The sequence below is a fragment of the Sinohyriopsis cumingii genome, chromosome 7 (assembly GCF_028554795.1).
Source record: "Sinohyriopsis cumingii isolate HCF-2022 chromosome 7, ASM2855479v2, whole genome shotgun sequence".
NCBI classification, from domain to species: Eukaryota; Metazoa; Mollusca; class Bivalvia; order Unionida; family Unionidae; genus Sinohyriopsis; species Sinohyriopsis cumingii.
In genome coordinates, this window is record NC_142967.1 from 2,657,769 (window position 1) to 2,801,947 (window position 144,179).

Below are 144,179 nucleotides of genomic sequence, written 5' to 3' on the forward strand. Positions count from 1 at the left end.
GCATTTACTATGATCCAGCCCATCCTGCAGGTTATGGAGGAGTTCTGAAATTGTATGGTGCTGCCAAAACTCAAATGAACAGTCTCCATTTACCTCAGGTGCAACGATGGTTGCAAGAACAAGCCACGTACACTTTACACAAACCCATTCGACGAACATTTGACGGAACTCGTACCCGAGTGGAGGGCATCGATCATCAGTGGCAAACCGATTTAGCCGATGTCTCTCATTTGGCCACCTACAATAATGACTACAAAATATTATATTTTGTGCAATCGATGTCTTTTCCAAATTTGCCTGGGTCGTGATAGGGAGTTCCAAATCGAGCAGTGTATATGGACGAGCCCTCCAACTAGTGTTGAAGCAAAGCGTCGTCACCCTCTTTTGATGGGAAACCGACAAAGTCACCGAATTTCAGAACCATGCTTTCCAAAACGAATTAAAGAAAAGTGAAATTCATTTTTTCACGACCGAGAATCCCGAAACCAAAGCCAGTATCGTGGAACGTTTTCAACGCACTTTGAAAGAACGCATGTGGAAATATTTTACGCATCAACACACTCTCAAGGACATCGACGTTTTACCGCACCTGGTTCAAACGTACAACCAATCTTACCATCGGAGCATCAGATGTGCTCCTCAAGACGTGATTCCCGACAACAAGGTGACCGTTTTTGAGCGCCTGTTTGATACGTCCCCGACGGTGGCTCTACCCAAGTAAGGTGAAGTGTTGGCAGCTGAAGATTGGGTGCGCATTGGCAAAACTAAACGCATTTTCAGTAAAGGTTACTTAACCAAATGGACCCCCGCATTGTTATGTGTCACTGGACGAGTGCGTGGTCGTCATCCTGTCGTCTATAAATTGGAAAGAACGAGGGAGAAGAGTTTAAAGGAACCTTTTACTTGCCCGAGTTACAAGAGTAACCAAAAGAGAAGACGAAGTGTACGACATCGAAAGGATTCTCGAACGAAGAACCAGTAAAGCGGGGAAACAACGTGTCAAGGAAGTCAAAGTGCGTTGGAAATTATATACTACCAGTTTTGATTCATCGACTCTAAAAATAAGTGACCATCATGTCCTTCAACACAGCTTCCACCGTTACCACCGCAGTAACCACTTCTTCTCAACAAGATCTACAAAAGTAACCCTTGTAGGTTTGGTATGGAGAACTATTCCTAAAATGCAAAATGTCTTTTTTCTGTCAAATCTTTACGGTGTATTGTGTCATCGGTGCTGCCATTGCCAGTTGAGTTTGCAACAAGGAGACAAACGGTTGGAACTTTGAAATTATTAGAAACAACAACAGCCAATTTTACTTAACGTTATCGATTGACAGCTCCATGGAGGTGTTTCCCAACATTTACCTCATGCCATCGAATTGGATCACGAATCCCACTGGGAAGTGGTTTTGGTGGAAATCCTTTACCCTGCAGAAATTACAAACATTGTCGAATATCAAAACACTATTGAGGTCGACATTCATGGCAACGATTTACAAAAATTCTTGAATCAAAACCCAATTGCAAATACATCTTTACTAAAAGAGAACTCCAATACTAAACTGGCCACCTATGGTTTGGTAATTCCCCCAGATTATTATTTTAGAGGTACACATTTGTTGAACACGATTGCTACCAATTTCAATGCCGTGTTTAGAAAAATCTTGGAGAAAAAGGGCAAAGTGTAACCATCGAGTACCATAAATTGGCTCGTAGCCTACTGATCAAGTTTTCTGAGAGAAAAATTGCTCTCCTTGTTAGTTTGGTCTTAATTGTTTGATAATTTGGGTTCGGACACAAAGTTAAGGATGAAAATGGAGAGAAAAGGCGACTTACTAGTCGTTTACGACAACTTGAGTTTTGCGACTTTGTTTGGATACCCGGCAGAAATGAACCAAGGATTACATTTTAATTTTATGTAATCCGATGTGGTGGAGTAGAACCTGGTGGGACACACCTTCGTACCGTTACTGCGTGTCATTCCTTTCAAAGTAGATTCTATCTTGAACGCTGACAGGGCAGGTGGAAGACCTATCACGTTCACCATAAATTTGTACATCCTCACTATTTATTCGTCAGTAAGTCGTATTTCGAGTGTGTCAACATTGCTATAAAAGGAGATCTGGGACAAAATATTTCATTCACCAAAGGAAAAGTTACGGTGGAACTCGATTTCCGAAAACGATTCTCTAACGACTTGTATTTCATGTATCTAGTGTACCAAGGAGTCGATCGACAGCGAGGACATGGTTTAGGAGATATGTTGATATCGGCCTTTCGTTCGGTGGCGCCCATATTGAAACCGATGATGACGCAAGGATTGCATGCCTTGAAAGATGCTGCGTTGACACACGGCAAAGAAGTTCTCCAATATGTCATCATCGACAAACAAAACCCCAAAGAAGCTTTTTGTGAGAGCAGACAAAAATGTCTTGCTTCAAACGGACAAAGATGTTCTGGGCCGACGAGAAACTCCTATAAATGCTCTGGACACGGCCGAGTCAGGCAATCCTACTTCCCTGATGCAACAGCAAGTACAAGGCAGAAAAAGACGACGAAAACACCCGTCAGAGACCTTCACACTCATTCAGCTAGAAAGACTAAGGAAAGAACAACCGTCCGAGACTAGACGTTTTTGGTTATTAAACAACAGAGAGAAAAAGAAAGAACGAAAATGATGCATCTAGAGTCTTGGGCCTGATCAAAGTAGGAACCGGATCGGTTTGCCATGCCACCCACCATGATGCCGATGAAAGAATCACATTGGGTAGAATTTCATCCCGTCTCCTCTATGACGGATTCCGCTCCCGTCGAGTTTTTTAATCAAAGGACAGCCCGAAGGTTACATCAATATGAATAGCAGTTACTTGTAACTGAAAGTGAAAGTGATCGAACCGGACAACACTAACCTAGGCGACGATGATGTAGCTATTCCAGCGAACAATTTCATGCATTCCTTGTTCAGAGGAGTGGATTTGTACTCGAATAACAAACTGGTCAGCAGCTGCATGGATACTTACCCTTATTGAGCATACCTGGAAACTCTCTTGACATACGGAAAAGAGGCCAAGAACACCCATCTAGATGCCTGCGTGGTATGGAAACCTGACATAGCGACCAAGTTCATCAACATTACGGTTGCTGGGGACGATCAAAATTTATCAGGATTTATAGAGCGTCGAAAGAAATCAAAGAAAGCCTTAGTTTAGAACTGATGGATCGCCTGCATTTGGACATGATGTTGCAAGACAAGTATTTGCTGAACGGAGTGGATGTCCGCCTCAGGCTGAATCACAGCATTGCCGCTTTCCATTTGATAGTTGCAGGTGATACCCCTTACAAAACTGTCATCGAAGAAGCCAGGCTCTACGTACGAAGTTTGTAAGTGTTACCTAAAGTGGGAAACGACATCAGTCACACTTTGAGCTGAACGACCGCGAAGTATCCGATACGATGCTTTGAAGCTAAAACTTTCACCATTCCTGCCTAATAGCGATCCATGATCGAAGACCATCTGCTCCAAGGTCAGTTACCCAAGCGTTTAATCTTTGGCCAAATCTCTAGAAAAGATACTATTCAAGTTGCCAATTTTCATGAGTGTGGAGTAGTGTGATTATAAACACTCACTCCTTTCCTGATATGTGAATGTGTGTGTGTGTGTCTGTGTGTGTTTGCTTGTTTGAGTTAGCGTACTAGTAGAGTGTGATCCCCCCACCCTTCTTTCTGTGTGGATAGTAGATATTATAGTTGTATGTTTTCGCGTACGTTTGTGTGAATAGTATATTTGGGGTTTGTTTTTGCTTTTTCCTCTTTCCGTGTGTGACCAGTATATTTGGGGGTTTGTTTTCCCTCCCTTCTGTGTAAATAGTTGAGTGTATTTTTGTATGAGTTAGCATAAGTTTGTGTGCATAGTACACTTTAATAATTTTTCTCCTTCCCGTGTGTGGATATTATACTTTAGGGTTTGTATGAGTGCGCGTACGTTGTGTGGATGGTATAGTGTTTGTATGAGTGATCGTATGTTGTGTGGATAGTATAGTGCGTGTATGAGTTGTGTGGATAGTATATTTTAGGGTTTTTCCTCTTCCCGTGTGTGGATAGTATATTTTGGGGTTTGTTTTTCCTCCTTCCCGTGTGTGGATAGTATATTTTGGTGTTTGTAGGAGTGCGCATACGTTTGTGTGGATAGTAGATATTGTGTTTGTATGCGTTCACGTACGTTTGTGTGGATAATAGATATGTGAAGTAAGTGTAAGGGATGCTTTCGTTCACGTCCGTGCTTGACATAAAGTCTAGCGCTTGTCATTCGTGCCATTCAACATTAAATAGACCAGGATGGCAACTAACCAACTTGACAAAATGAAGAAGCTGAAAGATGGTCTGGACAATATGGGGATGTTTGAAGAAATGTTAGTCAAAAGTGGATGACAATTTGTATTCTTGCAGTCCCCATCAAGATCGAAATAAACAAATTGAGAAAGTTAAAAGACATGTTAAAAGAGATGATAAAAGAAACAAGGAGGAGGAGGATGAAGAGGATAGAATATGAATGAAGGCATGGAATGAAAAGATAGAAAAGGAAGAGGATAACGAGAAGAGGAATAAAGAGGACGAGGAGAAGGAAAAACAGGAGGAAAAAGTGAAAGAGGAAGACAACAACAATAACAAAACTACGAAGATAGTGGGGATGAAAGAAAAAACAACTAAAAGAACAAGAAGAAGAAACCCAAAGACCCTTTTCAGAGGCACTCATATGCCTCGAAAAGATATTTATTCTCTTTGCCATATATGTGTTTGATGTTCATCAATCTATGTCAGTGTGTTGTATGTGTTATATATGTCGATGCCCCGCCAGTACCGATCCGCCAAGCTTTCTAGGTTTTTCACCGTTGTTTGGTCAAATTGAGGTCAGCCTCTTGCTACATTGTTACCAATGTTCAGTACCGTGACGTCACCCACCTGTTCCATTCCAATTGTCCCTATACAGTCTCAATACTTTTTGTCCCTCCATAGTCCCACCCATGTTAAAATTCCCCATGTTAAATTTCACTTGTCAATATATGTTTCCGGGGGGTGGGGGTCTGAAAAGTCTTGTTCATATACGTTCCCATGACCTTTTTGACTGGGATTTCCATTGTCCCTCTGGGCCCCGAGTGGCTGAGTGGTCTAAAGCGCTCTCCGTTACGGATCACTGTCATCTCACCTCTGTCTGCGTAGGTTCGAGTCTCGGATTCAGCCAATGTGGGTATGTGAGAAAGCTTGCCAGTTGCTTTTTGAGGGTCGGTGGTTCTTTCCGGGGATTTCCCGGGTACTTCCTCCACCATTAATACTGTCCGCCATGTATAGCCTATCGTGTGCTGAAAAATGGCGTTAAACCCTACAACAACAACAACATTGTACCTCTACACTACTCACGATCTTCCAATGACCTCCAAGCCTGACTGTGTCAAAGACTTTGTCAAGTTGATGAAATGTTTGGAGTTCTGTTCTTGGCTTTTCTCCTGGAGTGGACGAGCTGCAAACAAAATGCCTTTGGTCCCTCGTCCTTTCCTAAAGCCACATTTACTTTCTGGTAGGAGCCATTGTTCGACGTAATGTACAAGATGATTCAGCAGAATTCAAGCAAGTATTTGCGGGCTATTGACGGTAAAGAAATGTCCCGATGGTTGTGGCAGAATTCTTTGTTGCCTTTCTGCTATCCACTACCTTGCAGTTCACTATCTTCTGACTTTTGTGAACCGTAATATACTATATACTGAGTTACGATTCAGCCGCAAAATCTCACAAGAAATAGTGATTCCAATAATAATAATTAGTTGATTCCATGAATAAATAAATGTATCTTGAAAAAAAAGAGCTTTATTGCCGACAGTGTGCAACAAAAATATTCGTTAATACCATATATCTTTTTAATTAAATAAGACAACTTACAATCCTCAATACAAACGCTTTGGATGGTCAATACAGAATATAGTGGACACATTATTTCCAGTTTTTGTTGCGAGATCAATGCTACTGGAACTCAAAACTATTAGCATTCAAAATCATTTTGCAGGGGAAAAACTGCTTGATGTCTACAATTATTACTCCTTGTGCAATTGACTCTTGATAGTGAAACATTTTTGTAAATCACCACAGATAGTAATTGTCCATAGTGTACAATAATTATAACTGAATTATGATATCTGGAGACTTTCTTTGTCTTAATCCATGTCTTTGGAAGCGATCATGTTTTATGGATTATATATGCGTTACCTTTATCTATTATTTCATATACATTTTACAGAATTTTTGCATCTTTACATTTAATATTTTAACTTGTGGTACTTAATTATACATTTATTTGGAAGGCTTTATTTCCTAACTTATTTGCAAATTGATTTTACATTTTTGGAACATGAGCTTTCATTGGCAATACATCATAACTTGTGTACTACATTGCCTTAAAGCACTACATACATACATATATACACACATACATACCTTCATATATACATAAATACATATATACATACATACATACACACATACATACATACATATATATATACATACATACATACATACATACACACATACATACCTTCATATATACATAAATACATACATACATACACACATACATACATATATACATACATACATATAAACATGCATGCATACATGCATACATACATACATACACACACACTTACATATATACTCATACATATATACACACATACATACATACATCGATACATACATACATACATACATACATACACATGCATGCATGCAGACATACATGTATGAATATACATACATACATAGCATTAGGTACATACATACATACTTTGGAAGCAGTTTTCAATGACATTGACAAAAGTAAATTACTAACCCTAGGTATTGTTTTTATCCTTACTTCATTTTTAAAACATAAATATTACCCTAGGTACTCACTTTCTCAAAGTGTAAGCAAAGCCGTTGAAGCATGAACTGAGTCAAAATGACCTACTTTTGTGATTAGGGTGTATTACTTGTCAAGATGTATCTTCTCACCAAGTGTCTTGATTCCAGGTATAAAAGTATGCACATTTTGATACAATCTTCAGTTAAATGCAAAGACTGAACAAAAATTGTATAAATGACATACATGTATAAAACTAGCCTTCTAGTATATCAAGAAAAGAACAAAACAAAAAAGTCCAACTAGAATTGTTCGTATAATTTTTATGCCCACAAAAAAAAAATCAAAGTTAAGCAAGAGTCTCTCAAAGGGTCAGACACTCAGGTAAAAAGTCTATCCATGAATTCATAAGACCATTTCTTTATTTAACTGCAAAGTTTTTGATCTATCTCTCATATTATCCATTGAAAACAAGGATTTTCAAATTAGCTTCAATAGTAGACATAACTGATTTAGGTCTGGCACCATTTTCATTTAGCACAATGTAGACATCATTAGAACTCTTTTTGGTGATCATCCAAGCAAGGAGAGTAGTACTAAAAAGATTTTCAAGACAGCCATCATGGCAACCACAATAGATATATGACTAGCACCATTTTCATTTAGCACAAAGTAGACATCATTAGAACTCTTTTTGGTGATCATCCAAGCAAGGAGAGTAGTACTAAAAAGATTTTCAAGACAGCCATCATGGCAACCACAATAGATATATGACTGGCACCATTTTCATTTAGAGCAAAGTAGACATCATTTTAAATTGAAGTACAATTGAAGAATACTCCAGTTTGATATAGCATCTATTTAGGTGGAGTAGGTATAACAATATTTTTAAGATATTTACCATGTTGGTATTATTTAAGTTTTGTCATTTTCATTTTGGGCCAGTAAGATACCAAGAACTTTTATTTACTAAAACTTTCCATTTAAGGGAAAAGTGAAAATAAAATTTTCAAGATGGCCACATACTGGAGGTCAGATCAGTACACTACTTTAATTTTGCATGAACTAAACATTATAAGAAGTATTTTAATGAAATCCCCATGCTGATAAGAACCTTCATTTTGAAGAAGTCATACTCTGGCAGCTATGTTAGGAATACAATGTCAATCGACTTCACCTTCATGAGGAGTGGTAACAAATTTTCAAGATGGCTTATGTGGCAGCCATATTGAACATAGATCTACACCATTTTCATTTGGGACCATTTATCATAATAAGCAGTTTACAGAAAACATCATTTTGATACAACGAACCCTTCAAGAGGAGTAGAAATAACAATAAGGACTTCAAGATGGCAACTATGTCCATCATATTGTACCTCAAACTGGGTCCATTTTCATTTAGGATCAACAAGACATCATTAGAAGTAGTTTTAGTGACAATCTCATGCTGATATGAAAACCATTCTGGAGGAGTTCAAACAACAATAGCAAGTTTTTAGATGTCTGATGGGGTATCCATATTGGAAGTTAGATCAGCACCATTTTCAGAAAGGACAAACTAGACATTATTAGAAGCCTTTTATTAACAGCCTATGTTGATCTGGCCATCCATTCACGAGCAGTAGTTACAACAAAATTTACAACATGCCACTGTGTGGTGGTTACATTGGTTGTTTGATCAGCACCAGTTTCATTTAAGACCAACTGGACATCATAAGAAGTCATTTGGTGAAAGCCCTATGTCAATATGACCTTCTGTTCGAAGGAGTTGCATTCAAATTTTCAAGATGGCAGCTCTGGTGGCCATATTGGACATCAGATTTACAGCATTTTTATTGAGGAGCAACTAAACATCAAAACAAGTCTTTTGGTGAAACCGACCATGTTGATATGATCATCCATTCAGGAGCAGTGATATGATTTGGATGTCCACCATTTTCCAACTGGACCATGGGATGAATGTATAAACTTTCAAGGCCATCCTCCAATTAGTTTAGGAGGAGTATCAATAAAAACTTCTGCTAATGGACAGATGCACAACGAATGTTGAACTACTAACAACATACCATCCCATAAGCTCTTCTGGTGTATTACCAGTACAGCTAATGCAAAATGCAACGGAATGAAAATCCAATCAACTCATTTGTATATGTGTATGCATTACAACAGGCATATGCAACTTCCTCCAGGATACAGGATACAGGCCAGCTAAGTGATATTTAAAGTCAAACATTTTATGTAAGTAAAAGGATTAAACCAGGCCCGGCCTGTGAGCTGTAGTCTGTACACACTTGCATTAAAACAGCAAAACAAAATTGTTTGTCTATCTGTAGTTTATTTTCATTAGCCAAGGTTCCAATATGGTAACCCTATCTACACCTTGGCAGATTGAAGATCTGTGTTTTGTCCTAGCGACATCTATTGGAGTTGCCTCCCTTAGTATGCAATGCCAACTAGCCAATAATGTGGTACATTGTACATCAGCCGAAAATCGTGACAGCAACTGACCTTAAAAGGATACTCTGTAAGTTTAACATCGAAGGTATGGCTATGTAACAGAGAGAAGCCGTAACGGGTCTATCTGGGTGATATGTATTTGTACAAACACGGACCAGCAGTGGAAAATTGCTTATTTATCAGACCATTTGAGTTGTGTGCTCCTCTTGTCTTGATCATGTAGGAAGAGTGTTCAAATTTGTACAACTTAATTTTGATTGGATGCGGTGCCTTGTCGCTGCATCCAATGAAATTCACAGATCGGAAGTATCTGCTCGATACGCCAAGGTGTAGATAGGGCTATCACACTAGAAGGTAGGTTAGCGAAGATGTCTCTAGTTGTTTTCAATTGTGCTAACAAGGTTTTGATTGGAGTCTTAAGTTCAAATTGTTTCTGAATGTGTAAAAATTAAAACACCACTGCAATGGCCTTAAAATCTAATTAGGTCAACTATTTCATGTATTTATAAAAGAGTCTGCAGTATTCCATTTGATTTTATGAGTGGCTTTGCAATTATGTGCTAACCTGCTTCACAGGATGGATACAAAACCACAAAGACAAGACAAGATCAAATCAAGATGCCGCAGCAGTATGAAATGGAGCATAATGACATTTAAAAAAAATGGAAGACAGGTGATGAAATGACCCAGCATTAAACGTCTAAATGGAACAGTCAAGTAAAATGACCACTGTCCTGTAAATAATTTCAAAATGACAACATAATAAAAGAGTATTTTAAGAGCATTTTTATTTAAAAGGTGTTGACATTAAATTTATTTAACATTTTCTCTTGAATAAGATAACAGCGCAAGCCTTTACAATGCAAAGACCATCAATAAATACAAGTAACACAAAATATACCCATCTAGCAGTATCAAGACAGCCAAACAGAAAAATGTAAACTATATCACATTACCTACAGTATGGCATGAATTATGACAGTGCTGAATCTATCTGTATACAGCATTTGCCAAACTGTGATTAATACAGACTGAGCACTTGTTACACACTGTTTAAATTCTGCAGGATTGATTTTGCATTTGATATGGATATTCAATATGCATTCAGAACTGGAAACCCAGGATGGAACTACTTAGGCATTTTCATTACTTAGGCATTTTCATGGACATCCGCATATCATTTAAGGATGCAGTGAATGAAACTTGTTAAAATCCCTATTGTTTTGGGTCTCACTGATAATGCATAGCTGGAAATTTCTGGCAAGTGTGAAAAAGGGAATATGTAATAACCAAAAATTGCAGGTATTTGTTCCAAATCACGGAGAAAAAAAACCATCTGATGTGCCATATGAATAAGTCTGATTTGAATGGCCCCACAATATCCCAATACTATATCAGACTCTTTCCTTCCAATATCGGAACAACACAGTTTTATTTACCTCCAGCACATTATGCTAATGCAGTTCAAGGAATGAACAGCATAGTTCTTGATCCTGCAAAGGCAGATCTAGTACCCTGCCACACTCATTTGGGCAAGTGTTACACACAAAGATAATTAGTTAAAATTGTAAGAACATCGTTTTCAACAAAGACATATTTTATGAATTCATTCCAACATGATACATAAATGATGTTTTTATGTTAATCACAGAAGCAGACTGGATGAAATTTAATTTCTAGAAACTTTAAAAATAGTGAAATTTGTTATACTAATTAGGAATCACCGTATAAACAAATTGTGAAAATGAAGTGCAGATGCAGTGTTAACACTGATACTGGAAAGGCAAACTTGCTGTCTCTACTAATTATACACTCATATTTACAATTATGAATATACTTGTGCATATTTTAACACAAAAGCTGCTCATATTTTACAAAACACAAAACTTCATCTTTCACACTCTCTCCACTACAAGCACATGATTGAAGAACATACTGTACAGCCATTCTTCCACTTTATCTAGCGCGATGTAACAGTTATCATCATGGTACGTGAATCTATATACAATTATGTTTATAACTTATGTACATATCTACAATTTATCAAGTTAACTGATGAATACAGAATAAAAAACAGGAACAAATTCTCTCAACTCTAAAGACCAAGACCCATATAGACACGACTCATCAAACTGAGCTTATACCCAAACTAAAACTGTGAAATTCAACAATGAACAAACTGTGTTACAATAATAAACAACATACAATTAAATAAGCTTATGAATGTTATTAAAGATAGATATATAATTTATGAAAATGTGACAAATACATACAAGACATACAAAGAAAACAAAATATTTGAGTGTGCAGAAAAGTTGAGGAGTTTCATCAATATGGGACTTGGATGTGTGATTATCAACTCTAATCCATTCTCAAACATCCATCCAAATTATCAAATGCTTTCCATTTTCAAAAAGTAAAGCTATTAAATTCAAAAATTGCAAACTTAGTTACCCCCACCCCATAAAAAACCCCTTAGCATCTATATGATTAACTTTTGGGCACCGATTTGTGAATATTCAAGAATGTATCAAGTAACTGATGAATTGTTTCATCTCTATTTTCTTTTCATTTTCATAAGATCTACTGCAATGGCTAAGAAATTACCTTACTGACCTGTAATGACTATATTTCTAATTATTCAGAATCTCAAATCCTGCACAGAATATTCACAGCAGAAATCAGCTAAAGTCATTGGCAGTCTCAAAACAATGGCAGCATTTCATTATTCACTAAGTCTGACTTGTTTCTAAACTTATATCACAAGTATTCATGAAGCCCGAACAGATGAAAATGGGACTGGCATGAGAAGTTTTTATACCAGTTCAGGTGGGGCACAGATGGGGTGAGAGAATTAATTTATCATATAACTGCCACAACATTGTACTAGCACAAGAATCCTTTCACTTACATACAAGTACACAGAACATAACAAATGCCTCCCTATAGGATCATTCTGGAACAAACTATGCAAAACCAACCCTTTTCTTCAGCAATAATAAACATGAAATCTGTCATAACAAAACAGTAGAAGATGATAAATAGAGCAGATAGGTGAGAATACACATACAACTGAAATCTGAATGGTTGTGCTCAATTGAAATGTGTTTAAAGATGCAATTGGTACAATGTCACCTTCAAATAGTTTTAACAGAAATTGAGTTCAGTACAAATGGCAAAGTATACAACATTAAGCATTCAAACAATTATGGGCTCCAAGAAACAAAAGAAACAACATTTTTTATAAGCAGCACTAGTTGTGAAAGACAATGAAAGCTAATAAATAACACCACCTGCACATGTTCAAAATAATTCATATTTGCACACAAAATCAGCAAATTCACGCTAAAATTTAAAGACGACGAAACAGTTCTTTACTGTCACTATTTATTTATTTTCTTATATTGCTAAATGTAGTGATGAAGAACCATACAGCTGCAAATTCACGCATGCATTAAAAGTTTGGATGGTTCAACAGCCACATGACTTGATAGGTAGTCAATTCAAGAGGGGATAGCTCATGAATGTAAACTATATGAAAGATTGATGAAATGAATCAATAAAAGATTTGTCTTGCTGTCTAGGGCACAAATGTCTGTTCACAAAACTGAATTCATTAGTTGAGAGTCACACAAAATGTATCATTTCTATGGGACAGAAATTCCACCACAGAGTCAGCCATGATACTGTTGTTCTCTTCCACTGTCGACAATTTCATGAAATATTAAAAAGTGGTTGAGAACTTGTTGTTTAACAATATAAACACACAGGTTCCACAGAATATAGTTGTATACTGAGATGAGCTAATCTAGATAAGAACAAGCTTTATTAATTTGTTTTTACAAAATGAAGTCAAATTCTTGATCTAGCTCTTGGATCCTAACTTGGAAGAATTGATACATTATTTATGCTCACCAAAACTGCTAGAGATTATTTGAAAGTTTAAATTTTTTTTATATCCTTGTTTATTTTCATCGCAAGTAAAATGAGCAAAATTAACATGAAAACTGTCCATGGAATTAAATTTTGCAGATTTTTCTATTCTGGATTGCACCAAAAAAATGCTCTTGTAATGTAAATTAAACTAAAACATGAAATAGTTGGGATCAAAGGAAAAATTATGCTGTCCAATTATGATTGTGGAGAATAATTACCATATGATAGATCTGCAAAGAAAGTTGCACTCTGAAGCACCATACTACTAAGAAATGGCTTGTATTTACATGATACAAATAAGCAAAAACTGGACACAAGAAATCCATCAGTAAGATTCTCAAAATATTGTACAAGGCCCAGTACACAACATACAAGTAAAATATTTAGATTAATCTATACAAATATGCCCAACACAAATGTTCCACTGACCTGCTTTCAAATGTGCCATGTACTTGCTAAATAAACAGACTTGAAATTATACTAAATGTTTCGTCAGTCTATGAAAATATTCAAAACTCGTTGAAATTAAATCCTACCTCAAGATGAAGACTGAAAAGTCTGACTCCATCAATAGTTACAATGCAATTTTCATGTTAGAAAAAATTTTTTTAACAGAGGGAATAGATATGTACTGAAGTAAATACAAGGGTCATCCAAATAAACAAACTGAGAGGGAGAAAGAGATTGGGTGATTGGGGGAGATAAGGGCAGTCATCCAAATAAACAAACTGAGAGGGAGAAAGAAATTGGAGGATTGGGGGAGATAGGGGCAGGGGGAGGGGGAGAGACAGAGATAGGAAGAAAAGGAGAGAGGGTGACTGTAGTGTTCACTGTACTTGAGGCAATGTAATATTTCATGCACAAAAAAAACCTACAAACTACTAACAGCAACAACCATGACATAAATACTGCCAAAGTATACCATAAATAAGAACCGAATTGATCATGGTGATATTTTATTTAGACAGAACTGAAACTTAAGCCCAAGGTTACAATTCATTCTCTCACTCATACTCGATTAAAATTTCTGATGTCTGATTGGTCTGTCATTATATACATAGAGTTCGAGTATGAGAATTTGTAGTGATCTTGAGGCTTTGATGATAAAGTATGTAAGCATGTTGGACTGGACCACTCTGAGAAAACACAAGTGTAACCTAGTCTTAACAGCATGTAACATTCAACTACACACAGTTACTCTTGAAATCAAATCAATACATGTCGAGGCATCAATGAACTATCTGACACTCTACATAAGCACAGACGTATACTGGACATTTACACTCAGTTACGTTTCATAGTGGCAATACAGTATGCATACATCATCCCTCTTTGGATATACACCTTAACACTTACTTACAGGTGTCACAAATATTTAAAAGAAACATCTTGTAAACTGAGTCATGTTGAAGTTATTTAATGTAAGGGTTGTTTCATTTAAACATAAAAGGTATCAAGAGAAGGCAATTTTTTATTCTAATTTTCTCACACAGTTCATAAAAAAATGATACAAAGTTCTAAACAGATCTATAGATGATTATTCTAAAATGAATATGCATTCCCTTGATACCAAATGTTTTAATGGAATCACCCTGATATTCTTAAGATACAACACTAAACTATATACTTACAAAACAGATGTTAAATCTTAAGCTGACAAGAAGTTATTGTACTTGTACCCTCTACAATTATCACAAATCAATCGCAAATCCTTGCATTCATCTGAGTGTCACATTCTTTTCAAGAGTCAATGCCACTTATATGAATGCAAAGCAAATGTTTCACAATTTTGCAATAATCAAATATTTATTACCTTTCACAGAAAATACAGAGAAAGTAGGTAAAATAATGAAAACATTAATATATCTTATTTGAAGACCACAGTCTGACAGAACAAGACTAAATAATCCCACAGTGTAGCCCTTTTCTGGTAGACAATAATACTCAAATATACTATCAGGTCAGAAGTTACCATAGTTTAAAGTTCTTGCACCAACTTATGCTCAAAATCTCATTAGTAGCCTGTCTTAAGTTACAATAACCTTTATGCAGTTATTCTTTCAAAAACACAGCATCTAGGGCTGCCCCATGTACATGTTACCCAGGGAAGGCAGTTTTAAAAATAAATTAATGCTAGAGTACTCTTATTATTCAAAGAAATCGTGCAAAAATGATCAAAATAATTAAATTGCATCAAAAAGTGCCTTCCTTTGTACCCTGGAACAGACCTAATAATTGTACAATTAGGGGTTCTTAACAGAAATGCAAGATACCATAAGCAAACAATAATCTGATGATATAGTACACTGCAAAAGCTGATAGAACCTATTGCAATCTAATAAAACACAAATAATGCTTCACAATATTTGAGGAAAGAAATATGCATCCATCCACACAATACAGGACAAAGGTCATCTAAATAGGTACACACTGTAAAGATGCTAAGTTCAGCTAAGTTCTATTGATCTCAATTTTCAACCACGTTGCTAGAAGCATGTGAATAAACAAATATTATTCCCCCAATTTGTATACACTGAGATGAGAAATGTTTACCACTTTCAAAGGAAAAAATGCTTTAAAAAATGGCCACAATAAGGAGTTATAGGTCCAACTACCTGTTCCATCTGTATCTATTCAGATATGGAGGTTTCCTTGACACAATGAAAGTAATGCATCCATTGTTTTCACACGAAAGTCTTTACAATTTCTGTTGGACGTATATAGCTCTCAGATGTCAAAAAATCCTGTGCTGTCAAGGAAGACGTCCACATCTTCAACTTGGCAACTGTGGTGAAAACTAAATTGAAAGAAAAAAATTTCTCACAGAATTTGTTTAGATTTAAAAACTGCTTTTGGTAATAGTATCTTAGTAACTACGAAATGAGATACAGTCTAATGTGGAATCCAAATATCATAGAGGTTACTGGTAAAACTACTGGTACAAGTTGAGCAATTACTTTCTCACACATCTACCTGAAGTAGTATTCAACTGTGTAGTTTCTAAGGGGGCACTCACCAGTTATTATGTACTTTTGAGAGTCACGTATGTAAGGTGAAGATGTTTGCATTTAAAACATGCACAATGGAGAGAATGGTGGCATATCTCTATGCTACATTAATGTAATGTGGATGATATTTCTTTGGATATTGTACTTTTGGAAATTGTACATGATATAAGCACACTGCTAACTAAAATGACTGCTCCCTTGTGCTAAAAAATCAGCCTGATTTAGTCTAAAGTACACTATCCATAGCAGCTATTAAAATAAGGAAAATGAATTTTGCCAGAGGAGACAATACTAGCTTCTGAAAGTGCAATGAATGAATTATCAAATATATAAAAGGTAAAAAATAAGTTATCAGCTTTTTTTTAAATACAAATTACCTCTGAAATTCAGGAAGTGAAAATGACCAAGTGGAGCTAGCACTTTTTGAAAGGTGCACATCTGGAGTAAGGTAAAGCTGTATACTCTATAACCCATATTACACTCATCAATCATACACCAAAATAAAGGGAATTAAAGGTTCTTTGAATTATACCCAAGATATACAAAGTCTTTTTTAAAAAGCCAGTATAACCAGTGAGGAAAGCCAGGGAAATTCTTTTTCTTTAAAATTCTAACGCTATGCAAGATATGAAACTGTAGAGTGCCACCTAAAAGCAAGCAACTTGTGTGATAACAAAAGCATTTTTTTCCTGCAAATGTGAAATATGATACACATGTAAAATCTGACTCTATTAAGTCTGTCTGTTTGCTAAAATTATTAATGCAGCCATTCTGTAAGCATATGGAATACATTTTTGAAATTCTAACATGAAAGATGTCCCTTGTTAATATCTCTCTTCAGTAAGAAAATAAACTTTGTGGTCATTTCAATTAAAATCAGTACATAATCCATTCATTTAAATGAACATCTTTTTTAACTGTTACTGTTCATGCACACAACAAAATTATCCTGCTGATCTTGTATTCTGTCTCATCTTAACTACTGACACATATCCAGTAACTGAAAGTATTTGGAAGGTTGAGATCCAACACTAACAGGATGTCCAATTTCTTGCCAAACTCACTCGCGTTGCACATTATAACAGAGATCAACTTTTTGTAAATAACATAGCTCAAGCCCCAAAACAGTCCATCTATCTCAATCATGAAAAATACTCTAACATGAAGACAAAGCTTCTCTCATTTTGTTACATAGGTGTAAGTGCGTGAAGGGGATCGGCTGGGGTTTTCCTGAATTGGTACATTGAGAAAGTCCCATATGAGGATGGTGTCATCATGAGAGCTGCTGACTATCTGGAACTCGTCGAACTGGAGTCGGAAAACACGACCTGAATGTTCCTGTAATAACAATAATAATAATAATAATAATGATGACGATGATAATGTAATAAATAAACACATACCTGTCTCAAAAAGCTACCTGTTCAAAAAGCTCCCCTGTATTAAATTTATACAGAAACTGAAACTACTGGTGATGGATGTATCAGAAAGCATCTCACTAACTACAATTTGTTCAAGTGGGCAGTAGACAAAGGGAAATGTTTTGGGAAATCAATTTGGAAGAATGGGCATTCTGGGTCCATGAATGCTCCAAAAGAAAATGTGAACTGCCATAAAACCAACCCATTCAAGGTCTCATCATTATATAGCTGTTAGTCAAATATGGTTGTATTCTTCAATCATTGGTAAAATAATGCTGCGGAAACCAAGGTCAGGGATGAGCAACAAGGGCTATTAACTTTTGTAAATAATTATATGGAATGCTGGGAATTAAATTTCTTTCAAGATCTCATTAATATAAAGCTACAAGCCCAAGTTGGATGAAATCCAGCAATCCTTTGTAAACAAAATTCAGGTTGACAGGCAGGCTAGAAATAAAAAGAATCAAGGCCTTCTCAATACAAGGATGCATGCTAGATCTGTTTAAATGTATTTTCACACACACAAAAAAAATTAATTTACCCTGCAAAAGCCAAAGTTAGAAGGAAAGTAAATCAGGGGCCATAACTTCTCTTAACAACTTTGCAGAAAGCTGAAAATCTAATTTATTCATGGTCTTGTCAAATTAAATCTAAACAATCCTTGGTAAAGTAATGCAGCAGAAACCAAAGTCAAGATGGACCATGAAAGAGGGATATAGCAGAAATGGGTTATCAGGGGGAATAACTCTTGTTAATTACGTCATGTAGTGCTGCAGATCAAACTCGTTCAAGTCAAGGACTCATCAACATACTCATCAACATACATACCAAATCTGGCTGAAATCCAACAACATTTGGTAATATTTTGCTGTAGAAACCAAGTCAGAAGGATGGGCAACTTGGGGGAATAACTCCTGTAAATGATGTCACAGCATGCCATTAACAGATCACATTCAAAGCCTGATTAACATAAAGCCATAAACTAAGCAGAGATAAAATTTAACAATGATAAATATTTCAGATCTGACTGGCTCATGTTTCCTAACCTTTAAATCACGTGCATCACAAAGATAAGACAAGTATACCAAATAGATATTTTGGAGTAACTATACTATTCTTTAGTTCATTCTGTATCTATGCATCTAGATGACAATGTTAAATATGCACTATCAAAATATAACCTAAGAAAATTAATTTAACATACATTTGCCCAATTCTGGAATACGTGTCTGAAATATGGTCTTTCTATATTAACTCTGAAAACTTGCATAATTGCAGCTTGAAGCAGCCAAAACAATTTCTGGACCATCAAAATTTGCTAGCAGTGAAGCACTTTATTTTGAAACTGGATGTCCTACTCTTGCAAGGCAAAGCATAATAAATGATCTCTCCATATTTTATAAAATTATCAATAACCAGTCTCCCAACTAAATAGTCAATTTACTCCCACCTTGTTTACGAGACATAGTGTCTTATAATCTTAGAAAATCGAACAATATCATTCAATATCGATGCAGAACCTGTTAAAATTTGAATATACCAATGCTTAAACTCACGGATTGATCTGCCACAAAGCAAGAAATTGTTCATCTATATTAACCTACAATAAAAGAGATATTACCAAGTGCAAACTTTCAGCTCCAAGTTATTTAGCATTTTGTAATAGGATACTTGGCATTAAGTAAGCAGACCTGCTAACATTGAAAAAAATCAAAATCAGGAAAATCACCATTAAAAATCAGGAGGCAGGGTAAAAAAATCAGGAGGTACAAGAGTAAGGTGTATATATATCATGATAAAGATGTCTACTTTTGTTATTTCAGTCCATTGTATGTTGCAGATTTGCATTTCTGCAAAAGTACATCATTTATTTGTCCTTGGATGCCATATTTGTTAACAAGAATAGCTTCCAGGGTTGATGCTGACAGGATAGCTCTTCGGCTAGTTCTGTTTTTCTTTCTGACCATTGAGAATGCTCTCTCAGCATTGCTGTTGCTGTGCGGTATTGAAAGTATTGATAGCATTACTCTTCCAAGGGATGGAAATAACAGGTCAGATCCATCCCTTTTTTTTGTCCTGAGAGTAACCCACTGATGATCTGCTCTTTACACATTCAATTCTGCATCTAAATTGTACTTGTAGATTTTGGTAAAGCTGAAACTATATGCAGATCATCAGTGTAGATTCCTTCCAATCTGCTGGAGAAAAAGGCCAGGTCCATAATGATACAACAGATTGTTTCAACACATCAGCAACGCTTGCAGTGTTTATTAATGTCATCTAGACCACCACATCGTATTGACAGATGCTGTGAGCAACACTGGTGGAATGCATGACAAGCCCCACGAGTCCATAGATGAATGAAAGCAAATGGCTTCATCCAATCACTCCTATATTTTTTATCACATTTCTTTTTCTTGGCTGGTGAGATTTATCAGTTACTTCCTTGTGTTCTTTATTTCGCTTCCTGTCAAGAAACTTATCTATTATGATGCTGTGATTTGCTAATGGGGTCGGATAAAGAGAACCACACTGGGAGACAATCTCTATGTATTAATGGAATAAGTGATGTGATGTGATTTGAATTTTTAATGTAGCTTTAACAATTTTTCAGTCATATCTCTACGATCTCTGCAATGTGGCAGTTTATAGTGATGTCTAGCACTGGGGCATCATGCCGTAGACACGTAACATGATGTCCCACCCAGTCACATTATCATGATGCCAGACCGACCAGTCCTAACACTAACCTCTTAATGCTGAGCGCCAAGCGAAGCAGCTGTTAGTACCATTTTTGTAAGTCTTTGGTATGACTCAGTCGGGGATTGAACCAATGACCTCCTGCATCCGCTCTAACCGCTAGGCCACCGGAGCGGTCGATTAGCAGATGAAAACTGGAAATCAAGCCAAATACATTAATGTACAAACAAACATACCAGACACAGAAAAACCAGATACAGAAACAGGGAAACAGGAAATGATACTTTTGTAATAAAAAAAACATGGATTTTTTTCTCTTGAGGATCCTCTCTTTTCCCCCATATTGCTCATCCTTCTGACTTGGTTTCTACAGCAAAATATTATCAAATGTTGTTGGATTTCAGCCAGATTTGTATATGTTGATGAGTATGTTGCTGAGTCCTTGAAAAATGGGGGAATTGGGAGATAGGTCCAAAAATCTATATTCTCCAGATTTTTTTCAGTAGGGTTGGCAGGTCTGAGCAAGCTGACAAATGCAATTCAATGAATTCTGATTTAAGAAGATGTGATCTTACAAATTCAAGAAATGAACTTTATTGCAGATTTTCAGTAATGAATATTAATACGGATCCTGGGAAAAAATTCACACATCCGAGAAATATATTTTGCTAAAGATGTAACGTTTTGTTCTATTTTGACCAAATTTGAAATCTGCATGTACTGGACCACATCAAATGCTATCCCTCTCAAATCCTGCATGCTCATTAATTATGTATGTTTACAATGGAGAAGAACTCTGTAAAATAAAAAACTTGTGTGTGGGTATTAAAATCAGAATCCATACTTACAACTAATGTCCTCAAACAGAGGGTCCCTGCAGGTGCCCTTGGGTCCAAAGAAGCAGTGAGGTCCCACACCTTGATTTTGCTGCAAGACAGAAAAATTAAAGTTTCTAAGTGTTTCCTTTCTTCAGAATCATTTAGCATCAAAAAAATTTCACAAAAAATATTCCAAACAGATAAAGCATAAAATACTGATTAAGAGTTTGTAAGCCTTTAGTGGGTGGAAGGAACAAAGTAGAAACTCTCTCTAGAACTTTCTACTGGCAACTGAAAAGACAAAAATTAAATGACCAAAACACAACTGAAATGAGCTGCACACAATGAATATTAAAATTTCACTTCATTTTACATTCAGAATTTATCTTCAAATATTTTTCAAATCTCTCAAACAGGTTTCATCCGCAGAGCTAAATTTACTTAAAATTTTCCAAAATGCAACACTCATTTTATGCAGCTACATTAAACATCTGCACCTCCAGGAGCAATACCCCAAAAATAATCTTCCTGTTATATGAAACTTCTTCCTTTGAATAGAACAATCATGGCAGCAATAGCAGTATTATGCATCCACAACTGGAACATACTTAAACCTTTCTGCATATCATTAAGTGGCCTTGTATATCAACCTTATGCAATGTTGGGAATGAGAAACTAAACTAAAATTTTTGTCTGAACTGTCAACTTCTTTTGATTCTATATATTTTATCTTTATTTAAAGTATGATACAATATATATATATATATATATATATATATATATATACATACACACATGATACTGTGTTTGCTTCTGACAAGATGACATCCTGAATTTAATCGTTTTTCAGTCAACTTAATACCCTTTTGATAAAAAAGTACCCATCTATCACACATAAAATGTGCTCTCTCTTAACCACCCCTTTTTAAGAAATAGCTAACTAAAAGCGCTACTGTACAAACCTGAATGTATTGCATGAAGTATTCAATAATGTTAAGTAATGTAACCAGTTTATTTCATTTAAAAAAGTGCACAGCACACATGCAAATTTTCAAATTTTATTTAGATGCCGACACATTTAGATATATTTTCTTAATTTGTTTCTGACTTTTGTTTTGATTCATACAAATGCATTTTCACTTACCCATCATATGCACCACTGACGATTCTTTTGTTGTCAAATCGTATGCACCTTACTAGCTCTTCATGGCCTTCCAGCACTCGTAAACATGCTCCACACTCAATGTCCCACAACCTGTGAGTAGAAGGATCAGGAAATTACAACAAAAAGTACATCAAGATCAAACAACAACCAATAAGGGTTCCATGGAACCTTATTTACTGTCATGTCTTTTATCTGTGACTCTGATGCATAAAACTGGACATCAAACAAGAGACCCCCCCTTTTTATCCAGCCTGACCATTTTTGAACATAAAGTAAAAAAGCATTGAGCTTAATATAAATATTTCTAAGATCAATTTAAATCAAGGGAGTGGACAGAAGTGCACAGCTGGAGATGCACATGTACATGCTCCTGCCAAGACAGGCTCAATAAAAAATTGCCAAATTGTTGATATTCTTGCAGCTGCTAAGTGGAAGTTACGTATTTCTCTCTAATGTAATGAAGAAATCACACAAATCTGTGACCATTATTTTCTTGACTCTCTGGTTGTATTGGGTTTGTTCTAAGGTAAGTTGTCCCAGGATGTCACTTGACTAATTCATGATGTCATAGAGTGAATCAATTGAATTGTGTCATATTGCTAAACATGACTTCATTGTTTGTAAGCAAATCATTGCAAAAATTTAATAATTATTCTTCTGTCCTCTTTAAAAAGCAAATGCATAAAAAAATAGTCATTGTAGCAGCTGAACTATGCAGAAGACAAATAATGTATTTCCAAAACTAGGATTTCGAGGCCTATTTCAACCTCAACATAGCGTCTATTTGAGAACTTAAAAGACTGGAGAACTCAATGCCTGGGGTCAGTCTAAATCTAGACAGGGACTTTTCTATATTCTAAGTAAGTTGCCTATTGTATTTGTTAAAACCGTTTTTTAATCTGCCTTAAAGAAGCTACAAGTGTGCCAACAAAATAAAGCATTTTCATTTTCATCTTCTTAAAAGACAATCATAAAATTTTTAATGTTCACCTTCCTTCTGGGGCTCCATTTGTAGCTCTCTAATGATGCTCGCATTGCAGGGGAAGGGTGGGTGGAAATTTTAGCAATGTAATTGGCAAGTATTACTGGAGAAACAGTAATCTGCAAAAATGTGCTTTCTCCATCAAATACATTACCAACTCATATTAATATCTGAGGAACAGGTAAGGGGTGGGAATGCTGAGCCAATCATTCTCTACCTTTGTCATTCAGTAGGAGCATGACTGCCTACTGAAAGGATGAAATCCCAACATTAGATTAGCACAACCGAAAACAATGTATTTATACACATTAAGATATATCCCTGTGGGTTCTTGCAGCTGAGAAACAATACATATTTTAAGTAGCTGCATAATAACATCTCAATCTCACATAGCAAGATCAAAATGGAAACTTGCATTCAAAGTTTTCCAGGTGAATCAAGCAAAGGTGGCCATGCCTGTGTGAGGTTATGTCTTGCCTTCATGCCATATAGTAGGAATAGTCTTTTAGGTTCTACCTTTCTGTTCAGAAGTTGAATTGAGGAACTAAGAAAGAAGCACCACATGAGTTGGCCTTCAGTTATCAGTGCAAGCCCCCATCTCGACATGACCCAACCAGGGACATACAAGAGAAGGGACAACTGAGACAATAGAAATTGCAGACGCATAAGGTGGTCTTGCATGGTTTGGCTATGTAATGATGGTTCAATGCAGCCAGTCTGACTGGGTCCTATGGATCCAATTGAAATGCCAGTTTGCTGTAAAACAAAGATGACCAGTCTTGCTGTGTGGACCACCAGTCAGCTGTGACACATGCTGATAATTAGATATCACTGTCTAGAGATGTAGTTGGCCAACTGGTTTGCCAGTTTGAGATGACAGAAGCATGACCGTTAAGCTGACCATGAATCACTCAGATGGCTAACTGGCTGGCTGGCACCTTCAGACATGCTAAAGTTAATAAGAACATCTCAGTAAGGCAGTTAGAACAGTTTCTAGTAAGGTGTAAAAAAATATCATGTACTGCTACTGTAAAGATGGAAAACATGCGTTTAAAAACTGTGGTATTGGAAATCGATGCAGAGATAGTAAACATTATTTTCAACTAAAATGTTTGCAAAATATATATAGACCTTATTTACCTCTAGTACAATTGTACAAACTTCAGTTCCAAATCTGATGCACCTCAATGGCTTGTTGCTATCTCTCAACCTGACATAATTCTTGAAATTTGTTTTGATTTCACATAACATTAGTGATCGTAACTCCTGCCATGAGATATACTCAACTTGAAATGTGATATCCCCAAAAAAGTAATTGTGTTCCTTCCTGCTTTATATTCACAAGAATCTGAATACTCCTATTAACTCTTCTGTACTAATCATGAACACTTTTTAAGAAGCTTATTTTCCATTTCATCTCCAAATTGTATCGATTGCTGGAAGCCATTATTTAAAAGTTCTATAATGAACAGTAAAACCATGCAGACACTTTGCAATGAAGAAGTCTGCAGTTTAAAGCATCTGAGGTACTACTGTAAAGTTAGTCTGTTTCCCTGACTAAGTCCACTTAATCTAATTGAAACCGAATCCAAATCAAACATGGACGAGCCAATTATCTTGATTAAAATCCACAACAATCACATTTCTGTAGCTTTTGCTTTTATTCCATAAGTCTTTGAAGGGTAATTTTCATAAGACTTACAGCAAAATCATAAGGGTTGGCAGATCTGCAGCTGAGACAGTATGATAAATAAAAACTGAATGGTAATTGAAAACCATCCAATGGTTTGGGAAGGAAACTTGTACCAATTTGGATGCCAATTTTTATTTTTTCTTGCCTGCAAACATCTCTGATGAAAATGCTTGATGTAAAATATAAATTGTTTCACAATTTCAACACTTGACTTGGATTGTGTGTTGTGGCGTTGATCATGTCTGCAGTCAAAAGTGGCCACCAATGCCGTGTTTTTGGTATCTTAGTTTGAGGTGAAAGTCTCATCTCAACATCCTCACAGACCTCCTTCAAGATTCCTAAGTGTGTTGGTATCTTCATGCTCCAATGATTTTGAGTGTGCTTGTTTTCCTCAGCCCTTAAGCTGCCTTTGTAAGACATTGGGTCAGATAACCTGAGAGGTGCAACAAATTGAAATAAAACAGCATACAGCAATTTCACCAATGTAATTTGTGTCATACCTGTTGAAATCATGTGGCCAATAACCATAAAAGTGCAAATAAATGCAGAGAAATCATGAAATTCTGTATGTGCAATATATGACAAAGTTTTGACTTGCTACACCAATAAGAAGAACTGAGGATGGTCATAATCAAGTAATTACTTAAAGTGGCAAGGGATAGTTTTGAAAAATTGGCCCGTTAAGTTTTTAACTTTTGGCTATGATGTGAATTTTTCTGCTATTTTTTGTTTACTAATTAAAGATATGGATATATTTGTGAACTAGGTGTTTCAGGCTTGTGTTGTTCCTGCAACTGACGTGAAGCATGCACATCTCCCATAGTTACTATGCAGTGTGTAGATGGTGAAATACCAGTAGTTGGTTAGGAAGAAGAGCTAGACCCCCCATAGCAGGAAATGTGGGCTCAGAGCAAGTAGAATATCTCAAAAATGGTTTGGATTATATCAACCTGTTTAGTACACAACGATTTGCAGAATTATCACCCTGGAAAAGGATTGTTTGCACTGTGAGCATCACATGGTGTCAAAATGACCTCTGAATGTGAAAAAATACAGGTATAAATTTTAGGTTGGGGTGCATAAACTTCTCTTGCTATGAAATGCCATCGACTTCTCCGGGCAAGCGAATAATATTCTTATACTTTGTTTTAATATAGCTATCCAAAAATATGGACCTTTTTGATCTCGCTTGTGTATTTTATTTTTTGATTTTTTTAAAATACTAGGCTTGTGAATGTGGCACTAAATTTGTACATAAACACTGTCCTTTGCACCCAAAGCAAATTCGGGAATAAAGGAGAGTTAATCTGTAAGAGTTCCCTCCCTTTATTTTTAATAGCTTGAAGCTTTTACTTGCTTTTGGATTCTAATCCTAATATTAATTTGTCCAGGTAATGTATTTGATGGAGAAAAAAGCAAATAATGCCTCTGACAATTTATGTTTTCATCTTTGATTAACAGGTATAGAGATTTTTGCAGCATTCAGAAAACAAAACCACTGAATACTGGTTTACACCATAACTTGGAGAAATCATGGTTATTCATGAAATAAAATAAGAAATTATAGTAAACAAGGTCCCACAATGTTTTTCTTTTTGGAAATACATGTACGCTATTTCAAGAAGCAAATACACACAGAAATTTAGTCACTTTAATATATTTTTACAATTCTTTCAAAGTATAGAGTATCAGCACTGCTAAAATAATATTTAAAAAATATTTTGAGTCATGGCAAGTCCTTTGTTTTAAGCCACTTGCCCTGGGCCTGGGCTTCAACAAACATTTTTTTTTGAGAACTGCACTGCTTTCCTAAGAGATTTTTAAATAAATAAGATTTTATGGTTCATTTGGTCTCAAAAATACAAGACAAAATAATAGGATAATAGTTTATTATTACTAAATGAATTCCAAATCTAAAGTATTTAACATTCAAATAAACCAATATTACTGAATAATGCACTGAAATAATAACCTATATCACTGATTACTGCAAGAAAACTGTCAAGTGTTTATTACAGTGATGTTGAAAGTTTAAAACAGTTGCACACACACACACAAAAGCACAACGGGTATACACCTTGTGTAATAATTTGTATGAAATGGACGGACAGCATGGAGGCTTGTATTGTTGTTGTTATAGGGTTTAACACCATATTTCAGCCCATGATAGGCTATACATGGTGGCCAGTATTAATGGTGGAGGAAGAAACCGTGAAAACCCTGAAAGAACCACCAACCCACAAGAAGCTACAGGCAAGCTTTCTCACATACCCACAATGGCTTAGCCTTAGACTCAAACCCAAACAGACAGTAGTGAGATGGCAGTGATCCATAACGGAGAGCACTTTAGACCACTTGGCCACTCAGGGCCCCCGCCTGTATTAGTAATGCAGCCAACTAATGCACATGTTATCAAACATCATACCAATCCTAGAGTAAATTTCTACCATGGAATTTATCTGAAATTTAGTAAATAAGCCTCAAAACATTTACTACGATAAAAACTGCCTTTCTGACAAGTCAAGTTCACTTCAGTTTTTGCCTTCTGGTTCACTAAGGACTTGTTAATGCTGATGATACATCCCATTTTATCCATTCCTATACATATATGCTATACAGTATGCCATGTGATAAAGCCATGTTGGATATGCATACATCAGATGAGTGCACTTATTGACACCACAGATAACAACATTATAAAGTCATGAAAGTCAGCAATGTATCTTGCCGGTTTAGTATTAAAAGGTCATGTTTCACCAGCCTATAAACAGCAATCCTTATTTACAACAAAAGTTTTTTTGTTGCCATTTACAAAATACTCACTATTCTTTGTGGAAAGCTAAATTAATACTGATTGTACACAAGTGTTGTCACCAGCACTATTTCCTACAGAAACAAGTGAAAAATAATCTATCTAATGAATATGTGTGGGATAAGGAAAATCCATCCCTGACAAAAACTTGTTGGCAGGAATATGGCAAAGCCTTGTTCTCCCAAAACATTTTAATCTGTAGGCAGGATTTCCCGATCCCACACTGATGCACAAGATGGATTCTATATATTCTGATAGCATTTTTGTTAGCAAAAGCAAGTACAAAAAACTGCACTTTACTCCATAACACTTTTTATTATAAACTTAAGTTTACACAAAATCACTTTCTATGCAGAGAAGAAACTTCTTATAATTAAATAACTTATAAAATCAAATGCATGCAAAACTTAATATTCTTCACCATACAGTACAGTGAATTCTTTTATTTTTTTGGATGTCAATATTTGTGGCTATATGTTTCATTGGTACTTAATCTGTGGCTAGGGTTCAAGGGTACCATTGTCTTCACAGGTAAATATCTGACCACTACATCCTTTAACATGCCAATATACTCATGTGTTACTTGTATTCTCCATGTAACAGCTATACAGACATACCTGATGGTGTTGTCTGAACTCCCACTGACAACAAGGCGATCTCTGTATTGCAGGCAGGCAATGCCTCTTTTGTGACCATTAAGTGTACGTACAAACTCACAGGTGGAGGTGCTCCACACCTAAAAGAAAGAGCAAACCAATGCACTAATACAAACTTTCACAAAAGGCAGATTTTGCACAACAGGATAATTTTAAACCAATAACACTGGTCAACAGTGAAATCATTACTGACTTGAAAAGGCCCTAATCTGTAGTATTTTGGTGTGCCGAACACGAATATAACCGTGAAAAATTTGTATTGGCTCTCGTTTTGAAGATATTCATATACCTCATTTTCTATGTTTCACTGTGTAAATTTCTCCAGTAGGACTGCAGCAACATCCGGAATAATGATGTAACATTGCATAATACCATCATGCTCACATCATCCACAGTTGATTGCATCATTTTCTGATGCAATGCAATACTAATGCCATGCGGCTGCTGAAGTAAGTTGACGTCAGCAGTGTACTATACATGTGTAGGCCTATTATACTAATGCCAGGCGGCTGCTGAAGCTGACGTAAGCAGTGTACTATATAAAGCCCAATCAGATAGGTTCAGCATTTAAAATATTTTAGACGTTGTGCGAGACAGTTCAAGCTACTGTTACATAAAACTTATTATTTTATCCATTTACGTACAATAAAGAACAGTAATGCCTCGAAAGTGTGTTAATACCGCGGACAATTTTTGCTATATTTGTGGGGAAGTGACATTTGCCAACCAGAAGAAAAGTATCAATTCTCAAGTGAAGAAGGCATATCATCTTTACTTCGGATGCAAGGTTGGTGACCAAGACAAGCCTTGGGCTCCGCATGTATGCTGTGCTACATGTACAACACAGCTTTCACAGTGGTTGAATTGCAAAAGGTCATCAATGCCGTTTGCAGTCCCAATGGTGTGGAGAGAGCCAAGCAACCACCTAAATGACTGTTACTGCTGCTTGGTTCCTCCTCTTTCCGGCGGAATAACGAAGCGAAAGAAGTCGAGAATAGTCTACCCAAACATTCCGTCTGCATTGAGACCAGTTCCACATGGTGAGGGACTTCCTATTCCAGAACCTCCAGCAGAATATTCTCTTGATTCATCTGACGAAGACAAAGGTGAGTCGACCTGTTCTTCTCCTGGTCCATCAGCATGCAGTGATCCAGATTTTCACTGTGGTGCATCATCAACCCCACACAGAATAACACAGGAAGAACTAAATGACCTGATTCGTGATTTGGACTTATCAAAGAACAAGGCAGAATTGCTAGGATCAAGACTCCAACAATGGAATCTTCTAGAAGAAGATGTCACAATTACTGCATATCGAAAGCGCCACCAGCAATTGGAGCCTTTCTTCAGAAAGGAAAGTAATCTGATATTCTGTTCCGATATTGAGGGCCTCATGAATGCTTTAAAAATCACTCATGACCCACAAGAATGGAGACTATTTGTGGACTCTTCGAAACTGAGTCTCAAGGCTGTGCTTTTGCACAATGGAAACATTCTTCCATCTATTCCAGTAGCGTATGCTGTCCACATGAAAGAGACATACGATAACTTAAGGCAGGTACTGAATTCCATTGAGTATAACAAGTACAGCTGGCACCTCTGTGGTGATTTGAAGGTAGTTGCCCTTTTAATGGGACTGCAGCAAGGATATACAAAATACATGTGTTTCTTATGCGAGTGGGATAGCCGAGCAAGGGAAATGCACTACATGAGGAAGGAATGGACTCACAGGCAGAATGTAGCCATTGGAGAGAAGAATATCCAACACCCAGCTCTGGTTGAGGCTCAGAAAATCTTGCTACCACCCCTTCACATCAAACTAGGTTTGATGAAGAACTTCGTGAAAGCCATTGACCGGACTTTGCCAGCATTCCGATACCTGCATGAAAAATTCCCTCGACTCAGCGAAGCAAAGATTAAAGAGGGAGTTTTTGTGGGTCCTCAGATTCGAGAGCTTTTCAAAGATGACCGGTTCAACAACTTGCTGGAAGGTGACGCGAAACAAGCATGGAATGCTTTTCGCCTAGTTTCTACAAACTTCCTCGGAAATGTTAGGGCAGAAAACTATAAGGAACTAGTAGAAGACATGTTGATGAAGTATAAAAAACTTGGCTGCAATATGTCTCTAAAGATTCACTTCCTTCATTCCCATTTGGATTTCTTTCCTAGCAACTGTGGTATTGTTAGTGATGAACACGGCGAACGTTTTCATCAAGATATCGCAACAATGGAACAAAGATACCAGGGAAAATGGTCCACTACAATGCTGGCTGACTACTGCTGGACACTCCTCAGAGATGCTCCCGAACAGCTGTACAAGAGACAGGCGAAGAAATCTAAGATGTAGTCAATGACTTGATTTTTTATAGGTAGGCTATTACAGTTGACCTTTTACTATTGGAATGCATTTCGTTATGTAAACATTAATTTCTTGCAGATTACAAAAAAACTAGAGCCAATTTTGCAATTTGACTGTCATATTCGTGTTCAGCACATAAAAATTGATAAGAATTGACTAATTTTATTTCAGTAACATGACTTTTGTAAAAATTTGTTGTCCAGTGTAAGTTACAACATTCCTGATAAACAAGCTGTGACTATCCATAAATATTAACAAGATTCCCTTGCAGGGACTGATGCTCTACTATCCAAAAAATGTGCAGGAATACCATTTCTTATTTTAACTGCTGAAGAATGAAACCAGCTCTGATCTTCTTGAGTGAAACAATTTGTAAATTTGAATTTGCCACTGTCACATCCATACTGGATGTAGGATTGGCAGTGTTTTTATTTGGGACAAACCAGACATTATTAAAAGAATTTTGGTGAAAACCCCATGTTAATATGACTGTATCTAATTTTGGAGAATTAGTGACAAGATTTTCAACATGTTTATTGTAGAAGCCATATTTAAGGTCAGTACAGCACCAGTTCAATTCAGGACCAACTGGATACAATAGCCATAGAAGATTTCACGTTGATACCGTTTGCATTTAGTATCAAGTATAAAATATATGAGATCTTCTGATTAAAACCCAATGTTGATATGATTTTCCATCATGGATTAGTAATAATAAGAGTCAAGATTGCTACTGTGGTGGGAATACTAGTTAATAGATTTGCAAATTTTGTATTTATGACCAACTAGATACTACAAGAGATCTTCTGGAGAAATACTCATAGTGATATGGTTTTCTGTTCAGGAGGAGCAGCAATAACAAGATTTTCAAGGCAGCTGCTTAGGTGGCAAAACTGGATTTTAGATCAACACTACTGTCATTTAATATCAACTAGACACCATACAAAGTCTTTAAGGCAAAACCCCAAAATGATATGACCATTCATGCTGTGGAAGTTGTGATAAGATATTCAAGATGGTCATCGTGGTGGCCCTATTTGGGTTTTGGGAATCACTATTTTCATTCAGCACCAACAAGACATCATAAGAAGTCTGCTGGATGAAAACCATGTGTCAACATGACTTTCCATTCAGGAGGAGTAGCAGTAACAATTTTTTCAAGCTTCTTGCCATTGAAGTTATATTGGAAGTCAGACCGGCATGATTTTTATAAAGGAACAACCGAACATCAGAAGTTTTTTGGTGAAAACTCCTTGTTGATATGGCCATCCACTAAGAAGGAGTTGCAATAAGATTTTCTTGATGACCAGTGTAGCAGACATACTGGATGTCCAAGTGGAACCATTTTCATTTAGGACCAACTAGACATCTTATGTGTTCTGGTGAAAACCCCATGTTGCTATGACTTTCCATTCAGAAGGAGCATCAACAAGATATGCAATACAACTACCATACTGGATGTCAGATCAGCACCAATTTAGGACCAATTAGACATCATAAAACATTTTTTTTCATACAAACCACATATTGGTATGACCATCTATTCAGGAGTAGTGAAAACATTTTCAAGATGGCAGCTGTGGTGGCCATACTGGATATCTGAGCAATACAATTTTCATTTAGAAACATTTAAATCCTGGTATGAATGGGTGTGTAAAGCTTTATGGCATTCCTTCACAAGGTCAGGAGGAGTGTGGTGATTAACTTGTCCTAACAGATGGACTGACATGAATTGATGAACGAAGAGGCCATCAATAATCTCTTCTTGGCTTTGACCAGTGAATTTAAAAATTGCACTCCATGAAGCCCTCTCCACCCATATTTGCATTGAAAAATGTTTAACTGCATAAAATTTTTAAAAATTTACATACATTATACTGTAAATCCAAATATGCTAAATTCCAATTTTGAACCAAAACCAAAAAATACTTGTAGTTATAAATGGTTCAAAGTTAGATATAATATCTAACTTATTTTGGTATGTATAGTGTGCCCTATTTGTCCTATCTTCAGGAGGGGGTGCATGTTTTATGCTAGAACAAAAATATTTTATTCCTGACCAATCTGATGAGATCATGGCATACAAGATAATCACATGTCTTGTCCTTGTCAAATCATGAATTTGTTGTATTGTAACTATGCTGTTAATACCTTATTTAAGAAATAACAAATGCCATCAAGTTTTGATAGTCCTGTTCTTTGATTGATTATATGAAATAAACTCATTTAATTTCACACTGGGAGCTCAGGTAACTGAACATCAGACATGTAATCCAAGGGTGGCATGGTGGATGCACACCCAGGTCAGCCCAGGTAGGCTGCTTTGGTGTGTCCTTCGGAACTGGGCATGATATAGCTAATGCTGTGTTAGAAATGCCATTAAAACCAACAAATACAAAAAGCAAATTCATTTGAAATTGTTGTGCAGCAGAGGCTGGTAACTTGTTCATCTACTCAGTCATGAATACTTTCAAACTGCACAATACCACATTAAAGAAACATTTTTATACACTGTGAAACTAAAGAATAAGTTTCTGTAATAATTTGCATCAGATTTACTTTTGCTTGGAAAATAAACTTGGTTTCTTGTTTTATTTCTCATCTTATGTAACAGAATTTGATACTTCTTTGCGACCTTACAGAGATCAATGCTTCACCGACTCTGCACTGTGTTTCAAGGTAATTAGTGCTGGTAAAAGCTTTGATGTACAAATCACAAGTACAAAGCATTGTTAACATATATTTGCAATTTGTTTGCTTTTCTTTGCTATGTAAATTTGATTCTCTATTTTATTTCTATCTAAAAAAACATTATTTGATACTTCTTTGGGAGTGATCTATTCTTCATAGACTCAGTGCGGTTTGTCATGGCAATGAGCACTGGCTGAAACTTCGATGTGCTAAGCAATTATTGGGCATTTTCAAGGTAAATCTGCAATTTATTTACTTTTCTTTTGATAATGAATTTGGTTCTTTGTTTTGTCTTCACTGTATTTGATTCTTCTTTGCGACCATACAGTGATCAATGTTTCACTGACTCAGTGTAGTGATTTTGCCAGCGAAAAACTAAGATGTACCCAACATAATTAAAATGAATTGCCTGGGTAAATTTTAGCTTAGACACTGAGATATATTTTCAGAGGTGTTATACTAGCCAATATATATAAATACTAGACTTGAATTTTCACATAGCATCGTGTGTTTGATTTGCAAAATATCAACATAGGTATACATGCCAACCCCTGGCAAGGAAAAAGTGTAATCCAAATGAACAAAAAGAGTAATCTGAGCAGAAAAAGTGTAATCCACATATAACACAATAAAATTCAATGAGCATATGTACAAAATGATTTCCTTACCCATCTGGACATTTTAACATCAGTTACTGCTTCAAACTTTCATATATAACACTTTGAGCTTTAAAATGCAACATTCTCTCATACTGCATTTCAAAACACATTGTACCAGCTGAGATTATGAATGTTTTGCACACCAGCAGAGCACTGAATTCAGTTTAATTTTTGTTAACAATACTGAACAATCTCTCAGCATTAGAATGGTAAAGAACCAATATTTTTTCATAACCTGACAAGAGGAGGAGATATATATCTTACAGTTATTGGGTCTTTTAGCTGGGAAATAACTCTGTCCACATGAAGTACATTGTCAGGTAGAATGCCAACTTGATACTTCAGGAGTTCTTCTAATTTATCAGCAGCCTTTCCTGTAGCAAGGTGCATCATTTGACAGGGACAACCTGATATGTACAATGATGGAGACATTTTTCATTACTGAATGCAACTCTTTTATGAGTTCCAGTTATCACTGATGCATTATCAGCTGAAAACCCCATACAGTTCTGCCAACTTATGTTTATTCAAAGCATTATTAAGTGAATAAACAATTTTTCTCCAGTGGAACTAACTGTATATTTTAGTAGTGAAAGAAGAGCACTCTGACTTTGCCCTTTTCGTTGTCAAAGTCTCTTACCCAGACTGGGTACAACTTTTTGTCTTCATAATCACTGCTCCTGCCGGTTGCAATAATAAACGGCCTAATTTTCATGGCTTCTGCAATTTTAAATGAACTATCTTCTGTTGAATACCAAACAATATTAGATGATTTTCTTCATGCACATGCATATTTTCTGCAATTTTGAAATCAGGAAACATCTGTTTGAACAAAGTACCAACATAGTCTTCTACTGCTAGGGGTAGTCTGTGTTCTATTAAGAACTTGGTAAATAATGCCTTGGCGTTTATAAAATTCATGTCCACAATTTAGTTCTCCTGTAAAAAAGAAGTAACTTCTTAGCACTACAGACAATAAAACGAGCTAATTCAAGGTTTCTTTTTCTTTGCTTTATGACCATGACCAATATTAAAATCACACAGCCTGCAGTGTGCATGAAACTGCCCTTGAACAGATCGCTGTATAGTGTTATTCATGCATTCATCTTTGAATAGCTTTTTAGTCTTTTTTTAATCCATCTATGAAATTATCTGAAAAATATTTTCGCTCTAACACATGCCCTGAATAGAATAAATCAGACTTGACTTTTAGCATCAAATACCTACATACTGGTCCTGTACCAGATATGAATCAGAAAAAATAATCTGCGAGCAAAATTAAAAATTAGAAAATCAGTCTGTTCTCTCCTAAGCCATACAGCTGTTTTAAATAGAAACCGCCGTCAAGAGTTTGAAAATAGAAACCAGTATATTTCTTGGAAATAGGGCAGCTGCATTAAATAGAACATAATACTATTAGGAAAATTCATGCAAGTCTACAGACAAGCATACTTGCATGTCATAGTAACGTAGAAGTCATCTTTTCTAGAATACGGTCTGGAAGATTATGAGATGTTAATAAAAATGAGAAAACAAATCATTAATTTTTTGGGAGGGGGATAAACCAAAAATGCGTAATTTGAATATATTTATGCATAAGGCGTAATTCTGTGAAAAAAAGCATAATGATTATGCCAAAAGTATTATGGTTGGCATATATGCATAGGCTGTGTAAGAACCTGGCTCAGACTGCCTTAATACTGAGATATGCTTGTGAATCATCAAGGCTAAATACCAGTGTTAACAACTGACAGAAATGAACAGAGCAAAAGTCAGGCACAGTTTTACTGTAAACTAATCAAAAAACCATGTAACAAATGGTCAGTGCACAATCCAAATTGACAATAACTATTTCATGATGAACACAACGTGAAATCATCAAGATTTTGAAATGCAGGATTTTATATGCATGTTATACCTCAGAACTAAGTTTTTCAACTTGAGCTGGGTTGAAAAATGAAATATGCATTAACACACATTATACATGCCAAATATGGTATTTTAAGTCACCATGTAGTGTTGCTTGCTACCTACCCCACCCCTCTCAAAAACAATGTGTTATGTCCAACAAGTGAACCTTTGGTTTTCTTGTGACACAAAAAAATGATATGAATGATTTCTTTAGAACACCCTAGAGAGTCAGTATTGTAGGTTTCTGACTGCCTTTCTTTTTTGCTTAATAGGTCAGGAACAGAAATTAAACCTCCTTTCATTCTGGAAATCTCTCTCATGTGCACATGCACAATATACACATACTTTTATTGTTCTGTCTCCGGAAGCCGAGACAATGTACTTCTCATCGAAATCCACCACATTGACTGCAGCTCTGTGCCCAACTAACACTCTTCTCAAGTTGATCTCTGTTGGTGATTGCATGTCCCATACTGCTATTGATCGATCCTGAGTGGTACAAGAAAAAAATTCAAATAAAACAAAGGGTTCATGAAGACATTTTTTTTATCAGCCCCCCCCCCCCGAAAAGTGCTGATATTTGTAATATATTTTCCTTCTGTCTGTCTGTTACATCTAAACAATTGGCGGAAATTCACAAAACTAGTTATGCTGCCCTTTGGAGAACCATGAATGAGACAGATGTTGTCAGTGCTTTCCCCCTCCCCTGCTCCCTTAGGGAGGTGGTCGGGAGTAGAATACACAAATATAAAGAAATTTAAATTACATAATTGTGAAGGATTTTGCTTGGGTCACTATCTGAGGTATAATGGGGCTAGGGGATGTTTTGTAATATGCAGTAAAAAGCATGAGAACAGTGTTGTCAATTAGAAATAAAAGGCACAGAGTTGCACTCTGCTCTTATCAAACTACACCATGGTGTCTCAATAATGCACCATTGTGCCATGATAATGCTATTGCCCCTTTCCCCATTCAACAGTTTTGCCCCTGTAGACTTATATCCTGCCTCAAACGTCCTTATAGAGACAATGAATCCTGCTTGATTAAATTTTCAATAGACACTGGGGGATTTGCAATTGGAAACCACTGCAGTTGATTTAGTCTTAATGTTGCATCTAAAAGGGGAACTTTGGGGGGAGGGTGAAATGTATATGGAAAAATCCATTTCCTACTGGTTCTAGGAAATCTTTTTAAATCAATCAAGTGAATTTAACACCACCACCAACACTGTTTTCTGAATTGGAAAATGAGCTCTCATTTTCAATAAGCATATCAAATAAAAGACAATGAAAACACTTTTGATACTGTTCCATTTATGGTCATGCAGTTTTCTTTATGTGGAATTTCAAAGGCATGGTAATCAAGCCAGTCAGTAAAATGCAAGTTTTCTGTGGAACAGACTATTCAGAGTTGTGTGTTACATATACCCCATATTTGACAGGCAAACATGTTAACACAACACTTCAATATTAAACTGTTTCTAAATATTAAAAAAGATCATGTCCCCAGTGGTGTGTGCAATCAAGGAACCAATATTGGTTGCAAAAACAACCTGCCCTTTTATATGCCAAGAAAAGTAGTGACAATATTTTTGGATGGGATCTCAATGAGTTCTAAAGTTTTGATCCATGAGGTAGGGACTCAGGAGGTAATGATAAATACAGAAACATATGCTGGCTGCATAAATTACTTTCTCTTTTAATGTCAAGTAAATTTATATACACTTTAAGGGTGGAGTTGTGTAAAGTTGTTGTTGTTGCTGTAGGATTTAATGCCATTTTTCAGCACATGTTAGGCTATACATGGCAGCCAATATTAATGGTGGAGGAAGAACCACCAACCCATGAGAAGCTACTGGCAAGCTTTCTCATATACCCACATTAGCCGAATCTGAGACTTGAACTCACACAGACAGGTGAGATGGCAGTGATCCGTAACGGAGATTGTGAAATTAAAGGTGCCTTCTCTGTAAAGTTTTCTACGTTTCCACAACAAGCCTAAAGAAACATAGCTTGTTTCAGAAAATAAGGAAAACTTTTGGTCATGTGGAAATCAGATTTAAGGCCAATTCCAATCAAATAAATTTTCATGGAGTTTAACTTGTAAAAATTTTCAAGGAGTTTTTATTCTTAAAAAAATATATCTTTCTGCATGTTATTTTATCTTTGCATGAATAGGAACAAATGTAGAAGAAATACACAGAACTGTGTAACATAGCAATGGGACATTACTCCATCAGATATGTCAGTGTTTTTTGTCTTGTAACCCATTCAATTTTATCCCATTTTACTTATTTAATTAATTTTAGATAATTATGTACCCTGGTTTTAAAAAAGCAATATATTTTTCTCAGTTAAAACTTTTGGAATTTCCTTTGATAAAGTTAAACAGTATATGAAGAAATTCCAGACCTTTTCAAGGAGAAAGCCATTTTTTAAATTAAATTCCAGTTTTCAAGACAGACAATAAAATTCATGGAGTTTTCATTGGTGTACAATCCATGTTGAAAAATAATAATGCCACATAATTCAACAAATTTTGTAAAGATAAGCTTACTTTTGAACATGTGACCATGATTCCATCACAAAATCTCAGATGGAGCACTGCTTCACAGTGGTGAATAAGTGTGTTCAACATCTCCCCTGACCTGACATCCCAGACTCTGTGGAAGAAAATATATATTTTTAACAATAATCTTCAAGTTCTAACTTGAAGTTCAGCAGAACTTAAATTCATCAAATGTAATGCCATAAGTTGCTTTCAGTGGGTACCATTTTATTTGCATCATTGCATAAATGTTAAGTTATAAATACTATTCGGGAGACATTTTTTTCTATCAGACTGATCACAATTATGATATATGTGAGCCTTTAAAAACATTATAGAATCATATCCCAATGTATAGTCTCTAAACAGAGCTTCTGCCAAAAGGAAATATCATGGCACTCAAGGTTCTCCCTCGACATATCCACGAAGACAACCTTTACACCTTACATGAAAATTCCTCTAGTATCTCATCAAAGCTATCTCCATCTGCATGCAATATAGGTATTTTATGTCATTTCACTCCATATGGCACTTTTAATGTTGGACCAACATTGAACACTAAAAATAATGAGGACAGTATTCAATAAAATGCCTGGCATAAACATAAAAAAACCCCAATAATTTGGTAAATGAGGACAGAATTCATTACCAGTCCACACCAGTGTCATAAACCTCATAAACTGTCAATTTCCTGTGTATGTACCATACTAGGAGAGTTAGCTCCCTTCAACTTACATTGGGAACTATCCAACCTTGATGTTCAATCTTCTGTAAACTGCGCCAAAACAAAAACACAGAAAATCAACTTTTGAGGCTGATTTAACATGCAGAGTTTAGTGGTAACGTCACTCCTGGCATACATATAAGGTAACTTCTGAGATGTGAATGAGAGATGGATTTTAGCAGCTGCTTTGCACCAACATTGCATGCTTGGATCAGAAAACATGCACTCAGTATTGCCCATCTTTCTAAAAAGCTTTAAACAAAAGGAAGGTGTGTGTGTGTGCCTTTTAAGGCCTGTGGAACTATTATGTCAAACACGGTGTTAAGATCTCTCCAAGAAAGTGATATATTACTATCCGAATCACCCCATGATGTTCAATCATCTCTGATCCAACATCCATAAGAATTTCAGTCTACCAGTGTTAAACAGCAATGCATTATATATGAAAATGTATCATTTACATTGATTACATGTACAAATCTACTTGCAGCCAAATTTACTGATATACACAAACTTCACACTATATGTCATGATATGATGCTGTGGCAGTCTTGAACTTCCTCAAATGGGCTATGATAAATTTGTTTTCAAAGCAGTTCAGGCTTCTTGCCTGCTGGTTCATCTTTGTGACTAAAATTGCTTCAAATTTTCAACACCTAATGGGGCACTAAAGTTTATCTAACTTTTCATCACAATAGGAAATACTCTTTCACTGTCACTGTTGTTGATCTCCAGCTCAGAAAGGTAGGTTATATTTAACAAGAATACTCACAAACAATGCTTCTGCATTTGCAGCTTGCAGGGCTTGAGTATGTGGCTTAAAGTACTCTAGAGCTGAAATTTGCTGGGGGCACTCTTAATTTTCTCAATATCTATTTGCTTTTTGCAGTGTGCTTTTTCAAACCCTTCGGCCACATGCCACAGGGTCTCGTATTGCTGCTTACAATTTATATGTTGTACATGTACTATACAATAATACTATTATATAGTGCACATTTGACATTGAAGGCCTAAACAATGATACAAGCCCCAGTGCACATTCATAATTTGAAAATTCTTGACACACTACTGCAAGAAAAGCATAAAGTACATCGAAATTTCATGGCTGAATGCAAGGCCAATTTCTTTTTCCTTGAAGGTGAAAACATTTTAAGTGTAGTGTAGCTTAATTACGAAAGGTATTAATCCAGAAGATGAAACATCGACAGTTACTGATCAGTGGTGTAGGCGCATGAGTAAAAAGATACGAACTAAAGCTAATTACACATTATGTTAATCTTTCAATATCTCAAAAATTCTTTCACTCATTTAGTGTCTGTTTAAAAAAATTAAAGGTTGCAATGAGCATGAACATGTGCCATATAAAAAAGATCAGTTGGGCCCCAGTTTTCTTCATGAGTATTTGTAAGACTTACGTTTAAGATAGCATATATACTTTACAATGCTTGCTACAAGGCAAACTGTAACAACTGAATATAGTTCTACTAAGATCGTGACATGCAATACAGGAATGTTATTGACCTCAGTGAACACTGCTGCAATCTTGACTAGCACGTAATTGGATAAAAGTTATTTTATTCCCGATTTAAGTCAACTGAGAACTTGGGAATTTGTGGTTTTTTGTGTTTGGCTTGAATCCATGAATCTCTACCAAGAGTCATGAAATTCACACCAAAATTGTGAGGGCTGACAGGTCTGTGAAAGCTTGCCTTAATGAAACAATCTTTTAGGCACAGATCAAGTACATAAAAAAAAAATTAAACTCCTTTTTCAAAAGCATCTTCTTCATCATGGAAAATGAATTACATAAAACAACTGGCATCAAATGGGCACAGCAAGCTCAATGTGGGCTGGGTTAAAGCAATGAAAAACATCTTAATTTTCTAACTTTCCATTCTCAATACTTTCAGACTTTTCATTGGAATTATCTCTTTTAAAAAAAATAATGAAAAATCGTACTTGATTTGGGTAATTGATCCATTCTGTCATATGGCAGGTCTGATGCATGAAACACGCAAAGGAAAGACAGCTAATAAAGAACTTGGTGTCCAACAATAATGTTGTTGGCTGGTATAATGATTTTTCCAGACAGAGCCAGCACCAACTGCTAAGCATAACATGAAAAAAATGCATGAAGGATTTAAAGAAACTGCATAACAATTTGTTTATAATGTCATTTTGAACATAAAGAAAGGACAATTTAGAAGCTTAATGTGGGAATCTTGCAATTGCATGACCTAGATGCAACACTATAGACAAAACAACTAGTAATTAAAACAGCCCCAAGAAACCTATTATGTGATGAAGTTAGACCATTTGAATAGAAAATATTCAGCTATGATGAGAGAAGAGCCAGAAACAAACAAAATAATAGCTAAAAAGAAGCAAAAGTATACTTCCCGGAAGTAAGAAATCTCCAAAGAAATGCTCAACCGATAAAATAGTAGAAGTAAATTTCATATTTGTTAAGCCTCCTGCAAGAGTGCTTTCAAGGCTGTGGGGCAGGAACTGATAGCTGATCTGGATCAATCAATCCTTCTAACCAATCTGATCAGACCTCCACCAAGGCCAGCAAATCACCTTCCTGCACATATATTGCTAAAACAAGCCAAAAGAGGTGGCAAACCAATGTTTAGGTTTGAAAAGCTGGATCTGCAAGGTGATGTATGTACTTTTAATGTAATAGGATTGGTAATATATTTAACATATTTAACAAGGAAACAGGTTAAACGATCACAGATGCTTCACCCCAATGCCTGAAATGATAACACAACCATTACCCTAGGTGTAATGGAGGGGATGATAGACTTGGGTTATATTACATGGGCATGTATCTCACCTGACTGTGGAATCACTGGAGCCAGAGATGATGATGTTCTGGTCATACTGCAGACATAAAACAGACCCAGTATGTCCTGTCAAAACCTGAATACATTCAAGTGTGTTCCTGTCCCAGATCTGAAATAAATTAGACACATGATTAACTCATTACCAAAATACATAAATTATATAATTCCTTCTAACAGATGCGATAAAGATTTACCATCCCAATGTGTTGGCATACTCAGGGCTTGTACAAGGTTCATTTTAATTTTAAAAAGAATGACAAAAATACAACCAGATCCATCAGCGGACTATGTAACTGCTGATCGGGCTCTAGGCAAACAAATACATTATTTTGGATTTTATGTTTCTGTCAGTTTAGGCAAAATGCTTCGAAAGAGAGGCCAATACAGATCAGAAGCATTCCATCACATTATTTAGGTTTGCATTGTATCTATATAAAATGCCCATTATCCAGGTATTCGAGTCTGCTGTCAGAATGAGACACTGCTAATTAATTTGAAATGATTTCATTTATTCAAAATAAATATTTCAAAGAATGCACACTTTTCATTTGTACAATCAGTTTATATCATACACATTCTTTTTAGAGTTAAAAAAATAATTGATCTTTCATCATCAAGCACATGTAAATTATCTTTTGAATTTTTTTGAAGTTTTCTTTATATCAAGACCATTTTATTTAACACATTAACCCCTGGAGCTTTTTGTCATTTTCGCCTGAAAATCGAGTAGGAAACACATTTTGAAAGCTATTTCTGAACAGACTAGAAAACACCAAATCCCCGGTCATCTTTCAGTAACACACTGCCTAGTTGCGTTAGAAACATCATTTTTCATTGGCTATTTGACTCGCACATGAGCAGAAGGGTAAAAGTATTATTTTTTTTGTTATTTTTTTTGCTAAACGGAGCCATTATTTTCGTATGGAGACCACTCTTTATTCCAAATGCCCATCTTATCCTACTTTTTGCAAAGGTTCATCTGTCTGTTTGCAGCTCATACTGGTTTGTCTTAGATCTGAGACCAACAAGTCTAAAATCCGGACACAAAATCGGATTACGACCATGGGCGAATTTTGGGTTTTAAAAAAAGCCGGTCCAAAAAATGAGGTTTTTTAATCTGTATTTTGTAGTGCAACTAGATATTCCAGATTATTTGGTATCATTGTAGAGCTACATCTGTCTACCTTTCTATAATACCACCCACTTTAGTGTATCATGCATGACCATGACGCTACAGAGCATGGCAGTAGGCTACTACCTCCTGCCCCGTTAAGTCGTTGCTAGGGGTTAATGTTTTAAACAAATATGGTAACCAAGGAAGACAGCAATTTATAAAATTACAAGACATATGGGTACTCGGATTAATCAAAGAGTTCCTATGAAAATGATGCAATGGTGCCAAATACATTTTAATAGAATACCTTCAACAAATTCAATTCCATCATTTTATTTCCATTTGGAAAAGCCTACATGTATATTTGTAGATCCTGAGCACCAAATAATACACTGTTACAATAAATTTTACTTTTACTTTATATTTTCATTCTTATATTGCCTAAATTACCAATTAATTCTTGCTCTGTCCTTCAAAGATCATGGCCATACCTTTATTGTGTTGTCTCTAAGTCCACTAACTATTCTGGTGTCATCATACTGTAGGCAGTAAACACCTTTACTTGTTTCACTTCTGCAATGTATTCTCTGTAATGTGTGTCTGCCTGTCCTCCAGTTGGTTTCAATTCTCTGAAAAACAATAGTATAATGAACAAACAGAACATTATATGCCCTTCCCATACTTAACGGTCCTCTGTGTAGGAAATAAAAGGGCATGGTCAACTCAGGAGATTATTGACCAATGGGTCGCAATGATCTGAGCCTTTGAACAAGGTATGCAGTCTTCAACACAATTTACTCTGCCGAAAACATTATTTTCTCATCTGACTTGCTATGTGAGTAACTAATGACACCCCAGAATCTGTTCTTTATTACCCTAGTGCAAGCCATACCATAATTAACGTTAAGTCTTAGTCTTGAAATTTGTTGTGCGCAAAATGTGCTTTTTGGGGGGGATTAAAACTACTGGCAATTTTAATTTATGTGCAAGAAAGTTTTACTCATAGGTTCATAAGGGATTTTAGCCAGAGCCGACAAGACATACAATGTTCCATCTAAATGTCTACAAGCAAGACATGGTCTCTGCAGCTTGAAGTACTTAATAGGACCTGAAAAATGAAAATCTCTACCTTCAGTGAGTTCAAATGTTTGAAAGGCAGTCATACAAACTTTGTTTAGACCTAACAAGAGCTCTGCTCAAAAAGAAAGAGTAGACAATCTGCAACTACAGCGAAAAAGGTGTCTATGATTACTATACGTCCGAGTGCACCAATCAGAGAAGTCTTCATTTTGCACTAATCTTAAATGTAGTGTTGCTGGACCTGGACAATGTATCTGCAACCTTACTCAAAAACTATGCCTATGTATAACAAGAAATGATCCAAACACAAGTGGAGAATCTGAGTGCCTCTGTTTTGCCGCAGCAGATTCTTCGACAGTTTGTTGAGCAAGAAGTTAATGTTCGTAAACTGCAAGTGATCTTGAAAAGTACTAAAGTAAGTTAACATAAAATTAAACAGTACTGAAGTCAGTATAAAAAAAATCATTCAGTGACAGGTAACTGTGCAGTACCTTTGGCAGATTTACCTGCCTTTTCATTACTTTATACTAATAGGATTAGGCAGAGAACATTAAAGAATACTTTTCCCAAATTTATCAAAGCATTGTATTTCTTTAATATCCTGGATAATAATGTATTACCAGATTTAAGATTTTGCAAGGCTTTCAATGTGGAAAGGGAATCCAAAGAGATTTTTTTGTGGAGAAGTTTCTATGTAATTCTAAGATTTGAGAATATATATATGTCGAATAAGGCATTCCATGCATAAATCCCTGCATAATTACATTTAAGTGCATGAATACTGCATATGTATTTGCCATGATGCTTTAAAACTGTTAAACTTCATGAATATAGATAGTTTGTACTGGTCATGTAAGAACTCATTTCCAAAGGATGTCACAAAAGAAAACATAAATGATATTTTGTTTTCAAGCAGATGATTTTATGAACTCCTAAGTTTTCAAAAGTGTTTAACAACTGCACTTGGTAAGGTTGTAAATGGTGGAAATCTGGCCTCCATAACTGGACAGTCCAAATTATTGCATTCGTATCACGTAGTGCCATGCTAATATCCTATATCTGTCAATGTGACGACGGCTGCAAATTTAATCTTAATTCACTAAAAGATATTTATCACACCAATTTGTGGATACAAGTAAACTGCTCATTCTTTGTCAGAAAATCTAACCATCTCTCTTAAGGGTTAAACAAAAATACTAGAAAGGGACTTCCTCCTATGCATGAAAATTACTGAACAAATCAATAACTGCATCTCTGCAGGTGCTGTCTACAAAGATTTTTTTTCCCTTCCATTTCTGTGGAATTGGGAACTTTTACAAAGTTTGTTTTACATATGTTAATTAACCAAAATTCAAAAAGAAAAATTCCAGAACAATTAAATAATTCAATATATTGTGATTTTTTTAGGCAAACTGCTTAAGATTTTTATAACGTTTTGATTGGAAAATCGTTTTAACTTTTTTGGAATTGGGAAAGGGGTTAAATTTCAGCTCCAAAATAGGTCCAGAAACATCACCCTCTTGTAAGCAAACAATGCCATCAATGGATACAAAAATGACAAAGATTGTCCATTTTAAAAGTTTTTGACAGAAAATGTAACAAATATGATAAATGCAAAAAACTTAATACGATAGACTGAAACCTGCTGGGCCCTCTAATTTTAGTTCAGGCCAGTCCTGTATTCAAAGTGAGGTGCCTGTCTGGTTTGTTGGAAAACAATTCTAGTTTGCCTGAGGAAACTTTGATCCTGCTGATGAAATGAGTAGATGTACTTTCAAGATGTTGATATACATGCCATATCTAAATCAGATTACCACTGTCCTATGTGAAATTGATCTCTGATATTGATCAAATGGAAGCTTTGCTAAAAATATGATTTTGTACTAATGAACCCCTTGACACTTTGAAGTTCTGAGGAAACAACTTTTTCAGTAATCTTAAAAATATATATAAAAAATTAAAAACAACCAGTTTATGCCCGTTACATGTAGTATGTATAAACAGTAATCAGTAATGATTAAAACAGATATAAGACTATCAACTGGGCAGTTTAAATAGCAGCAATTAATGGAAAAGAGGTCAGATATAAAATCAAAGTTTCACATTAACTGGCCAACAATAGCTAGTGAGATATGTTGAAGGTTGCAGTGGGTGAACCCATAGTGCAAATCTGCATAGGTAGGAACAGGAAGTGGAACAAACCATACATCAAACAGATGATAGATGCATGTACAGGAACAAAAGTTATTACATATTATTGTTTTGAATGAGAATTTATAAGCTGCTATTTATACATTTTTTAAAAGTTTGTGAACAGTGGCAATGTTTCTTTCAAGTCAGATTTTACAGCATATATAGAATGCAAAAGCATGATCATTTCAGTTACGGGAATAGTGTTCAAGTATAATTCACTTTTATTAAATTTATATTCGAACTGTAACTATAGCAGACGTTGTGTAACAATATTTAAAAAAGGGGACATTTTGGACATTTGGAAATTGGGATCCTGCATAGCTGTCAATTTTTCATAAGCCAAGTAGGGAGAATAGCAAATAAAATAGGGAGTTTTGGACCTAAAAGGGGGAGGTTTTTTAAGCACCAGTTTTAATAAATATTGACAGATCTTCCAAGTCCAACAAGGGTGAAATTCACAAGGTGAAAGGGCACGTAGTAGTCAGCCATGAAATTTTATGGATGTAGACCAAAACATGTTTAAAGGTGAAACTGGGGAAGGCGACTAATGCCCCACCCCCTTGCCCCAACGTATGAGCACCCATAGGATGTGCCATTTCTCCCTGTGACACACCTTATTTTCACCCAGGTCAAGCCCCCTTTTTCATATTTTGATAAGCTGTAATCAACTGCATAAATAGCTAAAGGTGAGACTTAAGTACACAAACAATAAGGCCAGTGTGTCTAATTTACAGTTAATCCTTATCATTGCATTTATCTTGTGAAATGAACTGCCCTTCAACAATTCTTGAAAGAAATCATGCTCTATAGTGTGTGTACACAAGCACCAGAATTGACTGGTAAATAAATGATGCCCCATTTTGAATTTCAGTCAAGGCTTGTGAGATTATTTAAGTCACCAGCCTGGGTCCTGTGCCTGAAAAAAAAGTCTTTGAGCATGGATATGTTAATATACATAATGATACTGAAGGTGTAGAATTTATATGAAACATATTTACTTATAAAAGTTAATTTTAATCTTCAACAGCCATAAAAAGTCATTACTTTCTTGCATTTTTGTTTTTACATGCATCAAAATGTACTGCATTGTAGATTATTTATTTTATAATACATATCGATATGTGTATTCCACTTCATTATAATAAATGCCAAATACTGACATACCTCTATGTCCTGGATAATTTGTGGATACAGGTCTCTGTAGAATTTGTGATCCTTTGGAGGTTCCCCTAGTTTTGGTTTGAATAAATACTGGCCCCTGAAATTCATTATGTAATTAATAAAACTAAATATGTGTTCATGAAACATTAAAATTAATACTTAACCATGGTGCCATGGAAACTGACCAAAACAAAAATGAGACATCTATTATATTTATCATAGGATAGAAATTTTGATCATTTATAGTCCAAGGTACTGAAGCTAAGAATGCTCAAGTACAAAAATACTATGGCCAGAACATTCCTAAGCAATTATAACATGCATGCCTGTAATCAACAATTTCAAATCTTGCAGCAGCAACATATACCTTTTACACCCATTCAAAAGAAAAATTGAGCTGTGTTGCTAAGTTTACTTCTCTTATCTCAGTCTGGTTATCTCAGTCCAGACTACTTTTAAAAAGAACAAACCCTTGTTTTGTTCTGCTGTGCCTGAGAGAGTTGTTTAAAATCATTTAAATAAGATAAACAAGAGATCTCATAAAATGAAGTTCACTCAAAAGCAACATAAGTTCTGTCCGACTTTGATAACACACAAATGCATGCACACATGCATATGCAGGCACACAGGTCAAGCTATTTGATAGAGCTCTATACACAAAGGCAATACACATCACTGGCTACACAAATCCAGACTCTTAAGAGCTACTCCAAAGCCCACAAAAACTAGAAATGTGTTGGCAAACCGGTTTCTTCTAACTTTGTCAAACATCCACTCCACCCCAGTTGAATCAAATATAATAATGTGATTGCAAATGAAAACTCTGCACTTATCAACCAGAGTGGATCATTCATCAGTCCACATGCTATTCCACAAGATTTCCATGTAGCGTATAATTGCACCAGTGATATCAACATCTGCCATATTTCCAGGACAAAAAATACACATTTCCAAGAAAGCCACGAATTAGAAATTTCCTCAGTCACTATACACTTCGTTATAACTGTACTCTGTAAGCCTACTGCACAGTATCTTACCATTGCATATCATAGAACGTTTTCCAAATCAGAACTGATGAAAGTTAAAAGTTATCCATATAAAAGATATTAATGACTTCTTGTTATTTTCATGACATCCATCAACTAAATGTGGTAATATTCGACTTATGTTTCTATTTTCTCATGAACAGAACTTGATTACTTGGGTGAACAGCATGCCCCATTGCCCTCGTTAACATATTTGCATTAATGTAAAATATTTTGAAAAACAATAGCAAAAGGATCAAGATGCTCACTGTGCAATATTTCCAATTTTACCCTTTTTTTCTTGATTTTTGTTTCTGTTCTAAGAGTGGCATGAACAGCTAAATTCTATGTAGATAATCATTCTGATTTTCATAAAAAATACAAAACCTGATATCTTTATATAGAGTGACAAGCAATAATAGTACCTTATGAATCCTGTGTTTTGAATCTGCCAACTAAATTGCGAAAGTGCAGGCTTATTTTTATTGGGAAATATTGGGTGAAAAAAATCATCTATGTTAGTGTTTGTACCAGACAAGGAAATCCCAGTTGCAGGGTTACATTATTTATGTCCTAATGAAGCACAGCTTCGTTTAGTTGTGGAGACACATATAATGTTCCCTTGTGACTGGGATTTCCATGTCTCAGTGCAAACCCCAATATAGATTCTCTTAAATTAAGTTAAAACAGAATCAATCAAAAATGCCTAAAATACACAATATAAAATCTGACTTTTCAGCGTTTCATATAATATATTTGTGCCTAAAAATACAGCAAAAGAGGTTACTAGTTCAAGTACTGCTTGCATACTGTATCTGGAGCAACTTCCTCTTAAGTAACAGATCTACTGGACCAACTATACAAAGTGACAATAATATGACTGGCAGATTCTACATTTAAGGAAATGTAACACCTTGTAAATTTTGAGTACTGTAAACACTATTTCCACCCTGTACCTGTTTTTATTTACGTATTATATGTATAACAAATGCATGAGCATTCATCCATTCAGTTATGTGTTTCCAAACTTAGACATATTGTTACTTGAGAATGTGGGGGCCCCGAGTTTCTGAGTGGTCTAAAGTGCTCACCATTATGGATCATTGTCATCTCACCTCTGTCTGTGTGGAGTTCGAGTCTTGGGTTTGGCCAATGCGGGATTGTAAGAAAGCTTGCCACTAGCTTCTCATTGGTCGGTAATCTTTCTGGTCCCCCCCCACATACATGGTGGCCAGTATAAATGGTGGAGGATTTGTGCTGAAAAATGGTGTTAAACCCTACAACAACAATTTGAGAATATACTGAACCATTTAGTTTCTTTTCTTTTAAGTTTTACCAGAGGTCTCGCTAGGATTTTAAAACTAGGAGTCCAGGACTCCCATTTTGGTAAAAATGGAATGGGAGTCCCACCATCAAAAGTTACAGTCCCTTCTTTCCTACAGAATCAACACAACCGTGAGTGCAACTACTATTTTTAGATGGACAGGTTTTCGTAATGTAATCACTCACTTTAATATAGCTTCATTACAACAGTCCATTGACAGGATTGCAAATTTATGGTTTATTTATTTGTCTACATCCTTGTAGTAATTTTAGGCAATGGTTAAATAGCATCTGATTTGCTGTTTTTTCCTCAGTATTTTCGCAAATACATGTCAAGTCATAATACAGCTTAGACCTTAAAGCACATCTCGCGAATTCCACAACATGGCATTGTTTATATGTTTCTGACCTGCATAATTTGCATTTTAAAGTTAAATCTTTAATAAAATAATACCTTGTCTTTGCTTTCAATGATTTGTATATTTTTTCTGAAAATATTTGCCCGATAATTTACAAAAACAGACAATCTAATAAACTGGTACATCCCAGACTTAGCTAAGTCCACCATTATTTCCCGTTAGGCCTACTGGTTCACTTACAGTTTCAAACTAATTTTATGATGAAAAAGTGTACAAGAGGCAGTTAATATATATCAAGATCACCGATTCTAATCTTAAAATACATGTTTGTATGTTATATCATCAAAGGATATCATGCAGGAAATTGATAGTTACTACCTTACTCGGAAAAGGGTTAATGGTCAATCAGCTGTCAAAACATATGCTTGTGAATGGGCAAGAGTTTGTCAGCGTAATTGATATCAAAACTAGGCTTAGCTACTGATATCTTAATGAATACATTTCGCTACAACACTAGAACTAACCGGGCTAAGGTGATGGGCATTTAAAAAAAAAGTATGGTCAGTCAATGTACCTCTTAAATAGCTCTTGTTTGTCTATCTGAATGATACTGAATTTTGTCAATCCAAGCAAAGACTTATTCCAAACACTAAGCCAGGCATCACACACTTTCTTACACTTAGCTACTGTCCTATCCGAACTATCAATTCTGGCAGCTTTAGCACTCTTCTGAATTTCGTTAGAATCTTCGTAAGTTTGCTTTTTAACACCAAAATACTTATCCAAATTTACAAATGGCATTTTGTCTAAGCCTCAACATGTCTTGATTCTGAGGTCATGTGCACTACTTATTCCGATACATTCGGAAATGAACACAATAACGAAAGCTGAAGTTGTTTATTTGATGTACTGTTATAAATGACCACATGTACATCTCTGGGTCTTTCTGACTCTGAATTCAATCACTGTAAATATATGTACATTTTCCCACCCGGTTGCCAGTCAAAGCCTTTGAACTAGACGCCCAGCTATTGCATCATGTTATTTGTGTTGTCTCTTATAATGGCAACATGTATGTACATCAAGGGGTCTTTTAGTCACTGAATTCTGTCATTGTAAATATCAGCACAGTTAACTGATTAACACATTTTCCCACAAAGCAGGTGGCTGAAGCAGGACTGAGATGTCTTTGAATTTTGCCGCACACCTATTACATGTGTCCCAGATCAAAAATTGGCATCCAAATATGCGTAATTAAGCGTTTCCGAGATCTCTGTTTACTGACATAAAGACAGATGATATATACACAAAACATATATACTGCTACATTTCAACATGAAGACAATGAATATAGCTCTACAATAGTATTTTTCATCACTTTAAAATGAAACAAAAAATAAGCTAAGAAAAGAAGAAAATGAATAATAATAAAAGAAATGTTGGTTGCATTTATATTTTAAAGATAACATAAATATATATGGAAAATATAAGCATTTCTAAAAAAAAAAACATAATGGGCATATGCATTTATTGGTATACTCATTCATAAAAACATACAGTGACACGTACAAATCAGCACATTAGCCTCATACACAACCAGATACGTGTTAATGACTATTACCTTTTGTAGATTAACCTTCTATTCTCAAACTTTCCCCCATTTACACTTTGTACAAGTGCTACATTTGTATACATGACAGTTAAAAGCAACAATCTTTCAGAACTAAAGACAAACTTGGCCGGCCTTTATTAAAGCTGCATTTAGAAATATTTTGCCATAAAGAATCATCACATTCACTGTATCAGCCTGAATTTTGTCTTTAATTCCAAGAATGACATTTATGTACAGTGCAACCCCGTTATAATGCGAATTCGGATATAATGCGGTTGTGGCATGGCTCCCGAAATTTCTTATATTCATTCGCACATGAAAAAATATGTTTTTCCAAGTACATGAAATAGTGTATAAAAAATGTATTATCATTATGGGGAAGAGATCGCGTATGAATTCGAATTTAATATGATCGTGGCATGGTCCCTGACATTTTAAATACATATGTATTTTTCCCATATTGGGAAAAATACTTTTTTTTTTAAAGTACAAAGAAATAGTGTGTAAAACGTTTATCATTTTGGGGAAGAGTTCGCGTATGAATTTTAATATAATACGATCGTGGTGTAGCTTCTGAAATTTAACAATATCACCAGCTTCTAGTAGTGTTATGCCAAAATAAACATTATTGGAAATGTTACTTATTATTGGTCCACGAGTAAAGCCAGTAAGTCATCCTTGTGATCGTCTTCAATTAATTCTGTATACAATCGTTGGTCAAACAATAGCCATTATGTGTTTCTTCTTTAACTGCATACACAACCAAGCATCAGACAATACGGTGGTTGATAAAAGATTCTCACAATTTAATAAACATCAAAACAAAAAAAAAAAGCCGCCAACATCTTTGCTGGGATTGGCGGTGTTATCAGACGCAATCAGTTGACCAGTAAATAATGTCCGCTTTATTAGCTGGAAATTGAAAGGTTATGAAAGTGTACATGCATTCAGCTTTAATTTTTTTTTTTTAAAGTGACTCGTGATCATTGCAGACCTACTGCACTTAGTTATTGAGTTTTACACATGTATGGGGTTTACTTATGAACTCGTTATTTCATATTTTTAAAAAAAATATTTTACCGTTATGGGAAAGCAAGTTCACAAACTCAAGTCATTCTCTGTGCTTTGTGCAATGATTAGTATAGTAGTTTTCACACGATTCTTTCGATATTCACAAAATCTGAAATAAAAGTTCTATGCACGCTGAAAGAGTGTTGAGTGGTAATTATTCGTGTTGTAGTTATTCAAATGAACAGGCGTACAAGTATTAATTATTGGAAATTTGCAATGGATAAATGTACACGGAAACGCATATGAGAAAATTTTAGCTGGATGAAATTTGTACTGACACTGGAACGTAATGAACTGTACATGTGCTTCGTCTTTCTTAACCTAATTTTGCTGTTAATGTTTCCCATTGAATTCAGACACATAATAATGTGTGACAAAATTATTGAAATAGTTTAAATATCTATGCAATTTTTGCAATGGAATTACATATTTTATGGATAAATTTCAAGCCCCGACAGTATATCAGACGGCAAGTAAACGGTGTTGATACTCTGTTCATGCTATATATTAGATGTTGAATTTAGACAATGATCTCGGAAAAAATATTGAATATTGTAAATCTGTGCAATTTTTCAATGGAATTACATGCATTATTGATGAACTGAACGCCACAACGGCACGATAATATACGTTAGACATGAATACACGTATATGTGCCAATGAGTTGTTATCTGAAAAAGTAAAATACTGTAAGACCCCGCATTAACGTGACCCTGATATTAACACAATCCAATTTTTTGGACCCCAATTATCATGTTATAGTGGGGTTCCGCTGTACTTTATTTCTAATCAGTTTTTCATATATATATCTCAAGATTCTGTTTTACTTCTTAAAATGGTATGCACAGTATACAAGGCTGTTGCATATTTGAGTTGTAATTGATACTAAATTAATTTCTACAGGACTTTAAGTCTGCATGCAAGCCTTGAAAATTGATGAAATTAATGCTAATAGAAAATCGGTTTTTTAAAAACGAGCAAAACTTATTCAGGAATCATCCTCGTTAATAAAATCATTCCTAAACCTAATATGTTTCCGAAACCCTGTTCTGTACTACAACTTTTCCATTCTTTGTAATACAAGGATTAAACCAAATTTGTGTTTCTAAAAATTGTTCAGCTGTGACTTTTTTTAATGATCTAGTTAGTTAGCTATAAATATGTTTCAAAGACGTCTAGCCAAAATGGATCAGAATATTTTTTCACCAAATTAAGAAACTTTATTTCAAATAAAAAGAAATTATCAATATTGATACTGAAAACAAAGAATCATCAGACAATATTCTTCTGAGCCATGTACTTTTCAGTGCACTCAAAATCTTAAATATATCAATCATATTTATTCCTCCCCTCATGATAAACCTCCACAGAAATATTCTTTTTCATTTTGTCCTTTGACCCATGCCATTTAAATTTGTAAATTATTGTATTTAGTTCTCAAGGTAACCACAGATTCAGTAATGATAATAAAGATGAATAATTTTACAGCTAGCTAAGCTCTTCCAGTCTGCAACATTTGACATTTTGACCTGTAAACTAATGGGCTTCTTTCTTAACCCAAGTGCAAATCATGCACAATGCTTGGTAACTGTAGATGGACAACTCTTGTCAGAAATAAAATTGATAACAGATGACCATCATATGTTTCACCTTCAGGCAGGTCTACAGAAAGGTGTCAGAGACAGAACATTCAATAAAACCTTGCTTGCATTTTGTTGCTTTTACAGTTAATGACTTGTTTTCGATGAACACAGAAAATATTCACATTGGGAAGCAATATCCATTAAGTTTCATAAATTTAGCATACATTCAAAGGAATCAAAAAGGAATCTTTCTGTCATCATCTGACATACTCATACAATCTCAATGACATAACAAATGCTAACTATAAAGTATCCCAGGTTGAATGTTGCAAAGTAATGAGATCTTTTACAGCGCATTTTAGCCAATGAATCCAATGAAAACAGCATCCAGGAGGAACAAGAATCCTGTTAAGATTGCTAATACGCTTGTCAAAGCAAAACAAAACTAAAGCAGAACACAGACTTTATCATTAAGTTAACACAAAACCATTTTTTGCATAGTATAAAGCCACCAACCTGTACTCGCTCCAGAATTCGGAAAACAGAAGTTCACACATTTTTCTAAATATTGTGGAGTCCAGAATGTATAGAAAATTGTAGACCCATTCTCGAAAATGGAGTACAAGACCAAAATATTAGATGTCCCAGCAGCAGTGACTCACAGTAGAGAGAATGCAGACCAATGACAAGGAAGTGACCCCTTGATGCTTTCACATGTCAAACAATAATTTGCATGGCTGTTGTTGTAGGGTTTAACGCCATTTTTCAGCACACGATAGGCTATACATGGCGGGCAGTATTAATGGTGGAGGAAGAACCCAGGAAAACACCGGGAAAGAACCACCGACCCACGAGAAGCTATTGGCAAGCTTTCTCACATACCCACGGTGGCTGAATCCGAGACTCAAACCCACACTGACAGAGGTGAGATGGCAGTGATCCGTAATGGAGAGCGCTTTAGACCACTCAGTCACTCGGGGCCCCCTGCATGGTAGTTCAGGGTTCGAAACTAACATTTTTTATAAACTAGTCAAGCAGACTAACAGGACAAAATATATACTACTCCACAGCAAAATCTATTTGTCCTCAAAATATATGTACATAACACAACAATAAAGATTTATACACAATATAAATTATACTGATTTGCCATCAGTTTGCCCCAATTCATAATCTTCTCCAGCCGATTCTGAATAGTCCTCCATATACAGTGGTCTTCTTCGTCTCGGTCCACAAGAGTTCCATAAATATATAGCTGGCATTGGATCATAATCAGCAATGTCTACCCTTAAAAAGTGAATCGTTAACAAGACATTCAATAAACTGCTGCGCAATCTGCATCTAAGCAGATTTTGTCATTTAAGTCTCATGGCCACAAATGAAAATCTCCAAACTGTGTGGCATTCAATACATCACATTGCTGTTTGCCAAATCAGGCATCCAAGTGTTCTGCTAACTGTTGACCGTGTCCTCTCTAGCACAAAGTGATAACTGCACTATGTTAGGGAACTTTGTTCTTTTAGTACAAAACCATGAAATTCTTTTATAGGTCCATTACCAATATCCTGCAGAAACCTTTTTAACCTAGGTCTGTCTCTTAATTTCAACTGTTCCAAGAACTCTCAGGTACACTTCAGACACCAAACGACTCATTTTGAAGAAACAATGACAACTTGGACAGTGAAATTATGACATCTGTCAAGAAATGGGCATAATTAACAAGATGCAAATCTAGCAACATTTTCAGACAGACAACTGCATTCCCAGTAGCTTCAAGTCTTCTAGGTGAAGGCTGATCAGTTTTAGTCAACGTCTGGAGGTGGCTGACTATTGCTGGATATGATTTCCACAAATTGTCCAATGCCCTCTGCCAACTGCCAACCATCTAGTTCCACCAACACGAGTAATGACTATCTTGGTGATTCCCAGCACCTCACAAATCACTTCTATTTAAAGAGCTATTCCGATAAAAATAGTAAAGTCCTGTTAACAGCTCCTTAACTTTTGCAAGGATAGGCTTTTCTGCCATGGCAGCTTTGTAAGCTAATTCCAATTGATGAGCATGGCAATGTATTCCTACAAGACATTTCTGTGATTCTCTAAATCTAGCAATAACACCATTGTTTTTTTCGGTATTGACAGCAGCTCCATCAGAACCAAATCCAACAAGTTTACTTTTGTAATCAGGAATTGCAATTGATGCAAATGCATCATCAATAGCTCCTAAAATCCCATCAGCATTAGCTCATGAAACTTCTGTCATACTCAAAAATGAAGTGCATATTTGTCCACCCATGGCAGTTCTCACATAATCAACTTCTTGTTCACGGAACCCTTTATCAGTGGAACCATCACTGATAATACTAATAAATGGTGCTAATTTAATCATTTGTTCAAGATTATTTCTTGCACACTGTGCAATAAATTCTGAAAACACTTGTGCCTCTTTGTCACTACCCTTTTTGGCATCCAACTGAACCAGCCACATATAATCGCTAAATGGCCTTCTCATTTTGGTTAGGGCATGTACATTACTAAACAAAATTGACATTCTTCCAACAACTTTTTTGCTTAGCATCATGACAATTTTACTTGCAGATGACTGTCCTTTGGGTTTCAATAATTCCTGACTGGTGATTATGCATTTCTGATGGATTTGTGATTGGGTTTCATGATACACTATTGTTTCCAACCAGAAATCGGAACATCTAACTACAAATGAGCTTTTTTTTTCAACCTCCATTTTTGACTGCTCTCTGCAGATGCTGCAAAACATTGTATTTACTTTGGTTAAAGTTAAGTCATGGCCGACCATATTTCCACTTCTCTAGAAAAGTTCGGTTCCTACTTTCTTTATCATAATGTTTGTCGCATTCCCTTTTGTCCTCATTATTGTCAGTCTTCAGCCTTTTGGCCGGATTTTCCACACCTTGTACAAATCGCCACATTGTTCTCTTCACTTTCTTTGTTTAACTATGATACCTGGTCAGTGCGACAATAACGCTTTGCACATCATTTGTAATGCTTAATATAAAGCACCTACGTGATCTGGATTTACATAAGGGAGTTACAACAAGTTCAGTAACAAAAAATAGCAAGTTATCTGTCTGCATTTCTATTATGGAATACATAAAAATATACCAGAAAAGTAAACTTTAGAATAATTACATGCATTCTTCTTTTATTAGTCAGGCAGACTTGTATTGGAACATTTATTAGTCCGTGAGGAAAACTATTAGTCGCAGACTAACGTCCGTCTGTTAGTTCAAACCCTGTAGTTATTATCTAAAAACCACAAGAATTTTACTAGACTGTAAAGAGATCCTCAGTGTATCAAATATTGTGTGTTTCATAATACCTCATTTAAACTAAACCCTTTATATTAGCAAGTTCTTTAAAGGGACTGATGCTTTATTGTCTGAGAAGAATTTCCAGGAATTCGAACTGCTCAAAGTTGAATCTATCTCTGATACTTCCGTCTGACAAGCTTTTAAAATTAGCACATGCTGCAGCCATACTTGATTTAAGATCAGCAGTCATAACCTAGGTCAGATCTGCACCATTTGGACCAACTAGATTACTCTGGTAAAAACTCAGGTAAATCTCACTGTCGATATAACTTGCATTTAAATGAAGTAGCAATGGCAAATTCTCAAGACAGCTTACATGGTGACCATACCGAATTGTCATAACAGCACAATTTCATTATGTACAATGTTGATCAAGATGACATCATAAGAAGTCTTCTGGTGAAAACCCAATGTTTACATTCCATCTAGGAATAACAGTAACATGATTGTGACATGGGAACTGTGGTGACTAAATTGGTCATCAGATCAGCACAGTTATTATTCAAGACCAACTTGATACCACTGTAAGTCTTTTGGTGAAAACCCCATGCTGATAAGACTTTTCATTCAGGAGTAGCAATATCAAGATTTTCAAGATGGCTGTTGTGCAAACCATATTTGATATCCTGCTGGAATCATTTTCATCTAGACACTACAAGAAATCTTTTGGGGAGCAACCTATGCTCTTATGACATTTTGTGCAGGAGGAGTAAGTGATAAGATCGCAAAGATGGCTGATATTATGGTCATATCAGTTGTCATTCCAGCACTGTCCTCATTTAGAACCAACATTATAAAAAGTCTTATTGTGAAAACTACTTGTCAACATGACCGTCAGGAGGAGTAGCGATAACAAGATTTTCAAGATGGTTACTGTTTTGCCCATACTGGATGCTAGATTGGCACCGTTTTCATTTAGGACTAACAGACATCGTAAGAAATCTAACAAACATAATTAGAAGTCTTTTAGTGAAAAACCCATGTTGACAAAATCAGGTGGAGTAGCAATTACAAAAATGTTCATGATGGCTTCTGTGGTAGCTATGTTTAATGTCTGAGCAGCTCCATTTTCATTTTGGACCAAGTAGGCCTAGGAAGAAATGTGTGTAAAATTTAATGACAATTGTACCAAAGAATTATCGATACCAAACTTTTAACAGCTAGACAGTCTATTACCAGTACAGGTACAAATAAATTCTGTTAAACCTCTAGGAACCTACCATCCCCTCCTTTCTGCAAGACCTCTCCACAAACTGTCTGTTCGCACCATTCTTTCTATCAATTTCTTCCACAACATTCCATCTGAAATGACTCTGTACCATTCTTTGCAAACCAACTCTGCTGCGTAGAGGGATTTGGCATCAAGGTATGATAGAATGTTCTCTGCTACATGATCTAGTCCCTTGGCTGGAAGCAAAACCACAAATCATTTAGTATTTCCAGTGGCAATTGGAAACATTAATTATGAAGCAGAAAATTAGTTCAAACAAGAATGATCTTGACAATGAAATGTTGGCCCATGTGACATGGCTAAATAGAAGGACTAAAAAAAACCCAGCCAGAAAGTAGTCAATTATTATATGGTTTGCCACTATGAAGTGTTCTAGTAGCAGATAACAGCCATTGTTAGCATTAAATATCAAGCAGAAAATAAATTCAGACTACAGTGATCCTGACAATATGATGATCCCTTTTCTAACTAATCTTTATACATACAATTTTCAATCTTACAATTTTAGACCATAAGGTTTATTATGCTACAAATAACCATGTGTTGTGCAAATGCGGCATATCAAGAAAAAGACCACCAACACCCTAATACACACACGCAGAGGTATCACTAGGATTTTAAAAAGCCAGGACTCCCCATTTTGTTAAATACAGGCATCCCACCAGCAAATGTTGCAGTCCTCTCCCAGAAACTGTGGAACAATTCAGATTAGAACTATTGGTTGCTATTGAGCTTAATTTCCACATTCTTTATACCATTGACATACAGCTCTTGTTTATCCAAGGAAGGGTCTTGTTCCAAACACTAAGTCAGGCATGACACATTTTCTTATACTTGATTACTGTCCCATATGAACTATAACTTCTAGCAGCTTTAGTAATCTAATGAATCTCATTACAATCTTCAAGTTGCCATTTAACTCCCAAATACTTATCCAAAACTGCAAATGGCATTTTGTCTAATTCTCAACATGTCTTGATTTCAAGGCCACATGCACTACATATTCAACTATGCTCAAAAATGAACATAATCCGTATTTCCTCTGACTCCTGATATCCCATTTTTATATTTGGACATTGGTGTTTGCATGTAGGGTAAGTCCACTGCCTATCGAAAAGTTGGCATTCACCAACACTACATGGTGTCAGCATAGGGTAGCTGCTTATTAGACGATCTAGCAAACTTGAACAACCTTTAATCAACATACACCTGCATGAAATCAATTGGAATATGATTTATTTTCACAGAAACTGAGTATAACATTAGTTACATCTTTAATACGCTGACAGATGAAACTAAATATAGCGTATATGAAATTCTACCTGGAACTCGCCATTTACATTCCTAGTCACATGACTACACAAATCTCACAACTTATATGTCACTGACATCAGAGGTCAATAATCATGTGACATCAACAATAAACAGTCAGTGAGACCATAATTAATGAGACCATTCCAACTTCATTGGTAATTTAGTTAAATGCATACAACCTTTTAATTACTGAATCAAGCAATATGTTATATTTTTTCTTTGGTTAACTGCCTGTAATGATGGGAGGAGTTCCAGACAAAGAACTGGCAAAAAGATTTAAATGTTTTAAGGCAAGTACAACAATCAGACTTTCTGGGCTATGGTATGGGGAATTCTAATTTCCAACTAAGGATGCTCAGGACTGTGAAAAAAAATGGAACTTCAATGGAACCCCTGTATAATCTTCATAAATTATGACATTTTTTAAAGTCTGGTCACAAGCAGGTCAAGATAAGAAAAGTTCCACTATATGCCTTGCTACAGGTTTATGCAGTCAAAACAATGAAATGGTTAGCTTAACCAAAGGATTTCACTCACCTGGCAGTGCAGATATGAAGTCTCTTTGTAACATTGGCTTGAGGAATGTATTAACCTGACCATGCTGATAATGGCACATACGAGACAATAAGTGTTCCACAAATGAAACTTGGTCATTTTCATTCCAATTGTCAAAATATTTGGTGCATATGTCTTTCTCTTGTAAGTATGTTGATGAGGGCTCGTGTGTCTTTCTATTCAGGGAATTTATCTGTGCAACTGCCTCAGCCTGAAAATAAGAAAGAAAATTTTGTTTCATGAAGGCAATACGAAACATACATGTAGGCAACTTTTAATAGCAATGTCACTGATAAGTGATACACGTCCCACTACATACAGATTAATAACCTTGTACAAAAGGGACAAAAAATTTCTTAGCTGACAATTAACCCTTTACGAACATCAGCTTGAAGGTTGCGATTTATTCATGAAGTTAGTAATTTTGCATCTCTCTTGAGGTTACTTCTTGTCCAATAATAAATATTTTTTTGAAGTGGGAAATTTTGTTTTTGCTCTACTTAATGAAATGGTCAGTTGCCAAAGCAACCAAATCCTGCCTAGTATTTGCAACGAAATCATGCTCTGTAGCATCAAGGTCATGTATGATACACTAAAGTGGGTAATATTACAGAAAGGTAGACAGATGTAGCTCTACAATGACACCAAATAATCTTAAGTTCTAGTTGCACTACAAAATACAGAGGAAAAAATCTAACTTTTTGGAGCCGATCTTTTCCCACAAAAAATTTGCCTGTGGTCGGAATCTGGTTTTGTGTCTGGATTTTAGACTGTTTGGCCTCAGATTTAGGGCAGATCAGTCTAAACTGCACACAGACAGATGAACCTTGGCAAAAAGTAGGATAAGATAGGCATTTGGAATAATGAGTGGTCTTGATAAGAAAATGATGAGTTCGTTAAGCAAAAAAAACCTCTTACCCTTCTGCTCATGTGCGAGTGAAACAGCCAATGAAAATCGATGTTTCTAATACAACTAGGCATTAGATTAATGGGAAATCACTTGGAAGTCGATGTATTAGGATGTATTCAGAAATAGTCCACAAAATGGTGTTTCCTTCTCACATTTCAGTCCAAAATGACAAAAACCTCCTGGGGTTTATGAGTTAAGAAAGCAAAAACAACTTTGCCCTGTGATATTTTAGAGGTACATTAACTGACCATACTTTTTGAGATGCCTCCTCACCTTAGCCAGGTTAGTTCTAGTGTTGTGTTGTAGCGAAGTGTATTCATCAAGCCATCAGTAGCTAGGCATAGTTTTTATATCAGTTACACAAACAAACTCGAGCACATTCAGAGGCAAGTGTTTTGACAACTGATTGACCATTAACCCTTTCCAGAGTAATTTATCCAATTATATGTATAATTTTATCAGCTATCAGATAGTATCACTGTCCGATTTCTGCATGATGTCAATCAATGATAACATGTACAAACTTGTGTTTCAAAGATTTAATATTAGGATGTAAATAGCAATTTGTGTTTAAAGATCAGAATCAGTGACTTGGATATCGTAACGGCCTCTTGTACACTATTTTGTCATAAAATTAGTTTGAAACTTTAAGTGAACCAGTAACAGAAATAATGACAGACATCGCCATGTATGGGAAGTACCAGTTTAATTGTCTTTTATCATACATCATTGTGCAAATATATTCGGAAAAATATACAATTCATAGAAAGCAAAGTCAAGGTATTATGTTGTATAAGCTTTAACTTTAAAATGCAATTATGTAGGTCAGAAAAATAGGACAATGTTATCAGAGGTCTCGTTAGGATTTTTAAACTAGGAGTCCAGGACAATGCTATGTTGTGGAATTCATGAGAACGGAGAAGCATTTTAAGGTCAATGTTGTTTTCTGACTTCACTCTTATTTGTGAAAATACGAAGAAGAAAAAAAGCAGCAAAGCAGCTACTATTTAACCAATGTCTAAAATTACTATGAGTAGACAAATAAATTATAAATTTGCAATCATATCAATGGATTGTTATAAGGAAGCAAAGCGAGTGATTACACATTAAGAAAACAACTTCTAAAAATAGATGCACTTACATTAGACCTACAAGTAGGTCTCTGTTTCTTTTCTCTGATAGCTGTCAGAAAAAAAAAGCAGAGACATACTCAGAGATCTCAAAAACGCTTAATTACGCGTATTTGGATGCCAATTTTTGATCTGGGACACAGAAAATCATGGAGGCGGGAGTCCTCCGTACGCAATAGGTGTGCGGCAAAATTCAAAGACTTTCCAGTCCTGCTTCAGCCACCTGCTTTGTGGGAAAATGTGTTAATCAATTAGCTCTGCTGATATTTACAATGACAGAATTCAGTGACTGAAAGACCCCTTGATGTGCATATATGTGACCATTATAAGAGTACATCAAAAAGAACACGATGCAATAGTTGGGCGGCAAGTTCAAAGGCTCTGACTGGCGGCCGGGTGGGAAAATGTACTTATATTTACAGTGATTGAATTCAGAGTCAGAAAGACCCAGAGATGTACATGCGGTCATTTATAAAAGTACATCAAATTAACAACTTTAGCTTTTGTTATTGTGTTCATTTCCGAATGTACTGGAATAAGTAGTGCAAGTGACCTCAGCATCAAGACATGTTGAGTCTTAGACAAAATGCCATTCATAAATTTGGATATGTATTTTGGCGTTAAACAGCAAATTTGCGAAGATTGTAATGAGATTCAGAAGAGTGCTAAAGCTGCTAGAATTGATAGTTCGGATTGGGACAGTAGCTAAGTGTAAGAAACTGTGTGATGCCTAGCTTAGTGTTTGGAATAAGTCCTTACTTGGATTGACAAAATTCAGTATCACTCTGATGGACAAACAAGAGCTATTTAAGAGGTACATTGACTGACCATACTTTTTTTAAAATTCCCCTCACCTTAGCCCAGTTAGTTCTAGTGTTGTAGCGAAATGTATTCATCAAGACATTAGTAGCTAGGCCTAGTTTTGATATCAATTACGTCAACAAACAAACAAACTCTTGCCCATTCACAAGCATATGTTTTGATAGCTGACTGACCATTAACCCTTTTCTGAGTAAGGTAGCAACTAAATTTCCTGCATGATATCTTTTGGTGATAAGACATACAAATATGAGTTTTAAGATCAGAATCGGTGATCTGGATATATATTAACTGCCTCTTGTACACTATTTTGTCATAAAATTAGTTTGAAACTGTAAATGAACCAGTAGGCCTAACGGGAAATAATGGCGGACTTCGCTATGTCTGGGATGTGCCAGTTTATTAGATTGTCTGTTTTCGTAAATCATCAGGCAAATATTTTCAGAAGAATATACAAATCATTGAAAGCAAAGCCAAGGTATTATTTTATTAAAGATTTAACTTTAAAATGCAAATTATGTAGGTCAGAAACGTATGGGACAATGCTATATTGTGGAATTCGCAAGATGCGCTTTAAGGTCTAAGCTGTTTTCCGACCTGACATGTATTTGCAAAAATACGGGGAAAAAACAGCAAATTAGATACTATTTAACCATTGCCTAAAATTACTACAAGGACATAGACAAATAAACAAACCATAGATTTGCAATCCTGTCAATGCACTGTTGTAATGAAGCTATATTAAAGTGAGCGATTACATTATGAAAACCTCTCCATCTAAAAATAGATGCACTCACATCTGATAATTCTGTAAGAAAGAAGGGACTGCAACTTTTGATGGTGGGACTCCTATTTTTACCCAAATGGTTGTCCTGGACTCCTAGTTTTAAAATCCTAGCGAGACCTCTGCCTACTTCTTTGTCTACATTCATGTCTGTGTTGATTCAGATGGAAACAAGGGTTTAGTTCCTATACCCACTATAAAGGAGCAGTGTCTGTAATTTTAAGCATTTTAATAGTGTGTTGTGTGTGAAGTTCTGGTAATGTTTTATTCACAACAAAGCAATTAGGAAGAACCGTATGATCTAAAGACATGCATGTATTTGCCCTCATGTACATGATACAGGGATTGCGTCAAACGTGGTTAGAAATCTTTGAAAGAGCCATTACTGAGACTATACAATTTTTATCAATTTTATTTACTAACTTGCAATTACAATAATGTAATCTGGGTTGCTTAGTTAAAATTTGTTAATATGTAGTCAAGGTCTCAGTACCCAAATAACAGCACTCTGTAGCATGTTTTGATGTTGACTAACATCATAATTATAAGTTAAATTTTCAGAAATATCTCACACTTGGCAGCTCATACCGATGCTTTTCTATAAATTAAAGCCACAGTGTTTCCCCTAGGGTGCAAGACTGAGAGTCAAAAATCACCCTGGTGTCAAAACTGGGGGTCAGACTGAGTTAAAAACAAACTTTGGTATCAAAAGTGGGGGTCAAATTAAGAGTTCTGGGGTCTCTGAAGCGCAAATGAGGGTAAAGGGAAACACTGAGCCATAAGCTGAATTAGGTTTCTTTAATGAAACAAATAGATATATTAATATGATGAGAGTGTTCAGATAGGTTCACTTTGTTCAAGATTCTATCATCCTTTTAACCAATTTTGATATTTCTGGCTTTTATCACATTCCAGCTAACTGAAATATTGGCCAATGGAACTTGAAAACATGTCCACTTGCTTGTGTGAGAATTTGAAATTATTAGAAAAAAGACATTAGAGTAAGTAAAGTCTGACTAAAATACTGTGACTTTAATTTGTAGAAAGCGCTGATATGGGCTTCCAAATGTGCGAGATTTATTCCAGAAAATTTGACCTAACATTGTGAAGTTAAATGACATATGAATATGCTAGCGCAGTTTTTTGTTTAGTAAGACCTCTACCTCAAAAGCATAAATATCAGGGTTGATGTCTTGCAATGTAGTACTACGAGTGGGCTGTACTATACTAAGATGAAAGGAATAGGGTAGCAGAATAGTTTCTGAGCAGTGCGAGATGGGGAAGCAGAATAGTTTCTGAGCAGTGAGAAATTTATTTAGTACTCATATTTTAAGGTTGTTTGGTTGGCAGATAGAATTGAAAATGTGTTAAAAATTCGAGACGTAAAAAGCAGACAAAATATAACAGGTGCCTGAAATCGAAAGGAGGGTGAGATACCTCATCACGAGTTTAACAAATCTAGGTCTGCTTTACATTATAACAAATCGGAGGAAATTAAAACAAATACAGCTAAAAAAAAAAAGTTAAATTCAGTTTGCTCTTATTTCTGGTAAGCCAAAAATGGTTGTCTTGTTTTGTAGTCCATGTCCGCTGAATAGTAACAATGAAATGGACAACACCATAAAATGGCGTCCATATAACGATAAACTTGTTGCGACGGATCATTTGTTCATGATTTAAAGATGTTACCCTTTTAATATCCAATCTCTCATCTGTCGACGGACAAGTCTCCATTTTGCTTTCCACGTAGGACATACTTCGATGAAACACTTGTAACAAGTCTCCTACACAAATGAAAAATTTGTCATGGAAATAACTTTCTATATTCCAGCTCTGAAAGAAATTACATGACGTCACAACATAAGTGAAAGAAATTTTAGAAAGAATAAAAATTTATATAGAATATTTTAGAAATTGTATGCAAACAAATAATGTTTAATATTAGGCAAGAATTATAAAATAGAAGAAAAAAAAATCCTTTTAAATAATCTCGATCTTGCGAAAAGACGTCATTTCCACTATGGCGGCCTACATGGACTTGAATATGGTAGCGGAAGAACCGGCTAATCTGTTCAGTAAATTAAAGATTGCAGAAAAATGTAAGCTGAGAACGTAAAATAAGAGTTTTGATTTCAAATCAGATATTCGCACTGTTTTCACTTTTGTCGAGGATACATGTCAAGACGGGCGTGTAAATATTGTGCTTTATTGATACATGGTCCAGTCACCTATTCTCGATAGTACTATAACATATTTTCTTAGCTCGATATTTCAGTATTTGTTCAAGACTTTTTGTGATTGATATATCGTATACCTTGTACATCAGACATAATTACCTTACTTTCAGATATTATACACTAGTAAAAAGTTGTATACTATCAAGGTAAGCTTTGTATGAATTCATGGTAAATGGTCATATCGCACCCTTGGTCCTACAATTAAAGACATAGCACATGTTGGTTTTGTTTTAGTACTATGTCTTACTATCCAAGTAATGCGCTTGTATAGCGTGTTCCGATGTCGTTGACATTGGAACAAGTAGTCAAAGTTTCAGGAGTATTACACACATTTAGTAGCATATATAGACACTCTTCCGCTATATTATGTGTAATTAATATACTTACTGTGCTGTTTTTATCCTGGCTTAATGAAAATACGACATACCAATGGATGCATTTTCATGTTCCGTTGACATACAGTTGAATTTGTTGCAATACGACAGTAGTCGAGGTATGCCGAAGTATGTTTAAGTAGGTTCATATGGTGGATATGCTTCTTGAATGAAACAAAACATTGCTTTACAGTTCCAATAGGCATAATATATTTTTATTCATTTTGTTAAAGAATAATATTTCAACTTAAGCCGATTTCGTTATTCCTGGCTTTCATCGCTTTCCAGCCAACTGAATGTAGGCCGACGAAACTTGAAAACAGGTCCATTTCTTTTGTGAGAATTTGAATTTATAAGAGACAAGACATCAGGGTAAGTAAAGTCTGACAAAAACATAACTTTACTTTGTAGAAAAGAACCATTATTTTAGTTGCCAGTTGTGTGAGATATTCCTGAAAATTTGACTTTTGTTACAATGTTAGTCGACATCAAAACACACTACACAGCACTGTTAGTTAGGTTGTAGGACCCTGACGCCCAAAACAAAAATATCAGCATCAAGGTCATACATGTAGGACTAATCGCACCCTGATCATGTTGTACACTAGTCAAGTTATGTCGTACCCAATGCTGAAGTTATGTCACACCCACGCTTAAATTATGTTGCATCCAATGCTAAAGTTATGTAAAGTTTTGATACGTCTTAAAATAAAAAGGAATGTACAATGAAATGGATGAAAAAACAGATGCATATAGGTTCGAACTAAAATAGTAGATGTCAGTATAAAATTATTGAAGGAATGAAAAAAAGAGGTATAAATAGAAGACTTGTGAAATAAAAGATGCAAATTACCACAATGAACAAGGGTTGCTGTTTTAATATGGTCTTTTATTTCCTGTTTTTATTATACCAAACAATAACACAATGAAATGCATAGCCAATAAATAAATAATCTCCCCAAATCAGAGGAGAAAGTCTACATTTGCTTTAACTATTAAATCTGGTTAAATATCTTATCTTTGTTATTTTGTACACATTTTTATGAGCAAAACAACATAGTTCAGAGTATACAGTATAGTTCAGTTGCCTTGCTTGGCACTCAGCATTAAAAGGTTAGTGTTAGGACTGGTTGGCATGTTGTCAGGATAATGTGACTGGTGGGATATCATGCTACGGGTCTGTGGCATAGAAGGCACTATAAACTGCCACACTGCAGATATTGTAGCGATATGACTGATAAATTGTTAAAGCTGCATTAAAAATCCCAATCACACACACACACTCCTAAGTTTCCTTTTAGACAAGAGCTGCAACTGAATATTTACAAACTGGGCCTCCTTAAATAAACAGCCAATCAGCACGTACAGTGGAAGTTTTCCACTCTTTGTAGTTGAATTGACCCCTGTGATGCCACCCCTCAACATCATCGTTAGTCCATATTGACTGCATAAATATGGTCCAGCTAGCAGGGTGAATATGAATTTGGGATCCATTGCCTTTCGATATAGTTCCATAGATTGGATAAAGGTCTGTTATTGGTGGTTTTCTCTTGCAGTGAAATCAAGGCTGGCTGTATGTATTCCTGTTGTAAAAATAGCATAGTCATTAATTTCTGGCTGAAACTATGAATGGACTTGTTAACTTTATATGGTTTCTGAAGCTGATCTTTATACCTTGCCTCCAAATAGTTTGAATCTAATGAATGACACAACCTTGCATCTGAACATCTGGAAAAACTGATATCACTCCTTTCCACATAGCTGCTTCAAAGTCTGCTACACTTTTTTCATTTTTGGTTCAGTGTGAATCATATTTTTAATAGCTTTTAGCACCTTTTTGTAATAGTTCCTTTTCCCGACATAAATGCGAAAGCTAGTGGAACTTGTTTTTATCTCTCCCATTTTTTTAATGAGTGCATGAACACTAAATAATTGGGTAAATGGTGGTTTGGTCACTTAGAAAGTGGCGTCAATATACCATGTTTTTGCCTTTGGTTCATTGGTTGCTCATGTTCAACATCAACAACAGGATCTGTGTTGTCCAAAAGTGGAACAGTATTAATTGAGATATGAAGATCTATCATATAGCCTCATGTTAGATTCCATATCATGATTGTTCTCAATATTCAGTCTGCTACTTGCAAAAAGGGGTCACCAATTTCAGATGCATTCAAATCTATAGAGTTATAATTATGGCATGTCCACTGTAAACTGAGTTGTACCCTTACAACTAATCTGCAGTCTTTTAATGAGATACCAGTAGCAAAAGTTGTGTTGCCACATATTGTGGCCATCACATTGGATTGCATGTTGTCTCTGTAACTTCTTTTTCACAGTATAAGCATGCATTATTTGTATCCATTTTGAAAAGTAATGATTGGGGTGGAGTAAACATTTAACACTTTATACCTAATCATAGTGTCTTTGTCTCATGTTAGATTCCATATCAGCCTCAGCCTTGATATTTATGTTTTGGGCGTTGAGGTCTTACTGCCTAAATAATGGCACTGTGTAATATGTTTTCATGTTGAACAACTGCTTGCTTTTGTAATTGTTTTAATTGAGAAAAATTTCATCTTCTTATGAAGCATGGCATGCTAAAATTTCAATTTTGGACTCCAAAACTCCCTGACACTGTTGTGTTTTGAGAAAAACACAATTTAAAGTAGTCTTCAAAAACAGAAACAAAAACACCCTCCCATAGAAACACCGTTTCTGTATATGCCCGTTACATGTAGGATGTATAATCGATAAACAGTCATAATTGGAGCTGATGTAAAACTATCATTTGGGCAGCTTAAATAGCCCCAAGAGCAAAGAGGTCATGTATAAACTACCATTTCACATATTACTTAATTGGCTGACAATAGCTAGTGAGAAACTGACATGTGTTTGAAGGCTGTCGTGGGTGAGCCCATTGCTAATTTGCATAGGTAGTATCAGGAAGTGGAACAACCTATTATAGGTAAATCAAAGAGATGCTAGATGTGTGTACAAGAAAAAAAATTATTACATACTATTGCCTTGAACTAAAATGTTTAAGCCATGTTTTATATTTTAGACAGGTTTATGAACAGCGGAAACGTTTGTTTGAAGTTGGGTTTTGCTGCATATATAGAATGCAAAGCATGATCATTGCGGTTGTCAGAATAGTGTTAAGTGTAATTCATTTTTGAAGCCGATCTAGGTTTGCTATCAGAAAAGCACAACAAAAATAAATTTCAGAACTCTTGGTTGACATCTACTTTATGAAGCACGCTAGCATAGCGATGAACATTAATGACACTTGCATTACCTTCAAGCCACTTGAACCCTGTTGAATTTATATTCAAATTGTAACTATTGCAGCATTGTGTGACAATATTAAAAAAGGAGAAATTTTGTGAATGTGAACATTGAATTCTGGGCTTGGGAAATTTCATTCAGGGCTTTCTTTAAGTCACCAGCCCGGAACTTGTGTCAAAATTTTTTTCCTTGGGCACTGTTGTTTGATTGGATTTTACACCATTTATAAGTTTATAACAGGAACATATGCGTAGTGACAAGGATTGTACACCAGATGCACGATACTGTCAGTGAATGCTCTTTCAAGATTTAATCATTTGAGGCTTTTTTAAATATTTCTAACATTGATATACCACCTCTGATATCAGTGCCTAACAGTAAAAAGGATAATCTGTTTTTTCTTATTAGTGGCCTAGAAAATACACATAGAAATCTGTCTGGAAAGTGAGCCAGTCACCATGATGACTGGCACCTGGAATGGTAAGAAGTCAAGAACCAGCATGACTTAGTTTTTAATTTCCTTTCAAGAAGACAAGCTACTGGTAGCAGAAGTTAGTTGTTGACAGGTGTTTTGTCAGGGAAAAGCTAAAAGGGTGAAAAAAGATTAATAACATTTTCACAGTAGCCATTATAGGACTCTTTTGTCACTTTGCACTGATGTTATTACCGGTAATCACTTAAACAAGACCCAAACTACAACAAACATGTCAGGGGTCCCGAGTGGCCGAGTGGTCTAAAGCTCTCTCTGTTACGGATCACTGCCATCTTACCTCTGTCTGTGTGGGTTCGAGTCTAGGATTCGGCCAATGTGGGTATGTGAGAAAGCTTGCCAATAGCTTCTCGTGGGTCAGTGGTTCTTCCTGGGGTTTTTCAGGGTTCTTCCTCCACCATTAATACTGGCCGCCATGCATAGCCTATCCTGTACTGGAAAATGGCGTTAAACCCAACAACAACAACAACAAAAGACATGTCAGCTGGTTTTGCAAGTTACCATCCAGTTTGAAGCATCCCCAGTTCATCAGAGTTGTAGAATATCAAGGGCAGTATGATGAAACATGCACTCCCATACTCCATGGTAACTCTAAGGTGAATTCCAAATGTTACATCAGAACCAAACCAACAACAGTAAAATATGATTAAAGAAAGCATCAAACAAAATGTTGCAGCAACACCTATGAAAGCTAACACAGGAAGTAAATATTTTAACAGATTTTTTTAGAAACACATAACACTGTTGGAATTACAAGGGAAAGCAAGGACAGAAACGAAAAGGTGAAAGAAAAGGAGCTGATAAAATATACAATGTAATAGAACTTCTCTAAACAAATCCCATTGATGCAGAAATTATCCACACCAGAGACCTGCCTAAACCAATCATTTTCTGCTAAAATAGAAGAAAAATTAACAGACTTCAGATCCTTCCTCCAGTCAAAAGTTGGAGTGATTGATATCAATAGAACCATTAATCTTGGACTGTGTAATGTGACAGTAATGGTTCATAAGAGCCATCCGAAGAGAATCTAAGGAATCCTGTTGGGCCCTTCAGTGCTACATTGGGACAGAAAAACCTCTTCATACTAGATTCATTGTACACCTGACAGGCACCCTTTAGGCCTAGATCTAAGCTATATCAGAATGTTCATAGGTGCTGGTGACGAGAAAGCATTGACAAATGCAAATGACATGATATTCCTGGAGGCCAAGAGGAATCTCTGTGCAAAGCGTTTCAAAGACATTCTTAAGTAGCAGATGACTGACATAATGACAGAAACATCCGGTGAAAGAAAAAGAGTTATCAGTGAAATTATTTAGCCTTACAGAGTTGTCTATGCAAATGATAGTGTGAGGATTTAGCATGTTTACGGCAGTGTTGCATCTATGGGGGGGGGGGGGCATGTCAATGTGATAAGCATGGACTATCAGCAATGAAATCCACTGGTAGTAAATATAGTTAACTTCGTTATAAATACCTGTATCTGTTATATAACATTCCTACTGTGTACTGTTTCCGTACATTTCAGGTTAATATATGGTTTCAAGTCAACATTAAAACTTGCACAACTTTCTTGAAACGTGATCTCATTAACCTCAGTGTGATTCTTAAAGGCATTTAACAGTAACTAAGTTATCTTGGTATTAAAATATTGACATGATGCAGACTATACAATAATACAAATAATAATAATAATAATAAAATCAACAATAGTAATAATACCTTGATAAAAAGCCCACGTTTATACAAAATAGCACTTCTGCTATTCAAGAGATGTTTATACCAGTAGAATATGTATATTATTAACTTAAATGCTTTGCAAAAGATTTTAGTGTCAGTTTCTAAAACTTATTGCTTTCTACTGATCTTTGAGTTTCCCAGCAGTTCTTAATGCCGTCCAATAGTAAATATACATGCACTTTATTTGTAAGTACAGTAATATAATGCAGAAATATGAAAAAGAAAATGGATAGTTCTAGAAAACAGGAATTTCTTCCCAAATTAAAACTCTTTGACACAATTTAATAAAAAAAACTTTTTACAATTGTTTTATTCTTCATTGTATCTAACATACATTTAAAAGAAGTGTTTTTCATCCTTTTTATTTCTTTCATATCTCACACTGTTCCTTTTTTCTTTTTTTTTCTCCATTTTTGTTGATATATTTTATTGTTGGTTCATTTTTCACTAGTTTCTTCTCACTTGTTCTTTTTTCTTTCTGTTCCTTGGCTTTTTCTTACATTTGATATTTCTTCAGTACTGACCGGTAAAACAAAGCCTAGCCAGAGTTGTCTTTCTTGATGTTCAAAATAAATTTGTATCTGTTACAGTCCATGTTGACAATATTTATCGATTTGTTTTTGTACTATTTATGTTTTCATTTTTTATTTTAATGCTTTGCAATGTTCTTAGTGCCCAATTTCTAGCACTTAGAGCCTCTTTGTGCTTTTTAGTGTATCTTAATAGTTCTGCATAGTTCTTAGTTCATTTTAGTAGTTCTTAGCTGTGTTTACCAAGACTGTTAATACCACTCTGTGTGTGCATGAATACTTACAAATACCTAGCATGACAGAAAACAAATGCAGATTTTTTAAAAACTGACCTGAGTATGCTAGGATTTAAACTGATATATTGTTCATTGTACAGGGCACTAACATGTCATCAGTATTAGAAGAATGTTGCCACTGTTCATAAACTTGTCAAAAATATAATATATATGGCTCAAACATTCTCATTCAAGGCAATAACATGTAATGACTTTTGTTCTTGTACATGCATCTATCATCTCTTTGATTAACCTATAATGGGTTGATCCACTTCCTGATCCTACCTATGCAAATTAGCATAGTGGGCTCTTCCATTGTAGCCATCAAACATATGTCACTACCTATTGTCAGCCAGTTAAGCAATATGTGAATGGTGGTTTTTGGGTGACTTCTTTTCCTTTAATTTCTGCTATTTAAACTGCCCAATGGATAGTTTTAAACCAGCTCCAATCAAGACTGATTACATTGATACATGCTACATGTAACAGGCAAATGCTGAAAGTTGGTTGTTTTTTTTTGTTGGTTATTTTTGTGTGAAGATTACAGAAAATTGGGTTTTCTTAACACACGACCATGTCAGGGGGTTTGGGAGTATTTTTGCTATGTTTCAACAATCTGATTAAAATCAAATCTCAATTTCACGTAGGACAGTGCTGATATGATTCAGACTGTCCCGTGTTTTGGCAGGCATGTCAACATCTTGAGAACACATTTACACATTTCATCAGTGTGATCAGAGTTTGTACAGGCCAAGTAATTTTGTTTGGACAAGTCCAATGAACACCTTAGAATACAGCATGAGCCCTGTCTAAAATTAGAGGGGATTGGGCTTTCAGATTTATTGGAGTACTGTAGATTTATTGCATTCAGCTATGTGACTTCACATAATCAAATTAGAAACTATATACAGTAACATATTTATCATTCACTGCATACTATGATAAAATAGATAAACACTTATTTGATAAGGTTGAATCCTTCCATCAGGTCAGCTACCATGTTGTGTCCATGGGCAAGGCACTTTACTCTCCATTTGCTTCTGCACTGAATAATCCACTTGTGTTGGTTCGCTGTAGAAAGCAAACCAATCCAAAGGGACTCAAACGGTTAGAAAACATGTGGCACTTAATAGGAACATACTCTGACTAATGATGTGGCAAGGAGTATTGTGTTTAAATTAAATTTTTGGAGCACTTTATTTTATTTTCTTGAAGTAATGACTCAAGAATTTTAGGTAAAAATATTAATTTGGTTGGTTATCTTAAAAAAAATTGCATGGATGAAAATCCTCATTATTTTTATGACTTGATGGTGTAAGGAAAATGAGAGGGTATGAAAAATGATTGACAGTTTGGTGTGTAAGTCTTGATTGTTTGAGGTATGGATATGTAAGTTGTTTAAGTCTTGATTGTTTGAGGTGTGGATATGTAAGTTGTGAATCTGTTATATATGTGTAAGTAAATAGTATTCAGTTATGTATATAAGTAACTGTTGAATGCATTAGGTATGTATATATATGCAACTGTTGAGTTTATTAGGTATGTGTATGCATAAGTATTGAATGTATTAGGTATGTGTATGTGTAGCTGTTGAGTGTATTAGGTATGTGTATGTGTAGCTGTTAAGTTTATTAGGTATGTGTATGCATAAGTATTGAATGTATAAGAAATGTAATCATGTAGCTGTAGAGTGTGTTATGTATGTGTGTCTGTTAGTGATGAGTATATTAGGTATGTGTATGCATACGCATTGAATGTATTAGGTATGTGTATGTTTAACTTGAGTGTATTATGTATCTGTATGTGTAACTGTTGAGTGTATTAGATAAGATTATGCATAAGTGTTGAATGTATAACAAGGAATGTGTAAGTGTTGAATGTATTAGGTATGTGTATGTGTAAGCATTGAATGTATTAGGTATGTGTAAGTGTTGAATGTATTAGGCATGTGTACATGTTGAATGTATTAGGCATGTGTACATGTTGAATGTATTAGGCATGTGTACATGTTAGTTGAGTGTATTAGGCATATGTATGTGTTAATGTTGATTATATTAGGTATGTGTATGCATACATTTTTAGTGTATTAGGTATGCATATGTGTAAGTATTGAGTGTATTAGGCATGTGTATGTGTTTAGTGTATTAGATATATGTGTATGTGTAACTGTTGAATGTATAAGGTATGTGTAAGTATTGAATGTAGCATGTTCTGATCATAAAGCTTGTGCAGTAAGAGTTAGATTTCACAATTTGACTTTACTCATGAACAGAACTCATATTGCTCCTTACACTACTGTTATGCATGCAATGTTTTTCATTTCAGTGGGGTATGATATGGTGGCCATTAACCATGTTGTTGAAGATATGGCACTTTCGGCTTCTGCTTCAAAGAAGGAGAAAAAGAAAAAGGTACATGAATTCGTTTTGTATTAGCTATTTAACATCTACTTTTGTAAGTACTATGACTGTTAGTTTTAATAAACTATGTATATGTTTTGTCCATGTAACAGACTAAAAATTTTGAAGTAACTCAATAGCATGCATCCTGAGGGTCATAAACATACTGGATTAAAACAAATTGTTGTAGATTCGACTATATGCAAGTTTATTTTCTTGATGATGATGATGATGGTGGTTTGGTATTATGGGGTAAACACCATTTTCAACACATGATGCAAGGCATATTTTGTTTAGGGGAACCTGTGAAGAACCACCAACCTATGGGAAACTACTGGCAATCTGTCTCACATACCAACATTGGCCAAGTCAAGACTCAAACCCAGGCTGACAGAGGTGAGATGTCAGTGTTTGTAAAGACTATTATCTTAGACCACTTGGCCCAGGGGCCTCAGTGATGGTTGTTATTGTTGTTATAGGGTTTAACGCCATTTTTCAGTACAAGATAGGCTGTAATTATATGATCTTCTCTTGTTGACCATATCTGCTTGCTTCATTTTATGTACCTTTTATATCATTCAGGATAGAGATGAAAATTTACTGGATATTTTTGGGTAATTGCTTTCATTGATCTTAGAATTTCTTTATACTTCCATATATATAATGATTATTATTATTATTAAAATTATTGTTATTATTGGGGGCCGAGTGGTCTAAAGCGCTCTCCATTATGGATCACTGCCGTCTCACCTCTGTCTGCATGGGTTTTAGTCTCGGATTCAGCCAATGTGGGTTCTCGTGGGTTGGTGGTTCTTTCCAGGGTTTGCCTGGGTTTTTCCTCCACCATTATTACTGGCCGCCATGTATAGCCTATCGTGTGCTGAAAAATGGCATTAAACCCTACAACAACAACAACAACAACTATTACTATTATTATTTTATATGCCTAAATTAATATAGAGACAAGTATTAGAGTATATTTTCAGCCATCAAAATATGTGATCTGACACTGATCATTCTTTTTTTTATAGATAGTTATTCCCCATCCAAATGAAGTCAAGGTGGATGATGCTAAACTGCGTACCAACAATATTAACGTAAGGCTGAATGGCTTTTTTTTACATAGCACAATTAGTGTGACTTTCATCTAATGTCTCTACCCTATTACAGATTTCTGACTAGTTTTGGCGGTCTTTGACATGATAGTGCATTCCTATTCAAAACATATAATTATCAAGGATGTGATACATTTAAAAATTAGCTGGTTTTTTAGCGGGTTACAAAAAAAACAAAACCTGGTATCCTAGTAGAAGGCATTTGAGTATGTTTTCATGACATAAAAAACCATTTACCTTGTTATGTGACATTATCCTTTGTACTTCCACTTTTGTGACCTGCCGCTAAAGTGGAGGAGACATAACTATGTTACGATTGTTTATCAATTCGACCCTCGATCTTTGCATGGTTATGTTATGGGCTTACCATGTATACCTCCTTATCATCAAATCCAGCTACAAATTGCACAGACCCAGATTTGCCATCACTTAATGTTTCTGCAGATCTAGGTCTATGCAGTTTGCTAGGTGTAATTAATGCAGCGAGTAACATAGACCCTGACCTGTGATGGCAGATCATGATCTATGTTGTTTGCAGTTGGTCTCAATGTATATGTGAATAAATATGTTATATTTCATGTTTTCAAAGCTCATCAAAATGCAGAGATGCTAACTAATTGAAAAAAATATTGGAATCACACCTTTATTTAAGCCTGCATCGTTTATGAGCCAAATTTAACCACTTGAGAACAAAGAAAAATTGAAATCACATTTACACAACTGGTATGCATTCACTTATAAGTCAAGTCCATCTAAAAACAACAAAGATCCTGATTTGCCATAGAATAATGTGCCTGCAGATCAGGGTCTATCTTGTTTGTTCTACTGATTACTCCTAACAAGTTGCACAGACCCAGATCTGCAAGCACATTATACAATGGCAGATATGGGTCTGCAGTTGGACTCGTAATCATGTATCTATGGTACTAATTCATAGATACTGTCTGGGAGTGTGTGATTTGGATTTTTTAAACGTAGCTTTAACAATTTTTCAGTCATATCGCTACGATGTCTGCATTGTGGCAGTTTATAGTGATGTCTAGCACTGGAGAATCATGCCACAGACATGTAGCATGATGTCCCCCCCAGTCACATTATCCTGACACCAGGCTGACCAGTCCTAACACTATCCTCTTAATGCTGAGCACCAAGCGAGGCAGCTGTTAGTACTATTTTTTTCTAAGTCCTTGGTATGACTTGGCCGGCGATCGAACCCATGATCTTCCACATCAGAGGTGGACGATTTAACCACTAGGCCACCGGAGTGGTCTGGGAGAAAGGAAGATGTCAATGGTGAAGATTAATGAACTGTATTAGTGGACCTTAAAAACCTCATCAATAAAGCCAATTTATGCTGAAAGTATAATTGCAGCTTTGAATATGCTGGACTTATTTAATTCAACAATTTCAGGATTATTTACTTGACCAACTTTCATGTGTACCATAAGACTTGATTGAGACAGTGCTCATTAGTTTTGTCTGAAAATGAGTAAAGTGTGAGCTTCAACACATTGTTTCATTAGTAATTGTGCTTCAAACAATAGTTGTACTATTTTATGCTTATTTTGTTCACTGGGATTAAGCATGCATGTATAAAATGAGATGTGCATTCATGAGGATTTAAATTTTTCAACAAGTTTCACACGAATGAAGAATCGATTTGAATAAATAGTGAATCTAATTTTCATATACTAGACTACTTGTCATTTATTGTTCCTTTTGTTTTCAGTAATACCAGTGTTGAAATACTTAATGGTTTTTTCTTGTTTGTTTCAATTCTTACCTACTGTCATAACTTATCAATGTACAACAGGGAGTGGAAATTTGAGTGTCATAACTTATCAATATACAGTCGGGAATGGAAATTTGAGTGTCATAACTTATCAATATACAGCAGGGAGTGGAAATTTGAGTGTCATAACTTATCAATATACAATAGGGAATGGAAATTTGAGTGTCATAACTTATCAATATACAATAGGGAATGGAAATTTGAGTGTCATAACTTATCACTATACAGCAGGGAGTGGAAATTTGAGTGTCATAACTTATCAATATACAGCAGGGAGTGGAAATTTGAGTGTCATAACTTATCAATATACAGCAGGGAGTGGAAATTTGAGCTGCTGGAGACTGAATTGATACATATTCATTGAAACAATATAAAATCATACAGTTTAAAAAAAAATAAAAAAAATACATATAAAAGCCAATATTTTATTACCAGATTTCAGAAATAACGTTTGTTTATCAACTAGCTTTGTGGATCTCTAGGAATGGAACACAGCAAGGAAATGGGGGTGGGGTTGGCTTCATCATATATGGCTAATATTCCATTGGGTTTAAATATTTTTGGTGTGGGGCAATGACAAAATTCATAAAAATTCATACCTTCACAAAAAAATTAGTAATACTAGTAATTTGTTTTAGACAAGTTATCATGTACCTTTATATTGATGAGATTTTGAATGAGTTGAACCTTCAGTATTCCATTTTGAAGAGTTATTGCCCCTGAATGCCAATCTTCTTCAAACTTTGGTTTTCCAGCATGGGTTCATTTGTTTAAATCCATGCCAGTGAAATTTAGAGAGTGGAGCCCTTTGTGATACACCTATCACTTCTAGCTCATGGTTTTCTTCATTTACAAAACAAGCATAAAATAACTTTGTTCTAAGTTTGATTAATATGTTTGGAAAATGCTTCCAAGTTTATGCTGATGTGTGTATAATTTCTATTACAAAAAAGGTCAGTTTGATGTCAGTTTGTATTCATTATTGAAAAATTATATGTACATGAAAAATACCTTTTTGAAAATGTTATAATAATAGTACATCTTTTATTTATATGCAGTTATGATATTGTTAAATTTAATTTTCAGGTAAGTGGAAGACCATTCAAGCAGTGTTCAAGATTATCAACAATCATTACAGATCCTTCAGCAGCACACAGGCTGGTAAACAAGTCCACATCTGATTTGTCTTTTAGTTTTCTGCCCTTTCCACTGCCTTGTCATTTCCTGTCACAAATTGACTCTTTCTGCACATAAAATCTTGTTCATCCAAATTATGAATTTAACAGTCACATATCTCCTTCTGTGCAGGTAAAAAAAAATATAACTCAGACTCGTGCAGCCATAGTACATCCCATTTATTTGATCAATTAGGTATCCTCTCAAGAGTTCAGATAAAGTAAATTATAATGCATTTTTGCAGTAATTGTCACAGGCTGCATTCAGTAAGGCTAGCACTATATACTATTCGCATGGAATATGAAATTTATGTACCAAATGGCCTGAGTGAATATTCAGCATGGTGGACAAATGCTCTAATTCAGTTGTCGTAGCAATGAATCGTTCAATATTTAAACAGTGCTTTATAAGTATTAACAGACATAACTTGCCTTTGGAAAATGTATAATTACTCTATATAATATAGTAAATTGGTATAAGTACAGACAAGTGTGTGAAGTTTAATTGAACTGCATATCTGGGTTCTCCAGTCAACTGTTTACATTTCTCATTGATGAGCTCTTCTGTGAGTGAAATAAAATTTAAATACGCTATTCACCACTTCGGTGGCCTAGTGGTTAGAGTGTCTACCTTGGATGCAGAAGGTCATGGGTTTGAACCCTGGCCGAGTCATACCAAAGACTTATACTTATAAAAAATGGTACTAACAGCTGCCTCACTAGGTGCTCAGCATTAAAATGTTAGTGTTAGGACTGGTCGGCCAGGTGTCAGGATGATGTGACTGGGTTGGACATCATGCTACATGTCTGCAGCATGATGCCCTAGTGCAAGACATCACTATAAACTGCCACACTGTAGACATCATAACGATATTACTGAAAAATTGTTAAAGCTATGTTAAAAATCCAAATTGCACACACAAATAGACTAATCGCAGTGAGATACCTCTCTTGACTGTTAGCTTTTGCCACTTAGTGACATTAAGTGACATTCCATACAGAATGACTGTCTGCCTAGCACTGGCCCATGAATAATTAATGCATACTTTACCTTATTACTAATAAGCATATTTACCAGTTCTTTACATTATTGTATGCTGTCCTGGCAAATCTACCAGAAGTAGATGATGCCATCTCATTTTAAAACTGCTTGTAATTGGATGAAATCTGATACATTTTGTCCGCATGAAATTTCAGCCATTTATTTTATGGGCCTGCTATTAGGCAGAACATATATTAAAACTGGCCTTGTCTGCCAGATATCACGACCAAACTTTTCAGATGGAATGCATTTAAAATAAGAAAGACATTTACGAATATTAGGGTTTATAAAAAAATCAGCATTCAAGATCACAGTGACTGTAGATAAAAATATTTTCTGTGTAATACCTTTAGTTTGCTGTAATGATTTTTTTCGAAATTTTGTGGCTTGCTTGCATATGAGACAAGAAGGACACTCTCTTTAGTTTAGGATGAGAATGAAGGTCTGAAGGAAGGGAAAAATAATTTATACAAAATTGCTTAAATTTTGTACCACATGCCTTGACAAAAGTTTGTTGTCATTTTGAGACAAAGAATGCCGATGGATTTGGGGGTTAAGAAGTCCAAGGTCATGGACAGAGGGACTTCTTGAAAGAAATGGTTTTCAGAAAATAGCTAAATAGCTCTAAGCCACAAACCGTGATTAAACTTTGTGGATAACCTACATCTGAGACTTGAAAGGTGCCTATTGATTTGTGGTTAATAGGTCAAAGGTGAAGGTCACCAGTACTGAATGAAGAATGGTTTGTGAAGATAACTTGAGTTCTGCATCTTTGTCCACCAAAACTAGCACATGGTTTGCATTTAAAATGAAGTAGACACTTGTTCATATTAGATTCAAAAGGTTGGATTTCCAGCCAATACAAATATATTTTACATACATGATTTATGGTAATATGATTTACCGCTTGTCAGATAAAAAATGCACTATTTATGATAGTCTTATTCTCTATCATTTTTGAATTTTTTTTAAGAAACTGCGTTGGTTCTGCTTTAGTGGTAGATCAGCATGTGTCAAGTATGAAACTCATACTCAAGCTCAAGACTCCATAATGAAATTCAGATATAGTTATGCATATCTACGTTCTTGACATTTAGAATGCTACACCTCTCCCACAATATTTTGGGCCCAGATAACTCACATAGCCACTTAAAATGGTGGTCAGTTTGTTAGTTTTTGCTGAAGACAATGCCAAAAGAATTGGCCCCATTTTGTCAATCATGAAGAAAACTGTAATCAAAGCTGGTATATTGTTTTATTGTCAGAAATGACAGTGCCTAGAAATTTTTATCAACATATAGAAATTAGAACTTTTAATAAGGAATGTACTTGATTAAATTTTCTTTTAAAACAACTCACAGTACACTGTATAACAATATTTGGGGAATTTTGATACTTGAAAATGTCATTAATGCCTACTGGTGACAGCACTTTAAGAAATTAATACAAATTAAATAAGTTTTGTCAAGCAAAATTCATGTTTTTGTTATGTAAATTAATTCAGTTTCAATGTTATCATAAATGCAATATGCTGTCTTGTTTTCAGACATGAAAAGTGTTAATCTACCATCATGGGGCCCCGAGTGGCCGAGTGGTCTAAAGCGCTCTCCGTTACGGATCACTGCCATCTCACCTCTGTCTGCGTGGGTTTGAGTCCAAGGCTCGGCTAGCGTGGGTACGTGGGAAAGCCTGCCATTAGCTTCTCGTGGGTCGGTGGTTCTTCCCTGGGTTTTTCAGGGTTCTTCCTCCACCATTAATACTGGCCACCATGTATAGCCTATCGTGTGCTGAAAAATGGCATTAAACCCTACAACAACAACAACAACAACAATCTACCATCATAGCTATGTCCATGAATGTTTCTGAAAGTATCTAATAAAGCGCCAACACAATGTTTTTGCATGTACATGTGATGTGTGTTGAAACCTCAAGGAATTTTTAATAATTTTTCAGAGGTTGGTTATCTTGAAAATAAAGTTAGTTTATACTGAAAACCCAACAACTTTATTATAATTTTTTTATTGGTAACTTGTGCCCATGCTTATACTGCTGTCTGTTTTTCAACCCAGTTATGTGTGAATAATCAAGGGAGAAGTGTATCAGGAAAACCAAAGCTCATAAAGTTCTCTTTTAATCAGTTATTGTTGTGGTCTGGCATTCAATGCCAATATTCAGTTCTTATTCATATTCATATTTCATTATGAATTCATATATCAATTCATGTGGATTGGAACTGTTTCATGTATTCTTTCTAACATCCATGCATTGTTATTTTTTAGACACGTTTAGTAGACTTATATAAATCCTGGACCGCTCCGGTGGCCTAGTGGTTAGAACGTCAGCCTTGGATGTGGGAGGTTGTGGGTTTGATTCCCGGCTGAGTCATACCAAAGTCTTATAAAAATGGTACTAACAGCTGCCTCGCTTGGTGCTCAACATTAAAAGGTTAGTGTTAGGACTGGTTGACCTGGTGTCAGGATAATGTGACTGGGTGGGACATCATGCTACCTGTCTGCGGCATGATGCCCCAGTGCTGGATATCACTATCAACTGCCACACTGCAGACATCATAGCGATATGACTGAAAAATTATTGGCACCGTAAAACTAAAAGTATTTAGAAAGCGTAAATGATTGGGCTTGCAGTAAATACAAAACTACATTCATGTTTTTGTTTTAAAACAGGCAAAATAATTATTTGATATTGTACAGATTCAACATATACCTATGCTACATGGAGCTCCTTCTTTTTGCTGCTTTTTGTATTTACATTTTTGACAGTGAAATTTATAGAATGTAAAATCTGTATGACTAGGAGATTCAGTTTTGTGCAAAAAATGTTTTGATGATTCAGCATAACCCAGTCATCTGCTTTTACACAAGTCATAAGTGGTGTGGAGTTGTTGAAGCAAGGCCTTATCCTAAACATTAATAAAAGTATACCATATATACTTGCTTTAAGTCAAGTCAAATTGCAAACAACAACGATCATAATATGCATGCAGATCAGGGTCTAAGCTGTTTATTCTTCTGATTAGACATAACGAGCCACACACCCAGATCTGCCAGTCATAATGCGCCGGAAGCTCTTGTTCTGTGCCTTATCCTAAACCATAGCTGCCAACCCTTACAATTTTGGCGCGAATTTCACAACTTTTTCAGCGATTCACAGATTCACCCATGCATCAAAATCACGGATTCCCCTATTCTCAATTATTTTAAATCTTTAATAAAATAACATATCCCATTAAGTGCTAGTCGTGATATCGGCAGTTCAGCCGAAACAGTCCGATACTGCTAGTTGCAATATTAGTGGAACTATAGCTGATTGGTACAGTTGGCTCAGTAGCAGGCATTTTATCATATTTTAATATATATATATATATATATATATATATATATATATATATATATATATATATATATATATATATATATATAAGAGTAGTTTTACAAATACTTTTGAGAGAAACTGGGTCCTAACCGGAATCTTGCTCTGCGCATGCGCCACAAACACTGATTTGAATTACCATTTGGCACTGCATCTTGAAAATGTTTTCACCAACAAGGAAAAAGAAATGTGTTGCACAAAAAGTGAAGTATATTTTGGAATATACCAAAAATTGGCCGTGCATTCTGCCATCAAACATCAATATACATCATGCCTTTTGCACAGTGTGCCACAAATTTTAGCATTGGGCATGGTGGCAGAGACGATGTGTGGAAGCACATTGTAGTAAAAAGTACATAGAGGTTGAGAAAATTAAGAACTCACAGCAGATTTCAGCTGTCGATGGATGACCTGCAAGCTACCAATGCTGAAGCATTGTTTGTGAGTTTTCTTGTTGGACACAATCTACCTTTATCAGCTGAAGACCATGCTAAACATTTGTTCCAACAAATATTCCCAGACTCGAAGATCACTTCACTTTATTATCTGACTTTTTATATAAATAAGTTAATCATGATCATTGAGCTGCTTTTACCATGTGCTTATCTGCCTAGAAAAGCATTTGGTTACCAGCACATTTGAATTTCCACAAAAATAAAGTTGACTGCTTACTGTACAAGTAAACATCCAATCATATTGCTCTGCTATCAACACTTGAGCCATGTTAACCTATAGGTAAGTGTGACAGCCACCAAAATGTCATGATTATGATCATTAGGTATTGCACTGTGAGGTGGAGAGATGGCAGTATTCAAGACATTCCCCACACAGGTGAAAACATGATGAGCAGAATGTAAAGTATTTTTATAAAATCTAAATGGGAAAATAAATTTCTAGAGAACTGGATGTTTAACGCCATTTTCAGCACAAGATAGGCTATACATGGCAGCCAGTATTAATGGTGGAGGAAGAACCTGGGGAAATCCCAGAAAGAACCACCAACCCACGATAAGCTACTGGCAAGCTTTCTCACATACCCGCATTGGCCGAATCGGAGATGCAAACCCATGCAGACAGAGGTGAGACGGCAGTGATCCGTAACAGAAAGCGCTTTAGACCACTCGGCCACTTGGTACCCTTATAATAGTGGATATAAATATTATTAATATACTTAATAGTGGATATAATTATTAATAATACTTAATAACACATTTTATAATGGATATAGTTATTAATAATATGCTTGATAATGAATATAATTATTATTAATACACTTAATAATGGATGTAATTATTAATAATATACATAATAGTGAATATAATTACTAATAATATACTTCATAGTGGATAGAATTATTAATAATACACTTAATGATGGATATGATTATTAATAATATACTTAAAAGTGAATATAATTGTTAATAATATACTTAATAGTGGGTAGAATTATTAATAATACACTTAATGATTATAATTATTAACAATACTTAATAACACAATAATGGATCTAGTTATTTATAATACACTTAATGACACAATAATGGATCTAGTTATTTATAATACACTTAAAAATGGATATAATTGTTAATAATACACTTAATGGATATAATTATTACTAAAATACTTAATAGTGGATATAATTATTAATGATACTTAATAACACACTTAATAATGGATCTAGTTATTTATAATACACTTTATAATGGATGTAATTATTAATAATATACTTAATAGTGAATATGATTATTAATAATACACTTAATACTGGATATAATTATTAATTATATACTTAATAGTGAATATAATTGTTAATAATATACTTAATAGTGGATAGAATTATTAATAATACACTTAATAATGATTATAATTATTAATAATACTTAACACAATAATGGATATAGTTATTTATAATACACACAATAACACAATAATGGGTCTAGTTATTAATAATACACTTAATGGATATAATTATTAATAATATGCTTAATAGTGAATATAATTGTTAATAATACACTTAATAATGGATATAATTATTACTAATACACTTAATAGTAGATATAATTATTAATAATACTTAATAACACATTTAATAATCGATCTAGTTATTAATAATACACAATAATACTTAATAATGGATATAATTATTAATAATACACTTAATAATTGATATAATTATTAATAAAATACATAATAGTATATATAACTATTAATAATACTTAATAACACATTAAATAATGGATCTAGTTATTAATAATACTTAATAACACACAATAATGGATATAATTATTACTAATACACTTAATAATGGATATAATTATTAATAATATACTTAATAGTGGATATAATTATTAATAATATACTTAATAGTGGATATAATTATTACTAATATACTTAATAGTGGATATAATTATTAATAATATACTTAATAGTGGATATAATTATTAATAATATACTTAATAGTGGATATAATTATTAATAATATACTTAATAATGGATATAATTATTAATAGTATACTTAATAGTGGATATAATTATTAATAATACTTAATAACACATTAAATAATGGATCTAGTTATTAATAATACTTAATAATACACAATAATGGATATAATTATTACTAATACACTTAATAATGGATATAATTATTAATAATATACTTAATAGTGGATATAATTATTAATAATATACTTAATAGTGGATATAATTATTAATAATATACTTAATAGTGGATATAATTATTACTAATATACTTAATAGTGGATATAATTATTAATAATATACTTAATAGTGGATATAATTATTAATAATATACTTAATAGTGGATATAATTATTAATAATATACTTAACAGTGGATATAATTATTAATAATACTTAATAACACATTAAATAATGGATCTAGTTATTAATAATACTTAATAATACACAATAATGGATATAATTATTACTAATACACTTAATAATGGATATAATTATTAATAATATACTTAATAGTGGATATAATTATTAATAATATTTAATAATTCATTTAATAATGGATCTAGTTATTAATAATACACTTGATAATGGATATAATTATTAATAATATACTTAATAGTGGATAGAATTATTCATAATACACTTAATAATGGATATAATTATTAATAATATATTTAATAGTAGATAGAATTGTTATTAATATAGTTAATAGTGGATAGAATTATTAATATAATACTTAATAGTGGATAGAATTATTAATAATACTTAATATGGATATAGTTAGTAATAATATGCTTGATAATGAATATAATTATTATTAATACACTTAATAATGGATGTAATTATTAATAATATACTTAATGGATGTAATTATTAATAATACACTTAATAATGGATATAATTATTAATAATATACTTAATAGTGAATATAATTACTAATAATATACTTAATAGTGGATAGAATTATTAATAATACACTTAATAATGGATGTAATTATTAATAATATACTTAATAGTGGATATAATTATTAATAATACTTAATAATGGATGTAATTATTAATAATACACTTAATAATGGATATAATTATTAATAATATACTTAATAGTGAATATAATTACTAATAATATACTTAATAGTGGATAGAATTATTAATAATACACTTAATAATGGATGTAATTATTAATAATATACTTAATAGTGAATATAATTACTAATAATATACTTAATAGTGGATATAATTATTAATAATACACTTAATAATGGATATGATTATTAATAATATACTTAATAGTGAATATAATTACTAATAATATACTTATTAGTGGATAGAATTATTCATAATACACTTAATAATGGATATGATTATTAATAATATACTTAATAGTGAATATAATTACTAATAATATACTTATTAGTGGATAGAATTATTCATAATACACTTAATAATGGATATAATTATTAATAATATACTTAATAGTGGATATAATTATTAATAATACTTAATAATACATTTAATAATGGATCTAGTTATTAATAATACACTTAAAAATGGATATAGTTATTAATAATATACTTAGTGGATATAATTATTAATAATATTTAATAATACATTTAATAATGGATATAATTATTAATAATATACTTAATAGTGGATATAATTATTAATAATACTTAATAATACATTTAATAATGGATATAATTATTAATAATATACTTAATAGTGGATATAATTATTAATAATACTTAATAATACATTTAATAATGGATCTAGTTATTAATAATACACTTAAAAATGGATATAGTTATTAATAATATACTTAATAGTAGATAGAATTGTTATTAATATACTTATCAATGGATATTTTATTTTACAGTTCTGTGCAGTTTGTTCTGTTTGGTTTTTGTTGGGTCTGTTTTTTTTGGAAGCTTGGCATAGTTATTATTTTTAAATCTGTATTGCCATTTGTCCTTACCCTGGATTAATTTCCACATTAAATTCTTTTTTATTTTGTCAGTTTCTTCAATACAGTTGGGCACCAAGTCATGTTATGTGGTGGGTGGGCACGTCTTGATGAGTAAATCTCCAACATACAAAACACTTGGGGTCAAGCTGTGGCCAGCTTCTTGTTTTTTTTTATTTATAAATGTATTCCCAACAGTTTTTTTTTTTACCAGATGGATTGGACCATGAGGGGGTGTACGTACTAACAAGTACAGAACTGAGTCATCATTTCATCAAGTACTGTTATAATAGGTATAAATGGTGTGAAAATAAAGGTACCACAATTGTGACATTTTATTCTCTTTGTGTCAGCATTCTCCAGAGGTACAACAGTATGATCTAATAGCTGTACAACCAACATCCGAGAAAACCTTTTTAGTGAGTACTTGATTTTTACACAAAATTTAATAATTATAATGCTTATGAATTAAATATATATATGTATTTCACATTTGTTTGATTGTGATGACACAGTTACCCTTGCCCAGATCATTTAAACTCCTGTTCTCATTAAAAAAAAATTATTTAGCTGCACTCCAAGTACTGATAAGACTTAAGTAGCCATGGGTGAAACGTTTTGAAAATTTTAGTGGTCATTGAAATTATTAGGTCATCGTGACCTACAGTTATGCAGAAATGGGTAATTTCACAGTGAAACAGAAATGGAATGCAAAATGAAGCAAACAGAGTGCAGAAAATAACAGATGAAATATTTAATATAATACAGAATGGATGCAGGCAAAATGATAATCATAATTTGGAGAAAATGGAGAGCACAAATGGAGAAATTATATATACATACCAGGTTTTGTGTTCAATTTATAGTTTCCAAATATAAGTGTCTCTTTTGTTTGGATTTTTGCTTTAGATGCATTATTGATTTAATTTTATATCATATAATTTAGACTTTTCAGAATTTCAAAGTTTGCATTTTAAATCCCTTTATCTGTAAGGCCTGTTCAGTCTTCAGTAATATTTACCTTATGAAATGAATTTGTTTTCCTGCAGGAAAAAAGAACAAATCTACTTCACTTCATCCCACTGTGTCTAACGGCACATAATTTTTTCATTTACTTATAATGTAAATGTCGATTGAATTTGTAAAAGTGGGCACTTATTGATGACATCTTTCTAGTTGCATGTGGTACACTTCAATTTAATGAATATCTTTGTATTATCTCTGCCTTGGGCAGAATTCCAATAAATTGCTTTTGTTTTTTTCTTCAGTTAGCATGTAAAACCCTGAATGTGGATATAATTACCATTGATGTCACACAGAAGTTGTCCTATCAAATTAAAAGGACTTTACTAAACTTGGTAAGTAATATATATATATATATATATATATATATATATATATATATATATATATATATATATATATATATGCCCAGTTTTTTAATTGAAAAATAAATCTTTTTCAGGCAAATAGTACTACTGTGTGTTATGTGTAGCAGAGTTTGCATGTAACATCGTTTGTGTAATATGTGTGTAGGTGCATATATTGTTACCCATGTTCATCCACCACATCAGCTTCCATGCATCACAGATTTTGCTTCCTTGTTGTGACATTTACAGAACTTCATTGATTGAAACCAAGTTTTCTATGAGGCTTTATATTAAAATAGACCTGGATCAAGTTAAATTTCAATATTTTCTTTAGAAAATATGGATCAGTTATGACCCCTGCTTGGCTGTTGCTTATTGAACCATGCAAGCTTTTTCAGTTGCACTTTGTTGGTATTGGCAACCGTCTCATATAGACACATTTTAAGATTGTTTGTGTAACATAAATTGTTATGTCAAATGTTTTGAGGTTCCTTCCAATTTTGGTAATTGCTGCTTGTTTTATTATATAGATTTATTTTTTTGGGAGAATTTGACAAGATCTTCTGTGTATTGTTTCTTTTTAAAAACTGGTTGTCAAAAGGCTCATGTATTACCAACAATATTACTAGTAATGTAATCTCATATAATAAACTTCACTAGTATTGCTTTTTGTAATCAAATAATTTAAACACAAAGTGTATTTTGTCATTAAAACTACCTGTGACAAAATTTGAAAGACATCAGTAAATTGAAAACACATTATAATTTCACTCTCCATCCCTTGCCCCACCCCATGCTCCGACTACCAATCACTCATTCAGCCATACAAATGAGCTATACACAGTTAGAGATTACAGTGGTCATCATTCTGTTATCCAGTCCGCATAGATTTTTGTCAGCCATACCAACAAAACTGTACCTGCTGGCAAGATTAATAAAACCAATTAAATTTAATTCAAGACTTGGTACATAAGCACATTCAAGATTATTGAAATTCATTTGGAACATTCTATACTAATGGACTTGTTATAGGATATATAGGATTATTTGGGATTTAATTCATAATACTGTAAGTTCCTCATAAAAGTTTCACTAAATATTTTCTGGAAATGAATAATTTGTTGAATTTTACAAACCTTGTTGGTTTCATTTCTTTCTGTGACCTAGTTTAAGACCATCATGTTGTAATGCTAGGTAAGGACAGGATGGTCAGTGGCATGTGGATGCCTCAAGAGAAGGTTCTTCATGTCAATCTCTTGTCCATTCTCAGTGCCTTCCACACATTGGTGTAAAATAACAATGGCAACACAGTATTGATAATTTCCGAGAATTTGGTTGTTGTGATGTAGCTCTGTGACGGGGACAACAGTCACCAGACCTTTGCCTCACAGCAGGGGAATGCATTCATGGGTGCTCTCAGTGGTAGGTAATATTCAATTTCAACACATTCCTGTCGGGCTTAGTGATCTGGCCAACTCATTATCAAGGGGGAATTACAACTGTTTTGTACAGAGTTGTCCCTCCTGGTCTGTGCCCTTTGAGGCTATCTGATGCTCTACATTTCATTTCCTTTTTATCCACAAGTGCAGAAGTATAGGCTGTACATACTCTTTTAATCAATGAAGGCATACACCTTATCTCTGCAAGTTTTGATTATGAAGATACGGACTGCAATAGGTCTGATTCTCTGCTAAGAAAAAACATTTCTATCAAGAATCTGCTTGATTTTAGCAACAGACATACTCAGACATGTCTTAGTGACTTCCACTTCACCCAGTCATTTGATATCACCACTGTTCCATCTATATCTTCCTTCACTCCTGATTCCATTCAGGGAATTCCTGATTGAAAAGGATTTTAGAACTTCAAACTTGAAAAGGATAACAACAGCTGAAAATCCACCATTTTGAGGATATACAAGGGGAAATCATATGTTGTTAGTGACTGGTGTCATGTCAGTGATGTCACACCACTCTCAACACCTATTCCCTGATGGTGAACTCCTTTCTCTTTCACTTTGAAGACAAGAAGTTAGCCCTTATCACAATCTAGGGATACTGTTCCATGATCTTAGAAAAGAAATGATTTTGGCTGCAACTATGTAATGTCCAACATGTGGTCCAGTTTTGACATGCCCAGACCATGTTCATTCAGATTATTCCTAATTGGAGTCTCTCCTGGGTTTTGACAGGCCCAGAAAATTTGACTCACTGTCTAACCCCTTCACCGAAGCACGTGTCGTTCATTAGTTTCAATTTATGATAATGCTAACGTCAACATGCTGAGTTACTGGTTATGGGCTATACACAATATCCTTAGATCCAAAATATATGCACTTCTGTTCTGATGGTTCAGTTGTTCTAATGACACAACCAGGTTTTCTTCCTAAGGACAGGTTTTCATCACTAGCCTAACTATTCGCTCCCTCTCCTTGATTGTTCTGTTGAGAGAATCAAGCAGCAAGACCCTGCACGTACCCTCAGATGTTATCTGAGATGCACAGAAAATATCTGCATCAGATGTAAAAGATTATTGCCACTGCTGAAGGCAGGAATTTAAAACATAACCCCACAAGCACTGGTCACTTGACTAAAGAGAGTTATTAAATCAGTATTGAACTCTTACAGGATCAGGTACACTAATCAAGATTTCATTGCATGAAATATGAGCGACTTCAATATGCCTATCCATGAACATAATGTCTCATATCAGGACATAGTGGAGTCAGCTTGCTGGCACATCAGTCGGCATTCTCTAGCTTCCAGTTGTGAGACGTGGTCTCTTTAAGGAGAAAACTGAATCTTGTTGGGTTAGTGGTAGCTGCACAAACAATGACCACTCCCTATTCATGATAGCTCAAGCTTAGACCCTGACATGAATTTGCCACTTTTGCTGGATTTTCCTTGGAAACTTTTGATTGTGAAACAAGTCAGGTGTGGAATCCCTCAGGGATTCCCAATGCATGTGTATAAGCAAATGGTCTCTTGTTACACTAACATACATTAGGAGGTGTTTATCCCTTTGGCAGGGCAATCTTTTCCTACTGGATGGCACAGGGAGAGTTAGGATGATCATCATTTCCTCTTACGTATTTTCCTAATGTAATGTGATCACATAATGTATTGACAGAGAATTGATGGGGAAGTTTTTAGTAGTATGCTGTTAATACTTGCCTGATCACATTACAAATAATCCCTCCTTCTCTTCCCCACAATGTGAGCATAATTTTGCTCAAGTAAAAACTGGTACACCCAGGTATAACAGTAACTACCTAGCAGGTAGAAAGGACAGTTAACATGTAAGAGTTGCTTCCCTTTCTCTCTCTCTCTCTCTCTCTCTCTCTCTCTCTCTCTCTATATATATATATATATATATATAGATAGTTTGAATGATTTTTGTTTTTTATTCCAGTAGGGCTGGATTCAAACATCAATTAAACAGGTCACAGTACTCAGTTCATGAACTAAGCATGTACATACACCATATTTTGTGGTATCAAAATTGCATTTGATTGTCTCATTGAGGTTTTACAATGATGGCAGTCATATTTTTGTAGTGTCATTCTTCTGGGACTAATTCCATACTTGCTGGTGGACTGAAGCCTAAAAATTATGGTGGTCAGTTGCCAGTGTAAATATTGTCATGACTGTCAAATGCTATTTAGCTGAACTAATCTAAGCATCAGCACATTTGTACAGTTGTATGAAAAGGAAATGGTAGCATATTTGTGGCACCTTAATGGTTATCATGCCAGAAATGCAGCCTGAATGGTGCAGGGTTGAATTCGATCATCTCAGGTTGGTTACCATGGTAACAAGTACTTTACTCCAACTACCTGGCAATAAATAAAATATTTGTGTTGCTCTGCTGTAAAACCAAAATTTAAACAAAATTATTGTATTTCCAGGCAATGGATAGGGGACTGTTCTTTGAAATACAGTACTCCCCAGCAATTAGAGATAACAACCTCAGAAAATACACAATCAGTAATGCACAGCAGCTGGTGCTTATGTGCAAGGGGAAGGTGAGTCTTAAAATTTGTGTTTTGCCAACTTATCTTTTATGTCATCATCACAAGTCAAGATGACGAACACACAAAGTAAATAAACCATTTACCACTCATGCCACTACTGTATATCCCACTACAATTTACTGTCTAGGTGATACACTTTGAGTCAGACCCCAGTTATACTGTGATGTGGAAGCACATTTGCAGTTCAGTATGTCCCAAGGTCACTAAACTTTATCTGCATAAATTTCATGCTATTATTTTTTCATCTGTGAACCAGAATCCTTTATTGTTTTAAAAAAAAAACTTATTGATTTTCAGCTGATTTCTATTACCATCATGTTTGCTGTCCTTGGATGGTTGATTTGTTAAGAGCTAAATCTCTAGCTAATTGTGATTGTTTAATACCGGACTTAATCCTGTCCAGGGATTCAAGCCCCTCATTAATGGCACAAGCCTTCCATTATCACATTCAACAATTTTGCACCTGTTCGTTTGAATGACTACAACAAGAATACTTGTCAATGAACAATGGATTTATTTTGATAAAGAATGGATGACACTGTTTACTGTCAACTAAGTCTAACAACACCACCAAGCCATGCACGTGTTAGTGGCTTTGATATCTGGATATTTTATAAATCATTGCCACATAAATCGGTTAAGTTTTAGCTCTGAGAATGACTTTGATGATTAGCAATATGCTTCAATTGATTGATTTATTATAAAGGGGGTTGAGTATCTTTTCTCAAGCAGCACATTGTTTGGTTGTTCGCAGTTTAAAGAACAAACATATCAGCTGTTGTCCTACGATATTGGTATGTCTGGTTTACCTCTTATCTGCACAATAAATTTTTTGGGAAAACCTTGATTTATATACAAGTATGTATGGTAGGTTACTGAAGCTACCATACACACTTGGCAACACCCGACACTGGTAAAAGTATAACATGGACAATCCATTTTCTTTGTTCTGTATCACAGAAAGTTAGGATAACGGCCTCAGGAAACTCCCAGCCATGTACAGTAGCTGATGTAGATGTACACATAAAGGGTTAGACTCAGAAAATGTTTTGACCACTTATTTTTTATGTCACAATCTTAAAGCTGATATATAAAGAAAATCGCTTTGTATGTATGTGTGTATGTGTGTGTGTGATAACATCACTGCTTTTAAGTAACTTTAAGGCAAGCAACAATCCATCAGGTATACAAAGTAACAGAAATAACCTCCAGCATTGCAGGATACATAGTGTAGCATCAAACTTTTCATTGCCGTAGAGCTTGCATTAATCACAATAATAGATATTATAATATTTTGTAGCAGTATAGAAACAGATTTTCTTCCAAACCTCATATAGTCTGATATTATTCTTAAAACTGCATATATTAAAACATTTTTTTAAAACAAATTTGACATCTTTTTCAGAATGTTATTTTAACCAGTGGATGTAAAAGGGTAAGTTGTTTAAGCATACTCATGGATACAAAAGAGTAAGTTGTTATTTAAGCATACGCATGGATATAAAAAAGTAAGTTGTTATTTAAGCATACTCATGGATACAAAAGAGTAAGTTTAAGTTTACACATGGATGCAGTTTAGTAAGTTGTTATTTAAGCATACTCATGGATACAAAAGAGTAAGTTGTTTAAGCATACTCATAGATACAAAAGAGTAAGTTGTTATTTAAACATACACATGGATATAAAAAAGTAAATTGTTATTTAAGCATACACATGGATACAAAAGAGTTGTTATTTAAACATACTCATGGATACAAAAGAGTAAGTTGTTTAAGCATACTTATGGATACAAAAGAGTAAGTTGTTATTTAAGCATACTCATGGATACAAAAGATTAAGTTGTTTAAACATACACATGGATGCAAAAGAGTAAGTTGTTATTTAAGCATACTCATGGATACAAAGGAGTAAGTTGTTATTTAAGCATACTCTTGGATACAAAGGAAATATTTGCATACTTTGATCCATACGACATTTGCAAACAATTGATATATGGTTTTATTTCCCAAAGTTTTGATGATTTAAGGTAACCAAGTCACAGTTTACTTTCACGATCATCTTTCATGGCTCCTCCATCATTTTAATTTTTCAAATAAACAGACTAGGTTGCTTTTGAATTAGTTTAACTGCATGTTTTTTAGCGATGATATGCAGATTATGTTGAAATGATCTACACAGATAAAGTACTTTTCTTCCGAAATGATTATGACAAATATTCTAAGATAATGGTAAATTCATGTTGTTGTTTTTCCAGCCCATTGAGCTGAGAGGTCCACTTGATGTTGCCAACTTGTATCCTTTATGGCAGTGTCATGAAGATTACATTGTAGTGGTGTTTAAAAAATAACAACAAAGGATAATTATATAATCTCATTAAAATTCAGTTACAAATAGTTTTGAATACATTCTTTCTCATGACCATTTAGTTTCGGGATTTGCTTTCTGCTTATCTCAGTACTCAGCTATGTCCTTCATGCAACTCAAGTCTGAATAAATATAGCTTCCAATGCAGGGTTCATTTTGACAGCACCCATGTGCCTTTGACTCTTATTTATTTTTCATCCTTGGTACAAGAAAGTTCCCTCCATTAGCCCATAGGGCACATAGAAAGAACACAATTCAAAGATAAAGGATCAGTATGGTTGATTTTGGACTTGATTCACATTTCCCAAATTTAATGAATAGAGTGCATATATGTCTAAAAACATAAGACAATCATTTTCATTGGCTGATGGTCTGATATTGATCAGGCACCAACTAAAAGCACATTATTCTTTATCACTGACAGAAAATGAACAAAAGAAAACACTGCTGTCTTTATTTCTAAAGTAGTGTGCTGGAAGGCAAAAGTGTAGACTCAAATACCCAAAATAAATTTTTGAGGAGACTGGTTATTTAATTAAATGCATGGATATTTAGATTGCGACACTAATGGCTGATAATGATCACAGGCACTTGGGTCATAGATTTATTAATTTCTGCAAGCAAAGGATATTCACTTATCTAACTGGTTTGTATGACCAGTTCTGTTTTACTGTTGGAAATAAAACAAGTAAGACTCTTTGCATGCTTCATGAATAAAAGAAATATCTTTCATGGGTGGATTGTGCAATTAAAATTGGTTTTGATGATGTAATTATCAAAATTGGTTTTTGCTCCACTGCAAGTAATTAAAAAATTCCTTAAATTCCTTTTGTAATCATGCAAACACTTTCATTCTTTTAGGTCCAAGGATTACATCAAATAAATCTGAGAATTGTAAACATGCGCTGAATTACTATTTCCCAAACTTGTTTTAAATTAAAATGTTACATTTTTTCTGATCTTTTAAATTAAAATGTCACATTTTTTCTGACCTTTTAAATTAAAATGTATTTTTACTCTGCTGGTGACTTAAAAAACAATATCGGTTCCATATCACAACGTAGATGAGAATTTGATAGTGCACAAATGTCCACCTTTCTCAAAGCCTGGAGACACCTCAATCTTGTGTGCGTTAACACTCCACCATTCACTCTTTCAAGATCCCAGTCAGTATTTGTAAACATTACAGCAGGGTCCAATGCCATGTTTATGGACACAACACAGTAACCAAGGTCAGCAGGGATGAGTGTTTATAGTGTCCATTACTTGGTCACTATTAACCCATATTTGCAGCATCAACTAATAAGTCAACAGTGACATGTTTTGCAGTATCCACAATTTGGTCACTATGTAACCAGTGTCTGCAGCAACCACTAATAGATCACTGAGGACCTGTGTTTGCAGTGTCCACTACAAAGTCAATAATTCCTTTTAGCTTGGAACCATACTTTAAAATGCTACACTTTCCTTAACTTGACTAGAGGAGTGATGTTCGGACTAACAGAAGCGCAAGCCAAGGCAGCTGTCAGCACCAACTGTAGAGCAGTGTTACATCATGCTGGTAATTAAGTAATTTTAATTCTAATTAAATTTTAACACTATTTGACGAACTTATACTGTGTGACTTCAAAGTTAGTGTTAACATGTCTATCAATGGTAAATCTTGATGTGTGGATTTACATCTGTAATGTTATAGCCATGTTGACGGTAAAGATCCAGTATTCGATTTCACTCAGATGAAAATGTCTCTTGATATTCTTCTCACCAGCTGATTTATCTTTAACTTGTACAATCCCACACAATTAATTGTGGTTTGTCTACAGAAATAAATAAATATTGGTTGCAACTAATGTTAAGACTTTGAAATTTGAAATCATTCAGATATTGAATGTTCTATTACTGATAATACCATGATTAAACTGTGTTGACACAATCAGCATCAGAGTTTAAAATGTTAATTCAAGGTGTTAGTGTTAACACTAACTTTGAAGTTGCCCACAGACAGCTGAAAAGTATTCAGTTAGTGAAGCACATGTTTGTGTATGTTGTTCCTCTGGCAGCAGCTTTCCTTTATCTTTCCAGGCATTGTTTAGTATGAATTAGTTACCACTTTTCTTGTGTTTGACTTCAACCCCTACCATTTTTGACCCTGCAAGATCATCAAACATACTATCTTTTTTATAAATTGGCCAAAGACACAAAGTTACAGTTATTTCAGATGATCAGTAGGTTTCTAGATACATATAGGGATTTCTTTTCTATTTCGATTCATTTGTGTTTAGGTTTTTAATGTTACATGATTTGGCAATAAAATAGCATTGATGCCTCTCAGGGAGAGGGGTCCTATTTTCAGCCCACCTGTTCACATACTTAACGGTATCTGCCTGCATTTTTCATGCATCATCCATCTATGCAACAGTTGCTTGTTCCCACTCATTAGGTATTGCACTGTGGTATCAATCAAACATGGGATGTGGGTTCATGTCATCAGAATCTCAGACCAGTTCAGTAGTAAGTAAGATGGAGGCAAATTAATGTGGAGATTATGCAGCTGGTATACTAAGCTTGTTACCACTCTTAAGGCAATATTTCTGATCTGTCTTTAATCAAAATTGGAATAAATACTTAGATCATTAAAATCTTAAATGATTTCTGTAATAAGTGTGGCCAGCACATGTTATTGAGGTGACCTTGTATCTAATCAGGCTTTTTAACACTCTGTCTTTGATCTGATTTTGATTAAACATGGAATATCATCTTTACAATGATCTTCAAATTTGCACAACAAATTTAACACATTTATTTACTAATTAATTAAAACGTTCATACTTTCTATCATTACTGGCAAGGTGAATGCCATGGGATGCATGGATTGTCTCGTATTGAGATCTTTAACAAAATTTGGTAACGTACAAGATAAATGCATCTTAATGAGGTGATCTTGCATCTGATCAGCTCAGCCTGATATGATCTGGAAGACTTATTTTTTTTTTAATTTAATTTTAATCAAATGAGAAATATGAGCTTTTTTTCATCAAGATCCACACATATTAATGAAGTGATCTTGCATCTGATAGCTTAGTCTTTTACCACTCTGGAGGCCATAGTTCTGCTTTTGATGTGGTCAAACTTGGAACATATGCTTACATAATGAAGATCCTGGACAATTGCAGTAAAGGAGTTGGATGCACACAAAGAGGTCATCTTCCATCGGATTGCCTGAGCTTGCTACCATTGTGGAAAGCATATTTTTCTTTTCATTTTGATAAACTCAGAATATGAACTTACATCATCAAGATCTTGGATGTGTTCCATAATGAGTGATGCACACATGTTAACAAGATCAACTTGCATTTGATTTGCTAAATTTGTTACCTCTCTGGAAGTCTGATTGATAATTCAGTTTTGATCAGACTTTCTTATATCTTCAAGCTTTTGGATGGGTTTTTAATGAGTCAGCATACACATGTTCAATGAGGTAATCTAGCATCTGATTGGCTGAGCTAGTTATCACTCTGGAGGCCTTATTTCTGATTCAGTTTGAGCAAACTTGGAGGAAGCTTTTATCATCGAGGTCTTGGGTAAGGTTGATAATAAGCGAAATGCACAAATATTAAGAAGGTGACCTCACATCAGATTGACTGAGCATGTTATTACTCTGGAAACCAGGGGCCCCGAGTGGCTGAATGGTTGGTGAATTCAATAATGAGTGAGATCAATGCATATTAATGAGGTAATCTTGCACCTGCTTGACTGAGCTTGTTTTCCCTCGTGAAGCAATATTTCTGCCCGGATTTTATCAAACTTAGAATATATACTAGTATCATCAAGCTTTTGTTTGGGTTTGATGAGTGAAATCCATGCATAATAATGAGTTAATCTTTCATCTGATTGGATGAGCTAGTATTACTTCTGAAGCCATATCTCTGATCTAATTTTGATCAAACTCTGAATGTAGGCTTGTAACGTGAAGGTTTTGGATGAGGTTAAAATTGAGCGAAATCCACTCATACTGCTGAAGTGATCTTGCATCTGATTGGATGAGCTTGTTACCTTCTGAAGGTCATAATTCTAATCTAATTTTTGATCTAGCTTTGAATATATGCTTATGTGATAAAGATCCACATGAGTTTGATAATGTCTGGGGTCTGCATATTTATGAGGGGACCATGCATGTAGTTAATTAAGTTTGTTGCCAATCTAGAGACTGTATGTCTGATTCAGTTTTGATTAAGCTTGTTAAATAGGCTTAAATCCTTAAGATCTTGGATGAGTACAGTGTCGAACAAGATTCATTCATATTACTGCAGTGATTTTGCATAAATTTAGATGAGTTTGCCTGCACATTAGCGATTCTACTTAGGATCATATTTTCATCAAACATGATAAACAGGATTTTTTCATCAGGATATGTTGTGTTTTCTTATGAGAAAAATCTACACATATTAATGATGTCATCTTGCATATTGGCTGAGCTTTTTACTACATTGGTGGCAATTGTTCTGAATTGATTTTGATCACACTCGGTAAGTATGCTAATATTTTAATGATGTTGCATTGTTTTTTATTACATGTAAGAGCTGTGCACATTGATGAGATGATCATGCATCCAGATGGCTGAGGATTGTTTTTACCACTCGCAAGACTTTTTTTTTGTTAGCATTTTTGTGTCCATCTTGCTAAATAGGTCTGTCATCAAGATCTTGGTTGTGTTCGATTATGAGTGAAATTTGTACAAATTCATGACACGTCTTTTCATCTGATTGGATGATCTTGTCAAGACTAGTAAAATTTGATTGGCTGATCTGATTTTGACCTCTTTAAATGGTCTTGTACTACCAAGATGTTAGACAAGTTTGATAATGAGCAAAATCAATGCATAATAATGAGGTAATCTTGTTACTGTCTGGCTGGGCTTGCTACCACTGTGAAGACCGAATTCCAGTTGAGTTTGATCCATCTAGGTAAATAAGATTATATTGTCATTGTCATAGAAATATTGTCATTAGTGAGATCTGCATATAATATTGGGATACATTGAATCTGATTAGCTGTGAGAACTTGTTACCTATGTCTGGAAACTATAGATCTCATCAGTTTCTTTGAAACTAGATAAATGGGATTATATTATCAAGATCTTGGATGTCATTAGTAAAGAGCAAGAGAAAATTGATATAAATTATGTCTGCATCTTTTCAATGAATTTTTGTCAGCATATAGTAAATTAGGTAAAATAAAAATGACATAAAGTTAAAGATGCCATTGGTACTTAGGTACCTGCCTGTTGATAATACCCTGTAATAAAATGAGCCATATGGTACCCATTTACTTTATACGAGCTTTCTGCTAGTGCTTGTAAAGGCACCACTCACTTTGTTTTCAAGCTGACAATCCTTTTGATTCAGACACAACTATTTGTATGTTTTTGTGGCAAGCAGAGGTCTGCCAATTCCGATAAATAATTGACCATAATCCCATAGCTTGTTCTCCCACATGACAACTCTTTTTGATTGAGTCACTAATGTGGTACAATGAGGAGGATTTCATGGACTTTGTACCCTATGGCTTTAGGTAGTGAAATATATGGGATACTGTGAAATAAAACAATGTAGAGTTAACTTAAGGTTTGATCATGTGTTCTTGTAAATGGTCACTAGGATAGATGGGTAGCCAGGAGAAGTTTTCTAAAATTCTGACAGCTTTACATAAAGCTTGGTAGATACAATACAACACAAGCCTGCTTATGGAATGGCAAGCTGTTTAGTTATGTAAGCCAGATGAGCAATATCAGGACCACTTAGGCCTTTTGTTTCAATCCTGTTTTTTTTTGTCAAGTCTTTAAACTGGTGATATGTTGTAGCTATGAAATCTAGAAAAATTGACAGTATTACAGTAACATGTTTTGAGAGACCACTGCTAGAGAGATCATAATCTCCAGGCACATATTTATCGATTATATAGTGTTGTGACCTGTTATGAGAGACCATTGTGTCTTTCAAGACAAGATTTGCTGTATCTATATCACATAATTATTGTCATTTCTTTTGATCCTATTATTGCTATTATTCTTTTTCTTTTTATTGCAGAGGCCAGAAGATTAACAAAGTCTACTATAGGGGTAGAGAGAATATCCCTTCCCATAACTGATGGTGTGGCCAATGGAAAACAGAATGATGTTTCAGGGGAACCCAAACAGAAGAGAGCAAAGATTGATGATTCTAGTTTACTCCAAGATAAAGAGGCTGTTACTTAATATTAAATTTGCTTATACAAAAGATTTGTCTGTTTTCACATGTACATCATCAAGTTGATCTATATATATATATATATATATATATATATATATATATATATATATTTATTTATGTATGAGTGTGTGTGTGTGTATATATATATATATATATATATATATATATATATATATACACACATTATCGACCACTCCAGAAGCCTAGTGGTTAGAGCATCTGCCTTGGATGTGGGAGGTCATGGGTTCAAACCCCAGACAAGTCACAGACCTGCCAAATCTTACGATTTTGCCATAAGTCTTATGAAATTTACCCTTAAAATACTAACTTAAGGCATACAAAACAAAAACTATGGAAATATGAACATTGCCGAAAAATCCGGATTTTTTTTCCATCTGTGTATGATTTGGATCTGGGTTTCATATTAGAAGTAGTGAAATTGATCAGGGAACCAGACTAACTTTACAGTAGCACGTGAGATGCTTTAAACTGCACATATTTATTCATGTGAAGCATCTGTATGATCAAACTGTTGATCATAGAATTTTTTTTTAAAATGGCGTCCAGCAAGCAATGCATGTTTAAGACAAAAGGGGAAATAAGCCTCTTGAAAAGTGTTAATAATCAACACAGAAAAATAAAAAGGAATATTAAGAATCTTGTGAATATAAGCTGGAAGGGACACGATTATTTTTATTGGACATCACATGCCAATTTGAGTATGACTCGTGGCAGGAAATATGATTGCCATTGTAATGTTAAATGTCAAAAGAATTTCCAAGAATTGCATCTAGTTGAAATAGAGCAACAAGCCATTGAGCTCCATAAGGTTTGGAACTAAAATTTGTGCAACTCTACTAGTGGTAAATAAAGTCTACGCATACTTTACAAACTTTTCAGATAAACATAATGTTTATTGTTGCTGCATATTCCGAATACCGAACTTTTAATTAAGTTTTCCAGCTTTACAAGATCAGTTTATGATATTTTGTTACACCTTACTGGTCTAATTTACAGAGTAAAAAATCAACTGCCTTACTGAGACAGACTCGTGAGGCTAGGCTGAACTGAAGTCATACCAAAGACTTATAAAAATATTGCTACAGCTGCCTCACTAGGCATTCATCATTGAGATGTTATTGTTAGGACTGGTCGGCCTGGTGTCAGGATAATGTGACTGGGTGGGACATGATGCTACATTTCTGTGGCATGATACCCCATTGCTAGACATTATCAACTGCCACACTGCAGACATTGTAGCGATATGACTTCAAAATTGTTAAAGCTACGTTAACAATCCAAATCACATGCACACACATTATCAAGTTTTAATGTTGAGACATTGTTAGTGCTTTGAATTTTGTCTGTGTACATTAACCTACTTTTAATTGTAAATATTTTGCAATGATTTGATGTTAATAAAATTGGTGGCTGTTAGACTCTGTGAGTCTGGTGCTCATATATGAAATAGTTGAATGCATTAATATTTTTGGGATGAGGCAATGCCAAGTAGGGGTGGGTGTTTCAGATTACCAAGTTACAGTTGCACAATAAACTGAAAATTCAAAAAATATTAAGATTATTTAACTGTTTTTATCCCCAGCTAAACTTCTACCAAGGTTAGCTTTTGGCATAATTTTTTAATAAAAAAATAATCTTATCTTTGTAAGGAAAAGCAGTTTGCATTAGCCTTATCGCCCTCTAGGAAAATGAAAATGTTCCATTGCTGTGGCAAGCCAGTAGCTGTTTTGAAACAGGTCATTCACATTAAAGTGTATGGATATTGCTGTACAGCAGTTATGGAATTGATATTATTTTCAACTTGTGAATGAAATATGTAATGGAAATGATTTTGATGGATGAAGTGAAAATGATCCAATAGAGAAGTAAAATCAAAACGTTCTAAATGTTTCATTCAGCCTAACTTAAAAGTGACTGTCAGTTTTATGTTCATCAGGTCATAAAAGAAAAGAAAATGGCACAGCTGGTAATGGTTATTTGTGACTAAAATTCATCTATATAATTGAATGAATGGAATCCATGTTTTAGACCTTCAAGGTGTTCTATAATGTATACTTAGAAAAGTGGATTGATAGAAGCTGACTTGACTAAGCTGAGATTTCTTTAAATATACCATTCAAGAAAACACATGATGGTGTCCTATGTAACTACTCTTTTCTGTATGAATTTTGTTTTTATAAGATCAAGAACAGGAAAATTATTTTTTGTCTAATATAACATTAATTTCATTTTCAAGAATGAACTAAATTGGTTACAGTACAATGTAATTATGCTAGTTTCTTTAAGGTTGAAACCTGATTGATTTTATTTTCAAGAACAAACTAAATGGGTTACAATACAATGTAATTATGCTAGTTTCTTTAAGGTGGAAAGCATTGTCTTTGATGCTTTTATGTCACTTTGGACAGCTCATTATTATTCATGAGAGATGAGTGAGTACTAACCATAGTTAACTGCTGAAATGGGGAAAATATAAATTGTATTCATAGGTCACATGCATCTTTTTGAAGACAAAGTTGATATATTTGGACTCACGTTAGAATAGGACCTTCATAAGGGTGAGTGATATACAGATGGTTAAATATGAGTAATTGATCAATGTTATTCAAGAACTTAAAGAAAATGCTGCATTTTCTTGGTCTAGATTTTGTCGGGCAAACTAGTGTGGAGCTGAAGCCATTGAAGCCACCTGCACAGCATCGGCCGGTCTTTGAGATATGATCCTGGAAATTTCCTTGTTCAGGACACCAACTGATGGCCAGAAACTTTGTAATTAAATCACTTCATAATGCCTTGCATATGGTGGAAGATGGCCTGACCCCGGCAGATGCGAATCTTGTGTGCCACCAGCAAGCACTCTACATCGCCCATAAAGTCCTGCTTGGGATCGACCTGAAGCAGCATCGTCCACTTGAACAGTTCCCGCTTGTAGATCCGCGCTATCGCGGCGGCAATCACAGGATTGTCCTTGCTGGATAAGAGGTCGGTCACCTTGTAGTAGCTAACTACGTGTACTTAAGCTGCTCAACTTTGCCATATAGCAGTAAGAAGACATCGGGCTGGTACACCTCTTTGGGTTGAGACGATACAATATGGGCAAACGACTTTTCGTGGTGCCAGTAGGTAGCACTGCCATGTGACGTGCTTGCTCAGTTATTCCCAGGGCAGTGTCTTTCGTGACGGGGTGGGAGGCACTTCCAGGTTTTTAGCCGTCGCATCCCAATTCAGTAAACCCTGGGGCTATAGCAGACCGATTTAAACGAGCTTCCATTACTCCAGCCTATTTGGGCTGCCTTAAATGGCGAGCTTAGCCTTCATACTTCGTGTAACGAATATGTGGCCAGGCCGTTCGCAAATGGCGGGTCCCATATGTCCTTTAGGTCGTGGATCAGATCTACGCCGGCTGTGTGCCTATTGCGATAGTTCGACAGGTCGTGCCAGTAGCATACGGCGTCCACACTGTTTATTGGCGCCTAATTTTGCTTGGGGTTACTGGTGGCGTCATTTCTATATTCATCCTGGTCCCAGGCCCACAGTAGTTGTAGCATGACAGGTGGTTTTCCCAGTAATATGTATTCCAGGGCTGCCTCAGAAGCTCTCTGAAGCAGCCTGCTCGAGTTAGTGACCTTTCTTCTCCAGGATATTGAGCACGGTCTGTGCAGGGCATACAAGCTGCTAGCCAGGACCACCACGCGGCTGTCGCTGTCCACTCCGATCTTTTAGTGGAAAGGTAGACAATATGCAAGATTTTCGGAGGGTATCGTTGATTATTTTCCGCTTTACGGACCTTTACAAAAACGGCGGCGTCATTGTAGCAGGGTCGCGTACGTTTACCGAGGTGAGTCGCCAGTATGTCCTCAAGCATGAAGCAGAATGGGTTGTGTCCATGACCCCTGAAAAGTGGAAATAAATAAAAAAAAACGCGAGAAGAGCTAATGCAGTTGGGTTTACCGCGAGTACATGGAACGAAAAGTGTAGGCGGCCTCGGCGTTTTCAGTGTTTAAAAGGAGACAACAACATTCGAAAATAGTTTTGGTTGCATAAGCCGGAGATGGCATTGAAAGAAGTTCGGCTGATGTGCCAGAGTAACCCGAGACGGATCCAGGTGTTGAGGGCAAGAGGAACCTACCTAAAAAGAAGAGTTTGTCGAATCCCCCTTAAAAAGAGCAGATTTTTAGCAGTGAAATATAATGTTTATCAAAAGGTATGGTATGTTGTGGATGGCGACCAATCTACCTCAAAAGATCTTGTTTGGTATCCCTCCAAACAGAGAATGACGCTGCAGATTTGGGCGAGGCTTGTTTTCGATGTGACCGGAGTCAAAAGGAGTCGAACACATTTTTGCTTTCGGTAGAGAAACGGGCATCTGTTTAAAAATAATAAAAAAACAACTTTGCAGACACGTGGAACTGCTCTTTGGGGCCTACCAGGCCAGTTACAAGCCATTCAATCTAACCAACAAGGCTGGTGCAATTTGTCGGCGGATGTTCCAGGCCAGCACAATGGACAGACTCGCGTACATGACGTTAATTAGAAAGACTTTTGATGATGTATATGACTCGTCTTAAAGCTGAGATGTGAAGACATTCGCACGCTCCGTCCATAGTTTCAGTGGATGCATAGACATCTCGGGCTTTGCCAAAAAGTGCACAGTGTGGTTCATCTATTTTTTTTTTTATTTAATAAGGAAAATATTTATCTACTTTTCTCAGAAAGGGGGCACTAACCTAATATTCTTAGTAACATCAAAACTTGAATTTGTATATAAAGTGGGAATGTGCTTTTCACTTGTCCGCTCCAATTTTCTTAATCTAAACTGATATTCTCTTTCTTCCTTCTGTCTATGCATTTGCATCTGTCTGTCTCCCCACATTCCCCAATTGCAACTGCATTTGTTTCTCTCTCTCTCTCCTCTTTCTCCAATTGCAACTGCATTTGTTCTTTCTGTAACTGTATTTGATTTTCCTCTTTTTCTTTTTGAAGTTCAAGCTTTCTTAACTCTAATTCCATCTTTAATTTTAATTCCTTTACTTTTATGTTGGTCTGATAAAGATTTACTGATCGAAACCAAAGCACTTTTTTCCATAACATTCTTTTCCCACCAAATATTGGACCAATATATTCTTTATTTCTTGCTTTGTTAAAGAAGCTTTTGCCTCAGAAAGATCATATTTTCTGGCAAGTTGAATCAATTCATCTTTTCCAACAATCCAACTGCTCCCGAGTAGGAGTTGAAAGAATAATCTCCACTTTTGATGACACTGTAAAACAAATCCTGTTGATTTCACTAAAATTTTCTAAAATGTAAAAAAAAAAAAAATACTTGGGATTTAAAATTCGGAAACTAGGGGAATTTAAATTTCGAAAACATAGTTTCCTGAAATATTTTAGCCAAAGATCTTATCATTGACGAGCCCCCAATTTTATGTTACGAGTCTATACTGTTAAAAAAGTACCAGAAAAGAGTGACGACAACACGCTTTATAAAATTTAACAAATAATTTATATCCCTTGATTAAAAAGTGAGAAAATGAGAAGAAAAAAAAAGAAACTTACGGTTGTACGAATTAAATCAAAAAATTAAACCACAAGTCATATCAATGAAAAGTCATAAGTGAATCACTGTTCAAATTCCGTTCAAAATCCAAAGTGGAAAGTGATGACGTCTATAATAGCGTTGTACTGATGGGTCAACAGTTTCTTGTTGAATCACAGATAAAATTTGTTATTGAATTCCGTACAAATTCCAGTAAATGTCTTTATCCAAGAATTATCAGAGCACTTTTGTATTTCCAGGAAAAAGAATCACTTGAATTTCAGTAATTTGAAGAAAATAAAAACTCAGCTTCAAACTGACACAACATAAAACAACTTGACGTCTCAAGTATTAAAGCATGACTGCTATAATTCTTATCATAACATCAGTTATAATACTAATTAAAAGGAGAAGGATAATAAAAAGAAAATTAAAAAAGAGTGTTTACTAAAACTGTCATTCATCTTGAATCAAGCTCAGCAACTAGATACAATATTTATATTATTATTCGTTTACATCGAAAATAAAAGAATATAAAAAAGCAATCAGAACTGAACTTTATTCTGGACAATATCAAATTCAGTAAACAATATTACACTGCAATAGTATTTAAATGAATATTTTTTTTTATAACTAACAGACAAACAAATAAATTACATATACTTAACAATATAATTCCTTGAAATTCTAGTTGTTTCTCTTTTGTCTAGCCATTTTTATCTTTAATAATTTCTTTTCTTTTTGTATATATCAGCTTGTAACAGTGGACTCGGTGTATGAATTAATTTTGTTCATACATTTGTATTGTGTAATGCAAAAGTCCACCCATTCCTCTTGTCCAGGCATTTTTGACTGATAGAAATCAAACTTGTACCGACCAGTCCGGTGGCCTAGAGTTTAGAGCGTCCGCCTCGGATGCGGAAGGTCGTGGGTTCGATCCCCGGCTGAGTGATACTAAAGACTTTTAAAAATGGAACTTACAGCTGCCTTGCTTGACCCTCAGCATTAAGAGGTGTTTGTTAGGACTAGTCGTCCTGGTGTCAGGATCATGTAACTGGGTAGGACATGGTGCTACATGTCTGCGGCATCAATATAGATTGCAGACATCGTAGCGACATGACTGAGAATTGTTCAAGCTACGTTTTAAAAAAATAATTCCAAATCAAAACTTGTACTCTGGATACATCTCTTAATGAATATGCTTCAAGCATTAATAATTATGACGCCGTGACTAATTCTTAGGGAGTTATTACTCTTGGTTCATTCTTATGAGAACGATGTATCCGCATAAAGATGTCTCTGAATAAATTGCTTTTGAGGACAACTTGTAATTATAATGGTCCCCAGAAATGGCATAAACTGTTGTGATGATATGGTGTCCTCATGATCTCCGTGAAAATTGATAAAAAATTTGATATACCAGTTCTTATGAGGACAATGTGTTATTATAAAAGTTAAAAAGTTCTGAAATCGGATAACAGTTTTGATATACAAATTCTTTTGAACAAAAGGTGTCCTCTTTAAATATAATACACTTTTTAATACATATGCAAATTGTTTTGAGAACACGGTGTCCATCTAACCATAATGAACATTTCAGTATATACTAGTAAGCAAATTGGAAGCATCTTAAGGTATATATTTTTTATATATTCCATTGATGGAATATGTTCCAGCTCTGCAGCAACTTATGCTTTTTCGATGCAAAGGTGTGAAAAGAACGTATGAATTGGAGAGAGAGAGAGAGAGAGAGAGAGAGAGAAGTCATTGAATATAATGTTAAGGAACGTTATGTTTAGGTTTTGTAGTGTCACGAAGATTTTCTAAGGGTATGCTTAAAGGAGATACTCTTTTTTTTAAAGCGAAAGTTTGCATTAATTCTGTTTGACCAGAGCTCAGCCACAATGGCGCTAACTCAGACGAATACAAGCACACATAATCTATGTGGCATCTACATATGGTATTTCTTTGGAATTATAGGAGAGAGAGAGAGAGACAGAGACAGAGACAGAGAGCGTTTAGGCACACAAAGTTTATATGATAAACGATCATTTCATTCAAATATAATGCAAAATAACGTTTATATTTTACTGTTCCTGTCAACAATGTCATCACGCCTAAGGCAATTCAACTGAGATTTATTGCATAATTGATGGCACCGTATTGTTCCAAGCTAAATGTCCCTACTGTTGATTATAAGTTAGTGTCCCCCATTCGGCAAGCCATAGTTTGCTAGCATTAACTTGTAATTAAAATAAAAACCAAGAAACATTAATATATGGCTACATATTTTTGATTATCTTAATTTCCACGTTTCTCCTTATCGTTACTGTATGCATATACTGAATAGATATTTCCGTTTTCTGATCTCTTTAGTTATTAAATTGGTAAAACATTGAAAATTTGAAATAAAATGTATCAATCCCTTCATCAAATTTTGATATAACTTTAAATACACACGTGATCTTTTCAGAGAACTTATAAAGTTATTAATAGATTCAGCATGGTTAATCTCACCATCCACGTCACGAGCAAGTGGACCATTTCGGGGTTGTTTGTGTTTTTAACTATCAGCCTACTGAAACATTTGGTCGGAATGTTAGTAGTGAATGGTGATACCCTACGGACAACGGGACTTTAACGTTAAAACGGAGGGGTCGTATCTTAGGGACAAGGAAAATTTAACGTAGGGAATGTATTGTGACAATGTATTGGGACTGTCTAGGGACAATAGGAATTTAACATGGGTTGGATACTCTACAGACAAGGGGTACGTCAATGTTAAATATGGGTGGAGGTTGTACTTACAGACACGATTTATACGGACAAAAGGTTAGGGTGTATACCGGCAAGAGAAAGTTAAACATAGGGTTGGACTGTTTACGGACAACGGAAATCCGTCAAAAAGGGTATGGGGCTGTTTACAGACAATGGGAATTTAACATTGACAAAACACTGGGTGTGATTACGGACAGTGGGATTTTTTAACATGGTTAATATTGGGCCTGTATAGGGACAATAGGAATGGAACAGGTGGGGTGACGTCTCGGTAGGACATTGACAACAATGTTGCAAAGGACTGACCTCAATCGGGCTAAACAGGGACAGCGGAAAAAAGCTATAACGCTTGGCACGGCGGGACATAGAACTTGACAGAATGTCTGGTGGGGCGGGACATATAACTTATTTATATACGTATACAAATCACACAAACATAACAAATACACAAACAATTACACAAATATGGCAAGACAGTAAATCTTTTCGAGCCAATGAAGTTGCACTGAAAAGAGCCTTTGGGGTTCTTCTATTTTCTCTCCTCCCTTCTTTTTCTCCACCAATACCCTATCTTCTCCATAACATTATTTTTCTTCTTTTTCTTTTCTTTATCCTCCTTTTTCTCCCTCTCTATCTCCTCTTTCTTCTTCTCTTCATTCTCCTCTTCTTTTTCTAACTTCTCGTTCCATCTTCTCATCTATTCTTTTTCCTCCTAATCCTCCTTCTCCCCATTTCTTGTCTAAACATTTCTCTAAGTTTTTCTTTTCACTTTTTTAAATTTTTAATTTTCATTTTGAGACGGTGGAGACTATACTCAACATACTCTATTCTCATTAAAAATTCCTCCACCATCCCCAGGTCATCCACAGCCTCTTGCAATCGCATCCTCCTATACATGGTTCTCGCCATTTTGGGATATTCAATGTTGAATAGCGCGAATGATGAACGCAGCACTTTATATTTCTCAAGCACGAACGTGAAGGTAAACATCCCTCTTACAAACTACCCGTGTTATCTACTCAACAACTTCCATGGTGATGAGAGTGCTAACCTAACATAAATTGTGATACTAAATAACACACTACTACCAAACTTTTCGTGTTAAGTGATTAGGGTTTGTTGTTCTTTTTTACATAAGAACAAACGCACAAACAAACGTGCGCGCACGTATACAAACATACACATGTACGAGCCGGTATGTAGACACACAAATACACATGAACAAATGTACGAGCAAGCATACATACACAAATACACACATCAACAAGCGTACGAGCAAGCATACAAACACACATATACACAAATACACACACCAACAAATGTACGAACACGCATACAAACACACAAATGCACACATCAACAAACGTACGAGCAAGCATACAAACATACGAACACACACATCAACAAATGTACGAGCAAGCATACAAACATAGGTATAAACACAAACGTACGCGCACTCATACAACCACACAAACACATACACATAAATGTACGAGCGCACACAAGCACAAACACAAACACACTATCACAGCAGCAAACGAGTCAGTGTTTATAGTCACACTACTCCACATTCACACAAATTGGCAATTGATCAGTCTCTCTTTTTTTAGAGATCTGGGTAGCCCTGAGAAGGGCTGTTTCTTTAAACTCCAAGATTTCGACGTCGAAAGTGCTTGATATTTAGTGATGCTTCTGATTTGTGTTGGATGATTGATTTTGAGCAAAGTCATTTCCCAATGGGCTTCGTGATCCAATTAAATGGCTTGAAGTAATTTGGTAGTGAAACAGCACAAATTAATGAGATTATTCATAATTCCAGAGTTCTTCTGACTGAGGGGTCACTGGATTTCAGAGGAGTGTCTAAAAGAGGATTGTTGTTGTGGTTATTGTAAGGGTGGTGACCGATCGGAGGGTAACTGGTGTTTGCCGCAAGGCTCTCGTTGTGAGAGTTAGAAGAGTATTTTTGGGAAGGATTGAAGGAGAAGGTAACCGATGGCCCACAATTTCTTGTCTCGTTGTTGCAAACTTAAATTGGCAATGACAGCACCGATTACACAATGCACTACAAAGATTTGGCAGAAAAAAGACAAATTGCGTTTTAGACATAAGTTCTCCACACCACACTGAAGGGTTGCTTATGTAGCTTTTTGACAGAAGAACTGGGGGAAGGAGTGTTCACTGTGGTAGTGGTTGAGGCTGTGTTGAAGGACATGATGGTCAATTCTTTTTATAGTCAATGACTTGCGACGCGTCGATCCAAGAATCAAAATTCGGCTGATATCCTTTCCAACGTACTTTGACTTCTTTGACACAACGTTTCTTCACTTTTCGTGTTCTTCGATCGAGAGTGCTTTCTGTGTCTTGCACTTCGTCTTATTTTTTGGTCACGCGTTGTAGCTCGGGAAAATAAAATGTTCCTCTTAACACTTTCCCGTTCGCGTCTTCCAATTTATAGACGGCAAAATCACGGCCACGCACTTGTCCAGTTGTGTAAGTAACCTTTCTCGAACGTGCGTTTGGTTTTTGCCAATGCGCACTTAATCTTCCGCGTCAACACCCCACTATTCTTGGGGACAGCCACATTCGAGTTAGTATTAAACAGGCACTAAAGGACGGTCACTTCGTTGTCGGGAGTCACTTCTTGGGTAGCACATCCGATGTTCCGATAGTAAGATTGGTTATACGCTTGGACCAGGTACGGTAAGACGTCGATGTACTTGAGGTTATGCTGATTCGGAAAATATTTCCACATGCGTTCTTTCAAGGTGCGTTGGAAACGTTCCACGATGCTGAATTTGGTTTCGGGATTCTCAGTGGTGAAATAATGAACGTCTCGTTTGTTCAATTCTTTTTTGAAAGCTTGCTTCATAAATTCGGTGCCTTTGTCGGTTTGCCATCGAAGAGGGAGATGACCACATTGTTTCAACACCAGTTGGAGGGCTCGCACTAAGTCAGTGCTCGATTTGGAAGTCAATGACACGACCCAGGCAAATACGGTAAAGATGCCGATGCTACAAAACACATATATGTAGCTTTGTAGGTAGCTGAATGAGAGACATTGGCTAAATCGACTTGTCACAGATGATCGATACCCTCCACTCGGGTGCATCTTCTTAAAAAGCTTCGTCCAATGGGATTGTGTAAGGTGTACGTGGCTTGTTGTTGTAACCATCGTTGCACTTGAGGTAAACAGACACTTTTGAGTCGGGTTCTTGCATTTTTTAATATGCCAGCCAATGTTAATAGATTATACTCTGAGTGGGGCGAGGGTTTTGGTTTTGAAACGGCTTTACTTGTCCGACGTGCCACGAAAGTAGAAGTCGAGGGTGGTGGTTTTGACGGTAATGTGATGACTTTGGTCTTACTTTCTTTTTAACTTCTGGTTTCCGTTCTTTCTTTTCGAATTCTGTCGAAGGAGGAGTGGACATCATCTTTTTTAATCCAAGCTTTCAGTTCTTCTCATTTGTGTGTGTAGGATGGGGTCAAAAGGACGCTGAAATATTACTAGGGATGGGAGCTTCTGATGGTCTTTGAAAGATTTATTGTGCGTCTTCTTCATTTAGCATCTGTGTGGCTGCATCTGTCTTTGTCACTGAGGGGTGATGATGGTGATGGACGTTTCATGAGGGCCTTAAAATATTTCAGTGTCGGTGGAGCTGTTTTGTCTAACGCTTTCTGGTGAATGAGTTGAAGTCGCTACAAGACTTGACCCCACCGATGCGATGTTTTCGTTTGTAACAAATCGCTGAGAGCCATCAACGGTTGCAATTCATATTGTAACTGGGACATCTCGGTCAAATAAGGATTTGGAATTAAATGCGGGGTCTGTTGTTCTTGCCAACGATGGAATTCTATCCATCGTTTTTAAGGCACTAGAGTCAGTTTTGGTCCTTGCATCATATTCCAAAAGTCAGGTCTGAGACCTTTTGACCCCCAGATGTCCCGTTTATCTTCTTTGACCTTTTTATTTTCCTCCCAGGACTCCTCCCAGCATGGCTCCCGCTATTTCTTTCAGTATGTGTGCTATTAACTTGTGCACAAATTCCCCGCGTTGCACCAGCATCTTTTTCTTTTGACGAATGTGTATTTTCTTCTGGACTATTTTGCGATGAACGTGTCGATGGTTGGCTAAGCATTCTTTCTGATGTGGAGACAAATGTATCCTTTCTTTCAAGACATTCAGGTAATATTCGAAAACGGTATTGACAACTTCTTTAGAGCAGTTTGAATGAGTTGTTTTCTCATGCGTGGAAAAGCTTTGAACAGGACGGACTACACGTCCCAATGTTTGGCTAAACGAGGAAGCAGTCCTTTCCTTTTCTTTCCTTTGGTGTAAGAAGAGGGATGGCTTCTGGTAGGTAACATCTTTGTTTGTTCGCAGGCACACACAAGACATACACTGAGGTCGATATCTTGGCACCCGCATTTGTATCTTATTTTTGGAGTAGGTCGAAGGGTGTGTAACCAGTGTTTATGACGAACTCTTGGACTATCGCTTCGTCCAAAATGTGACGACTTTTTTCCATATCCCTAAGCAATCCTTCTCTTTGGTTGCTCCTCGTTTTGGTTGGACCTGTATCTTTTCTGGGGTAGACGTCGATGCATGGGTAAGCTTTATTTAGGATGCCGAGTCCAACGAAGACACTGTCCTTTTCGTTTTCATTTTCCTTTTATTACAGGAGAACGACGATAGTGGTAGTGCATCGTTTGGTGATTAGGAGCACAAAATGCTGATAACCAACGTTCATCCCAGGTCTTTTATATAATGTAATACGTCCCCACTGATAGTCAGTCCGTCGTATCATTTTCACGGAAGGCATCACTCGACCTTGAATTGTTAGAAACGGACTATATTGAGACAGTTCCTGTTTGGACAAATCCAGTAAACTCTTAAACATGATTGAATTTGGTGGCAGGTACTTTGTGAGCAGCTACCGCAGCTGCTAAAGAGGAGGAGGTTGTCACCGCTAGTGGAGAACTTCATGGACATACGGGTTTCCATTTTTCCATCAAATGAGGAAAGATGCTTGTCAAATTGGGTTTGGCTGGCATCACTAGCAACGGAGAAGTAGAAGCACCTTAGGCTACTGGAGACGCGGTCACCGTCGCTGAATGTCGTGGCCTGGGAATGTAAGGTTGCGTCCTGGCTGCAGTGCCTGTCTTTCTGGGGGCTTTTCTTTTTATGAGTCTGTGACTTGGTCTTGACACCACTGCTCTTTTTCTTGGAGTCGGTGAGTGGCTTTGTTCTTGAGGAGAATTTTGGGGGCATTGGGATCCCATTTTAAGAGTGAGCGAAATATAACACCTCCTAGAGAACCGCTACCTCTAGGTTTCAAAATGATTTGCTTTTTGGTTTGAGTGTCGATGCGGAGATCTGCCAGTTGCGTCACGGCTAGTTTGTTTCTCTCACAAAAGCATTTTGATTGATGTGGAATGTGATTATGCCTTGCAGTAATTGACGTGTTGTCACCGAAAACCGTCTGGAGACTTCTCGGAGACTGGCTTCTAAGACACGAGCACATCTTTGTTGATTTTGGTTCGCGGCTCATCCCGTACCAGGCACGAATCAATTTGATGAGAAGATGAGACTGAAGGGACGTCATGTTGACGAGGTGTGCGACAGGTCCAAAGTGTCCGAGGTTTATATATATATTTGTTGTTGTTAACCCGTCTTGGTGAAACATGGGTCCAAAATCACAAGTAATCGGGAATGGATTATTTTAAATCTCCGATTAAATAGGTTTGAGGGATTTGCGTGGCATCGTCGTACATTTGGGTCAGCCAAGGTGTTACTAACTGTTTGGCTAAGACTTGTACTTGCGATCTATTTCTAGGGCTTTTAAAAAGGACCACATAATGGGCAATGAGACTGATGGTGTGATGGGCTTTACTTTGTTGACACAAATCTTGGGTGATGGAAATGACACTGTATTACGAAGGTGCCCTTTGCGCGTAAACCACAGTTTAATGTCGACGATCCCGTAGACTTCGCCATGGAATGCTTTCCACAAACAAACAAAGAGGTAGCCATAGTGCAGGGAATGTCACTTTTGACACGAAGACAGACAAGACATGAGCTTTTATATATTTATCTGGACACGTTTATTTCAAAAGGATCTTAAAATGGAACAACACGAAAGACAAAATTACATAAAATCTAAAGGGTTACGTACATAAATAAAATACACATCAAAACGATCAAAGTGGAATATAAGCTAACTGTACAACATTTGTTTTGGCTAAGGTATCGTGTCCTAGGAACGGCTTGTCATGTTTTTAGAGTCTCTACACTGGGCACAGTCACACAAGAGTCCTCCAAGAATGACCTATCGGTGTTGTCCATGTCGATGACAGCCTGGTAGTCACAATGAACTCTCGGTCTCGGACGTTTTCCTTTTTTATATGCTGACCAATATCAATGTGTCCGTAAGGTAAAGTGTAGTGGTTGGGAAGCCACACTCACTTGTGGTACACTATCTGATACATTTTTTCCAAAGGCCGACTGACTAAGTTTTAGGACCGCCACTAGCAAAACTTAGAATGTTGTCGTCGGGGTGTCGTCAGGCACCGAAACCGTCTCCTTCGATGTCAGGGTGTCGGTGACCCAGGCGACTGATGTAGATGCAACTGTCTGTGTCTAAAACAATTGGTGTAACGTTCGTACAATTTTAAGTTAGCATGGGCTGTCACGTAGGCTGCATTGAAGACATTTCCAAATTTGTCGGCTTCTACAAAGTCCAGTTCTTCTTCGTGATTGACCAGGATCAAATCTTCACGAAATAGCAGTAAGGCTCGGACAAATACTTCGTCTTGGTTGAACACAGTCGTTGTGCCATTTTACCCCACAAGCAATTCAACATCCCTTTGGCAAAAGATAGCCTTCCTACGTTTTCCTCAACGTGGTCTAAAGTGATGCCTTCCTGCTCCCAGTATTTCTCTTTGAATTTCCTTTGGTCTTCGGGGTGTGGCATCAGGAAGGATAACCGCTGTCCTCTTGTTTCAGTTTCAAAAAGGCATCCACGTAGTCTACGAAAATGCCTTTCTGAGTCTCGTCTCCCTTGTGGTATTGTTTTGTCTTGGGAAAGTGGTAAAATGCTTACACTTCTAAATGTTGGTATCATAGGTCCAGAGCTTTAAACAATTCCACGCTGACCCAAGTTCCTGTCAAGGCGCGTTCTTCCTGGGCGTGCTGACAAGGATGGTCTTGGTTACACGTTTCGGTACAAGGAAATTATCAGTTTTTCTTGGCAATGGTGAGGTAAAACATGATGGTACAAGTCCGTTGGAGGGAAAACTTTACATTTAATCAATCCTTCGTATTGTCGAATCTTGTCCAATTTGATGTGTTTCGTTAGCAATTGCGAGTAACCTGCAGAAAAGTGACAATAGTGCACACGTATGGATACAGCAAACACACGTTCAAGCATTTGATTTCTTATCATTTTTCCTTGTCAGCGCGATGCAGCAAACAGGTGGCATTCGTTTGTCCTCCGTACAAGCTCCAGTGGGGGTTCAAAGGGTCCACCAACTTGTAACTTTCCATGATTCGTTTAAAATCGGGATCAGTTTTCAAACGGTGATCGTACTTGTGTTCCCACATTTCCACCATTTGATATCCTTGCTGTTCTAACTTTAAGCATCGCTGACACGTGGCTTTGTACAAGTCTTCCATGGTACGTTGTCCCAGCCATCCACCGAATACGTTCCGTTGGTCATTTTGTCTCCTCCGTTTCGGGCGTGTGGGATCCAATCGTCTTCCTTGTCGCACAAGTAATGTAACCAGCTTAGGTCTTAGACAGAATATTGACGTTTTACAGAGTTTGTCGTTTGAGGGCTTATGACAGCCATGGTCTTCTCGGGCTTAAATCATTGGTTGTACACTAAGAAACACGCTTCGGCAATGGTGCAGGATTTTTATTCTAAGGATCGATTCCTCCGTGCTCTATGAACAATTCTCGAAATTTTCCAGAATCGCCGTATAATGTCCACGTCGAAGACAATACTTTAGCATTTGTTCCTGAAAGTCGATGTGATCCGAGTCGTGATTGGTACCAAGCATAGAAAGCTTCTCGTTGTTCGGCGTGCATGTTGTCGGGGTCGTAGTCGTGAGCCTCAGTCAGATGGGGAAGAACGGAATGTTGATTGGATTCGGTATTGAAAAAGTGCGGAAAATAGCCTTTGGCTATTCCTGTCATTCCAAACGTTTTAGGCATGCGGCTCATTGGCATGGCCAAGTAACTCATCGAATCGTTATACTGCACTTGTCCCACTTGCATGGGGATGATTTTGGCTCCGTTTAATGACTTTCGTACGTTCAGTCCCATGTTTCGTATAGTATCTGAGAAGAAACTGTCCATCGTGTCCCCAAATATTTTGAGCCAAAACCGTGGAAATGCGATGACAATCTCCATAACGTTCGATGTCCTCTTGACTCCACGTCTTATCGATGGGGTCTAAGATTCATTGTGTGAAATTGGCTTGCGTGTTCGGTTCCTGAAACATTTTTTCACGTTCTCCAGGAAACTTGCTGCAGTTCGCGCAATGATTAAAGATAGGCTCTTGGAAACACTTCTCGCATGCTCGATTAGCCACGCAGAAATTCGGAATGCGAATACCGGTATCTTGCATGCATTTGCTATAGAAAAAGATGAAATTGTATTTCTTCTGGTCATTTTCTTCCTCTTCATGTTTGGAATGGTATTTTGTTAATGGATCATTCGTTTTCCAAGTCCACTATTTGGCGACAAGCGTGGTATCGTTTCTTTCCTGAAAATACGCGTGCTTTGGCACTATTGGTACATATGACGTATCCACAAGTAGGGCACAATCTCAGGAGTTGGCATGCACTTTTCTGCTGTGAACCTTGCGTCTTCAGATGTTGTTGGTAACAGGCTGGGCTGACAAAAGTGCGCAAACAAGCTGGGCAATGCACACGTGTTTGTCCTTTGTCAAGGCAAGGATCAGAGGCCAAACATTCCTCATATCTTGATCCACAATGCTTGTGTTGCTTTTGATTGTTATAGTAATAGTCGCATTTCTCCCAGGAATCCGGAGATGCTGTTCGTCTTGATGATAGACGTGAATGTATTTTCCGTCTTTGAAATTTTTGCCTCTAGACAATACAGGTCCGCGCACTTCATGAGGGTGTACGTTCAACTTGTAGCGTGGAGTCGATACGTGTTGCAATTTTTGCATTTCAAGAATGCCACAGGGTGTGTCTTTGTTTAGGCCCGCTTGCTGTAACAGGAGTTCTGCTTCTCTTCATTGTTTGGCTCGGTTCGATTTTTGAAGTTTTCCAGGCTCTTTTCCATTTTGCCGTATCGTTCTTGTCGCCGTACGTTCGTCCCATCACGATGGCCATGGCTAAACACATCTTGTCTTGAGGGTTGTTAATTCGGACGAGACTCGTTTTGGTGCTTCGAAGGTCGTCCATCAGTAACACCTTTATGCGTTCGGTCCCTTGGGAACGAGACACGTGAGCTATGCACAGTGTAGCTTTTCCATCGGTGATGTGAAACTTGTCGTTGGACTGCTGTACGTGTTGAATCTTGTCGATGACTTTGGAAGGTGTCATTTCTGATGGCCTGCTAAGCTCGATCCGAACCGAGGACTTTAAACTGTCGTGATAAATGGAAAGTGTCAAGTGATCGTCTACTTCGGCATGACATTGTCATTTCAGTTTGGTTAACTGTGATGAACTCGTCTACATTTTCCAGCGGTGCATCGGATTTGAAGTTTTTAAACTACACCGTGTTCCTGTAGGCTGCGGTTGTAAATTTTCTAGAGGAGCGTTTGTCCGTCTCTCGAATGTGGTAGTACTTTCAAGGGTTTGTAGGTTGTGGTGGACTTAGGTTTGGTGTAGATTCTCTGGGTCTGGATTCTGGCTCACTCATGTCACCTTCAAAATCGCTGGCATGAATTTTGAGCCAAGACTTCATCTTGTGTGCGAGGCGATGTATCACGTTTCTGCCTCTTACTTTCTTCATCTTCTTTCTCAGTCAAATCGTGCGCTCGTTTCATCTTGATTGGAAACTTGCAAATAAGTAAATATTAGACGCAAAGGAGTCCCTATATATAAGGTTTGGGTTTTGAGGCTATACATATACATAGGTGTTTCCATTTGAATTTCCACAAAGTGTAGGTATAAAAAGATACTAGCATTTTACATAAAGAATTTCCAAAAACTGTGACTATAAATAGATAGCGGGTGTTTTATAGGAATTTCCACATGTTGTAGCTATAAATGGATACTAAGGTTTTTAAACGGGATCGTCACGCAAGTTGAGACTATAAATAGTCACTATAGTTATCCATTGTAGCCTAAACCTATGTAACCTATTGTTCCGGGATTTGTTTAGTCTCCGTGAAATTCTGGGATACAAGCCTCGGAACCTTGCTTACGTACCAACACCTTAGCGACACTACACAAACAAACAATTTGGACATAGAAAAGGGACATAGAAAAGGGACATGATAGAGACATATTTAGAGACATTGTAAAGACATTAAAGATATGCAGAAAATTTAATCCGCATTGCTATAGCGTACCTAATCATATGTTCCTAAATACACAAATATTCTAAAGCATCACGGATCACATAAACTAGCTCAGCTGACTACTCAAGTCTATAAACAATATATGTATAATTAACTACGAGATCTCTTGCTCGGTTCAGCTGAATTTTGGAGTGTTTGTGTGCTTGTGTGTGTATCTTGTTTGTTTTTGTGTGCATGTGTGTGCTTACGTTTTTGAGTGTATGTATTTGCTCTTATATGACCCGTTCGTTTGTATGTGTATGTGTATGTGTACGCGCGTACGTTTGTGTGTATGTGTGCTTGTTTTCTTCCCTGAGCAAAAAACTTATCCCTTAACAAAAATATGTTTGTACGTGTGTATGTGTGTTTGTATGTGTTTGTGTGCGTTCGCGTACGTTTGTATGTGTTTGTGTATGCGTTTATTTTCTTCCTTTAACGAAACGCTTATCCCTTAGCAAAAAATGTGCGTGTGTATGTGTGTGCGCGTTCGTTTGTATGTGTTTGTATGTTTGTTTTTTCCTAACAAAAAGCTTATCCCTTAACAAGATATATGTATGTATGTATGTATGTATGTATGTATGTATGTATGTATGTATGTTTTGTATGCATTGTGTGCTCGCGTACGTTTGTATGTGTATGTGTGTTTATGTTTTCCTTAACAACAACAAAAATTGTTCGTGCTCATTGTGTTTGTTTTGTATGGAAGTGGAATAGTGTGACAATAACCACTTACTCTTTTGCAGAGGTGGTTGTAGCTAATGGTGTGTTTCGTAGATAAGAAAAATGTCCTTCTCCTCAATGTATTTATAGTAAATAACGTGGATTTTGTACGTATGAGTGTGGTTTTTTTATATATAAAAATATTATTTTTAGATTAGCACTCTCATCACTATGGATTGTTTGGTAGGTGATTCTATGTATATACAGTTATATGTCCCTCCTCGCCAGGTATTCTATCAAGTTCTATGTCCCGCCCCGCCAAGCGTTATAGTTTTTTCCCCGCTGTCCCTGTTTAGCCCGATTGAAGTCAGTCCTTTACAACATTGTTGCCAATGTCCAACCGTGACGTCACCCAACCTGTTCCATTCCTATTGTCCCTATACAGTCCCAATGGTTTTTTCCACTATACAAGCCATGGGGCTTTTGACTGGGATTTCCATTGTCGCTATATCGCTGTGAAACGGTATAACGCTTGGCGGGGCGTCACAGAGAATTTTATAGAATGCCTGGCGGAGCGTGACGTAGAACTTCAGCCGTCGTGCATTACCATTTAGGACTACACGGAGTGTTCAACGGATGATGTTTCCACATCAACGTCAAATAAAACTCAAAACTTGGGTATTCTAAGTCTATCAAAGAAAAATATAAAATGTACATCTTTAAATGTTGGCGGCCTTGAACGTAAACTTTATTTTACCCTGATATCTGGGAATTCATCCGAAAAAATGATATTTTTGTGTTTGTGAAACAAAGCTAGACAATTCTGATACAATTGAATTGCTTGCATATACTTATTTGTCTAAAAGATATCTCCATAAAAGAGGCGGGTTGGGCGTTTATGTAAATAAATGTTTTCCTCCTTTTATAAATATGGCTGAATCTGAATCAGATTACATACTTCGGATTGAAGTCGAGAAAACTGGTTTTCAAACGGACGACAACGTTTTTCTCGGAGAGGGGTCGTATATGTTTCTCCATCTGATATGTCTTTTTAATGGAATAATTTAATGCCAGAACTCCTAACATAAATGAACATTTGGAATTAGACGAGTTCCTTCTCAAACACTTTAATATAGGTGTTGATTCTGCACGGGTTTTCAACGATACCACGAAGATTCTAGATGAATATAAATTGCCCAAGAAAGGATTACCACTGGACCGGGAAATTAATAGCACTGGAAAAATTCTGATAGACGTATGCAGAAATAATAATCCTATTATATTACATAGAAGATGTGGCGATAATATGATTGTTGGTTCTACAAACTGTCCGAAACACTTCTCCTTTTGACTATTATATCAATGCTCTGAAAATTGGTAATAATGTTTGCATACATGAACTTGGCCCACTTTATACCGAAAGTTACTCATTGTTAATTACTTACTTTAGTATTTACCACAAGACCATGCAAATTTTATTTGATGAAAACAAAATATCATCACACAAATCAAGATGGCAAAACAATAGACGGATGATTTAATTAATAATATTGAAACTTGAAGAGATAGTACAGAGGACCCAGGATGCACATAATACTATAGAATATGTCGACAAAAATTATATGAATATGCTGTACTCATCCATCGTCTCCTTGTTTAACGATTCTTCTACAAAATGTTTTGTTGTAAATAGTAACTATACTAGTAACAAAAATAACAGATGGTTGGGAAGAGAATGCCTAAAGGCCAACATAAGGTATCGGCTAGCAAGAACAATACATAACATAATCGGATCACACACAAATAGAAAAACCATTACAAACAATTAACTTTTATATAAACAGAAAAAGTAATTTGGCGCAAACATTTGCGAAAAATGAAAAGCAACAAACCATGAGAATATTGGAAATTACTAAATAGTCTAGGAAATGGGGCTGGGAAACATAAAGTTAACCTGGAAAAATTAGGTGACTTTAAAATAAAATAAGAATACAGACAACGAAATTGAAAATAAAAATATTGAGAAGATGACAGATATTACAATAGATGACAACGATGAAATGCTTAACTGTGAAATTACTAAGTCAGAAATTATCTAATTTATAAAATGTCTAAAGAACAATTAAACACCGTCAAATGACAATGTAGTAAACGAATATATAAAATGCCCTCCGACAGGCTTATGCCCCTATATGTCTCTTTCTAATATAATATTTGACACTGGTCTGATTCCGGACGCTTGGCTTGAATGAATAATCACACAAATATAATAGGGGAAAAGGAACCCAAGATCACTTGTTAATTAAACGCCAATCACGTTTTTTAGCTGCTTAGGTAAACATTTCACATCAATTCTTGAAATAAAAAAAATAGTTCAAAAGTTTTAGATTTTCACGATGTTCTTAAAGAGAACCAAGCTGGATTCTGGCCACGTTATTCAACTACAGATCATGTATTTTGTCTTCACGCTGTTACTGAAATTATAAAAACTTGCAAGATGAAATTATTTTGTGCTTTTATTGATTTTAGTAGCGATTTAGACAATCTTTGGAGAATAGGGCTGTTGTCGAAACTATTAGGCAACAATGTCAATGAGAATATATTTAGAATAATTTACATTATGTATCAAACAATCAAATCTTGTGTCAGTTATTTAGGAGAGCAATCCGCTTTCTTCACTGTGGTAATGATGTGAGACAAGGTGAAAATCTTTCGGCATTTTTGTTTATAGTGTATCTTAATGACTTTGAAAAATATGTTAGAAAAGGAGTGCACTAGTGTGCAGTTATATTTATCTAATCTCTATGTCTTTTTTTGACTTCGATTTTTTTATACTACATTACGCCAATACAGTGTTATTATCGGCACTGACGAAAAATCTTTCCAACATAATTTAAATGTGTTTTAGTCTTGATTTTAGTACACGAAAAGATGATAAATACTGATTTACAATTGGCAATAATAACTTGGACATATGTACTTAATTTAACTACTTATGTGGGTTTTTTTCTCTCTAAAATTTGAAGTTTTATTAATAATATTAAATGCAGAGTTGATCAAGCTAGAAAGAACCTGCATCTACGTTACCTAAAAATAAGATACTTCAATCTTCCCATAAGCCTGCAATTGTATCTTTTCAATCCTACTATATTACCTTTTACGGTTGTAAAGTTTAGGGATTTGAGAGTATCACAATTATTGAAAAGTTGCATACCAAGGTTTTAAGAAACGTCAAAATGTGGCGGAAATGTATCCTACTTAATATGCCTTATTCAGAACTAGGAGGAAAACATACTGATATAATTATCAGATCACGAATGATATGATTTTGGATATACGGTATCGACGGTAAAGGGACAAAACTCTATAGACTGATTTATCACATAATACTCTTAACTCGATGACAAGAAAAAGAATACTCAGATAACTGTTGGGAGACCTGACCTCCTATATTATGAATGTATTATTAATACTGAGATAACTGTTGGGAGACCTGACCTCCTATATTATGAATGTATTATTAATACTCAGATAACTGTTGGGAGACCTGACCTCCTATGTTATGAATGTATTATTAATACTCAGATAACTGTTGGGAGACCTGACCTCCTATATTATGAATGTATTATTAATACTCAGATAACTGTTGGGAGACCTGACCTCCTATATTATGAATGTATTATTAATACTCAGATAACTGTTGGGAGACCTGACCTCCTATGTTATGAATGTATTATTAATACTCAGATAACTGTTGGGAGACCTGACCTCCTATGTTATGAATGTATTATTAATACTCAGATAACTGTTGGGAGACCTGACCTCCTATGTTATGAATGTATTATTAATTCGATAGGAGAAACAATAAACATGATAACAGAAACTTTGTAAGACCTTTATACTGTAAGGCCCTTTTGGTACTTAAGGGTGCTACAGATACTTGTATATAGGAACGGAGAGTGTTAGAAAAGGTCAAATGTTTGGGGTCGAGTCGATGGAAGAGGGTATTCATCATCAACATAAAATCGATAACAATTTAGCAATGTTTAATGAATTGCAAAAACAAGTAAATAAATAAATGAATAAATAAATAAATAAATAAATAAATAAATAAATAAATAAATAAATAAGAGCTTTAGTTATTTTGTAGAACCAGATTCTTAAATTCTAATATGGAAAACGGGTTGGGGGGAAGGCTGTCAGGTGTGGTGGGAGACAACTGTTAAATCTATTTTTGTTGGAATCTGTTATTGTTTTTTGTTAGTTATTGTTATGTGTTTTTTATCAATCCTACTGTAGACTACTGCACTCGTCAGTTGTCCGACCAATAATGACAACAATCCTATATTTATAACCTTCCCCAGAAACCACGTGTCACAATTCAAACGATCTCCGTATGCATGAAAAACATGTAGCCAGTCAGTGTCTTGTATAATGTGCCGTGCATTGCATTGTTAACAATAGTTTTGCATGGTATACAATGTCAACATCACAAACGCATAAAATATAAAACAATAAGTATTTGAATACTGTAGGGTCTGTCATTGACATGATGATAACTTAAGTCTCGAATAATTGAATCGATTCATGTAGACGCGGGTTCTGCACTTGATGCAGACGACTGCTATGGTCACATCAAAGGATGCACTGCATACAGCTATACAACGATATTGCAACGATGTTATCACTAAAACATGCAAATTACTTACTTATCAGTACACTACTATCGTTAGAAAGAAAAATTGCAAATGAAACAAATATACATTCTCTAAATACGAAACTCTCATGCTAATCCAAACTGGCGGACATTGTGATACACTGATATTACTTGGATTTTTCTCGTTATGATTTTGCAGTCATTGCATAAATTAGAAATAATAATAGCATAAGAACATAATATGTGCAGCAAATAAGCTAAATAGTACACTTTGAAAACTTAATGACATACTTTCAAAGACCTTTTAACTAATGAACATGTACCTCGAAAATAGGTTGCATATATTAAGATCAGTTGCCAGGATTGGCTGATAGTTTTCAGTCCATGAAAATTAGAGATAATTATAATTGCTATACTTTGTAAATGAACATTATTATTCATGTTCACATTCATATGTACCATATTTATGAAAACAAACTTAATGGAAGCAAAGACTGAAAATATTATCAGAGTCATTGTGACTCTAGCCATGGTCATTACAATACACTAGAATGACAATCATAGGTAACTTCATCCAAGGGGAAATTTTTATCATTGTTTAAAAGGAAAACTGAATATGAAATACTACTTATTACTTTTACCTGGAAATCAGTATTTGCTATTGAAGAACTATGTTTTCGATGACCCGGAAATGAAATCAAATGTCATTCAAACATGCACGGTAACACCTGACAAGTTTTAGTGTGTGTCAATGAACTATAATGGCATCACCATAGTGTCATTGGAATGTTGGTCTGATTTCCGCTTGGAGAAATGTATGTAGGTTATATATAGTAACATAACACTGGTCTATGGCCAAAATGCTTCGGAAATAAATGTAGTCGAACTTTACTAAATCTGGGTCAATGAGAATGAGAATGATGCTTTACACGTTTGATTGGATTTGGTTTTAAAGATATGATACTGAGTCAGTATATACGAGTCTTGACTTGACTTGTGAATGGCGGATGATAGGTTGGTTATAAAAGGAAGGGATCTCAATTTAAACCAGAAATGACTAAAATATATCTTTAGCTGGATCTATGAATAAATCTATGACTGGGCTTGGACAGTCCTGGCTTTTTAGGCAAAACAATGAATGATGCAATCTGAAGTTGGTATTGAGTCACACATGATATGAATTGCATAATGTTATTCCTAAAAGTCATGGATGATGCAATTATAACTAGGCTTACATCACTCTGCTGAACAAATTACCCTATATCAGCTCTAGAAGTCAAACATGGATGTTGCAAAGGTACATATGTCCGTTTAGCCAAAGTGAACAGAGATGCCTCGTATTTGTGTGAACAATGCAGATAAGTTCTGTTAGTTTGTGGTGAAGTGACGTTTGCATCACAAAAGGGCCGTATAGCCACTATGGTTAAGAAAACCTATCGCCTTTATTTTGGCTGCACAATTGGGGATCAGGACAAAAGGTGGGCACACATATCATACAACACGTGTGCAACAAATCTTTGCCAGTGGTCAAACAGGAAAATGAACTCTATGCCGTTTTCAGTGCCAATGATTTAGCGATAGCCAGTAGATTATATTAGCAATTGTTACAATCCGCATGGTGCCTCAGTTCGGAAAGGTGTATCAAAGAAGAAAAAGTGGACTATGCATTATCCAAACATTCCATCAGCTATACGCCCATTACCCCAAGGAGAAGGACTGCTAGCTCCTGATGCACCAGAATCATTCTCACATGAGACAGACAAGGAAGAGGAAGAGGATGAAGCATCTAGTCCTGAACCATCAACGTCACATGACCCATATTTTCTCCCATCCTCCTCCTCCGGACCACACCTCATATCACAAGGTGAACTGAATGACGTTGTCAGGAATTTGGAATTATCCAAGAGTAAGGCAAATATGTTGGGCTCTAGGCTACAGCAGTGGAATCTCCTGGCAGGTGATGTTAGAGTTCGCGTGTTCCGTGGCCGTCTAAACGATATTGTCCCATTCTTTCTTCATGGGAGGTGATCTTGTAGCCTGCAACAACATCGATGGAGTGATGACAGCACTCAACATAGTTTATGATCCAAATGAGTCGGGACTGTTCATTAATTCGTCAAAGACGAGTCTTAAATCTGTTTTGCTGCATAATGTCAATATTTGCCATCAATTCCAGTTGGTCATGCATTCCATATGAAGGAGACCTATGCAAACATGAAACATCTTTCGAGGTATATAAACTATGACCAACATCAGTGGCAGTTGTGCGGAGATTTGAAGGTTCTTGCTCTCTTGCTTGGTCTGCAGACTGGATACACAAAGTACTGCTGTTTTTTCTGCAAATGGGATAGTCGTGTGAGAGATTCCAACTACATCAAGAGAGATTGGCCACTCCGACCATCATCGGAGCTAGGGAGGAAAAGTATTCAGCATCCACCGCTTGTTGAATCAAGAAAGATTTTGTTACCACCCTTGCACATAAAGCTGGTTATGATGAAATACTTTGTCGAGGCCATGGATAATACATAAGCAGCTTTCAAATAACTCTGTGTAAACTTTCCAAGGTTAAGTGAAGTTAAGATAAAGAAAGGTGTCTTTGTTGGTCCTCAGATTCGTTAACTGCTTTGAGATGATGCATTGGACCGTGCACTGCGTGACAAGGAAAAGACGGCATGGAAAGCCTTCCAGTATGTGGCAACAAATTTTCTCGGAAACAACAAGGCAGTCAATTACAGGGAGTTGGTGGAAAACTTCATTAAGGCATACAAAAACCTTATTTGCAACACGTCGCTACAGATACATTTTTTCACTCTCATCTAGATTTTGTTCCACCGAACTGCGAAGCTGTGAGCTACGAGCACGGCGAGCGATTTCACCAGGACATTGCAACAATATAGAAACGCTATCAGGGCAAATGGGGCCCATCAATGCTTGCAGATTATTACTGGACAGTGACAAGAGTTGCTCCATTTAATGAATCCAAGGGACATGCCAAGAAGCGCCGAGTAGGCACTGAATACTTACTATGTACTTATATATACACAATAGTTTTTGCCTTTTGTTTTATATTAAATGTTATTTATATAACCCTTTTGTTGATTTTTACAGTGTTACATAAACAACACGGGTGAAATATCATCATGTAAAGCAACATAAACACATGAAAAGACCTAGGTTTACAATTTATGATGAAAACTATCTACACACTATACACAGACGTACAACGTAAAAACTTAGTATCTTGGAAACAGTAGCCAATCAGTTGTTTTTCATAGTTGAATTCAGTACATCAAAATCGTTAATAAAGAGCACTGTTTTAAATCAGTGATATTTGCACCCACTTCAAGATTATTAGAAGTTCCTTAGCCGTTTGTTGGATAAGTAAATTCCATTTAATCGAAATTTATCACTGCAATATTCGGCTAAAACTGGGGATGAAAATTTATCTTCGCGCTCCCATTGTATCATGTACAGGAAGGATGTAACCTCTTTTGGACTATTATTTTTTCATAAAATATACAGAATCTGAATATTTTCAAGGAGTGCGACAATATGGTATGAAGCGGCATTTTAGAAAATGTTTGACATTGTACTTGCTTAGAATGTTGGAGACAAATAACTGAATTTAAAGGCCAGTTCCCTGAGATCACTGTCCGCTTGTAATATCGTTGTCAAATTGACGAAGAACGACACCATCTGGGCGTACAGAAACAATATTACACGTCCAACTTCATCCACCTTTTAGTGTGCTGCTTTCAACACCATAAAACTTAATGCAAACGGCTCTTGTCATTTTTCAATCAATGACAAAATTACTTGTGCCAGCAACAAGATCGATTGTCCTGTCATTAGATTAAAAGGCATACCAAATGGGAGCGATTACATAAGGATCAAAAGGAGACAGAAAATATGAATAAATATTGGTTACGTACGTTCCGAACCCAAAGAAGTCAAGAAACAAGATATAAAAACGTTGCAACTAACATAAAATATTAAACTGGATACAATTTAAATAAAAAGTAAGGTTCGGTTTAGTGTAATGCTAAATACTATTCATTTAACTCTACGTAGTTACAAACCCTAAAACAAATAATTGATCAGTGAAACCGATGCTCCCGACAAGGGCAATCCAGGTGGCCCTATAGGGATCAGCTCATTACCATAACTGAGTAATGTAAAGTCAGACTGACAGCACCCAAAGGTGTACATATGCTATACTATTTATATCACTAGATTGTCAAGGTGGCCATCATCGCTCAGCGCTACATTTATTGGGGACCAAAAAGGACACGGTGAATAGTTGCTATAGTGCAAATGATGCGGATCTAATGGTCAAGCTGGGCCATCGCAGCGGTCGTCTTGAAAATCTTTTTTCGCTATTTCTCCTAAACGGATGGATAATATTGACGAGATTTTTTTACCAAAAGACTTCTAATGAAATATATAGTTGGTTCTAAATGAAAATTTATTTTGATCATGCATCCAACATTTCTACCACAGATACTCAAATTAAAATCTTGTTATCGGTCAAGGATATATGTGAACGTTTCAGCATTTAGTAGTTGATAAAAGATCATTATCTTGAATTCCAGGAAATTCTTTTCGACAAGTAGACTATCAGTCGTTTTAGGGACCCTTTGTTTTTAAAACTGGCAAACTTTTACTAGCGTTTCTGTCGAAAATAAGCCCATTCAAACTTGTTATTGATAGTCATTTATTTGTAATTTCATTTACATTTTATGTTAGAAGAATACCGTATATTTTTTGGTATATATATATACTGTAATAATTATTAGCATTGAGCAGTGACTATCCCAACGGAACATTCCTGCAGCAAAATGCAATATGACAGGGTACTATTATTTGTGAGTGACCTTTGATTTCACTGAGTTAACTCTTACATACAATGTATGTGCTAGACTGGTTCATTTGATTTGATCATCATTGTAGCCAAAAAATGAGTTGTCAATAATTTGTCCAAACCAGTAGCTTGCACAAGCCTCTTCATTGTAAATGTTGGAATTTCTTTTTCTTAATGTAGTAATGAAACCGTTTATCTTATATAAACAGAAACGGAGAAAAATTCGTGAAAATTGAAGATTTTGCCTTTAAAAATATATAATTAAAAGAAAATCTACGATTTTGAGTAGATATACGGATAATTTTTTATTATCACTCGTGACAATAACAATGTTTCCACTTCACTTGTAAAATAGAGAGAGAGAGAGAGAGAGACACACACACACACACACACACACACACACACATTCACACACACATACATTCACACACACACACACACACACACACACACACACACATACACACACACACACACACACACACACACACACACATATATATATATATATATATATATATATATATATATATATATATATATATATATATATATATATATATATATATATATATATATATATATATATATATATATATATATAAAGATTTTGGATTCTTTTAAATTAGAAGTAGTTTGATCATTTTTTGCCGTCAATAGCCATAAATAATTTACCTATCATTAAATGCCTGTTAAAGAACAATTGCAATAAATCGGACATGACAGCCACGTTCCTGTTTGAGTTTGAAAAGTATTTATACGGGAAATATATTATGCATACAAACATAATCATAAAACATACAAGGCCATATATATATATATATATATATATATATATATATATATATATATATATATATATATATATATATATATATATATATATATATATAGAGAGAGAGAGAGAGAGAGAGAGAGAGAGAGAGAGAGAGATGTTGTATTTTGGGAAGACTTACCTTAAGGGCACTTTTTTCCCACCGTTATGTTTCTTCGTTACCTGAGCAATGACCAAAGCGAGAATAAAAGAGAGTGGAGAGAGAGGCTTTTGAACATTTTAATATTTAAGCATCATCTGTTTTCGGAACCTTATTGTAGGTTTTTCAAATAGAGGAAGAGATAAAAATACAACATTAAATAGATAGATGAGAGTATTTGTCTGCCTCTTAACCAAAATATTCAGGCGTAAAATCTCTAAATGCAACTTTATATCATTGGTATTGTGAACAGCAGCAGTGACGGTGAAAAGACCATTTTTAGCAGGGTCCATTTGTGAAAATAACCCTTTCTACGAAAATGTCACACACGGTCAATAACACTACACCGAGGCCCTTAACCGGGTTAGCACATATTTGTTTTGTGACAAATTTGTATGTGTCCTCGTTTACCGACCTGGTGGTCGTCACCATGTGTGTGTAAAAGGGTTGCTGTTAGGTGACGTAATTAAATCATCATTATGGATATAATAATGAGCGATTCTACGTTAACCATGGAATCTCGTACAGCTAAACTGGCTCGACAGCGACTAGTTGCAATTAAGAAATATCTCTTCGTCGGAGATTATGTCAAGAAACAACTTCAAGCGCGTCAGGAGTCTTAGGTGGATTTCAAAGAAGGTACAGAACAGTTATTTAAAAGAATTGTCGAACCAACTATGAAAATTCTTACAGCAACTGAGGCAACACAAAAAGCTCTTGAGACATTGCCTGTTGATATTGTTGGCCGTCTTCGAGCAGCTAGACCTCCACCCCAGCAACCCGTCAACCACAACCTCCTTAACCACAGCCTCCTAAACCACAACCTGATGTTCAGCCATCGCCGCCAAAAGTTAAACTCAAAGATAAATTTACTGAGGAAGGTATTACCGCTATCACTGACCCAGACCAAATACTTAATACTACCACGTTTGGATATTGTAATAGAGATATGTATGGAAAACCCGAATATGTTAAAGCTCTGAAATCTGCCTATTTGGTTAGGGATGTATTTCGCGACGCTACTAATAATCCGCAGATCAGATATCAGGAAAATGTTAATCAATTTAACATTTCTAACCAGGCAGTAGGTGAGTATATTGAAAAACGAAAAGAAGAAAGGAGTCAAAAAGAAGAAGAAATGAAGTAGAAACTTGATTAAGTAAGAGCAGAACGGAAATCAACTACAAGAACAGGGATGATAAAAGCAGACAAAATGTTAAGAGTTGAGGAAGAAGTTGCAACTGGAAGTGGTATTGCTACTCGATGAAGTGGTCTTATTACCTAATGCACCAATAATGTCCTTGCTGATGTTGATCGACTAGAAACTCTGATCGACGGAAGACGAGCCGGCACTAATTCCACAGAAATCATTAATGAAGCATTTGCTATTTGGCAGAGAATATTTACAAGCGGTATCATGGAAATTAATGTTTATAGGTCCCTCATAGCTTAAATCGTTGATGAGTACCACAGTGATTGATGCGATTAAATCATTGACAAGACAAAAAGATGATCATACATAATGCTCAATGTGGACCTGTAATGGTCAGGGTGATGAATTCACCATTACCAACACATGCAGTTGCCTACGGAGATGGACTCGACGATATTGTCCAGGGTCTATTCAGAACGATAGCTCCAAAAGCAATACCGATTCTAAAGCAACTAGGAATAAAAGCTATTGACGTTATTCGTGAGAAAGATATTGGTACTGTTGGTGATGTTGCTAGTAAAGCATTCTCAGAAATCAAGGATAGACTAGTACGATTAATATGACGAAACCCTCAACAAGTAAAATTGCCCAGCACCGAAGTTATGCCTGCAAATGTTAGTAAAATAATAAATCAAACTGCAAATGAACGGTTGAAAGAATTAGCTGATGAAAAAACACGGAATATAACTGCAAATATAATAAAGGGAAGTGGTCTTCGTGTTAGACGATAGCAAATATAATAAAATGTTCAAGCGTGTACCTGATCCAGCCTTTGACATGGACGCACCAGTCCTTAAGGATGACTCGATGCGTGATTGTCAGTATTCTTCTTATGACGCATGTGTACCTGACTCACGAGGAATAGTTGAGCTGCAATTTCAGGATACAAGTAGATACTTATAGCCCGCTGATGCATTCACGGAGATCGAAGGAGAAATTCTGAAAACAGATGATGCAGCATGTAACGCAGACGTTAATATAAGACGATCAAGAAACAATGTCGACAACGCTGACTCTGATGTGTGGCCGGTGGTTTATGGTGCGAATCAAGAATTCAACTTAGTATTTACAGCACGTCGATCAATGTTAAATGGCAACAACAGAAGATTTTCATGCGCAATTCCACCGTCACATATCTTCGGGTTCTGCAGATATGTCAAAAAGGTTATCTTTGGTGCAAAGCACACAATTGTATTTGTGAGAAAGACTTCCGATAATGATGCAATCTGGCGACCTGCTGGTATTGCTGGTAAAGAAATACTGACAAAGGTTTCGTTGTGGATGCCAGTAATTACACAATGATTGAACGAAGAATAACGGCTTCTCTCTTTTATGAATTCAGGTGGTAAATCGACATTGTCATGGTCGACAATGACTACATATAGTGTTCAGAGTACAATGAATGGTTTATTTACGTGGTAAATAGAATTACAGCAAAGGGTCTCTACCCCGCGACATATATTCATTCCTTTTCGAGATACTGCTAGAGCAGACCCACAAACAGGCAGTACAACGATATTTAACAAACTTGGTGTTACTGAAGTTTCACTGAGGGTAAATGGACACCAAGAACCATCCGAAGAGATATAATTGAATTTTGATAACAATCATGTAGCACATGCATATCATCGTTTGATGACCTTTTTGGGACATGATCAAATGTGGATTCTGGTCTACATATATCACAATTGGATTTTACAGCGCTGTATCCGATTTATTACTTTTCGTTGGAATACCTGCATTTATCTAGGCAATATGCCGTTGATATACACTTTATAGCTCGTGTGGCTATAGGAGCTATTGCTAATTACAGAGCAATCGCTGTTATACTATCACACAAAACAATACTGCTGGAAGGTTTTGCAGGACGAATGAGAGTCATTGATGCCCAATGGAAAATATTTAACTAGATCACTCGTGATCCATTGTACGATCAGTAATTATATCGCTCATGATATTATAATGTCATATCATTACATTAATCTTACTATGAGCCCTGGTCAGATTAATAAGCTAAAATCGTCATCAAAAATAGAATCCTGGAATAAAACTATTACTGAAATTAGCACAGATGACAAGCGATCCGAAGGGTCCATAAACACTATCACTGACAGAACGTCATCTCAAGCATGTCAGTGACGCCATATGATCAAAGATCGAGGTTAAACTTGATCTTTCTGCGGGTGCCATTAAAGACATAGCCAAGACGGGTGTTATATTTCCACTTCTTGCAGCTACACCAGCGTTGATAACCGCTGCAGACCCAGCTGTTGTAAAAACAGTTGCATTTGGTGCTGTTGTAACTGCCGCTGGGATGACGTTAAACAAAGCTACAGGTCACGGACTAAAGACTTCCAAAAAGTGTGGGGTCTAAGACTACCAGGAACTCCATAATGATACGGTCAGGGTCTAAGACTGCCCGGGCACTTCGATAAAAGTGCTTCCCATGTCCAATTTTGATTTACTTGATGCTGCTAAGAAATTAAAAATAAAAAAATTCAGAGGTGTTTCTATGCGTAATCAATTACAAAAAGCAACCAAACAATCTTGAAAAAGTATCATTAATCCGGATGGAGGTTTTGGTCCGGGCTCTCACTGGGTTGCCTATATAGTTGATCCACGTGGAGTGGTTTATTTTGATTCGTACGGGCTACTGCAGCCGATAGAAGTTTTACGATATAGTGGATTACCAATCTCGTATTCAACAATACCATCACAGTCATTAACAGATCCATCAATATGCGGTCCGGAAGTATTGGTCTGTCGCTGCATAAAGTCGTGCACGAATATACCAGCGGTCATTTTTAACAGGTTAATAGATTATAATGGCAGATATTTACGGAAGATCTGTTTTGAGTCTCACTCAAGACACGCCCCAAGGTGACTTATAAATATATAAACCCTTGACAAGGTCAAGGATGAGCTCAATAATCGTTTGAGTCTCGTTGGTTTGGACTAAGATGAAGTTGTTTTTCAGGCTCAACAAGGACGGTTCGAGACGAGCAATATCCCGTTGACAGATATTATTCTGCGGGTTCCAGGTGTGACCGAAGATAACGTAGTTGTGTTTGCTCATAACGGTACAATTAAAATCTCAGAGGAATCACTTATAACACTTATGGGAAATATTAGAAGAATTTGAGATATTATGTATGGGAACTCAACATTAAGTGGAAATACAATTACCAATTTGGAAGAGCCAAAATTAGACGATGAGGCGGCAACAAAAAATATGGACAACAACAACGCCACGATCAGAACCGAGACCAGTAAATATGTTATATTAACAATGACTGGCGATCTTAATAATGCTAGTAATACCATTACGTATTGAGAGAACCAGTAGCAGACGATGAATGATGACCTCGTTACTTAGAATCAATGATGGATTGACCAAGTTTTGTTCTGAATATACCAATCATGTAACCGAGTTTGCAAATTTTGTAGGAACACAAATAAATCCATTCATGAATTTTTTGAGAGCCCAGCAGTCATCGACATTAAGCTCTCTGACATCAAAAAGATTACCGATGGTGTAGTTCATTGCACACCCCCAATCAACGCTATATATACAGCAGCGTCCGGATCAGCATTATGGTCTCCACTAAGTAATTCCATCAAACAATCAGCTGCGTTTACCGGTATATATAGGTTCTCGGTACTCGGCGTTACAATATATACAATATCTACCAAAATTTTATTGCGTTATACACGAACTGGATCTTGTGCATCTATGTAAGTGATATTGGAGAAAAACAACGAGGAAATATTCATTGTGAAACCCGAAGTAAAGGGCCTCGGAGTGTTGTACTATTGGTGTATTGAATTCGTCGCCTACATACATCCTACTTCGAGTGTTAGTAATCTACATAATGAACCAATCCCCAACTGACATTCAACGTTTCAGATACGAGCAAGCTTGCGAGTGGCATCGTCAACTGAAAGATATCATTGAAGAGCATACATACAAAATATATAGATCAAACAAATCAGATCAAGAATTCGAAAAAAATATTAAGGTTTACTATGAAGCAATTGGAACGTCTGAGGAAAAATACTCTCTGTCGAAGACTTTGTCAAGAACTTTTGTCGGTAACTTAAAATCAAAATATAGATCCCTGATTTAAATAATGTCACAAGATCAATAACTGCGATTGCTAGAACAAATCGTCGCTAATACGACACCAACATCAACCAACTAGCCGGAGGCTGACGTTAGCTTTCCAACGGCAATTCTAACCAAAGATAAGGCACTATCACAATTGCGAGTATATTATAGCTGGCCAAATATTGGTACAAATTCATTTGGTGGGTTGCAAGCAAATAATTCACTGGTATTGCGTATAAATGTAAGCCTCCCAGAGACTCCGCTGGGGGAACACTAGACTGGAATGATGTAAGTATACCTGCGGATAGTTATCAAATCGAACAGATCATTAATGAGTTCCAGCGCAGAATCCAAAATCGCTATCACGGTTCATGATTATGCCGTTGATATATATATATATATATATATAAATCATCGATTAGAACTGTATTAGGATGAGCATTTGTTCGTGAAGGACCACAACACCCTCAAAGATCTGATAATATCACTGACACGAAAGCGTACTGGGGAAACATTCCAAATTATGAGACTTCTCGGTCGTAGAGATCAATATAAGTTGCACACCCCGCTGATAAATACACTGTTGTCGTAGTTGATAGAACTCCAGGCGACAAATCTCTCCCCGTTCAAATGGTATGGGAATTCACCTCCAATAGTTTATATTATACCGAAAATGATATCAAATTATTATTCGATATAATTAATCGCCAGCACAAGCAAATGAGCGACATGCTACATACTACCCCAGTCATTCACCCACTATATAAACGAGTACCCATACGGAACCGAGTATCTGGAGTAATTATACTATTTATAGTAAGGAAATCATCAAGCAAATAGAGTACATGAGCCATGTTGTATTGGACCTCAAGACTGTTCATCAAAATATTATACAGACGGTTATATCCAGCGAAGAATTCATCAGTGATCGTGATGGCACTATATACTTAAATAAACAATTATTTCTCAAGAAATATTCGACCATAACAACTCCAAACAGTGGCTGATATGCTAAAGTTTAAATTTCCCGGATTCAAAACGTCGACGAGCTGAATAAAAACGTCATTGACATTATCGATGAATACTACCCCCAAATATTCAAGGCTTGGAGACAAATATCACCTCCTCCAAGTATTCTCAAACATAACAGTGATCCAAACGGTGGTATTCGCGTCTCTCCGGGTGATGTCAACATCACTCAACGATCGCAGTCAGTCTGGTGTGTGATGCGATCGATGACACCTACCAAGTAGCAACTTTTGTCAGCGGGCATACATAATGACTTACCGTCACGCACATGCACATGTAATAAATAACGAAATTTCCGACAGTGCAATGAGATTATATCTTATTTTTACAGACATAGAAAATTCAACTATTACGTTATTTATCGATGATATGTGTGATGATGATAAAATATTGCTGACTCAAGAACGATTACAAGAATTAAATCGAGATCATACTATTGAAGTTAAATATGATAAAAATCTCATTTTAAATTATGTACATTCCTGTATTAACCTAATAAAAATAAATATTATAATCAGAATTAGATTGGAACCTTGATATAATCCCTTGCAGTCGAGGATTTTATGCGGGGTAGACAAAAATAGATATTTTTTATACTTACCATCTTTGATAAAATCAAGGACTTTATTCAGAAATGAATTATTCGGGGTCACATCGTTCACTTTCAGAACCATGCATAATTTTATTCAAATGTCTTACACAAGAATCCACAATCTTTTTTATTTCGTATTCTAGTGAAAACTCTGATCTGATTTTCTCCATCGCGTGTGCGAGTCAAACGAATTGCTAAATTTGTATATCATCGCATATACAAGCTAACGATTGTGTCATTGCCTGTTGGGGTAATTTAAGAAACCCGTTTTCGGCTGCTAGCGTGTATCTTCCCTCAGATTTTCTTTTTTGTAACATTTCATTTTCATTCGTAATTTTTTCAGGATCAAATTGATCATAAGGTTTTATATCATCGTCTTGTCATTGTTCAATCGAAGAAATACTCGCATTAATATTTTTGAAATTTATTATGTAATAAATATCTGTTTAAAATAAGAAAATATTTACATTCCTTTATTTTTGTCGGAATGTATGGATGGCACAATACACATACTTAATTCTCTAGCTTAACTCTAACATTCCTTAATGTATGGACGGCACAATACACACACTTATTAGTGCCTTAACTCGATACAATTTCAAGCTATTTATAGCACTACCATGAAGTGGGGGTGGGGTGGGGTGGGGTGGCTTCTGTTTTGGACCTTATGGCGAAACGCCCTTCGACATGTCCGCTGCTTTAAGATCAACAGATTTATACTGATATCATTAATTGTTTTGCACACCCTTCATATAATCAACCCGGGAAGTGCAAAATCAGCACCCGCCACGTTGTTGACATGGTGGGACGATGTTCATGAATTTTTAGTTATCATTATACTTTTCTGTTGAATTTCAATCTTGGGCTGGAGCCCCCAATTATTAAATGTGTTTTATCGCAATTGTCGACACATTTGTCAGTCATGGGATTGGAACACATAATTGTGGACGTTGAGTATGAAAATCCACAACGCTAACCACTCGGCTACAGAACCTTCAAGCTATTATATCTTTTCGAAATTATCATGAAGTTACAAATACCTGGAATTTCTGGTATTGCATTCCAGGAAGCGTGACCAAACAATAGATTTATTAGCAGCAGTCAGGGACTTTCAGAGCTTTGTGAAGAGTGAAATCACAGAGAAAGAAATTAATTGAATTTGCTGGCGGTGTCCGTGTCAGGGGACAAGAATACATACAGTAATCTCAACAAGAAAAAATCCTTAGCCGTCATAGAATATTACCCAGTTAATTACACGGATACAAGCGAGACTATTGTTTAATCTTTATGCAGATCTTTATGCAGATCTGCCCAGAGTCAACTCCCTTCACCCACTCCGACTGGGAGTATTTTATTCGCTGATAACATTTCTTTGAAAATGTTGAGTTGATTATATCATTTGCGACACGGCAAACCAAAGCTGAGAAAATATCAAAATATTTAGGAGCTGCATATATCGATGAAATCTTATTTGTTTACCTCTTTATGTATTTACAGATCTAACTGGTCTTGAAATCATATATTTTTCCAGTATTTTCCGTGCAGAATTCTGATTTGGTGTAATCGACTGATGATTTTGCAAATACATATTTCTTGGATTTAAAGCAATATAATCACAGACATTACCCTCTTCGATTAGACCATTAATACATTCATACACAAATCTGTGATTGTGATAATATCTCCTCGAACGGCACTTCGCTCTAGCATCAAACATGAGATAAGCAGCATGAGTAACATAACCAACTTTTTTTGAGGCGAAAGTGCCTAACGATATCAGCACGCGAAGCCTCATAATTTTTTTATGATGGTATGCGTTACAAATTCATCTTATCATATAAATATTTGTCTAAATTATAGTTTTATTATTGGAAAAAATATTGCCGGTGACAATGTTATCCCAAAGATCTAGAGAAAATTTCTTCAGCGTTTTCTTTTCTTTTGTATAGGAGATACAACATTGACGCCGTTGGCGTTATTTTGCTTATCATGCTACCGTTTCAAAGCTCTTTATTTTCTACATCCACATTGCACACATAACTGCTTTTCACCTTGACCACAATGTTACATTTCAAACACGGCTTTGGTACTTGACTAGCTCGTCGCACACTCTGTCGATGATATTTACAGTAATCCATTACACAAGCTTTATTACAAGAAGTTGTGGGGCCCCGAGTGGCCGAGTGGTCTAAAGCGCTCTCCGTTACATATCATTGCCATCTCACCTCTGTCTGCGTGGGTTCGAGTCTCCGATTCGGCCAATGTGGGTATGTGAGAAAGCTTGCCAGTAGCTTCTCGTGGGTCGGTGGTTCTTTCCGGGGTTTTCCCGGGTTCTTCCTCCACCATTAATACTGGCTGCCATGTATAGCCTATCGTGTGCTGAAAAATGGCGTTAAACCCATTGTATGTGCAATCATCAACACTCACAACTATTTATGGTTGAATCATTGTATATTATACGTTAAAGTTAAATTTAAATATATTTTACCCTTTATCATAACTGTATAAGGAGTTTACAGTATTATCTGCAATCAAGCCTTCTTAAGGGAGATTCTATTTTGACAGAACAACCCCGGACTTGCTGAGGCGAGCTCTGGTTATATTGATTTGACTAATAAAACTTTAATCAATCGTATCCGTGAAGCCAATAGAGAGTTTTGCAACGATTGCGCGACTAATGTGTGGTGAACATTCAAAAGTATACAAGCCGCTATTGCTACAATGACTGACCAGAGAGCTGGAATAATAATTAATTATCTAGACGAACAAAGATATATTTTTAAAATTTATTGTGTGGGCAGACGATAACGCAACATGGATTATCCGTGACAAACGTGATCCTATTGTGAATCACGCCGCGCTGGAAGTACTTTTACGTTAAGTAAAACTTCCAAACCAGGAATATTTACGTGTCTTGACACACCATATTATGATCGAGCATACCCTATGACGACAGTTGTTTATAAAAATTATCAACTGATGATTAGCCTATCGTTGATGATCTTCGACCAATGAAAGTTTCTCGTTTAAATTGTGTTTCCAAAGGACCCACAGAACATTTCACAAACGCGAAACGCGGAAATGCTATAACGGATCTGAGACGCCAAAAACTTAAATGAGTGGGATGAGCGCGGGAAAGGAAATGGGGCTACGATCAAAGCCGTTGCTGAGCTGGAAAAGAAATCAAAAGTTCCAATAAGGGTGAAATCTGTAACGACCGAAATTTTGTAAGAATCAAAATATAAATCAATGGGAGCCCCTATATAAATTGTTGATCAAAACTCACACGCGTGGATGTTGGATGTAACAATGTTTCCACGAAATAGAACCGTTACATTTTATGACGGTGATATATTTGATGTTATCAGAAATATCAGCAAGTGCGATTCTGTATCCGTGTGGTTGTTTCAAAGTTCCGAATGTAAAAATTATGATCCATTTGTACGACTTAATGGAAATATCTATAGTGCAGAATCTCTCAATGACGAAATGGAAAATCTTGCGTTGAGGTATTCAGATGATGTTGAACGATTACTTGGCAATTGTTTTATCCTTCCGTCAGTTGCTGTTCACTTTGCTCGGGAGAACAAATCATGGAAACCGACAAGATCGATTTTTCTTCACGATATACAAGACAGTTGTGTCTAATACGGACACCGTGGTTGTGGAATAGTAACTACGAATATAAGGGTGTTATTTGCGTTGAAAAGTTTGCATGTTATCCTGGATGTTTTTGGGAATGATGGAATGTACTGAATATTTTAAGCGATTAGGACATCCAACACACGAAATGGCCAGAGCTACAATAAATGGATCTTTACCAATCTTCGATTTAAGTAGATTTGCATGCATTGAGTCATTCGAGTTTACAATAATATTTACTTATCGGACGGAATAAAATTAGAGACAACTGTGTCTTATATACATGGCGTTTCTACACAGTTCACTCATTTAAGATTTTCGATGTTATCACTTGTTTCGATAAACTTATTATCGATGATAAATAATTTCATGAGTCGCA

The 144,179-nt window shown here is 35.7% G+C and overlaps 2 protein-coding genes across 7 annotated transcripts; one reads left to right on the forward strand and one right to left on the reverse strand.

Moving 5' to 3' along the window:
- Positions 1-10,119: 10,119 nt before the first annotated feature.
- LOC149794639 (F-box/WD repeat-containing protein 1A-like) lies at positions 10,120-66,739 on the reverse strand. Of its 5 annotated transcripts, none has more exons than XR_016422175.1 (13): positions 66,583-66,739; positions 61,233-61,461; positions 59,371-59,557; positions 47,831-47,924; positions 43,885-44,022; positions 42,270-42,388; positions 38,716-38,821; positions 36,505-36,648; positions 28,501-28,619; positions 22,376-22,486; positions 21,262-21,340; positions 16,670-17,630; positions 10,120-16,081 (listed from the first exon to the last, which is right to left on the reverse strand). XR_016422175.1 is itself a non-coding variant. In XM_089964250.1 (13 exons), the coding sequence occupies exons 1-13, from the start codon at positions 66,646-66,648 to the stop codon at positions 16,058-16,060; spliced, it is 1,512 nt and encodes a 503-aa protein (XP_089820376.1). In that variant the 5' UTR covers positions 66,649-66,739; the 3' UTR covers positions 10,120-16,057. The 5 variants fall into 5 exon arrangements, 4 of the variants coding, with proteins under 4 accessions (XP_089820376.1, XP_089820372.1, XP_089820375.1 ...); XM_089964250.1 differs by having other exon boundaries at positions 17,535-17,630; XM_089964246.1 differs by having other exon boundaries at positions 17,484-17,630.
- A 162-nt stretch (positions 66,740-66,901) lies between these two features.
- Positions 66,902-103,220, forward strand: LOC149794640 (ribonuclease P protein subunit p30-like). 2 transcript variants are annotated; one of them, XM_089964252.1, is made up of 12 exons: positions 66,907-66,992; positions 67,793-67,876; positions 76,153-76,238; positions 77,258-77,323; positions 80,220-80,294; positions 89,532-89,597; positions 90,447-90,536; positions 94,456-94,572; positions 95,987-96,016; positions 96,836-96,873; positions 98,427-98,506; positions 103,032-103,220. In XM_089964252.1, the coding sequence occupies exons 3-12, from the start codon at positions 76,164-76,166 to the stop codon at positions 103,196-103,198; spliced, it is 804 nt and encodes a 267-aa protein (XP_089820378.1). In that variant the 5' UTR covers positions 66,907-66,992; positions 67,793-67,876; positions 76,153-76,163; the 3' UTR covers positions 103,199-103,220. The 2 variants fall into 2 exon arrangements, with proteins under 2 accessions (XP_089820377.1, XP_089820378.1); XM_089964251.1 differs by lacking the exon at positions 67,793-67,876 and having other exon boundaries at positions 66,902-66,992.
- Positions 103,221-144,179: the final 40,959 nt, after the last annotated feature.

What these genes read in the sequence shown, in the direction of transcription:
- LOC149794639 (XM_089964246.1), bottom strand. Translation starts at nt 66,648, where the DNA reads ATGTCCTACGTGGAAAGCAAAATGGAGACTTGTCCGTCGACAGATGAG. An exon ending in CTTGCAGAAAGGAGGGGATG is followed by an intron (nt 47,925 to 59,370) that starts GTAGGTTCCTAG and finishes AATGAATTTCAG; the next exon opens with GGGCCAGTATTTATTCAAAC. An exon ending in AAATTATCCAGGACATAGAG is followed by an intron (nt 44,023 to 47,830) that starts GTATGTCAGTAT and finishes ATTGTTTTTCAG; the next exon opens with AGAATTGAAACCAACTGGAG.
- LOC149794640 (XM_089964251.1), top strand. Translation starts at nt 66,914, where the DNA reads ATGGCGGCCTACATGGACTTGAATATGGTAGCGGAAGAACCGGCTAAT. An exon ending in ATTAAAGATTGCAGAAAAAT is followed by an intron (nt 66,993 to 76,152) that starts GTAAGCTGAGAA and finishes TTTTCATTTCAG; the next exon opens with TGGGGTATGATATGGTGGCC. An exon ending in CATCCGAGAAAACCTTTTTA is followed by an intron (nt 89,598 to 90,446) that starts GTGAGTACTTGA and finishes TTTTTTCTTCAG; the next exon opens with TTAGCATGTAAAACCCTGAA.